General features: G+C 32.2%; 1 protein-coding gene across 1 annotated transcript; it reads left to right on the top strand.

The window, feature by feature from the left end:
* The first annotated feature begins 25376 nt into the window (after positions 1–25376).
* Positions 25377–108305, top strand: LOC145277849 (sodium- and chloride-dependent glycine transporter 2-like). The gene is made up of 14 exons (XM_080129793.1): positions 25377–25594; positions 40093–40273; positions 44817–44948; positions 45692–46010; positions 46385–46517; positions 54085–54219; positions 56209–56312; positions 57009–57133; positions 77565–77677; positions 83641–83772; positions 84075–84174; positions 97277–97377; positions 97625–97792; positions 107958–108305. Exons 1-14 carry the CDS (start codon positions 25577–25579, stop codon positions 108153–108155), a joined length of 1959 nt encoding a protein of 652 aa, XP_079985919.1. The 5' UTR covers positions 25377–25576; the 3' UTR covers positions 108156–108305.
* The last annotated feature ends 18604 nt before the right edge of the window (positions 108306–126909 follow it).

The raw sequence follows: 126909 nt of genomic DNA on the forward strand, positions 1-126909 counted from the left end.
AATGGAGACAGAAATTAACAGCAATACCATATCTTGCATGTAGTGATGTAGTGATGGCAGATGACACATCTGACGCAGATATGGAGGTGAATAACCAAGACCTGCTCAGGCACAAACCAACGAGGCTGATCCCATGACACAGCATGAGAGTAACACGACTAACAAAATCAGTGTCTCCACAAATGTAAGGACCAACTCACAACTATACAGAACTTTTCCAATAAGTAACCACAAAACACCGGTGTTGCAGTCATAAAGTGGGGGGGGGGGCATATAGAGTATGGGAACGACCGATGAAACGAGTTGGGAAAAAGTGGAACACCGATTGTCATGCGGTGTTATAAATTCAGTGCTAGTCTCGGACTCGGTAGACTTTTAAGTCCACTTTACAGACATGAATAAGAAAATTATATTGTGTATTATATTGTGGTTCCTGTACTGACGAGAATGGCTTGCCGATAAATATGGATTAATTTTCATCTTTGACAAGAGAGCACTCAACATTCTTGAGAAGGTGTTGAGGTTCTGTGATAGTTTGAAAACCCTGAAACACAGATACAACCTATAGAGCTAAATTGTTGCTCTTTTCCTGTATTCAGAGGGAAGAATTTACCTATGAGCTGGAATATTTGAACCTCCAAATAAGTTCCTCCAAGGATTATCAGCTCTTGGTTTGTTTATTGATAAGGATGGTCTATTGCGAACTAAAGGATGTAGACAAAATTCCAACATCCACCTCTTTGAAGTTAAATTTCCTAGACTTTTAGGAAAACTTTCGCAAGAAACACCTGTCTAGCAGAAAACACTATCAATAATTTCCCCCACTCTTTATCTGTGCCTAAACATAGATTCCATGAGCAAAGCTTCTTTCTTAGAACTACACACCTATGGAATTGTCTTCCGTCTTCCTGCTTTCCAGCTGACAATACGGTTGTCTTCAAGTTTTTGATGAGCTGTTCCATATAAGTTAACAAACTTACTGAATTTCCATTAATAACGATTACTATGTTGTCCAATTTCTACTGTACACTCTTTAACCCTTATCCTCGAGTGACCTCTTGGCCTTGATAAGTGGTGATGCCTATGTAAAAAAAAACAAAAAAAAAACATCATCATTTGACTGAATTGGTTATTAAAGAAGCACATTTAAATTGTTGCCATCTAGGAACCAATTCAACTTTTTCTAAGTTGAGGTTATCTGGTTTCTGGATTCCCAAGGGAGGCAATCAGTAAAGAAAATTCTCTATAATTGTATTACTTGTAAAAAAATCAATTCGTTGCCATAAAAACCACCTTTGGTTCTCAACTGCCTACTCATCATGCAAATTTTGTTCACCCATTTCAACAAATGGGTTAAATGTTACCGGTCACTTTTTGGTAAAATACAATGAAGACGTGAACATGTAAGTCTTGTTGTTCACCTGCATGAGTCTACATGCCATATATCTGCAGCTAGTACCGGATATGAGCACTGGATCCTTTATATTAGTGCTTACTAGGTTTACTAATCTATTTGGTGTTCCTACACATGTTTATTTGGACAATGCAAAGACCTCCTTAGCGTCCGGTATCTTGTTATCCGAAATCTTCATTCCAGACGAATTCAAAGAAAATTTCAGGTCAACTTCCATTAGTCATCTCACCATTCCGCTTGACAATGAGGTGCATAGGAGAGGATGATAAAAACAAGCAAACAATGTTTGAAAAAATTAATAGGTAGAAAGAAAGTCTATTTCGACTTCTTAACTATCCTTTACGATGTGGAGAAAGCGATCAATGATCGATCGCTTACATATATTACTGCTTCTAAAGGAGGTCTTCATATTTTAACCCCTAATCACTTTTTACAAACCGGTTATAATCCACGTTTGTTGATCAATAATTATGGATCGGATGATTTGTGTCCTGATCCTCCCAGTCGAACAAAACTTTTGTAATCCTTGGAATCGAGACACAGGTATAATGAAAAATTCAGAAAGATATGGCATAACGATTACTTGTTGTCTTTGAGAGAGGTTAATGCTAATATAATGAGCAACCACCCTAAGAAGATGGAAGAAATCGTGTAAATTAAATCTCCAAATAAAACTCAACCCTTTTGGAGTCTTGGCAAAGTACTTAGACTTATTAATGGGAACGATGGTAAAGTTTGCTCGGTTGCAAACAGGTTCATTTTTTAAAACATTTACTTCCCCTAGATTTAAAGGCTGTTTCTTCACTGTCTTCTGTAGAATTTATGGAAGAAGGTGGCTCCTTCTTCTGTCTATCTTCAGAAATGACGGATCATCTTCTATGGTGTGCTGTGACGCCTACGACAGTTGATACCATTTTGATTGTTGGGGTGAAACAATAGGATACTCTTGGGGAGTGGATTTGTCCGAATTATTTGGAATAAATAAAACACTAAGTTCCTAATTCAATATTTATTAAGCTGCCATTTGACTTATGTTCAATTTATCATTCTTGTTATTGTTAATATATTAGTAATATACATAAAATTATGTTTATTGGTTTTAAATTCATTTATCATAAGCGAACAAAGTCATACAGTTCCTTTAAAAAAAATAATATTAAAACCTACGATGGTTAGTTAAGTCCTTGTGACCAACAGAATTATTTGTCACTTAATTGACAGTCAAATACATAGAAACCTTGTATATTTGGAAAAAAGTAATGGATACCCATTAGTTTTTCTTTCCTCCTTTGGCAATGTATGAGGAATTGCATGACTTGAATTGCGAAACTTTATTGGTTGATTTGAATTGATGCATTTTTAATTACAGCCTTTCTGATTGGGTGATTTGAATTTTAACCCATGTGCACGTCAGTTTGTGCTAACCTTCCAATCATGATGGATGTCTGTTCATGCTATTCTTTAAAGCTACACAGACTCATTAATTTAAGGGCAAATTATTCCCTAGGTTGTCTTGGTACCTTAAGGAAATTTAACCTAAAAAATTAGGTTTTCTTTCCAGATGTAATATCGTCTTTCAAATCAGCAAGAATGTTGATGATGGGTTTACCACGTTAATGGAATATCAGTGCATTTATTAGACGTTGGTTATATTGACCTTAAACAAGAATATTGAAAATCGTTTCAGAAGAAATTTACCTACCACTTCTTATGAAGTTCACCTAACAGGCTCGGAAGACTGGCAAAATGACGCAACACATTTTTGTAAATGTGAAGAAGAGATTATCTGCTTTCATCAACTAGGTAAGTTCGCTTTTTTATTGTTGTGTCAATTTCCACAATGCCAGAGCTCTAATTTATATGAGAATAAATTTATCACAGGAGGGACTCTTTAAAACTATAGCTTTGAGTGATTATCAAAACTCTCAAGATGTGATGTCAGACATTTTTCTTTTGCTCTAAAGTAACGATCAGCACTACTTGTTTAACTAAAGAAATGCTCTAAAATAAGTAGAACCATTAAAAACTTACAAAGCTAGGTAGAAAATGAACACTTAGAAAAATCAATTTTTTTTTTTTAAAACGACAGTAAACAAGTAAAAATATATTTTTTTAAATATTAATATTAATTAATCTTTTAAAAACAATATCTTCTTGAATGTCATAAAATATGTTTTCAATCGACATTCTTGAATGTCATAAAATATGTTTTCAATCAACATTTATTCAATAATGGACGAGTTTTCCTACCTAGCAAAAATGGACCCGTTTTCCATAGACGAATTTTCCGGGCACCAATTATTTTTATCTTTTGTAACTGTTACCACCACGTATTCCTCCATTTTGCAAAATTAATTTTTCATTCTTAATATTTAACAGGAAAATTCCAGTTGATATAAATGCATCCAGATCTCTAAGAAATTAACCAGGGACATAGCCTAGTCTGAAAAAGAATGAATGGCTTCGCAAGGTATAGCAAATTTATTGATTAATATTCCTTGTTATTACAAGATTTTTGCCACATCTTTTAAAAACCGTTTTTACACTTTGACTTAAAAAATAAAAATGGCGATCAATTTTGTTTACAGACGGTTACTAGTTTCAGACTTAAAAGATAGTAAAAAAGAAAGACTTATCCTACCATTAACTCCAAGTCCAGGGTAGTAATAGGACTTAGGGTTAGTAATAAGGTTTGCGTTTGGTAAGAGTAATTTGTTGTATTTTTTTTCCGATTCAGCAACTGTTATGAATGAAGCATTGTTTTTAGTTTGAAAAAAAAAAATAGTAAAAGTTTTTTTTTGCTTTTGTATTTCAAAGGAAGTTATGAACTGGACTTGTTTACAGAGATGGTGACTGTATTTTCCTCAGACGATTTTTCATTATGGCATTTCACATGTACAATAACATTTGCTAAAACGATACTTTTTTAATTTAATCAACACATTAAAAAATGAAAATATTGAAAAAAATATATTGCATGTACTCGTTATAGAATAAATTTTTTTTTACCAAAAAAAAAAATCGCTTAATTAGTAGTTTTTTTACAGAGAAAAATCAAATTTTAATGAAATCGATCATATCGCAGCCATCTTGCTTATTTTGCGAAATAAGAGAGGGTGCCTTTAAATAAAAAAAGTGATTTACAAAAGATAAAATGAAAGAGGGATTAAAAAAGGACAGAGAAACTCTGTAAAATAAGTGAAAAAAAAAAAAACCTCAAATATTTATTTAGGTATTTTTTTACCTATGTTTCAAAATGATCTTGTCAAATTTTGACAAACTTCAAGTGGTGATTGGAGTATCTCCCCTGGTACCCCTTCCTCATCCATAAAATAAACAAGATGGTTGCAACACGATCTATCTCATTAAAGATTGATTTTCCTCTGTAAAAAAAACAACTAAATTAAGTGATCTTTTTGTATAAAAACTTTATCCCATAACGAGTATGTACACTATAGATGTTTTAAAATATTTCATTTTTGTCTTGATTAAACTAAACAAGTACCGCTAAAACTCGTTATTGTTAATGTTATTTCTTTTTACATTGTTAAGTTGTAATATTGTAGCCCATTTTACCCAAAATAATTTGGATGACTAAAATAAAATTTAGATAAATATCAACTTTGCATTTTTCATTTTATGTAATGTATATTAAAAAATCTAAAAATGTTTGTGGTTCAGTAATTTGAAGACCCCACCCCCACCCCCTACAGTATATAAAAAAAAAGTGGGTTGGGGGTCGTTGTCATTTAATTATGCCTAGAAAACAAATACATTCTTTGTAGAGAATTCCACATTTGTTTTTACAAGAAAAATGTAGGTTAGGTAAAAAATTTAATAATATTAATTCTCATCTCCAATAAATTCAAATCATTGGTTTAAAAACAAATCAATATAAATTGTGACTGATATTTTACAAATTATTTATTATAATTGAAAATGTGATTAAAAGTAAAAAAAACTTCCTTCAAGGTGTGTACATATATGTACAGACACATACGTATACACATATCGATGCATATCATGCATATATGTGTATATATACATACAGATGTATATATATATATATATATATATATATATATATATATATATATATATATATATATATATATATAAAAGAAATTTTCTGCTTTCTTATACCTTGCAGCGACTGCTCTTGAACAAATCTTTGGCAGAGACATTTTCATAGCAATCGCCATTTCAATATCCACAGATATCAGAACTTGCAGGATTACAATGTCGTAATTTGCCTAGCCGCAAACATGCAATAAAGTAACTACAGTGCTGGCAAAAAGAAAGTCCATACTTGTATTTTTTTCAAAAATTGCAAATTTAAGCTAAATTTAATGTAACTGTTTAAACAACCTATACCTCATTTGATTCGCCTTTTATTCCTCTATAGGAATGTTCATATTTGACTTTTAATTGAAATATTCTAGTGCTCACGTCAATTTAAAAAAAGAACTTCAAATTAAGGAGGCAAAAAGAAAGTCCACAGCAACAAATTCGCTAAAAACCAGCTTAAATTATTGCCCCTAAATTAGTTTAAACTATCCACTAACAGGCAACAAAGCATCTCTAATTGTAATTGTTGTTGTTCCAGGTTATACAGCATAATATTTAGTCCATATGCCACAACTTTCTCTTAGTGATCGTCAGGAGCTCATTAATCTTCACCTTTCTGGTTTATCCAATTGAGAAATCGGCCGCAGATTGAGATGTGATGAGAAAACGATACAAAAGACTGTGCAAAAGCACCAAACACTGGCAGTGTTCGTGATGCCCTTAAATCTGATCGTACTAGAGTTACTTCTAACAGAGAAGACAATGCTATCAAGATCCGCAGCCTAAGAAACAGATTTGAAACGACTCTCCAAATCCAACAACAGTGCAATCTTGTTAAATAGTGCTCTCTTTCTACTGTCAAGAACAGATTAAAGGAATTTAATTTATGAGGATAGGTTGCAATACGCAAGCTAATGATTTCTGTAAAGAACAGAAAGCGCTGTCTGGACTTCGTCAGATGCAATGAAGATCATGACTCTTCATATCAGTTAAAAGTGCTTTTTAGCGACGAAAGCAAGTTTAATAGGCTAGGCAGTGATGGTAGGCAGTACGTCCATTGGAAGAAAAACAAAGAATTTAATCCTAGGTGCTCAGTTTCAATGCTGCAAGGTGGGGGAGGTTCAGTTTTGGTGTGGGGAATTATTAGTACCAATGGTCCAGGGCCTATAGTTCGCTTGCAAGGTGGAATTAATTTGACCAAGTACATTAATATGTTGACTGAGCATTTTCTATCCTACTTTGGTCGGAATTTAGATGATAATCCCATCTATATGCAGGATAATGCTCCCATTCACACAGCTGGCAATGTCAAGAGGTTCCTGGAAGAGCATGATATTCCGTGTTTGGATTAGCCTGTACCATCTCCAGACCTCAATCCTATCGAAAACGTATGGCATTATATCAAGCAACAGCTATGCAATGATCAAATTTCAAATTTGGAAGAACTTTGGACTAAAATTTTTAAAAAGTGGGATGCCCTTTCCCCGGAGTATTGCTGCAATCTAATTCAAGGAATTCCCAAAAGATTGCAGGCTGTCGAATTACAGAAGGGTAATGTGTTAGTTCATTGTGTTCCTTTTGTATTTGTGTTGCATTAATGTCCTAAAGTTACATTTAAATAACAATTTTCCATTGTGCAGACTTTCTTTTTGCCTCCTTAATTTGAAGTTATTTTTTTAAATTGACGTGAACACTAGAATATTTCAATTAAAAGTCAAATATGAACAGGTAAAATTATAGAAGAATAAAAGGCCAATTAAATGAGGTATAGTTTGTTTAAACAGTTACATTGAATTTAGCTTAAATTTGCAGTTTTTGAAAAAATTACAAGTGCAGACTTTCTTTTTGCCGCCTGTGTACATTACGCTCCATGCGCAGGGATACAACAAATAGAGTGAAATGTTTAGAACACCCGTATATAAGGATTTGCTCATGAAAATCAAATCACTTTTCAGATTTCTCCAGCCCTATACGTGTCTAAAAAACTCCATCAAAAGGAAGATGTTAAAATTGCTCATCTGGACTTTACGCATGCTACAGACAAAATCAAATGAATTGGAGCCTTTTTACATGCCTTCTTGATTTTTTTGAGAACATGTCTCAACATAGCTTTCTGCAAACTTACAAGGGTTATTCTAGCCCAATTTATTTGGTTTGGGAATTCTACCTTTGCAGCAAAATTTCAATTTTTAAAAACCAGAATTTGTGACTGAGAGGAGGTTCCCAATGCTGGCACCTAGAAGCTTAGATCTCTCTTTGATGGAGACTTTCAATGATCCTTTGAGTGCCAGATACCTAGGGTTTTTTGTTTTTTAACTCTTACCAGTCTTGGTTTGTCTAGCTTGATGTGTGGAGCTTGCCAAGTATTTGAAACTGTGTTTTCCTCACTCAGTTTGTGGAGGAAAGGTTTCTCTTTTCTTTTGGATTCACAACTTCTAGCAACTCCCCTAAGTAAATGGATAGCTGTGTTCGTCTCTCTCTTAATTTTGGAATGGATTTTACTGGACTGTCATGGATTCGAGAGATTGTACTGATATTTCAATTTGGTCTCACATTTTAGAATGCAAACACAGGTTCATGACAAGAATGAGCTGAATAAAAGGGTACATTTTTTCATTCCCATTCCTTGTCAAGAGTAAATAGAATTTTGGTTCTATTAATTTTTTTATCTGGAATTTTGTTTTTAAAATCTTTTTTATCTTGTCTGGAAATTGTACTTTTTTCATCATATAACAGTATCAGAAGTGGTAGGGGAGATCTACGTATTTTGCTACTGTCCTTTCCCCCATTATAACCCATCATCATTGTCATCACCTGTTTTAGCATATGGATGACGGTGGAGCAGTTTAGCAGTCAGCAATGACCATAGCCCTAAAATGGGAAGAGTTGAGCCCTGATTGGTAGACATGAGATTGCATCCTACTTGGAGATTTTCAGTACTGTTTTTCGATGGATTTTCCAGCCTACGTGATACAGATGTGAAAAGTTCCAACCAACCTAGATTGGAGAAAAGTTGTGTTTTTAGTTGTCTCCATTGGTTAAGAAGATAACCGACATGAAACTTTATTTTTGAAGGAAAAGATTGAAGTAAAATAAGAAAAGTATTTTTTATTAATCAGAACGAGAAAGAAAAAGTTAGAAATCAGCAGTTTTTTAACAAAAAGTATTAGAGTGAAAAAATAAATAAATAAAAAGTTAAAAGATTTAAAATCAAAAGTGGTCTGAAGAAAATTAAAGAACTGTCTCTTAGAGAACTTTTCTAAAGAAAAATTCGCTTTTGAAAGAAAAGGGGATATTTATGAAAAACAGTTTTTTATATAATGTTTGGGGTGAGAAAACCAAAGAATTCTTAATTTTTAGATGGTTTTGTTTAAAATATATCAGAGAAAGAGAACTAGGAAGAAGGAGACATCTGCAGAATTAGTTTTAAGAAAAACAATTTTTATTATGTTTATTGGATGTCTCTTTTTTTTTTCAGCCTTTTTTTTGTTTGTTTTTTTTCAAATAAACCTGCCTTTTTATTATGGAAAAAAAAATGAGACTAGATCATGTTTCTCTCTATTTTTCATTATTGTTTGGGATGATAATATTTACTGAAATAACTAACCCTTGTCGTTCAAAACAATAACCCTTTTTAAAGAATTCTCTTATATGTGGAGACTCATTTTTTGTTTATTCCTTTATGCTCAAGCTGATTATTTCATTGAGCTTTATATTTTAGCATTACCTTTGATTAAAAAAGTTAGCTGTGTTTTGGGGAAACAAAAGCAATGGCTTTAACATTAATAAAACTGCATTGAATCAAATTTCTCGGCCTAATTTATTATTTGGTCCTTTTTATATTCTCATTGTTTCCACCTTTTTTTTTTTTTTTTTCATTTGTTGTTAGCCAGAGACAAATTTTGATAATGACCCCAAAATTACTTCACTTTCTCTCTAGTTTGTTTAGTCTAAATTACTTTCCCTGGAAATTAATCAGCAAATATTTTAAGAAAGGTTAAATAATTTATCCACTTTATATTAAATTACAATTAATATTGACAAAGTATTGCATATACATGGAAAAAACAAAATGATAAAATTAATGGCCAGGCACGACTAGCTAACCCTCGATACATGGCCAGGCACGACTAGCTAACCCTCGATACATGGCCAGGCACGACTAGCTAACCCTCGATACATGGCCAGGCACGACTAGCTAACCCTCGATACATGGCCAGGCACGACTAGCTAACCTTCGATACATGGCCAGGCACGACTAGCTAACCCTCGATACATGGCCAGGCACGACTAGCTAACCCTCGATACATGGCCAGGCACGACTAGCTAACCCTCGATACATGGCCAGGAACGACTAGCTAACCCTCGACACATGGCCAGGCACCACTAGCTAACCCTCGACACATGGCCAGGCACGACTAGCTAACCCTCGATACATGGCCAGGCACGACTAGCTAACCCTCGATACATGGCCAGGCACGACTAGCTAACCCTCGATACATGGCCAGACACGACTAGCTAACCCTCAATACATGGCCAGGCACGACTAGCTAACCCTCGATACATGGCCAGGCACGACTAGCTAACCCTCGATACATGGCCAGGCACCACTAGCTAACTCTCGATACATAGCCAGACACGACTAGCTAACCCTCGACACATGGCCAGGCACGACTAGCTAACCCTCGACACATGGCCAGGCACCACTAGCTAACCCTCGACACATTGCCAGGCACGACTAGCTAACCCTCGATACATGGCCAGGCACCACTAGCTAACCCTTCACACATGGCCAGGCATGACTAGCTAACCCTCGATACATGGCCAGGAATGACTAGCTATCCCTCGATACATGGCCAGGCACCACTAGCTAACCCTCGACACATGGCCAGGCATGACTAGCTAACCCTCGATACATGGCCAGGCACGACTAGCTAACCCTCGATACATGGCCAGGCACGGCTAGCTAACCCTCGATACATGGCCAGGCATGACTAGCTAACCCTCGATACATGGCCAGGCACGGCTAGCTAACCCTCGACACATGGCCAGGCATGACTAGCTAACCCTCGATACATGGCCAGGCACGACTAGCTAACCCTCGATACATGGCCAGGCACGACTAGCTAACCCTCGATACATGGCCAGGCACGACTAGCTAACCCTCGATACATGGCCAGGCACGACTAGCTAACCCTCGACACATGGCCAGGCACGACTAGCTAACCCTTGATACATGGCCAGGCACGACTAGCTAACCCTCGATACATGGCCAGGCACCACTAGCTAACCCTCGACACATGGCCAGGCACGACTAGCTAACCCTCGACACATGGCCAGGCACGACTAGCTAACCCTCGACACATGGCCAGGCACGACTAGCTAACCCTCGATACATGGCCAGGCACGACTAGCTAACCCTTGATACATGGCCAGGCACGACTAGCTAACCCTCGATACATGGCCAGGCACCACTAGCTAACCCTCGATACATGGCCAGGCACGACTAGCTAACCCTCGATACATGGCCAGGCACGACTAGCTAACCCTCGATACATGGCCAGGCACGACTAGCTAACCCTCGATACATGGCCAGGCACGACTAGCTAACCCTCGACACATGGCCAGGCACGACTAGCTAACCCTTGATACATGGCCAGGCACGACTAGCTAACCCTCGATACATGGCCAGGCACCACTAGCTAACCCTCGACACATGGCCAGGCACGACTAGCTAACCCTCGACACATGGCCAGGCACGACTAGCTAACCCTCGATACATGGTCAGGCACGACTAGCTAACCCTCGATACATGGCCAGGCACGACTAGCTAACCCTTGATACATGGCCAGGCACGACTAGCTAACCCTCGATACATGGCCAGGCACCACTAGCTAACCCTCGACACATGGCCAGGCACGACTAGCTAACCCTCGACACATGGCCAGGCACGACTAGCTAACCCTCGATACATGGTCAGGCACGACTAGCTAACCCTCGATACATGGCCAGGCACGACTAGCTAACCCTTGATACATGGCCAGGCACGACTAGCTAACCCTCGATACATGGCCAGGCACCACTAGCTAACCCTCGACACATGGCCAGGCACGACTAGCTAACCCTCGACACATGGCCAGGCACGACTAGCTAACCCTCGACACATGGCCAGGCATGACTAGCTAACCCTCGATACATGGCCAGGCACAACTAGCCATTGATGCATGGCTAAACACAACTTGACAAAAGCCCAACTCAAATTATAATTTAATTTTTTTTTTTTTTTTTACATAGGCATCACCACATTACCAATGCTCAGAGGCCACTCAAGGATAAAGGTTCAAGAGTTTACAGTAGAAATTGGACAATATAGTAATCATTAGTAATGAAAATTTGGTAAATTTGATAACTTATATGGAACGGCTCATCAAGAACTTATTTACTTTAGACTTGAACACAACCATATTGTAGTCAGCCGGAAAGCAGGAAAACGGAAGACAATTCCACAGCGTGCAGTTCTAAGAAAGAAGCTTTGTTCATGGAATCTACGTTTAGGTTTAGGCACAGATAAAGAGTGGGGGGAATTATTGATAGTGTTTACAGCTAGACGAGTGTTTCTTGTGAAAGTTTGGCGAGGGGAGACCATAGATTGAAGCTCAGTCGAACACTTTCCATGAAAATAACGATACATCAGAGACAAACTCGCAACATCTCTTCTGTGAGATAGAGGTTGCAAGGAAGAGAAAAGGACATCTCCTACGAGGCTACGAAGTCTATTTTGAACTCTATCAAGGCAGGACAAGTCCTTTCTAGCAGCTCCTGCCCAGATGTGGCAACAGTATTCCATCCTTGGACGTACCTGGCTCTTATATAGATAGAGAATAGCATCAGCAGTGAGATATCTACCGGATCGATAGAAAGATCCCACCATTTTTCCAGCAGCCTTGGCAACAGATTTGATGTACGTGTTCCATTTAAGATCAGGAGTAATGGTCAAGCCCAGAAGCTTGTCAAAACTTGAGGCCTCCTGAAGACGAGAACCATTCATTTCAATTGATGTCAAATGTGGATTAGAATGTTGATGATGTAAAGAGAGAAGGTTGGTTTTAGATGCATTAAAAGTAACCAGCCACTCCTTTCCCCATTGTACTATGTGCTCAAGATCAGAGGAGAGAGAATTGGAGAGAACTTGGTCGTTTACTGTCTTAGATGTGCTACCATAAATGGTAGTGTCGTCAGCATAAATGTCTACAAATGATGTAAGGATGTGATTTGGAAGATCATTAATGTAGATCAGGAAAAGAGTTGGGCCCAGGATGGACCCCTGAGGGACACCGGCATTAATACTGTGAGCTTCTGATTTTTGCCCCTCAACTACTACTCTTATGAACCTATCAGAAAGAAATGATTTAATAATTGAGAAGACATTTCCAGCTATACCATAGCTAGCGATCTTGTGAAGTAAACCTTTATGCCATACCCTATCAAAGGCTTTAGATATGTCAAGAGCAATTGCCCTAGAAAGATTGCCACCGTCGAGAGATTTGCTAATCCTATGTGATATAACTGTAAGCACATCTGCTGTAGATCTAGCAGAGCGGAAACCATATTGAGTGTCACTAAGAAGGTTATTTTTGTTGAGATGGTTGATTACTTCTATATTTAACACAGATTCCAGCAACTTACTCATGACGCACACGAGACTTATTGGCCTGTACTGAGAGGGGGATGAGCGATCACCTGAATTCTTAAATACAGGGCATACTGATGAGATTTTCCAGGGAGATGGGAAACTATTCTCCTTAAGACAACGTTTAAACAGTTTTGTAAGTATGGGCGCTAGTTCAGGTTGAAGTTTTTTGAGTACTATAATTGGAATACCGTCAGGGCCAGTTGCTTTACTGGAATCAAGGTTTTTGATTAGCTTGGCAACATCACGTACAGATATACGTATATCACATAGCGTGTTTTCTGATACAGGAGGAAATATTGGGGGTTGGCGGCCTTGGTCGCAAAGGGTAGAATTAGCTGCAAAGTTCTTGACAAAGAGTTTGGCTTTGTCTGATGCTGACGAGATTACCTCAGGTCCATTGATAATAGTTGGGATGGAGCACACGCTTCTGTTCAGGATTCTGTTTGCTATTTGCCAAAACTGGTGGGAATCAAACCGCTGCTCAGCTACTTTGGACTTAACAGATTGAGCATACAACTCTCTTGCGTTCCTTATTACTTTCTTACAATGGTTGCTGGCAGTCCTGAAAACGGCTTTAGTTTCCATACATCTATTACGTTTGAAGCAGTGGAAAAAGTGATTTCTGTGCGCAATGGCAGCAGCACATTCTGAAGAGAACCATGGCTGGCTGTTAGGTTTTTGCTGAAACTTTTTAGAGGGTATGAAATGGTCAATACCTACAATTAACCATTCAGTCAGGTCTAATACTATAGAGGACACATCCTTTTTAAACATGGAATGCAGAGGTAGATCAGATATAAATGTACGGAAGCTATCCCAGTCAGCCTTAGTATATCGATATACTGTACGATGGAGAGATACGTCTGGGGACTTATTACATTTCATTTTTATCTTAATTGATACAACAGAGTGGTCGGAAGATCCAAGAGGCGACAGAACAGAAACTGAACATAGTTCAGGGCAAATTATCTTCATAGCATGGTGATTCGAATTTTCTAAAAAGTTTGTCTTACGAATCCTTATTTAAAAATTTCCATGATACAAAAATGTTAATTTTTAAAAGTCCAGTTCTTGAACTTGACATCATTTTTTCAAAAGTCTGACTCAAACCATAACCCTAATCTTCTCCATAACATGACAACATTTTTCAGAAAGTCTGACTTTCGAATTGTATAAACAATTCTTCAAAACATGCTAATCCTAACTTTAAAAAATCTGACTTTCGTTTTCTACTTCTTCATAACATGTTGATTCTAACTCTTAGTCTTACTCTTTACATGGTTACATCAACGTTACGTTTCTTGCTGAAAATAGCTTGTGTCTAAAAAAAAAAAAAAAAATTGCCAACATTTGCACAACTTCTTTAATTTAATATGTTCCCTTTGTTGCCAAACATTCAATTCAATATTTATTTTCGAAACGTTTTACAAAGTTTTTTTTTTAAATTTACTGAAAATGTGGCACAAGGTCAAAAGTATAAATGAATGTGGGAAGGGGTCGGGAGTCATCCATTTAGTCGATTTCCTAAGTTCCAGACACCAAAATACCACATTTACTCTATGGACTAACTGACTTAAAATTATCTCCAGATGGTTTGAATGATTTTATTTACAATTCATGATGTGAGAAGAAAAACACTAAACTTAAAAAAAAAGAAAGAAAAAAACATGACCCGGGATGAAACCCAAGTCAAACCAGTGGTTAAACACATCTGTAAGAATTGGAATGAATATGTGCAACAGCCTCAAGAAGAATTTTGAGTAACTTGTGATCAGAATGGCGTAACCAGTAAAACGTAGGGCAGATAATGTAATCTACATTGCCTCTCATGGCTAACAACCTATTTAAGTGTGTGCTTGGAGTGGAGAGCACACTAGAAGTTCACATCTCTTGCCCAGGATGATCAACACAAAATTTGTCAACCAGATCGCATGAGGCCATCAGATCAGACAAACTGCTTTTACACCCTCCCGACTCTCTAACCCCCCCTCCTACCACACCTTATCTATCCAGGGTTTAAGGATGGCATTCTAGTTCCCTAGTAAAGTTAGCCACTCCGAACCACCAAGGAACACTTCCAACTGCCGAAAAAAAGGAAACCCTCTCTTGAGAGACATTGGACACATAAACTACAACAATCTGAAACGTTTTTATTCACAGCAACAGCAGCCACAATCAGTTTGCCATCAGTGTCTGTGTGTACAATGTTTACCATTACAGGCAAAGTGTGCCTTACCAACAAATAATCTCCCATAGCACACTGATCTCCAAATGCTGAAAAGACACTGAAATGCTCCGACAGCACCCGATGATCACTGATCGAATCCTAGTGAGTTTCCTGCAAGGCAGCCACATCTATGTTAAGAGCCATGAGCACATGAGCAGCTTTGCTTTGGTACCTTATGTCTCTAGAATTCAAACTTCTTAGATTCAAGGATGTGACCATTGCTACTAGTCAGTATCAACCATCGGCTTGAAGTGTTGAAAGACCAGGATGGTGCAGGATTGCTCCAAACTGCCGGTAAACAGTTTGAAAGTAAATCGTTTGTTTCAAGCAATACCTTTGATATCTAGGAGAAATGTTAACTATAGAAACAAGGGTGAATGTAGATAGAGATTCTCTCTTCACATTTCATGTCCAAATATTTTAATGAAAGATGCTCCCAAGCCTCGAGATACAGGTGTGAGATTGCTCCCTTTGCGACCTTTACCCACCACCCCCCACCCCCACCTCTATCTCACCACAGAAAAATTGTAAGCAAGAGAGTATTTCAAAAGTTCTTGGAGTTGTTTGTGTTCAAACCCCCAGAGCTGTATCAGAAGTTGCAGCAGACAAAGTAATTTAAGATACATTAGCTTCTGCATAGCAGGGATCTGCCTCACAGATCTGGTTCCTAGGTAAGAAAGGCAATTTCCTTGTTCTTTCTGTCCTCGAAAGTTGAGGAGGGGCTGATGGACACTGACTGTGAAGTTTTTTCTTTCCATTCCTAAATGACTATTTCTATTCGAAAGTGAGCAAAGAACAATTAGGAGTGTATTGAAAAGAAGAGGAGTTGTTTAGCCTGGGTGGGGATTGGAGTTTGTGGATCTAAAGGCTAAGGAATACTGCTGGACATTGGTATTTTTTTTTTTTTCTTTGAGTGTGAAGATTGAGGACTAACTTTTTTCACGTTTCTTTTTGTCGTTTTTCCTTTCATTACTCTGATATACTGATCCACTACCATTTTTGATTGTCCTGTTGGCATCACTACTTTTTCTCTCACTAGCTGAAGAAGTAAATGTCTTCTTTTTTTTTTAACTGACACATTAGGTTTCAACTTCTGTTGGGAAATGACTTTGGTTTACCTTTTTTAGCTACTGTGCTCCAGCCTCATTTATTGGTTGTGCCTCCACCTAGGAGTTGCTGGTACAGCTGTATTAGATTTCTTTCCAGTAGCAAGCATCTTTTCTGGTTGATACTTTGGACTTTTGCCATATACCCCTGCCAGTGCCAATAATGGGGCCTTCTGCCCTCGACGATCACTGACAAGGTCCAGTTCTTGTACCTAAGCATTGCCATAATATTGTTGAATCTGGCTCAGTCCAGGCTCATTTTCAATTGGTATTCACCCACCATCAGATTCCTGAGGCCATGAACTGGGACAATGGCTTTGGAATCCCTGTATTGTGACATCACAGCTCCTAGATGTTTAGAGTCAATATAGTAGGAGACGCTGGGGATGATAACGTTTGGCCTTCACTTGCTTAGGTACTCTGGTTTCATCTTTAGGCTCTTACATTTTAGGTTGATCCTTGCCAATTTTTTGCACTTTCTTTGTTTGAGGGCACTCCGAAAATCGCTATCCAATCTTGTCAAATCGCTCTGGCTATTGTTGCAGCTGTTATGTCTTTCACTGGTATTGCTGCCAGCCATCTCCTGAATCTATCGACTATAGTAAGGATATGGGTATGTCCTTTTGAAGTGGGCAAGGGTCCAACCAAGTCGATATGAACAGGAGTAAACCTAGTGTCTGGTACACTGAAAGTTCCTGAAGGTGATTTTGTGTGCCTGTGAACTTTGTTTTTTTGGCAAGGAATGCAAATTTTGGTCCAACTATTCATATTTGGCCAAACAAAACGTTCCGCCATTAATTTCACGGTGGCACGTTTTCCTGGATGGGACAAATTGTGGAAGTGCTGGAATTCTTGTCGTCTGAGGCTGGGTGAAATATAAGGGCGAGGATGTTTTTGTGAAACATCGCAATAGAAATTTGTTGTTCCGAATGGTATCGGCATTTCTTTCAGCTTCAGTGAAGTTTTGTCCATTATAGCTGGGAGCGTGGTATCGGTTAATTGCTCTTGTGCTATTAATTCCATACTTAGTGGAGTGAAATTTAAAGAAGCAATTGTTGCGCGAGATAAAGCGTCAGCTACAACGTTGTCTTGTCCTTTTACGTACCGTATATCGGTAGAATATTGGGCTATAAAGTCCAGATGTCGAATTTCTCGTGGACCATATTTGTTGACATGTGTGTAGAGCAAATGTTAGAGGTTTATGATCCGTATAAATGGAAAATTTTCTGCCTTCGAGGAGATGTTTAAAGTGGTAAATTGCAAGTAACTCTCTTGAGAAAGTGCTATATTTAGTCTGCGCTTTGTTTAACTTGGTAGAGAAGAATGAAATAGGAGTCATTTTGTTGTCAGAAATTTGGTGAATGACAGCTCCTACTGCTATTTCCGATGCGTCCTTCATAAGTGTAAGTACCGTTGTATCGCTATCTTGGATATATGTAAGTTTGGTGAAGTTTGCCAAAGCAGTTTTCGATTGGTTGGAAGCCTGTAGTGCAGGTCCTTCTAAAACTAACTGTTGGTTTTTAGTTCGATTTTTTAACAAGTTCGTTAAAGGTGCGAGTAACGTGGAACAGTTAGGCAAAAAGTATCGGTAATAGTTAATTATGCCTACAAAACAGCGTACTTGTCTGACAGATGTCGGTAGAGAGAAATTCGAAATGGCACTTACTTTTTCAGGCAAAGGGGAGATTCCATCCTTGTCAATTAAATGACCAAGAAATTGAACTTCCTGGTGGCCAAAAACACATTTATCTGTGTTTAGTTTAAGACCGAAATGTGACAGTCTTTCAAAAGTTTGTTCCAGGTGTAGCCGGTGTTCTTCGAGGTTTCTGCTGGCGATTAAAATGTCGTCCACATAAGTGAATATGAACGGCAGACATCTGAAAACTTTGTCAATCAAATGCTGGAAAGTTTGACAGGCGTTTCTCATCTCGAAAGGCATCCTTAAGAACTCGTAAAGGCCAAATGGTGTGGCCAGTGCAGTTTTATGAATGTCTTCTACGACTGGAATTTGAAAATATGCCTTAACGAGGTCCAGTTTGGAGAAAATTGTGGCGCCTTGGAATCCATTGGCGAAGTCATGGATGTGGGGAATAGGATATCTATCTGGAACTGTTTTCGTGTTTAAGCGTCTAAAATCTCCGCACGGGCGCCATATGGTGTTGTCAGCTTTCTGTACCATGTGGAGTGGTGATGACCAAGCACTTTTCGAGGGCCGTATTATTCCCATATGGAATAGGTTTTGAAACTCGGGTTTTGCCAATTTGTATTTATCCGGTTTCAAGCGTCTGGGGGTTGAATAGACGGGCGGTCCTGTTGTCTTAATATAGTGCTTTGATGGGGTCCGTGTTTTTAAACGGCTGGGAAAGTTGAGGAAATTTTTGGAGTAACCAGCAGACGTGTAAATCTTCGGGTAGGGCAGTGCTGATTCCGGTGGTTAAAAATTTCAAGGTAGTTCCTCTCACTGAAATCTTTGTTTCGTTGTCTGTCAATGTGTGATGAGTCATGTCGACAGACAGGTTGAAATGGGCTAAAAAGTCCGCCCCCAAAATTGGAGTGGTCACGCTGGCTATGGTAAAATTCCATAAAAAATTCCTTTGCATTCCCAGGTTTAAATTTAAAATTTTTTCGACAAAAGTGGGTATTTTTGTACCATTGGCAGCTTGTAAGTTGAAAAATTGGGTCCCTGTTGGGTGGCCATGCGGTGTCGGTATGACGCTGATTTCCGCTCCGGTGTCTATTAAAAAGTTATATCCGTGAATTTTGTCACGGATATAAAACAGACGACCTTTTTCTTGTGCTCCAGCCACAGTCGTCGTCGTTACTGGCTGGAAGGTTCGTTTCCCTGTGCTGGTTTGTTGAACGTGCAGGGTGTAGGGCATTTCCTCGCGTCGACGCCGAATCTCCTGTGGTAGAAACAAACATCTTGCCTATGTCGTGACGTGGATCGGTTCCTGCTTGAACTTCTTCGCCTGTAACTTCGCCGTGTTTTGTTGTAGTTTCTGGGATAATGTTGACGAGTTTGAAGTGCGTCGGCTAGCTGCTTCGAAAGCTTTTCAACGACAGAGTTTAATTCTGCTAATTCCTCGTCTCGGTTTCGGTCAGGTTGCTGAATGTTTAATGCCTTGGTTTCATTGTAGGAGTCCGTCTGTTGAAGTTCCTTTTTTTTTTTTTTTTTTTTTTTTTTGTTGAAATTTTTAGATTTCAATTTCTTGTGCGCGGTTTGAAAATGTTCCTCCTTGTGGTCGACAAGTTTGTGTTTTTTTTTTTTTAGGGAAAAATTATTTTTCGTGCGTGCCGTGGATTTGTGTGGGAAAGTTTAGTTTACTGCGTGTTTCGTTCAAACTCATTCATTTTATTTTAAAATAACGGGGTCACCATCATTTGTTGCGGACCAGGATATAAATACCCTAACTCGCTACAAAAGAAAATAATGAAACGAATGGAATGAAGGAAACAAAACTCAATTGCTGAATAAAATAAACATGTCGTTTATTTTCTGTCAAAATTAAATGGTTTAGGTGTAACAAGTGTTCATTCAGGCGTTGACGACTACATGCGTAGAAAAGAAAGGGATGAAGTCGAGGACGAGAAATGGCCGTCCCGCACGTAGAAAGGAAAATAGAAAGGGAGTGTTTGCCTCAGCAAAACCGTGCGTTCATGATAGCAGTCGTCCACATGGAGAAGTCTTCAAACCAAGAGCTATGGACGCCGAACTTGCCTGGTTGACGAAACCAGGCAAAAGGGAAGAAAGAGGAAGTTGAATAGTGTTGTGGACTTTTATATCGGGGTGAGTATTCTGACTGCGCATGTCTAGAATTGCTTTCAGGGGAAGGGACGTTTTCCATGTGTGCGTACATGTGTGTGTGTATGAGGATGTGTATATGCGTGCGTGTGTGTGCGTATGTGGGTGTGTATATGTGAGGAAAACATGTTCGAACATGATAGGAAAACATGTTCGAACATGATAGAAACTAGTCTTTCTTCAGGATTGCAAAATCGTTACGTTATTTTGCATCTCGGGTGAGTTTTGTAGGTGATACTTTGTAAGAAGTGTTAGTTAAATTTCTATTAGTTTGAATGTTATGTCTTAGTAAAAAAACAGCGTCGGTTTTCGAGGTGCTGAAAATGAATATCACAGTTAAATTTTTTTATGATATGAAAAAATTACTAGTTGCCCAGAAAGTGGGTGTTCATTTTACGTTAAATTTATATAGGAAATTGATCCCTCATTTTTTGGAAAAGTTATTTCTTCATATCATAAAAACTACTTATCTGCCTCAATTTTAAATGTGATATTCGTTTTCGGCAGCGCCGAAAACCTTCAAAGTCGTCATTTTAAAGTTTTTGGAGGAGTTGGAAAGAAATTTGACATTGACCAATTTGTTTTTTCAATTCCGTGTGAACATAAGAAAAAAAAAAATCGGTGCTTATTTGTATTGGCATATGAAAATTCCTAAATTTTTTTTGGTAAATTTTTAGTTTACCGACTCCTCGGCATTCACCCTTAATTTGCCGACGTTTAATGGTTTTCGGATACTCTGAGAACGAATATCGCATTTCTTTTTTGCGCAAACACGCAGTTATCCATATTTAAAGATATTCTGTATCCAACGTAATCTTTATCATTTTTAATGGCGGCCATCTTGTTTTTCAATAACGAAAAAACGCCAAAAGAAGCTAAATATGCCACATGTAACTGGAATCCCCCCTCCCTACCACCGGCGTTGGCGCAAAAGAAAGTAAAGTTTATTGTAGGGAGATGTGGTAAATTCCAAGAAATCTTGAGCGAAAGGGAAGAACGTAAAGAAAAGAAAACCAATTAAAAACAGTATTTAGAGTAATATTTATTAAAATAAATTAAAAGGTAAATATTATCTTTCGCTACAACAGAACACCGACCACTAATTTGTTTTTTTTTTTTAGAGATATTCGATGTTGCTGGCCACAAATCTGATAATCAAATTCGTCGCAAATTTACGGTTTGCATGGTATTAACCCCTTTTAATTGATCTAAAAAAATAAATAAATAATAAATAAAATTAAAAAAAAAAGGTGCTAATGCACTTACTGATCCGATCCGCGCTATTTTTTAAATTGTATTTTCAAGTTAGATTAAAGTTTTATGTTATTTTTTTTTATTGAATTTTCAAGTTAAAGTACAGAATAGGTACAAAACACTCTACTCCTCCCCATGTTAAGAATGGCTTTTTAAATAATAACGTTATTATTTCAGCACGGATCAATAAGTGCATCATGAGTACAAAAAAAAAAATTAAGTTTTCACGAGCTGTTTACAAAAGCATATTTTATATTTTGCGTTCTTTTTTTTGGGGGGGGTATTCAAATATAAAACTTGTGTACTTTAACAGGTGCTTTTGTAAACAGCTCGTGAAAACTTACTGGACAGCAATATTTTTACTCTTAAATGAGGTGAAAACTTTATTTTATGAAAAATATTTCTTGGCATTTAAAATGTCCGCCATGTATTCATGCACTTTGTGAAACATCAAGTACGTGCGCGCATTTTAGTTAAAAAAAAAAATGGGGAAAAAAATGAATATAATTAAGAAAGTGAAAAAATTGATGTAATTAAAAAAGTGAAAAAAAAGATTGTCCATTTTCATATCGGGAAGCCGAAAAATATCCGGGAGGGTGGGTGGGGGTAGGGTCATTTGGGCATTGAAGCCGAAAAATGCTTTTGGGACCATGTTTTGGCTCTTTTTGGCTTTTTTTTTTTCCTAAATAGGAAACAAGATGGCCGCCAGCAAAAACAATATTGATTACGTTGGATACAGAATATCTTCAAATATCGATAACTGCGCGTTTGCGCAAAAAATAAATGCGATAATCGTTCTCAGTGTTCCCGAAAACCTTTAAATGTCGACAAATTAGAGGTGAATGCCGAGGGGTCGGTAAACTAAAAAAAAAAAAGTTTTTGTGTGCGTTTTTCTTTTTTTTCATTGCTTTGTTATGCAAAGTGAATTAAAATAAAAATTTACTTTTTTAAAATTTAATACTGTTTTTGGTGTCATTACTTATAAAAATATATCATTTAATTAAGTGGAATTTTTGTTCTGACTTTTTTTTCGATATGTCGGCATTTTTTTTTCTCCTCACCTACAGCGTTAATTTTTAAAAATTATTTTTCAATTTCTGCCCGGTGTTTTTTCTTTTCTTTGTTTTTAAATTTCTGACTGGTGTTTTCTTTCTTTTTTTTTTTTTTCTTTGTTTTTCAATTTTTGTCGGGTGTTTTTCCTGTTTTTTTTTTCTTTTCTTTGCTTTTCAATTTCTGTCCGGTGTCCCCCCCCCCCCTATTTCTGTCTGGTGTTTTCTTTCTTTCTTTTCTTTGTTTTTCAATTTATGTCTTCTTCAATTTCTTTACTTTTTGCTATCTTTTTCAATTTCTGTCCAGTGTTTTATTTCTTTCTTTCTTTTTTCAATTTCTGTCAGGTGTTTTCTTTCTTTCTTTTTCAATTTCTGTCGGGTGTTTTCTTTCTTTCTTTTTTCAATTTCTGTCGAGTGTTTTCTTTCTTTCTTTTTTCAATTTCTGTCGAGTGTTTTCTTTCTTTCTTTTTTCAGTTTCTGTTGGGTGTTTTCTTTCTTTTTTCAATTTCTGTCGGGTGTTTTCTTTCTTTCTTTTTCAATTTCTGTCGAGTGTTTTCTTTCTGTCTTTTTTCAGTTTCTGTTGGGTGTTTTCTTTCTTTCTTTTTCAATTTCTGTCGAGTGTTTTCTTTCTTTCTTTTTTCAGTTTCTGTCGGGTGTTTTCTTTCTTTTTTCTACTAAAAAAAAAAAATAATTTGCCATCATAATAGAATAATCGGATTTTTTTTTCCTAATTTCTGTTCGGTGTTTTCTTTCTTTCTTTCTTTTTGTTTTTCAATTTATGCCTTTTGCCTGGTGTTTTTTCTTTTCTTTAATTTCTGTCCGGTGTTTTCTTTCTTTTTAAATTTCTACCCTATGTTTTCTTTTCTTTTTCTTTTTTTTCTACTAAAATTTTTTAATTTGGCATCATAATAGAATAATCGGAGGTTTAGCAGTAAAGTCAACAAACGATTAGAAATTTTGCCCCTTTTTTTTCTTTCAGATGATATGATCAATTAACTTTTAATCGTTTTATCATCATCAGTGACTTCAACCTATCATTTTTATATGATAAATATATTTGTGTTTGTTTTTAGATTAAAAAGTATATAAAAGGGCTTAAAAACTCAATTCGTAAATTTCTTAAAAGAAATTGCTTTTGTTATAGTTTTGTAGATATTTCATTGAAAATAATAACAGATTTCTTTTTCAGATCAATTGTAGTATAGGGACCGCTGCCGAGATATGTCGTCTATTTTCAATCAAACTTTGGATAAAAATAATTGTTGGTTTAAGCGCCTAACAAATTTGAAATGTTAATATTAAAGATATTCTCGATAACGGCCATTTTTATATATTATTATATTTTGAATTAATTTTTTTACAATTCATATCAAATTATCGACTCTGGCCAGTCAATAAAACAGTTTGTTTTTTTAAGAATATTTAAATTAAAATTAAATGAAAATTAATAATTTTCATTCAATTTTAGTTTAATATTCTTTACTTAGTGTTGAGAATGTCATTTTAAATTACATTCTCAACATTAAGTAAATTAGAATTTATTCGACTACAATTTAAGCCTTTCACGGATGGAGATATAGTTTAAAAAAAAAAAAAAAAAAAAATTTAAAAACAAATTCCGCTACGAAAAATTTGCTGATGCGAATTATTCGTTTATATTACATATCTATTTTTAACACACTAACATCCAGGCTACGTTATTATTGTTGAGGTGGCTTATTCTCTGTTGGCTCTGTAAATAGGAAGTCTGCCCTCCTAGGCTTTACCTTCTCACCCGTTAAGATGTTAGTTTGTTGCTAATCGCCCGGATGCGCCCCTACCGGGGAATACTAACGGGGCTGTTGGTTTATTTTTTGGCAGGCCTGAGTTTTTTTTCGTCTAAGACACTAGCTTTTCAAATGCTACTTTGCTGATCTTATGACACATCTTTCCGTCGTGAAAGGGAGATAAACATCCCTTCCGTTATCTCTTGATTAGGAACAAAATGTAGTATCTGTTCTGGCGTTGTACTTAAGTCTTTTCTATCCTCGGTTAATAAAGAAGTCCTTCTAGACTGAGGTAATTAACATTTGTGTCCCAATCCAAATTGTCCCTTTTGGAAAACCTGGATTTTCCCTTCATTAAAAACTGACCTTGTGGGGGAAACTATACAATAATTTTTTTTATCAAGTTTAAAACTTGTTTTTTGTTTTTGTTCATTCTTTGTTAAAATTTACTTCGTCTTTACGCTATCATTGTTTAAGAGGATGTCATTGTTCATTCTCATGATTGTATCGTTCATTGTTAAAATACACATTGAGTAGCTCAATTCTACAAGCAAATCAAAAAATAAAATTGGACGCTTTTGATTTTTAAGCACTCTGTTCTCAACTCGAATGAAAAAAAAACCTTAGATGAAAATAAAAGAATTAATTAGGATTTATTAATGTTTTATTTCTATGTTTTTTATGTTTACAATAACGAAGAAAAAATCTTTTTTGCAGTGACTTTCTTTTAAAAAGAACTTAATTTAGAATTCTTCTACGGCGCAAAAATCTACACATAGAAATGTAGTAAACGTGATCGAATTCAATGCAAGTAGGTAAAGAAAATAGGTAGAAGAAAGGGGGGAGTGTATAATTAATTTATTTTTTAATTGATTTTAGAAATTACTTATCTTTAGATAAATTATGATGAGACATAATTAGCGAAAGAAATGTTTAAAAACTATAATTTGAAAACTAAACTAGACACCCCCTACAAAATAATGGAACAGTCCAAACCAATCCGATTATAAACTATAAGCAGGGCACTGCGCGTGTTTAGACGAGCTGAAAAAGAAAGCTTTTCCATTGAATGGGAGAAGAAAAAAAAAAAACAAGAAAAAAAAAAACACAAAACGGCCGTCTTTATTTAAATAGAAATTCTTATCTAGGATTTTTTTTTCTATTTTCTTTAGCTTTAACTAAAATACATCAACTATAATGATGAACGAAGAACAGGTAAATGATTTGACTTTTCATTCTCATTAAAACTGGCTTTTATCGTTTTAAGTTCAGACATGAAAGGGATAAAGTAGAAGATCATTAAATAATTTAATTTCCTTTCAATCTGAAATCAAAGAAATCCTAATTCTTAAACAAAACCTGTGAAATTGATTTTATAATTTGGCATATAAAATAATGTTTTCTTTAATTTCAAAATTCTTAAAATTAGTAATTTTAATGACTTGATAAAAATGTTTTATTTTTGCATCATAAAAATACTGATTTATTATTGAGGTTAAAAAAAAAAGAATTCTTGATAAAATTAAACAATTCTATCTTTTTTTAATGTGTCGATTTTCTGTATAATTCAGTTTTCAAAATGTTTAATACATAACTCCCCCACATCCATCTTTCAATTTTCTTATTGATATTATTATAATTTTCATGAATTTTTTTTCGAAAGACAGAAATTCTTCAGAATTTCCTTAAATGAAAAAGAAATCCATTGTAATCACATTATATTAAAATAGTTCATCACATTAATGTTATAAGAATTTATTTCTCTACGAGTGATGATTTTAAACTCTTATTCATTAAAAGATAATGCCCCCCCCCATTCTCCAATCCAGCCATTATTAACCACAGTGGCTCTTTTATTGTTTCCTTTCTAACAAATCGAAAACAGTAAATCTTAGAGCCGTTAAGGCAATACTGTAAAACCTGAGAAAACTTACTCAGCTCACCAAGTCGATATATCTACATTTTATACAACAAAAAAGGTTTCCCAAAAATATAAAACTCATTTCTTTGTTTAAGATGCTTTTCGTGTTAATTCATTAGAATTGAGGTGTTAAACCAACGCAATCTTAACAAGTGCGAATTCGTCAGATGACAGCAAGAATTTATCGTCAAATGTCGACGACTTTCTATATTTCTCTTTCTAATGCTATATAGAATTCATTATTAGCAGCAGAATTATAACTCATAAGTGGAAATTTCCTATTGAACTTATCGATTCCAAATAGCTATAAAAATTTCAACTGATAATCTAATCATTCTTAAACTTGATTATTTGGAATATGTCTCTAAAACCTGTTAAGATTATCATCAAAGAAAATGGCTAGTTTAAGTGGTTTAGCTGTTTGTAATCTATTTACAGTCCTATTCAGTAGAAGCTTGATTCTGAATTTGAACAATTTTATTGTGAGATCATTAATGGCTTTTCTGAAAGTTATGGCTTCCAGAATAAGCATTTCGATGTACCTGAAATTCAATACTAGTGTGATATAAGGTCTTCTTGAAATTGGAAATTTGTATATGAAAACGTGAAATTGCTGGAAAATTGTGTAAAATATATTTAATGTGCACGAACAGCAAATCTTTCTCAACGCCTTTTGTGTGTATATAATTATTTTTTCTTTTAATTCTTTGATAAAGGACGAGGATCGTTCGAAATATTAAAATTATATTAACACCTATAATTTACATGTTTTTATGTTTTCCATAAAACTTTTTGTTTGAAGAAATTCATGTAAGAAACACTCAAGTGAGTTCTTGATTGTTTCAAATGCATTTGGACAATTCGTTTTGCATGATTTTTCGGAGCTCCTACACTATTGGGATGAGATTTTGTGGTCGATAAATAGAGTTTTCAGATAAAAAAAAAACAATGGTTTCAACTGATTGGGGGGGGGTCAATTCTAATAAGTTACAATAGTAGCTTCCAAATTATGCAGTCGGAATTACCTGAATATTACTGAATTTAAAAAAAAAAACTTTAATTGCGGTAACAGGTGAAAAATTGCTGCCAACTTGTTTAAATCGAAACGGAAAATTGCCTCTTTTGAACTCTCCTGTTGTCTTACGATGGTTTTCATCAATTTTTTTTCTTTAATAAACAATTTTCTAAGTCATCGATTTTCGTAATTTTTGGATATAATCATCTTAAAAATAAGAAGAATACGTAGATACCATTGTTTTCATATGGAATTCAGTTTTACGATTTTCGAAATTTCGTCCCAATAGTGTAGAAGCACCGATTTTTCTAACCAGTTTTACTCACAATCCCATCGATACATTGCTCAACAAATTATTGATATTATACAGTTTTTAAAACCTTTTTTTACTTTCTAACTTTTATGGATATTTGTCTCTATAAATGAGATTTCGTTGTAACCAAACGCCTTTTGCAATCTTCATTAACACTTACCACGACCTACGTGGAATCGGTGAAGTTGAGAAAAAAACCTTCCTCAGTCTTTTTGTTTTATCCCCCCCCCCCCCAAAAAAAAAAAAAAAATTGGTGACTCTTTTGGTGGTTTCTGTTTGGAGATGAGTTGATCGTTTAACAAATTCTTTTTTCAATAAAAGACCAATACATTGTACGCATTATTCGATCACACAATATGCACATTTATGTTGAAAATTTGGTTTTAAAGTGTTTTGCGATTGGAAGTCTAAAGATGTATGTTTTGATAGTTTTAAATACGTTTGTTTACTTGGTGAATTGTTAAAGCAAAATTTCATCAAATCGGAATAATTTCCAAGTATTTAGAAATCTTCCACGTTATATTCTAAGAAAACCATAAAACAACTTTAAAAAAAAAAACTCTTATAATAATATAATGTTGCAACACTATGCAACATCTTTTGACTGAATGTTCAAGAAGTGACAGATGTGTTAAACAGATGCATTTCAATTGCGTTGTTTTTTAAACAAAATATTGAACTTATTGTAACTTGATTTGTTTTTCATTGATCGATAAAAGATACATTAAATCGTTAACCAAAATATTTGATTATTTTTAATATAATTGAACGCTTACTGTACACTGAAAAAGCTATCTGACATCCTAATTATTTAAAATGGGTTTAATATGAAATCTAGTCAAATCTGATAAAAATCATCTCTTGGTATCTGTCAACACTAAGGTGTTTGTTTGCTGCATTGGTTTCGCAACCTTTCAGGTAAAAGCAATGCGTTATTTTGACATTTGATTATGCTTAACATTGAGAAAACATAAAATATGCGATCTTTGTTGGCTTTAACTTTAATCCAAATCAAATTTCCTCTAGTTCTTGCCATAAAATGTAAATTATGCAAAACTAAAAAGGAAACAATACTGGCACAAAAAGATGCCAATATTTTTGTGTCTACCTGTAATATTTTTCAATTTCAGTTTTGATTATATCCATTTCATGTTATGGGTGTAGATATTTAGTCTTGCAAAACATAGTTGTAAACGCTTCATGTTTTTGTTTTTTTTCTTTTTTTCTTGACAAAATGTGTTGATGTCATCCAACCATTTACAGAAATGATCTAATATCAATTGACAACACTGTTTTCATTCCTTGGAATTGCTAATATCATTTTCATTGTTGTACATTAATTCTTATTTCATTTGTGAATCATAAACTCGTTCCAAGGGAGAATACTTAAGATTCCACAAACATTAAATCCATTATTTATGATCATATCCTTATGCGAAACAGTTTTTCATACATACTTAAAAAAACTGAATAAAGAATGTTAACTTTAAATGAGAAATAAAATTAATGGTAAAATGAATTCTAGATTTTCATTTTTGGTACTTGTGCAGAATACAGACCATGCTATTTTTAAAATCCGATTTTCAAGTTAAATTCAATTTTTATGGTATCCTTTATTTATTAAATTGTTAGGTGAAAGTACAGAATAGTTAGTAAACGCCCCCCCCCCCACCGACCATGTTAAGAATAGGTTTCTAAATAATAACGGTATTATTTCAGCATGGTCTGTATTCGGCATAAATACTTCACTTTGTTTTGTAACTTTAAATGTCAGGAATTGTGAATAATTTGGTAGTGTCTTTAATAAAGTTGATAGATTGCAACAATACACACAGTATGCACTTTTGTTAAGGTGTAAAATGAGTTTAGAATACATACGAACAGGTAAATTTGTGACATTGTTGTTTTCCTCTTGTAATCGTACTATGCAATGACTGAGAATTTGACAAGGTCAATACTGATGAAACAGCATTAGGAATGATGAAGTTATGTCTTTCTTGAAAACTTGTAAATAAAAGATAATCCTTTAATTTTGCTTGGAGCAAATTATCCATCATAAAAAATCAGAATATTTACCTATAAACTGAGATATAAGAATTAAGCTTTATAAGAAATTTTTTACAATCTGATATTCAAATTGTAATCTTTTATAAGAAAACATTTGGTTGTTAAATGAAATCTGTTAACAAGTGTAATGAATTGAATATTTACATATATCAAATGAAATGTATTAATGTTCGAAGATTGCAATATAACTTCGATACAATGCAGCTGTATATGTCTTCTTTATAAGCTTTCATTTAAAAAGTAAATTGAACAGTCTTCATCTGATTTAAAAGATATTCAGAAATACATTGCAACTTGCAACATTCAATCTCATGTCTTTATAAAACCACATTTATTTCTTACTAGCAGTTCAGCCTGGCTTTGCTCGGGCATTATGTACTGTTCATAATTTTTGCCTCATGTCCACGTAACCTACATCTAAAATTTCGAGTGTTTAGACCCAAAATTGGTGGAGGAGTTTGGTAGAGTCTACAAAGGTCAACTCTTTCAACTTTGACCTCTTGGCAGCCAAATTTTCGCCCAAAAACTGACTAAAAAGCTTGCTGTATGACTGAATACCTTTTATGTAAAATTTCAAATGTTTAGACACAAAATTGGCTGAATAGTTTGCTAGAGATCGCAAAGGTCAAATCTTTTGAACTTTGACCCCTTGGCAGCTAAATTTTTGGCCAAAAACCGATTAAAAAGCTTGCTCTATGTCTGAATACACTATGTAAAATTTCAAATGTTTAGACCAAAATTTGGCTGAGTAATTTGGGAGAGACCACAGAAGTTAAAATTTTTTTTAATTTTTACCCCTTAACATTTATTGTTTTGGGCTCAAATCAAATTAAAAAGTTTGATCCATGTTCAAGTAACTTGCATCTAAAATTTCAAGTGTTTAGACCCAAAATTGGCAGAGGAGTTTGGTAGAGTTTTCAAAGGTCAAATCGTTGAACTTTGACCTCTTGACAACCAAATTTTTGGCTAAAAAACCGATTAAAAAGATTTTCCCAAATCTCAATACCCCTAATATCAAATCTCGAGTATGTAGACTGAAAATTGACAGAGTAGTTTGGTAGGGAAATGTACACACACACACACACACACACACACACAGACAAATTCACTTTTATAGATATATAGATAGATAAATGTAAAAACACTCGCCAGAAAGGTAAGTTCAAATTACAGGATTTTAATTAGCATATTAGGCAACTGCAAAAAAAATTGGAGTTTTGAAAACTCCAATTTTTTGTAAGGAGTTTTGTGACACAATCGGAAAAAACATTGAGCATGTTATTTTCTTAATGTACAGAATGTAAGGGTTTGGTCAAGTTAAAAGACTGATTGGTACGAGATATTAACTTAAAAGTCTATCAAAAGAACTGAAACTGCGAAAACAACAGCATTTTTATTGTTTGAAAATCTGAAGAGTGAAGAGCAACTCAAAAAGTTTAGTTTTTGCCTTTTCAGAAATGGATTTTTCAATTTAACATGAAATCAAAATGTATCGCTTACAGGGTTCTCTGTATAAAACAAGACAATTTTAATTTTTATATGATTAAAGACATCATTGAAAACATGCTGACACTTTAGAAGAGACAAAACCAATTCAGTATGATTAATTTTCATTAAAAAAATAATTTTACATCTATGATTTATTGAACAATGTTTATCTTTTATAATAAATTTAATTTTACAATTTGAATTTGTCATTAATGTTTTTGATAACTTTGAAAATTAATTTGTTTATAATTTAGATTTTTTAATATTGAAATGTTGCACTTTGAATATTTTAAGTTTTCACATTTGACTTTAAAAAAAAAAAGCAGTATCAAAGTAAACAAAATTAGTTTATTGATTGTATGGTATTCAGTGTCTATGTAAATTAAACAATGTGAATATCTATCAGATTCTAAATACATATTCATAATGACTAAATATTTTAATTGATTTACCTTCTAGATCAACTCGGCAACAATTCTGTATATTAGTAATCATTCTCAGACAGAAAATATGGTAAATAACATGCAAATATGCTATATTCCTTTCTTTTTTTACAGCTAAAAAATGTATCTGCTTCTCAAAGATGTCTATAGTAATTTTGTTTTGACTCATTAGGGTATTTGTTCCCTAAAAGGTATTCATATTTATATTATTCAAACTGTCCTCATTCTAAGCAAACATGAATCATTTTTAATTTACTGTTTTTTTTTTTTTTAATAATTTAAATGAAATCAATAATAATGAGTGCTTTTTATGCTTAGTTTAACAGTTACAATTGGAAATTATTTGATTTAAATTATTCCATTTGAATAATCCTAATTTATAATTATTAATAATGATAAAAAAGTTAAGGTTGTACCAACTTGTCTAATTATCATAGGAATTGAAACCTAAGAATCATTTTTTTCTGTTGTGAATTTACATGTAGTTATGTAATATGTTGATCAGAATTAAAATTTTACTGAAAGTGATCCAAAATTTATTAATTCTAAAACCATACATTTGTTTCATTTGTTATTAAGCTGGTATAACTTCAAAAGAATAATCGACTTTTGAAATCCAGAGGTACTTATGGGAAGTGATTTTTCTTTTATTTTCAGCTCTTTTTGCCAAGGCAACGAAGTACAAAGAAAAAACTGGAATATAGAGAGAAGCAGCTCCAAGAAATGAGAATGCCTTTTGTGAAAATGAGTCTTGAAGAAATGTAGAAACTCTATTTGAGTTCCATACCACCAAGCCATGAAGGAACAGTTGGAAATTTACTGACAGAAAAATAACAAATGTATTCTGATTGAAGACCAAGAAAATATTCTTTACTTTTAAGTTTTGGAAATGTTTTACAACGCTACACTTCATAGAGAACAGATAAGATAATGGGAACGAGTTTGTATCACCACCAAAGTTACGTTTTCAACTAAATAAAATCAGTCGTAGGAAATAGAGTTGAAATTCAACAGTGCAGCATTTTAGTTAAATACTATTTTAAATATAGATATTTTATAATTTATAATTAATTGTAAGAATTCCAACTAAACTATTGGAAAATTTGAATATACTGACCACTTAGATGTTAAATCTATTCACCTATGATTTTAACGACAAAAAATTATAGTGTCAAAGTATATGCATAAAGATATACAATGCCTGTCTAGAAAATATCTAGCCATTTTTTATTTCCTTGTGAATTTAGTTATCTAATCACAGGGACAGTATTGTGCAACCATGTTCTTCCATCAACATTGTTGAATCAGCTTGTGTAGTACAAAGATGAATAGATCGGTGAATATGCATAAAGTTTTTCTTAAACTATTTTAACGATATAATGAGAAAAGGCTACAATATCTGTTGAAAAATTTTCAACATGTAGAAAGATGCAATCAGAATCTGATGTTTGCCAGAATTCCATCAACTTTTATTTCTGCCCATTCCAAGAAAGTTGTTTGAAAGATTATGTCCAAAGCAGAAAAAATTTCATACTAAAGTTGCATAGAACTTCATTAAAACTGCTAATGATGCTGAATTTTTGCTAAATAGATCAGAAGTTATAAATTATGGGTCTATGATTATGAAACTTTGAAAGCTACATCTTCTGAATGGAAGTTAAATTTCCAGTGAAGGCAAAACAAAAAGTTATGACATTTCTTTCATGATACAGTAGATTTTTGCTAGCCAGACTCCAAATAACTGCTGAAAAGTTAGAGAACAAAAAGCAACTTCATTGTAATGCATTTTGTCATCTTCATTAATGCAGTCTTGTCAAGAAATCATTTTCTTTGCCAACAAAAACATTTTAATTATATTCATTTTTGTTAGTTTCATGTAACTTTCTCAGAGCTAGAATAATTATGGAAAAACATTTCAGCCTATGGTCAAGATGGATGTTGCAATGAAGCAGATGGTAGCAATTTCAGGCGATTTTGAAAAATAGAAATAATGCTACAATATCTACTATGAAAGAGGGAGAGGGGAAAGCTATCAGTTTCAGAGGTAGTCTGTTTTCTAGTTAATATTAAATGGCTAGATATTTACTAAATAGACTTCATATGTAAATTTTTAAAAGCTTTTATTCACAAAACTAAATGTGGATCCATAATTTTATTTTTAAAATGTATTAATGGATGCTTAAAAAGGAAAAAAAAAAAGCTTTAAAAATTCCTCAGAGTATCATTTCAGTATCTCATTGTAAAAGTGTGTCCTGAGACTGTACATTCTTACTGCATTTTATTGATACAACTTCTGCTTAAACTACATTTAATACACAATTTCAACCTAATTTAATGAAGTTGCACCTTAGCTATTGTTGACTGTAAGAATGAACACATTTTTTAGGAATTCAATCTCACTTGAAATAATCAAAATCAGAAACTGTTGAAAGAAATAAAGATTTCATTTTTAGTTTTCTCTTTGAGCAATGGAACATGAAATTTCCCAGATTAAAAACAGAAAATACAATTTTCAAGATGTAAATATAGTTTTACAGTCTAAATTTCCTAGAATAAAGGATTGATTAAAAATGGGTTTCTGTTAGGACCCTTAAAAGTTCTAAATACCGTGGTAAAATACATTGGTGCTGTTGAGAGAATGGTCAAAATATTACCTCTGGCAAAAAATATGGACTCAACTAGACAAACGTTTCTTCTGTTATTTGTAATCCATAAAAAGTAAATGATGACATATCTTAAGACAAAAACTATTTTATTTGATGACCACACTTGCTTTCTCTATTGTGTATCAGATTTTTTATTTTTTTATTTTAGAGATTTTTTTCAACATAACAGAGAAAGTAAAATTATGGAATCATTAAACTTTGAAGAAAAAAGGATGGAACTCTTCATTACTTTGTTACCCTCCCTATCAACTTTTAGGATAGCCTCAATTCTTATATATTGAAGTCTCGCCATGAACTGGTTGTTTATTTTTGTCTTCTTTTGGATTAGGATACAGATTATTTGCTGGCTGTTTCATCAAGTTGATATACCTTGAAGAAAAGCTTTTTTTCTTTTGCTTTCTGAAACTGTTATAAAAAGATCCTTGTACAAATAACTAACATTTTTTTTTTTAATGCATTAGAAAATGCTCCATGATTTGAATGCATGATTCTGCATTGATTAAAATGATTGCCACCCCCAACGTTGATTCTTGTCATATCACAAGTGATTAAATAAATGCTTTCACCATTCTTGGAATGAGACCAGACAAGAGTTTGATCATCATCACTTCAGCCAATGCAGATTCAGAATTCATCCAATCGTTTGCACTTCATACCTTTTTTGAGCCAACTGCACTTTTGCTTTCTTAGCCTTTCTTTATGTAAACTTCATTTTATTAAGTGCCTTTCTGACAAATATTAATTCCTATTTTCATCCATTTAGTTGTGCATTTTTCATTTACAAAGTAGAATGCTTTAAATATCTTCTGTGGTCAACTCATATGCTTTCATTTTCTGATCTTAAATGCACAAATTTTTAGTACTGCTGTGAACAATCCATAGTTTTGGTCACAATTCATGTTGAATTTGCTGGAAAGAGTTTTACAATTCTCCATCCTCATCTCTGATTGGACTTATGTTACAGAAAAGTAGAGGACCAAGTTTGTTATAAATGAAAAAGGTTTATCCTACAAATCTCATCTAACTGCTAAAAACAAATCTGATTAATCTTCCCTATGGAGAAAGAGAGGGGTTATTTTAAATAACAGGTATGGTATGCTCCCTGCTCTCCAGCTGGAAAATAGATCCCATTTATATAGAAATGCTAACAAGAATTCTTAAATTCTTTTCTTTAAAATCTACTGATTCCATTAATGATTCCATTTTATGTTGAAACATCTCAGATTTGTAATTAGTTTATTTTTTATAGCTTCCAAATAAGAGAAGAAATGTTTTCTAAGTAAGGAGTCCATAGGTTTTACCAGGTGTACTATTTACTTAATGAATCTTAAATTATTTTTTTTTTTCTTTTTTTTTTTACTAACTGCCTCAATAAAGCTTCACTATTTTTTACCTTGTTTGTCTTTTTCTTTTTGTACTAGATTTGAAGAAAGCAAAATCCCCTTTAAATGTTTGAAAACATTTAAACATTTGGATACAAAAATAAAAATAATTGCAGATTACCCTGTTCTATTTCAGATTGTTCAACTTGGATTTTGATCTTTTGCAATGATTATTCTGATAATTGTTTGTTCTACAGAACATGTCAAATGATGCATTAATTTTGGAAATGGCATTTCGGTTTTCACATTCTGACTGCAAATCTAACATTGTGAATGCATCTGTGTGTCATCTTGCATCAATTTGAGTTTTTACTGGTTCATCTGAGAGTAAAACTATAGACAATTTGAACCTAGGTTCTTACAAATTGCCCATAAACTTTATCAGAGGATTAAATATATTGGAATGATATGCAACATTTTAAAACCTTATGATTATTCCAGCCCCTCCCTATAGTTCATACAATTTTAATCAAATCTTTTTGTGTCAGATCCCATTAATACTCCAATCTTAATTCTATTAAACATCAAACCAAATAGTATAATCATACTAAATATTTGCATATATTTGTTGAAATAACAAATGTTTGTATAATCTCATACAATTTAGCTAATTTGTTATTGTGTTGTGATAATTTAATCAGTTTTAGAAAATGTAAGTTTTATTAAAATACCAGTTTTTAGATATCTTAATCTTCATAAAATAACTACTTTTCTCACTATTTCTATAAATATATGTTTATGTTACCATATATCAATAAATTTGGTAGAACTAATACTTTTGTAGTATAAAGTACTTGAGCAAATTTAGCTTTATTTTGGTTTTGAAAAACTTATGCTCTTCAGAATGACTTTGTTTTTGAAGCTTTCCATCAACTATTTCTTCTATTTTATTGGGTTGTTAACTAAAGTTTATTTAGTTTCATATAAGAAAACTTTGAGTTATCTTTTAGATGATTTTATTCTTCTGGATATTTCTCACAAAAATTGCATTTTTTCATTAAGAGAATTTGATAACGTTCAGAGATTTCTCTAAAGTTCCAATATTTGCTGATTGAAAATGTCCAAGACAAAAAAATTTCCTTGCTCATGTAGGAAACAATTTCAAATCAAACTTTGGATAACTTTTAGATGCATTTCATAAGTTGCAATAGATTTCTTTAATGCATTTTGGAATTATTTTCCACCTAAAAATCATAACTTCCGTGCAAATCACACTATATGTACAATTTTGGATGAAGGTAGTGGTGTTTTGCTATTATCTCCATTTTTAGAAATGGAATATTAAATATTGATACTACAAAATAGGGTGACAAACACAACAAAGCTACTGTTGCACAATCTTTTAAAAATTTAAATATATTTAACATATCTGCTCCCCTCTTCTAAATATTGTTAACTTAATTAAAATTATACTAACATCAACTGAAAATGTAGAAATAATATTACTGATGCATGGTGTTTTATAAAAGCTTAAAACATTTTGCATTTGAGCTGCATTTTGTTCAAAAAGCAAAAAAATTATCAACAATGTCATTTCAGCAAAGAATGAAGCTTGCTGTGATTGCTAAAAATAAAAAAAAAACAAACATGTTTGTTGAAATAAACATGTACTTGATGGCTACTGATAAAAGCAGAATTAACTTTTTCCAAGGTCAATCCACTAATTATAGACATTTAAAAGTACAAACGTTCTGTCTACATCTCTCCTGCCATCTGCATTAATGAATAGAAATACCTTTTCTATTGCCTTTCTTTCACTCCTTTAATAATGGACTGAAAGAAATTTCAGTGGGATGAGTAGAAATTGAAAAAAAAGAAACTTAAGATTTTTGCTTTGCAAAAGAATAATCCGTTGCAAAATGATTATTTTACTGTATACATTTTAACTGCATATTTCTATGTAGTCGACAAATACAGTGTATCCATAAACATATGCGAATAAAATAGGGTCATAATCTGCTTGTATTATGGTAATGGTCTACATTTGCCATTACTGGTCATCTTTCCAATCTTAATATTGTTTCTCCTAGCTTTCTTACAGGTACCATAAGAATCTGCTTGAAAATCGTGGTTTGTATAACTAAATTGTCCTGTTCATCCTCCTATTCATGAATTTCCGATATCAACAGGATTAATGGATGTAGCGATAAAAATAATCTGCTACAAATATCTTATATTCATATTTAAAAAAACGATTCAAAAAATTATTTTTCCAAAATATTTCAAATGTACCAAATCTCTAGAACTGAACTCATTTACAATAGCATTGAGTTATTACATAAATTTCAATGGAAGAAAAACCACCATTAAACTCAATTTGAATAAGAGCCGTGAAAGAAAAACGGATTTTTATAAAGAACATTCAACTATAGGCAAAACTGATGTATCCATCCAATTGGTGCCTGTAAAAGTACAAGTTGAGTTTTTAAAACTTGACTCTTTTCTTATAAAACAACAAAGAAAATTGCCATAGTTCTATGGTTGAGCTTAATGAGAGTTCAAACCAATAAAATATACAAAAATGCTGTCATTGTCCAAATTTATCACAGTTCAAGCCATCTGTAATGATTCTTAAATTCAATCATGGCAAATTTGAGAAACTGCTCATTGATATTTGTATACATTCAATGTTTAGTAAATGAAAAATTATTGGCTGAAATTCATTTAAAACACTAAATTCTTAAATTTTAAAGAAAACATTTCCAAGCTCTACAATAGATTTAGTTGACAATTAAAAATCTTAACTTGGTGAGTATTAGATTGTCAGACAATATCAGCAAATTTACTTGATTTATATTGACTTATTTTTATGCATAAAGTAACTTCAATTAAAATTCAGTCTTCATGATAGATTTAAAATCTGACAAACTGATCCAGATAATTCGATAAATTTGTATTATCATATATATCATGCTATTTACAATGACAAACTTTTTATACAAACATTCTGTTTTAATTATTTTTGCCTTTGCAAAAAAGATTTTCAACAATAATGCTCATGGAAGAAATGTATGCTATAAAATCAATTATTTCCTGGCAACACTGAAATTGAGCATTCTTATAATTTAAGAATAGATTTTAATTACAAAAAAAATAAATATTCTGTAATGTTTTAAAATGCAAGTTGCCTGATAAAAGTACAGAATTATTTTCAAAATGCAATTATTTGATGGCAAGAATCATTTTACTAAGTAAGTGAACAAAAGTTCAGAGTGCATTTAAACTTGATTTGCCGATTCCATAAACTTGTCAATAAACAGGCTACTTGCAACATTCCTTATTTTCATGTTTTTGATTAAGCTAAACTCAGTGTTAACAAAATCTGTTGGAAATCTAAATTATACATTTTCAATGTGTTCAGTTTCTAAATTGCAAATGCAACTTCATTTGTTAGAATTGATTCTTTCAAATAAATAAAACAAAGCATATTGCAAGAAACTGATTCCATCAGAATTTCTTTTAGCTGGGGCTAATTATCATTATGTCAATAAAGACTGAATCTAGCTACATATTCTTATGATAAAGACTGTAATGTTAATTCAGTAATTCCATGATTTATATGAAACTCATAACATGATGGCAACCGTTTTCCATTCACTTTGTTCTAATGGCATTCAATTTTTCTTATTTTTAATCTCTGCTGCTACTGCTACTTAGTTGTGTTAATGTCTGCATTGTCCCACACGTTCGCAGAGGGAGAAGCGAGAATGAGTGTTGACTAGGTGAGTGACAAGTACTTCATCTGGTAAGAAGGAAGGTAATCCAACTGCTGAAGGGAGGGAGAGGATGGGGACCCAGCCTAACACAGGTGAGTAAAGGTGGTCAAGCGCTTGATGTGAGTCCAGGTAACAAAATGTTTATAACACAGTAAATGCTGCTTGCTGAGCCAATTTTGTTGGTAAATTGTGGAAATTTTTCCAAACGAAGTTTCAAAGCAGAAAAATGCTACATTCAGATACCAAACACAAGTGCAGTTATGCTTGCGAGCCAGCAAGTTTTAAGGAAAATATGAGAAAATTACAAATTAAATTATTCAAATCAGTAAATTGTAATTATTCTAAATTTTATTAAATTTTATTCTATTTCACTTTCAAAAATTATTTCAAAGAAAACAGTAAAAGTATTTTTTATAAAATGATTTAATTTTAAAAGATGAAATTTCTAAAAAATTGTCTTTTTTTTTTACTGATATATTTTAATCAAATTCTCAGACTGACTTGTGGTATCTCAAAACTTTGCATCATTTGAGACTGCTTCTAAAGCAAGATTATAACATTCTATTGTCCTATCTGCTTTTGAAATAGTCTCAAAAGTATTTTTGTAAATTTCATGTTTAAATTAATCTCATCTTATTTTTTATTGAAATTAAGTTACTTCAACAATTTTGGTTAAAAAAATATTTCTTTTCTCATTTCCAGGCTAAAACTATATGTGAAGAATCATCAACAAATGATGACAGTTCGAGTTTGTCTAGTGATGAAAATAAAGAACGTGGAAATTGGACTGGACGCTTAGATTTCTTGCTATCTTGTGTTGGATATGCGGTCGGTTTAGGAAACATTTGGCGGTTCCCTTACTTATGCTACAAAAGTGGAGGAGGTAAGATTCCACAGAGAATCTTGTTTGAGTACATTCTCAAATGTATATAGATCAAAATAAAAATACTCTCATTTTAAACAATATCACATTAACTACAAACATTTGTATATTTTATGCTAATTTAAATTCTTTTTTAGCCAATCAAGCCTCTTGAAGACTAAACTAAGCATACACTTTAAATCAATAGATAAGAAACAAAATATATACACATGCTTCTACCAAATTCATATTTCTACAGATAATTTCACTACTGAATGTAATTAATCACAACAATAAGTGTAAAGATGTTGATGTATGCAATTGTGCATGTATAGCAAGTGAATTTTCTATCCATTCACATCTTAGTATAATTAACATTGTCTGCAACCAAACTATCACTACGTACATCACAATTTTCCCTAAGTTTTAATAATTTTTCAAAAAATTTTAATCAACAATAATGTTTCATTTTCACATTAAAAACTTATCTGCATTATTACACAATTCAATTCAGATAGCCAACAAATTCATAATTCATATAGTAATACTAATTATTAGCCAAATGGAATTTTTTTAAATATTTAAAAAAATGCTGACTTCAAATATAATAAGAAATAACTTTTTCAAGTAACATTGAATAATTGCTACATTTTTCTCAATGTACAAACAGCCAGCAAAGCTAATATGCACTGGTAATAGGCTATAACCAGCACATTCAAACCTTGTGGAGAGCAGAGAAATATTACAAATTATATTTATGGCAGCAACAAATATGAACTTTTTTATTTTTCAAAAATGTTTTGGTGAACTTTCAGCACATAAAATTAAATTTAAATAATAATAATAAAAAAAAATATGACAATGAAATAGCTTAAACTCTACTCTCATGAATAGAAATGTAGTAAAAAGTCAATAGGAGTCATTATTTTGGACACATGAAAGTTAAATGCAAGAGATTTAAAATATTGCAATCTTTAGGTAAATTCTAAAAAAGAGAATACTTTTAAATTGAAAAAATATTTAAAAGTGAATTCATCCATTTGAGCAAATATTCTGAGAAGCTTATTTTGGGTGAAAATGTGGGTCAGTATAAACTAAAATAATATTTTTCATAAATCAACGTTGGTTTAAAACTGATATTTATCTTTCAGATTTTTTTTTTTTCAAACCAAACAAATTGTAGAATGTCTATTTTTATCTAAAAAATATTTTTTAGCTGCATGCCATTAGTAAAGTTGCTTTAATTTGTTCATTGTATTTGTCGTAAAAATAACTATTTTATTTTAGATTAGCTTTCAAATATGATCAAATTTTAACTGATAATAAACTGAAAATATTAATGCTTATTTTTTGTGTAAAGAATTTGTATAATGATGTAGTGAATTGTCTTTAGTTTTAAACTTCAGTTTTAGCAGCCAAGTTTATTCCTTTCTCCAGCTTTCTAAATATTAAAATCCATTCATTTGTGCAAAATATAATTTTTTTTCAAGCACAAAAATAATGTTGAAATACATTAAATAAAAACAAATTTTAAATTAAAATAAAAATAAAAAGTATGTTTAAAAAAAAATGTCGCAATTTTTTTTCCTATCATGAACTTGATAGTTTTCAAGAGTTTCTTCGCCATGTTAAAGTTTTGTTCAATATTTTGATGAAAAGATCTTCAAAATGATATCTATTGAATGGCAAACCCTCAGATTATTAAAAAAGAAAAATAAATATTGAAAAATTTGTAAAAAGGTCCAAAAAAGTTTTTTTTTTTTTTTTTTTTTTTTTTTTTTTGCTTTAGTAGTTTAAGAAGAAATCATGGAATGTTCACTTCATTTTTTTGTTTTTTATTTTTGTAATTTGATTCATGTAAAAACAATATTTGGCAAATGTTTATATGCCTTCAACCCAATGTTAATTAAAAAATTTAATGGATGGTGAAGAAATCTTTGGGAAATAACAGAATCAGAGGAATCAGTTTACTTACATAACAAAGCCCCACCTCTGCCATTGAAAAAAATTAATTAAAAATGAAATGATCTAAAAAATGTGGCGTATAATTTTAAAAATATATCCTACTTTAGTTGAATTTAATATTTCATGAATGTAAATCAGTTTTGTATTTATTAAGAGATTTAAACTTTATATTTACTAGCAAAATCTTTAAGCTTAGAATTACATAATAAAATGGAATTATTAGTACACTTCATTAAAGTATAAAAATATTAGAGTATGAGTATAACATGATGTTTTGGCAAGCACACTTTCTACTTTGTCCAAGCCTGGTTGAATTACTTTATTGATAAAAGATGTTCCTCTTTTATTTTTCTCCTACCCACCACTCACTCAGCTTAAGTCAAGTGATAAATGACAGGATGAAGATGATATAGACAATACTAGACTGGAAAATTTAACCTTAAAGTTTGACTGTATATTTTTTATTATCTGCTAGACTTCAGTATTTCCTTAATAGGGAATCAGTAAGTAAAAATTCTATGACATGATAGAAATCATACAAGCACAGCAATATCCCTCCCCTTCCTTCAAAGAAAAATAAATGGACAATTTGTATCAATAAAAATTATGACAACTAAAGACACCTAAAAACTGCCATGTTTAAATTAAAACTTTAAAATACATTCCTGAATGCTATTGCTATCACTCTACTTTAGAAATTCAAGAAAATCTCGGCATGAAAGACAAATACTGAATAGAGTGAAGATTCAATTGTTCCTTAGATTGCACTAAAATTGACTTTAATTTTAAATATAATGAAAATTAAATGTTGCTTGCTTTGGTATACTTATTAACATTTGTGACTTACCATTTCAGTAGAAAGAAAGCTACAATATGATTTGAACACACAGATTAAAAATGTTGGCATTATAATAGAAATAACTTGTACAGGCACACCAGATGTTGCCCGGGAATTAATGTGGACCCCTATGTACTCTAACTCCCAACCATAAACCTTATATTGCCTTTGAAATTTATTTTTAAAATAAAGTAAAATGTTGTCTTACACATAAAAACAGACTTCGCAATATTATTGTAATAACCCAGAGTCAATATATATATATATATATATATATATATATATATATATATATAAAAGATTGTTTGAATTTTTATTTATTTTTTTATTAGCGATTAATTTCTTGATTTTGCTCCCTGAGCGTTTTCTCTTATTGTAAGAAAGGAGTTATTTGCCCTTCTGTTTACATTTTTCTTCACCCAAATCTTAGGACGTTTTTACTCTTTTATTTAAATATTAATTAATAATTACTACGTGCATAAAAGTAAGTCATCTATATGCATGGAATCAGTTTTCACCAGACTATCCATTCACGTGAAATCACTTTCTTCACCCTATTCCCTCTGCTTCACTTTTTGTTATGAAGTAAGATCTTTGACTTACTTGTAGTTCCATCAAATACTTTTGCAAGCAAAATCCTATCCCGCATTTTGCTAAATCCTACCCTCTGATGAGAAGGAAAGTATTTCTTCAAAACTCCATGGATTAAGGACTATCCACTTATTTAGTGTTTCCTTTTCAAATTCAATATGTTTCTAACTCTTTTTCAAAGTGTTTTTAACATGTTTTATTAACTATTTGGTCTTATATATATATATATATATATATATTTTATATATATTACAGCAATTGTCATAGGCTATGTCTATAAAGTGAAGCATGTTTATGTATTTATATATTTGCATGTAAAGGATTCACTCTTTAACTGATTAACAAATCATTACATATTGTGTGACATGATTGTTTGTCATAAAGGTGAGTAACGTGGGCTACATTTAGTTTAAATTAGTTTTATGCAAAGAGTGGGCGCTTTTGTGAAAAAGCGGACATTGCCAATTTTTGTCAAATTCTAACAAAAGGTATTAGGCATCAAGAAATATTCTGCAAATTTCAATTTTGGAATGTTAAAGTTTTTTAAATAGCATAATATAATAGCATAATAGCCCATTTGAACATTTAAATATATTTAATTTTGATTCATAGTCATTCAACATTAATTGAACCAAGATGCCTTTAATTTCTTGAGATCCCTTACGTTTAAGCCATAAATTTAAACCATTGACTAAAATCAAAATCCTTTAAATTAAAAGGATTGTAGACTTTAGGCTTATCATTAACTTGATTTTCATTTTCATCAGTGAACATAAAATAACAAAAATCTGTTTGGGAAATATAATTTTACTCATCTTGTGCTGGAAATTATATATGACACTTGCTAGTATGCATACAATTTGTTGCAAAATTTAGAAAATGAGTTCAATGATTTTGAGATTCATTTCAAGTATGGAACTTTTTCTCTCATCTATAATAATTGTTTGAAAAATTAAAAATACAAAATAATTATAAAGAGTTTGATAGCATTTTAGTTTCGTTAATCAGTAAAGACAGAAAACATTTCAGTAATCCAAGATTCCATAACTTGAAATCCTGAGCATTATAACAGTAAGAAACAATTCAAGAAAACTAATTAAATATCTAAATTGGAAAAATGCATTTATAATTTCTATTTATTTAATGCTTGTAAGTAATTCTTTCTTTCAGGTGCTTTCTTAATTCCATACTGTCTGTTTTTGTTTCTCTGTGGACTTCCTTTGTTTTTCTTGGAGACAGCGTTTGGTCAATTTGCAAGTCTCAGTCCAATAACTATCTGGAGAATAAGTCCTTTATTTAAAGGTAAGTTTTCTCATTTTTAGATGAACGATGAATACATATTAGTTAAGAATAGATATGTATACCAAGAAAATTAAATATGTAAGAATGACAACCGTGTTGAATCTTTAGTCAACAACCTTCAAATAATTAAGCACATTTTAAGTGAAATATGTCAAATTGTTTATTATGCAATGATGTTCAACCAAATTTAGTATACACATCCTTCAGACATTTGAACAAATTATTTAGAAATCAACATGGAGGGAACAGGAGTGATATATTTTTTTATGCTAAAATGTCTTTTGAAAACTTTAAAATATTCAGATTTTACAAATAAATTGCAAAATTAACCTCATTTTTAGCATAAATTATATTTAGTATGATAAAAATGCCCTAACCTATTTTAATATATGGATACATATTCAAACAAATGAACTTTTTAAGTTTATAAAAAAATATCTATTTACAAAGTATATATTTTTTTTTTTTAATTTTTTTTTTGCACTTCAAGATGGAATTCATGGAAAATAAATTTCTGATTCAGAAAGGTTGTTATTTCAATCTACTTAACAGAAATATCTTTTAATTGAAATAATTATTGAAATTATGTCCTATACATTTATAATCATACTCAGTTTCTCCATGTGTACAAATAATCAAATGGCAAAATGTAAACTTTGTCATTAGTAAAGTTAATTACATAAAACATTAAAGTAGATGAAATTCATGAGCAACTAAATTGTTAATGGTTTTCTCTTGTACAGGTGTTGGTTATGGAATGGTAATTGTATCTGCCATTGTCTGTGTCTACTATAACATCATTGTGGCTTGGACTCTCTACTATCTTTTTAATTCTTTGAGGCAAGTTCTGCCATGGAGTCATTGTCATAATGTGTGGAATACTGAGAACTGTAGTGTAACAGTAAAAGAAACTGTTTTAAATAATACATTGCTAACAAATGTTAGCGTATTTTCTTTGTCAACATTCAATGAAAGTGAACTAAAACCAACTTTGGAAACTATAGAAACGGTGGCAGATGTAAGCAATGGCACCAAAATTTCCCCTAGTGAAGAATTTTGGCAGTGAGTATTCCTCATTTTATTCTATTGTGCCTGTATTGATTTGCTTAAACTTGTAATTAATAAATCTCATTTATTTTTATGTAAACCTTGTAATCTTTTCAGAAAATCCAAATCATGAATTACTTTTCTCTGTAAACTAAATGTGTATACATTTACATCACTTGAAATTTTATTAAACTACATCACTTTAAACTCTAATTCTCTTCTGAATATTCTTCTTCATTATTTTTTTAACTTTTGATTAAGAATTAATTAGAAATAAAGTTGAGAATTGAATTATTTGAAGCAACTATTTCACAAAGTTTCATTTTTAAATGAACCAGTTTTTATCTCTAGTAAACAATTGTGAAATATATATTTTTCTTTTATTTCAGATTAAAAGTTCTTAATATTAGTGATGGCATTGACAATTTAGGAAGTGTGCGTTGGGAGCTGCTTCTCTGTTTGTTCTTAGCTTGGGTTATTGTATTTCTGTGTCTATGCAAAGGAGTCAAGTCTTCAGGACGCGTTAGTATATTTGTTTTTCTGCATTTTCATCAAAATCAACTTAAAAGAATTGAAAAACATTTACATACCTTCATTATAAACATGATACATTCATTTGAACGTCTAAAATGAGTGTCAAATTAAAGTTCTCTTATTCATTTACTTTTTTTCACTAAACCTATAAAGTTAAAATCAAGGTAATTAATAGAATACTAGACTACCTGTGACCTGTTGGGTCAGTATGTTATATTAGCTATGGGATTCATGTATGAGCGTGACACTTGTGACATAAAGAAAATAGGTTTTTTTTTTTACAGCGGCTGCAGTTTTCTAGCAGGGCTAGACTTTCGCAATATGAAAATGCGGCTATAATATCAGGACCCTAGCACCAATTGGTCATTATTTTTATTTTCAAATACGGACAAAAGTTAGTTTTGTATTAACATATTTTGTTCCTTAAATGATTTATATCTTTTGTAAGTAAAAATAGTTAGAATTTATTGCATATAAAAACATTTGTTTTTCTTTTTTAAAATTGTAATCTTGACAAAAAAAATGTGGTTGAAATTTTTAATATAAGGAACAAAATCATGTTTACACCGTTTTGCGATTTGTTCATTTCTACCACATAGACGAAACGCTCAACATTTTTTAGAACAAAAGCATATTATTTAGAAACCTTAACAGATCGAGCGATTTTATGGAAAACGTTTTATTCTAATCACGTGTTACTTTTAATAGGTAAGTGAGAAAACATTACATCTTTTATTTAACTTAAAATGTTTTGTTTTTATTAATTTATTTTATTTTCGACAATTCTGCAGTATACGAACGGTGGCAATGGTGGTGGTGGGAGGATAACTCCAATTTTTTCTTGGTCAAATACCGCAGCAAATAAGTAACAAACAAGATTTTTTTCCGAACACAAAAATATTTGAAAACCAAAACATTTATTGAATATATATATATATATATATATATACACACACACACATATATATATGTGCTGTAATTTTTTTTTCTAACTATATAGAAACATATTTCTGGATTAATGGCATCCAAACGGTTTGCTCAAACATGGAAAAACTTTCCTAATCGGGTAAAATTACCTATTTTTCCGAATAATCGCTCAAAAATAAAAAATTAAACATAATTTTCTTACGAATCGAACGCCGCCGAAATTTTTTACAGCTTTGTTTAACAACTTATGAATAATTCAAAATATTAAATTTGTTAAAAAAAAAAAAAAAAATGGATTTAATATGACCGAATAGATTCAAGTATTTGGTGTTTAAAAAACAACAAAAGAAAACACTATTTAATGTAATAGGAACATGTGCATTTACCGATCCGGATTTCTGTTTGGCATGTGCAGATAAAATACAGGAGTATGCCAAGCTATGGTAAGGTTAATCAGCTGCTGGAAAATCGGCAATAAGAATATAAGCAGACGACTTTTAAAAAATTGGAAGAAGAAAAAAAGAAAGATTTTAATCATGATCTCTAGTTATAAAGGGCCGCATTAGTTCCATGGTTATTAATAGTGTAAGGGGGATAACTGTCCAATTGTCTAAGCGCTATAAACCGGATGTCGTAAACCGGAAAGTGGGTTACATCACTTGTTACAAGGTCATTTGAGCTTTATAATTATATAGATATGATATACTAGCAGGACCTGTTTCTCATTATTGCCCGGGATAATATAGGAGAATGCTAACTAAAAAATATTCTTTTTGAATGAATGTATGTACTTATTTATGTGAAGTGATCAGTAAGGCCTCCATTGCTCGCCATAGAATCAGTGATGTCAATTTTGTACATACTATATAAAGCTGTTTGTAGGCATTGAAAGATCAAAAGCATAAACTATGAATATTGGAAGTAGTGTCTAATAAATAGAAAAAGTAGGAAACGTTCACTCAAAATTCTATGGTGAAAACTTACATTTCAGAAGAATGGAATTTAAATCACTTCAAAAGATTGATTATTTTCTAGAATAGAATGTTTTTTTTTTTTCCGTTGCAATTAAACAGATTATCTCCTATATAATATTTTGACTGCAGAAATTCCCCTCTGGACCAAAGTATCGTAGCTTTGCAATAACAGATGCCACATACTAATTCATTCCATCTAGGCTATTAGTCACTATCTTATGTAATTTTCAAACACAGTTTTAGACACATTAAGTCGTTAGAATAAAATTTTTATTTATTTATTTATACATTGCATCCTAGGAGCAATACCATCACAACATCTATAGAGGAAGGAGTCCGTATTTTTCTCTATAAATATTTAGTTCTCCCACTGCTACCAGTTGACACAACCTATTCTACATTTTCCTACGATATTTTCATTGCACCTATCATAACTGCTGGTGCTACCAGATCAGGCTGTCTATTGACTTTCTGAGACGAAATGCACCTACATTGATGTTCCTTTTTGTTTTTCTATTCTCTTTTGTAAAACTTAATTGTTCTACAAAACCAAAAACAGTCCCCTTCTCTCCCCCCTTTTTTCTTCCCCTACTTCCCAACCGGCCCTGTCGGTGGGGCATTAGAATACACCAACTGCCTCCCTGCAGAGAGTACAAGTCCCTCAATGGGGTCACCTGTTGACCGTGGGTGGCAACCCATAATGCCTAAAGACAGGATCCTGGTGGTTGAGCAGATCATATTCAAGGTCCTATTAGCACATGAGGTGTAACACGCCACTTTGGCCCTTACTTGGGTAAAGATGTGCGGTTGGATAGGCCCAATCCAATCAATCGGTTGGTCATGACTAGCACTAAATCAGACAACAAGAAAATATGTTCATGCTTCCCACATTAGGCAAAAAACTGATTTAGTAAGCGGTGGCTGGAGGGTCAATCAACTTGCTGAAGAATGGATAAAACACGGCTGGAAAACCAACATCTTTTCTAGAAATGAGGCCATTAGAAAGGACGAAGGAAACACAGGTGCTTGAGTCCATCAGCAGGAAGAATACACTTCTCCTGTATCCTTGTTGTGTTGGAGCAAATGGGTTCCCCCCCCCCCCCAACACTTCCCAAATAGGGCTCCGAGGCGGGTGGGGAGCAGGAGAAATGAAAAATTCAAAATATTTAAATGACAAATAAAAAGCCTAAAAAAAGACACCATTGTGAAGTTTCAGAAACACAAAACCAAAATCTCGTTCAAAATCTACCTTATTTCATAATTGAAGCAACCGAAGGAGAACCGATAACAAAAGTGTCTCCCTTCAAAATAGAGAAAATTTTCTTAAGTATCAAACCCAAAATGGTCAAAAAACTAAATAACGGCACACTACTAGTGGAAGTAGAAAGCCAAAAACATATCACAGAAATCTTTAAATGGAGACTTTTTAACAACCAAAAAGTAAAAATCTATCCCCACAAAACGCTGAATACTAGTAAAGGAGTAATCAGGAGTTCAGAACTATCACTGTGCTCCTTGGAAGAAATTAAAATTAACCTAAAAAATCAAAATGTTATCGATGTAAAAAGGATCCAAATTAAAAAATATGGTGAAACCATCGATACAAACTCTTATATTCTAACTTTTAATACCCATCAAATCCCGAGTAACATCAAAATAGGATATGAAAAAATCAATATAGAACTGTACATACCAAACCCTCTCAGATGCTGCAACTGTCAAAGGTACGGACATCATCGAGACCGGTGCACACGCTCTCCAGTATGCATGAGGTGTGGAGAAAACGAGACCCACACAGATTGCCAAAAAGAACCAAAATGTATTAACTGCCAAAAAGGCCATAGTGCAAATTCAAAAGAATGCGACAAATGGAAGAAAGAAAAAGAAATTATTAAAATAAAATACACAAAAAATATAAACTTCCAAGAAGCTCATAACCTAGCTGGAAATATAAAATAAAAATAACAAAAAAAAACATACAGCATACCACCAGACCAAATAACCAAACAACAAAAGCAAACCTATTAAACATCAAACCAGAAGACATTATGAAATTACTCAATGAAATAAGGGAACTAATGGAAGAATTCAAAAAAGCTATAAAACAAATCAACAACGAAAATAAAGATTACAAAACTGGACAAAACTTCCAAACCAAAACTCAACCCAAAAACCCACAAAACCCCAAAGTGCTACAGCATCCACAGAAACAACCCCCTCACCGAACCCCCCCCCCCCCCAAAAAAAAAACAGACACGAAAAAGTGCCCAGGAAGAAAAAGGAAACAAACCACCAACCAACAAAGAAGCTAAAACCAAAATAAACAGACCACGTTCATCTTCCAGACCAAGACTCTCAATCCAAAACAGATTTGAGGAAATGGACACGGAAGATCAAAGATCAGACACTAACAAAAGTTAAAAACAAATACATAAAATGTAACCATAACCCAAAAATCATCCAATGAAACTGCCGGGGCCTAAAACATAAGATAAATGACTTATTATTTCTTATAACAAACCATCAACCAGCCATCATATGCTTCCAAGAAACCTTTTTAAAAGCTGAAGATAAAATAAATATAAAAAAACTACAAACAATACAACCACATCCACAATACCCAACAGAGAGCCTCTGGAGGAGTATCTATACTTATTAGAAATAATATCCCACAAAGCAAAATAGATCTAAACACTAATATTCAAGCCATTGCTGCAGCAGTGACACTACACAGAACTATAAATATCTGCACTATCTACATCCCACCCCAAGATCCAATAGACGAAGCAGAGCTGAACAAAATAATAAATCAGTTACCCAAACCCTTTTTACTGTTAAGTGATTTCAATAGTCACAATGATATATGGGGATCTGCATACTTGGATAAGAAAGGGAAGAATCTTGAAAAAATTATTAACGACAATGACTTGTGAAACAATAAATTCAACACATACCTTTATCCCACTTCAGGCACCTACTCAGCATTAAATTTATCTTTGTGTGACCCTACTATCCTCGGGGACTATAACTGGAAGGTTCTAGAAGATTCATGGGGTAGCAACCATTTTCCAGTGATTTTTAACAAATCTAAAAGAAACAAAAACCCATCTCCCCCGATGGAAAATAAAAAAAGCAAATTGGGAGGAATATAAAAAAAAATGCCAACAAAAACTCTCAGAGGAGGAAAACCCAAATAAATCCATAGAATACTTCTCTAAAACTTTACTAGCCATCGCACATGAATGTATACTTAAAAGTAGCAGAACTAATAAACAACAAAGACCCTGGTTTAACAACGAATGCCAAAAAGCAATTCGCCAACGTAAAGCTGCCTTATGAAAATTCAACTCCCAACCAACAAAGTATAATTCAAACCTTTTTAAGCAAAAAAGAGCAATGGCTCATAAAAGTTGAGAAGCAAAAAGAACATCATGGAAAGACTATATAAATAAAATAAGCTCTAATAAACTCTAATACAAACCCCAAACAAGTGTGGAACATGGTAAGGAAAATTTCGGGCAAAAACTCACCCTCTCCTCTAAATCATCTCCTACAAAACAACATCAAAATAACGGAGACAAAAAATATTGCGAATCTTCTTGCTGAAACCTTTCAAAATAATTCCTCCAGAAAAAATTACAGTCAATCCTTCCAAAAGACAAAACAAGATACAGAAAAAAAGATAAATTAAATTGCGAATCTTCTTGCTGAAACCTTTCAATGGTTTTCAATGGTACAAAAGTTATATTAACGGTCTTACAGAGGAGTAAATTTTATGGTGCAGTTTTGGGGGTTCTTAAAAAATGCACCCCCCACACACACCTTAAAATAAATTTGGAAAAACTGAAATAGTACTCCTCCCCCACCTACAGGTGTAATAGAAATGCTTAAAAGAGAAATTTGCTGAAGAAAAATATGAAAATATTGGCACACAAACTTTCTGTATAAAAAAAAAAAATCTCTTCCCCCCACCTCCACCGGCAATAAAATGTTAATGAAGCAGTATTTGAAAATGCTGCTATCATTGGTTGTCTGTTTTCCAAACTCTTTTTACAAAGTAGTCTAGTAATTGTATTGAAAAAATATGATATTTATAAGGAACATTTAGATTCTAGGAAAAAGGGAAATTTTTGCTAGGTAGGAAAATTGTGCAACTATGGAGTAAATATCGACTGAAAATAGATTTCTTGTGGAGATATAGTTTTAAATAAAAGTTGTTCCCCTCCCTTAAAAAAAAGGATGTAATAAATCCTTTTTTTTAAGGCGGAGGGGGGGGGCAGCTTCTGTTTAAAACTATATCCTCGCAAGAACTCTTATTATTGTAAGTTTTATTAAAAAGTTCTGTAAATATTAAAAAAACGCACTCGGAAAGACGCTCATTTATTTAGATATATTTTGTTTAAATACATTCGTTTTGTTACTTACATTAAAAAGTTTTGTGTAAATAGAAAAAAGTTTTTTATCCTCAAAAGTTTTGTAAATATTTAATATTAAAAAACATGTTTTGTAAATATATATTTTTTCTTTTAAATCTAAGTTTTGTAAATATATTTTTAAAAAATCTTGCTCATGAACATTCGACCAAGTCTGCTATTTGACGTGTTTACAAACAACCAACAGCAATGTCAAGGTTGAACAACTGGTGTCACTTGAAACGTGCACCAGTTTTTGTCTTTACTTGGTCTGAATTTTAACTAGAATGTTTTTCTAACCTTAACTGTAAACTAATCCTAAGTTAAGATTTATTTTGAAAAAGTCGATCTGGTTAAATTCAAATTCTGTAGAACCTCCTTGCTTAGAAGAACCTCCTTCCTTATTTAAAATCGTACAACAAATGTAATATGGTCCGTATTTTGCAGGGCGAGTATTAAAAAAAGAATAGACTGAAATCTGTCAACGATCTATAATTTAATGTGAAAATTTGTTTGCAGCCTATTTTACTATAGGTAAAGAAAATGTAAATTTTATGAGGAAATCAAATAAATATCACAGTATGCATAAGAAATGTATATTGTGTTCACGTTATTGAGAAACAAAGCAGTCCATGTTAATGATTGATTAATGTATGTTGATATGTTCGTTTTCACGATCACCTATTCTGAAAAGTAATTACATGTAAATATTATGAACTGATAGTTTCGTTCTGTTCTGTCATTCCATCAAACCATTACGAATAAGGATGTGTTTGTTAAATAAAGCTTAAAGTGTAATGAAGAATGTATTAAATATGAATAAAAGGTCAAATAAATCAGCCAAGAAGTTAACCTATTAATAAAAGTAAACAGTGTGGTTAAGGTTATGAAAGAATAGTGAATTGCAGTAGGGTAAACTCTTTGCTACACTCCTAATGGAATTACGTATTTGAGATTAAAAATTTAAGAATTATTAAACAGGTACAAAATGTATTGTCAGCTACATGCTTTAGTATAACTGTAACTGATGAGTGTAAAAGTTGTGCATAAGAATTGCTTTCTTATTTTTCTATAATGTCGAAAGTTACAGTGGAAAAATCGTCCCCATTTTATTAATATGAATTTATTTTAAATTTATGCTAATCTTTTTAGAATATTCACTAACATGGAAAATATTTTGAATAATAAATGTTATTGAATATGATTTTAATCTGAAAACTATCTTAATTTTTTTTATTTCAGGTCGTTTATGTAACAGCAACTTTTCCGTATATTATATTGACAATCTTATTGATTCGTGGTGTCACATTACCAGGTGCTTGGACTGGAATACAATTTTACCTTATTCCAAAATGGCCAAAATTATTAGAATTTCAGGTAAGTTTCCTGGAAGATAGATTATACAAAATACAAATTCAAAAAAATGTTTCATATGTCTGGCTCAAATAAAACATTCAGTACATCAGAGAAATGCAAAAAAAAAAGCTCAGCAACAAAAAAGTGCTTAATTATAATAGTAATTGATTATTGGATTGATTGTTCTTGAATCTCAGCCTCATTTATTTCTGAACACACCTCGTATTTTAAAGAAAAAATGTATGCTTAATTCATTATACTTGATTAATAAAAAAAAATAAGGAATTAACACAAATTTTCAGTTTTTAAGTTATCGTACGCGTACAACATTAAAAAACAAATATTTGTTTTAACTTTATTAAAAAAATGTAGTGTCCCTACTCATTCTTGCATGGGAGTCTTAAGTTCTATCTTTGATTCACTCATAGCACCATTTCATCCATGTTTTGTCTTCTCTCTTAATTTTTTTAAAGAAAATATTTACAATTTTGAAAAGATAATTCAATAAAATAATGATATTGAAAAAAAAAAATTGATTGGACATCTTAATGTGTTTATAGTTGAATCCTATAAATACTTTTCAGTTTTTTTCACTTAATTTTTCTTCACGGCCATGAAAAATAGGAAAGTGATTTTAAATCTTTTAAGCTATCCATTAGAAAAGTAATTTGTTTTAGGGAAACCTAGATGCATAAATAAATCATAATAGATTTTTTTCATTATAACAGTTAATTCTAGCAAGAAATTATTTTCTTGCTAAATTGACAATTTAAAGGTTTCAAAATCACCTTTGAATGTTGAATGTAAGCATTGTCACACATTCAAAAAAAAAAAAATTTTTTTTCACAGTTGCCATAGGAAATTTGAAAGTGTCCATTGAAAGTAATATTTTATTAGAATTTTTCTAGTTGAATTCATGTCATGTAATCCTGCATTAATCGATAAAATGTTAAGTATTGTTTCTTTTCTTTCTCACCATCAAATATGAAGGTTTTCGAATGTGCCCCTCTCTTGATTTTCTTCATTAGATATGTAGCACAATTTTAACAGCTTTTTTTTTCACAAGAAATAAGAAAAATGTATTTCAAACCAAATATTGCAGTTATTTTTCCATTTATACCCATCCAACTCCATCCAATTGCTTTTAAAAAGACATAAGGCAAATTATTAACCAATGGAAACAATTTAAGTAGGATTTACTACCAGTAACTCTTGTAAAAAGTTTTTTTTATTAAATTTGTTCCCAGTATTCATGTATGACAGTGGGAAGACATGAGTGTGAAAGCTAAAACTCTTCTCTCCTAAAAATCGAACAGATTTATATATATTAAAATTAAATCGATTTTTAAAATATTTTTATTTGTTAAAAGCATTCATTTGTTTATTATATAAAACAATGAATAATCTTTCAATGTTTTCAAATATATTTAGTGCTAAGCACTTGACGTGTCATATCTTTTTCAAAACAAACTGACATAACTCATTCTCTTATGGTTATTTGCAAGAATGGTTTCAGCTTTTTCATTACTATGCATTATGTTCAAGAATATTTTTGTACACACAATGATGGAATTGACAAAATGTCTATGACTCTATTAAATACATCAATTTCTATGTTAACTACAGAAATCTATAACAAATGCTCTTTACAAAATAAAGTATAAAAAATCTTTTCATTTGTGTGAAATTATTTTAGCAATAATATTTATATCTATCTTTATATCTCTATCCATTTTTTTAATGCTATTGTTTTAGAAATCTTTAAGTTAGAATTATATATCAGGCATGTATTTATAGAAAGTACAATTTCTTAATGGAAAATTAAGAGACTGAGATGCTCAAATAAGTTTTCACTTCATGGTGTAGATACTTTTGATAAAAATGTGAACATTTAAATAGAAATATTTTTGCAATATGAACTCTCTGCATAACAAAACTAATGAGAAATACTTATAGTGGCAGTTTCTAAAATGTTCTATGATACTAGAATTTCAATTTTTCATCTTTTAGGTTTGGGGTGATGCAGCCACACAAATTTTCTACTCGGTCGGTATGTCATGGGGTGGACTCATTACGATGGCAAGTTATAACAAGTTTCACAACAATGTGTACAGGTGAGATTCTTATTTTTCATACAAATAGAGAAGAATATTTTGTTAAAGAAAAATACAATACCTCTTAAGTAAGTTTTTCATTTGCTTCAATTGTATATAAATTGAATATATTTATGGCATATGGTGAAAAACTCAGGCAGAATATCACGATTTAATAATTCTATATTTTTAACTATTTTTCAAAAAAGATTTGGAAGGAAATGTTTGGAATTATTGAAGATTTTGATCTCAAACTTGATAAAACTTGAAAACAAAATAAATTCAATGACTTTTAAACTGATACAGCAAAGTTTTAAAGGAATTGTAGGTTGACTCCGGCTTATTTGAATGATTGAAATGGGATTAAAATAAGTTTTCAATTAAAGTAAATTGAAAATTTTTCTTAATAAAATATACAAATGTCAAGAGCAAATTATCAAAGCATTCAGATAATTCTTCCACAGATAGTTCCAAAAGTGTTTTGCTTCAACACGCATTATTTGTGGAGAAGAATTGTTCAACAAATTAAAATTTGAACATGTATAATGAAATTTATAGATGATAGAAAGTAAATGAAAATAAATTTGTATAAATTAAAGAATATTAAAAGCTTCAAATGTTTACACTGTCAATATCTAAATCGATAAATATCAGTGACATTAGTTTATAATCATGTGCTATTCTTTTGTAAATTCCTTTCTTAATATTTATTTTCAGAGATGCAATGGTAGTTCCCCTAATTGGCTGCAGCACCAGTATCTTTGCTGGATTTGTTATTTTCTCAGTTTTAGGGTTCATGTCACATGAAACTGGTATATCAGTTGAGACTGTTGTAACACAAGGTATATTTTTACATTTTAATAAAAATAACAAAACATTTCTAAATCTGTTGAATGTTGCCCTAAATTTTGTCAATTCCTTGGAACTACACATTCTTACAAGTGTCAGTTTTAATTAAAAGATTATAGATTCAATCTAATCATGAAATAAAAAAAAAGAAAAATACTTTTGTGTAATTGAAACTGAATTTAGAGAGATTTGAATTTTTTTTACTAGTAAAATCTATAGACTGAGCGACTGCTTTCTGACCAACATTATGGATTTAGGTAATCCCGTTCCACTGTGACTATCCTAACTGTAATATCTGAACATATATACCACACAATGGATGAGGCATGGTTGACGTTTTAAGACCTTTGACAGGGTATGGCATGAAAATTGAATCATATGGTATTACTGGATAAATACTTAACATAATCAAATCTTAAATAAGAGAAAAATCCAGGTTGTCCTCAAATAACATGAAGTAAATGCAGGGGGCGATCTTTAGATTCCTCCTATTCATAAATTACCTCCCTGATAAAACTCTCAGAGATGAGTATATTTACTGATGACACTACACTCTATAACAGACATTCAAGACTTCAACGAGTATTGAAAATTTTGAAAAATATTTTCTTTTGGTACCCACTGTTAAATCAATCTTTTTATTATTTTTGTGTTGAAAGTAAAATTGTAACTTGCTTTCTCTTGTGGTAGCAAACAATTTAAAATCATGATACCTGGAAAAAAAATCATTCTATTTTAAAAAAAAGTATCTGAAAACTATCTGTAGTAACAGCAGCAATACTATCAGCAATAGCACGGCTGTAAGCAAATGGTTTTTTGTTAATTTTTTATTCCAGAACACATTAAAAATTTAAATGAAAATATGAATATAAAAAAATGTTCTTACATATTTAATTAGAGCTATTTTGTTATATCAGAACATAACTAGCTTAATTAGAGCTATTTTGTGATGTCAGAACATAACTAGCTTAATTAGAGCTATTTGGTTATCAGAATATATAATTAGAGCAATCCCAACCAGTCCGGCGTTATTTCTGGTCAAATTAAAAAAATATTTTTATTGTTGAAAAGACAAGAAAATAAGCTTTATATATATGTAACTTATGTGCACTTTTATCCATTACAATAGTTTTTAACAGTGAATTAAACTGTTTTATTTTTTAAAAAAAACAAAAAAAAAACGAAAATGTGAAATATGATTGTTTTTGCTTCACGTATGCAAGCAGTACCTCCCCATCCCCAATATTTTTTCCCCTGTCTTTTTTAGTTTTTTTTTTCAGCAGATTATAATCCAATAGACACTAATCTACCCAATTATAAAAAAATGCAAAATCAATATTTAAATATTTGTAGGGGGTGCTCAGTCTCTAATGAAGTTCCTATGTATTTGCCTCCCCACAAGGCGAGAGTTAGACACAAGATCGGTTTTAATGTGAGAAAAATCCAGCTCCCCAAAAAAGGGCAACCTGGATAAGAATAAACAGAAAAATTGTCTCAGTTATGAAGGATTTCTCCTTTACTGACAGAGGACACAAAAGGCAAAGTTTAGCATCAGAATACTATACTGATCTTGGCCCGAAGTTCAGGTAGAGAAATAAAAGAAATATCTTAAACTGGAAAGTTTAACAAAATAATGTGCCACTCAGACAAGAAATGTAATTGAAAATAAAAACCAAATTTATCCAAAATTTGAATGATTTGTCAGCTTTAGCAAAAAGTGTTTCTTGATATTTAAATAGGCAAAAAAATACTTAATAGTTGTTCGAACGTCACGTTTTCTGTTAATGACATCACTTGTTTTAAATCAAATTTATTTTTTTTTCTGTTTGTCATAATTCTTGCAAAGTTTCACATTTCTCATTTATATAAGTTTACATATTTTTAATCCTACCTCTAACCCTAGGTAAGCCTCTTCCTCCTAAAACTTTCTTTAGCCCTAACAATAACGCTAACTCCGAGTGGCAAGCTCCTCACCAAACAAAATTCCTCGGTAAGCTACATATAAGCATCTAAAAAAATTTTTAAAATGGATCCTTCCTTAAAGAAAAGTGCACGATTTATCTCCCGTAAAAGAATTGGTCAACTGTCCTAAAATGCTATAATGGTCTCGAAATGGTGCATTATTTTACATTAAATTTATGTGAAACTACCCCCACTCTAAATTTTAAAATTGTTTTTGTTTCCTTTCTATCAAGTCTTCAAGATGTTCACACATAATTTCCTTTAACTCTATCATTAACACAAAGTCAGAGGGCAACCTTTCCACCTTCTCATAATTGCACAAAGACCCTCTTAAAACCACACATAATCATCTTCAGAAAAAAAAAAAGCGCAGAGGATTTATCTCCTATAGAAAAAAAAAAAAAATGGTTAACTGCCCTAAAATGCTAGAATGGCTCAAAATGCAGAATCATTTTACATTAAATTCTAAAATAATACTTGGTTATCTTTTATTAAAGTTTGTCAGTGTTCACATGTAATTGCTTACAAAGGTAAAATCACATATTTTGAAGAAGTGGTCAGATGGGTTGAGGTTAACGGAAGGTATTAATCTACAATAATACCAAAGAAATACTTCAATATATTCATTTTTAAACAGTCCTAGATTTCGATTTCAGTTATTTGTACATAAAATGCATTACAATTCAGCTTTGAGTTCTCTAACTTCTTTTCTTTTAATGAATATATGGCATTTTTTAAAGAATTGCAGCATATTTATGTGCATTTACTGCAGATTATTTGGAAACCGTTAATTTTTGGAGATTTTAGTATATTCTAATTCCAAGCACGAAAATGCTTATATGGCAAATTTCATTGCTTAATCTTCTGTTTTAACAAAGATATAACAGTTTTATTAAAAAAGTAGTGTAAAAAATGTGACAAAACACATATGGTCTTAAGAGGGAAAATATCCAAACATGTGAGGCAAAAAAATAGTATTAACTTACTTAATTTTAAATGGATTTTTAAAATTTAAAAAGATTCTTTCTTTGCTCATCACACTCTTTCTATAAATACCAATATTGAAATATTTTAAGCCATTTAAATTTCTACATTAAGCAAGTTTAACTATTATTGGAAACAATCAAAAATAAGAAAAATATGAAGCAGTTTGTAATGGTTAAAAAAATCACATTGTTTTAATTACTTTGTTATATCACATGAAAAATGTAAGAAAAAAATATCTAAAATTATTTTTATTTTATTCGTTTTTTATTCATCAGCTTTATTATTAAACTAGCAGAGCTACCCGGCATTGCTCGGGACCGTATAAACAATGAGAAAATTGAATTTGATTTTTAATATATCTGATATTCTTAGGGGAGAGGAATTTTTAATGTCTATGTATCATTTGCTATTTTGAGCAAAAAAAATATTTTCCCTACCTAGGACAGGTATTACACGTATTAAATAATTGTATCTTACCTAGGGTAGGTAATTTACAGCATGTATATGAAATTATTTTTCCTTTGCAAGGAGGGATAATATACAACACATACTTAAAATAATTTTACCTACACTTAGACAGGTAATTTAAATATATATATATATGAAACAATTTCATATACTTTTTTTTTTTTTTTTTTTTTTTTTACCTCAAAACGGACATTACTCTCTCCAACCCAACCCCCAAAAGAAAACTCAAGAGCACATTTAAAATTAACATAATCATGCTTCTTTCTACCCACCACTACAACCATCACATCATTCCCGGATGATAATAACATAAAAAATTCAAAAAAATATAGATTACCTCCTAAAGAAACTGGCCTAGTAAACTTTCATAGAAAACCAACAATATATATGTATTAATCTAATTTTGAGATCGTAAACTGTTTAAGCCATATCCGGAATCGACTTCACAAATGAAGTAGTTTTGCAATAGAAAATTGTTTAAGCCATTTACGGTACAAACTTTATATTCTGCCAGCTTCATTTAATCCAGAGCAACGCTGATTATTCTGCGAGTATATATCTGCCCCTATCTTATTCAATCCTGAGTAATGCCAGGAATTTTGCTAATATATATTTCCATCAATTTCCTTCAATTCCGGGCAACACCAAGGATATTGCTTGTAAATTCTTGGATATGTTACTAATTTTGAAAATCATTTTTCATAATTTAACCCACATTATCGTCCCCCCTTTTACTAAAATAATAACTTTGAGACATTGTCTTGGCTGTTTAATTCATTACAAACACACTAATCAAATAACTCACATTTAATTTTTCAAAATTCTTGGATATGTTACTAATTTAGACAATCATTTTTCATGATTTAACTCACATGATCACCCCACCCCCATTACTAAAAGAATAATTTGAAATATTATCTTGGCTGTTTTTTTTTCATTAAAAACACACCAATCAAATAACTCGCATTTCATCATTTTTCATGAGTCTTGGATATGTTACTAATTTCGACAATTATTTTTAATGATTCAACCCACATTATCGCCCCCCCCCTCTTACTAAAATAATAACTTTGATACATTGTCTAGGCTGGTAATTTCATTACAAACACACCAATAAAATAACTCACATTTCATCACTTTTCAAAATTCTTGGATATGTTACTAATTTCAACAATGATTTTAAATGATTTAACCCACATTATCGACCCACTGTTCTTAAAATAATAATTTTGATATATTCTGTTAGTATATATTTCCAGCAACGTTTTCAATACCGGGCAATGGCAGGTACAAAGCTAGTATATATTTCCAGCAAGGTTATTCAATCCCAGGCCACATACTCTTCTATTATATATTTCCACCTATTTAATCCATTCAAAGGCGATTCTGGGTACTGCTGGTATATATTAACACCTGTCTCATTCAATCATGGGTGGCGTCAGGTATTCTGCTAGTGTATAAGCATCCCATTCAATCCCGGGTGACGCGGGTATTCTGGTAGTATATATATCCCCCTATGTCATTCAATCCTGGGCGAATGCGGGTATTCTGCTAGAAAACATTCCACCTATCTTATCCAATCCCAAGCGACGCTGGGTATTCTGCTAGTACATAGATCCACCTGTCTCATCCCATCCCGGGTGATGATGTGTATTCTGCTAGTACAAATATCGACCTATGTCATCCAATCCCAGGCGATGCTGGGTATTCTGCTAAGAAACATTACACCTATTCATCCAATCCCAGGCGATGCCAAGTATTCTGCTAGTACATATATCAACCTATCGTGTAAAATCTCGGGCGATGCCGGATATTATGCTAGTACAAATATCCACCTATGTCATCTAATCCCAAACGCCGCCGGGTATTCTGCTAGGAAACATTCCACCTATTTCATCCAATCCCAGGCAATACCGGGTATTCTGCTAGTAAATATATCAACCTATCTCATCCGATCCCAGGCAACGGCGTATATTCTGCTAGTACATATATCCACCTCTCTCATCCAATCCTGGGTAATGCCGGGTATTCTGCTAGTACAAATATTGACCTATGTCATCCAATCCTATGCGATGGCGGGCATTCTGCTAGTTCAAATATCCCCTTATTTTATCCAATCCCAGGCGACGCCGGTGTTCTGCTGGGAAACATTCCAACTATTTCATTCAATCTCGAGCAATGCCGGGTATTCTGCTATTACATATATCCATCTATCTTTCCGATCCCAGGCAACACTGGTTATTCTGCTAGGAAACATTCCACCTATTTCATACAATTCCGGACGCTGCCGGGTATTCTACTAGGAAATATTTCACCTATCTTATCCAATCCTGGGCAACGCCGGGTATTCTGCTAGGAAACATTCCACCTATTTCATCCAATCCCAGGCGACACCGGGTATTCTGCTTGTAAATATATCCACCTATTTCATCCAATCCCGGGCTATGCTGTGTATTCTGCTCGTACATATATCTACCTGTGTCATCGAATCGCAGGCGACGCCGGGTAATCTGCTAGTACATATTACTTTTACATGAATTCCTTAGTGTAGTATCAGTCCCAGCATTCAATTGACTTTAATCCCATCCTCTCTGAATACTAAGAATGGCTTTCTAAATAATAATGTTTTTATTTCGAATCTTGCTTTCCCAACTGCTGGAAAACCACTTCTGTGGTACCAATCTTCAAGAATTCTGATGAAAGAACTGACCCACTAAATTATCGCCCCATTAGCCTCCTCCCGCTTTTCGCCAAAATATTTGAGTCCTTAGTTAATCAAGCCCTAGTCCAGCACCTAACAGCTGCTAAACTCCTGACTGACAAACAATATGGGTTCAGGCAAGCCCGTTCAACAGCAGATATCTTAACTGTAGTCTCTGAATGTATACACTGTTCACTGGACAAAACAGAGGAGGGTAGAGCGGTAGCCCTTGATATATATTTTGACAAGGTATGGCACAATGGTCTTCTAAGGAAAATTAGATCATATGGAATCACTGGAAGAATACATAATGTAATTAAATCCTTAAGTAAGAGAAAAATCCAAGTTGTCCTCGACAGTCGTACATCTAAACAATATGACATAAATGCGGGAGTACCTCAGGGGTCTATCCTTGGACCTCTATTATTCCTGATATTCATAAATGACCTCCCTGATAAAATTGTTTCGGAGATGGGTATATTTGCCGATGACACCACTCTCTATAACAAATATGAGGGGAAAACAAATGAACACATATCCAAGGAAATGGCAGAAACACTAGAGGATGACCTCCAATCTGTAGTGGAATTTTATGTAGCAAATAGACCATACCCAACCAATTACTAAAAAAATTTCAAAAGGTATTTTTAAAACTAAAAAAAAAAATTTTTATTGTAAAAAGTTGATGTTTATTCAATAGTATTCCTAATAATTGACAAAAAACAAAAACAGTATTGTAAAATTTACTTTAGTGTTGTAGACTCATTCTCTACTAAATTTTCAGAAGATACAGAAATAATTTAAACTTGCTTTTTAGAAGGGCGTTCACTTTGCTATGTGCATAAATACCTTTTTAGAATTTCAAACGGGGAAAAGTCATGTTGTTAAACCTGAAACCTAATAAAAATTAGTTATAAATTTTTTAGAATAGTCAAGAAATCCTCAGAAAATACTAACTATATGGGAATCAGTTTTTGATAAACTAATATATATATAATCAAACTAGCGGGACCCATTCCCCAGCATTGCCCAGGGTAATAGGAGAATGCTAACTAAAGAAAATAGTAAATATAAGTATTTAAAACAAATGTAATCTCAGCATATATAAGGTTAAAATTTGGAAGGATTATAATGTTTTATTCAATTTGCATAAAATGAAATATGGTTATCAGGTACAAAAAATATTCCCTCTCATATTTTTCGAAAATTGAATTTTACATAAATTCAATAAGTATTGAAAACTTTGTGAAAATCTGACCATAATTTTATCGATTTATGAAATGTGTATGCCTGCACATTAAAAGTGGCCTCTACATAAGAACATTGTTTTAAGGCATTAGTAATTATTTAAAAATTCTTAAAAGAATGGTACAAAAGTTATGATAATTCTATGGTGTACTTTGAAGGTATCTTATGGTGAGTAATTTAGAAAATGAGTGTCTACCTCCTTCCTCAATAAATTTTAAAAAACTGAAATAGTACTTCCATCTGCACATGTAATAGAAATGCTTAAAAGAGGAATTTGCTGAGTAAAAATGAAAATAACGGCACATGGATTTTCCATAAAAAAGACCTCTCTCCACATACATGCACGCACACACAAAGGCAATAAAAATGTTAACAAAATAGTATTGGACAATTCTGAAACCATTTGCAAGTTTTCCATACTGTTTCCGTGAAGGAGAAATCATTCTAGACTGTAGTAATTGTACTGAAAAATAAATTGTGATATGCATCAGGAACATTTGGGTTCTGATGATGCCCCAGGAAAAAGGGCAATTTTGGTTTGGTAGAAAAAGTATGGAATAAATATAATGGCATAGAAAGAGCTTGATGATCTAAGAAAGAATCCTTTTAAATTCTTTTAAATCCGATTAAAAATAAGTTAAAAATATTTTTGTGCCTTGCATATTTGGATATTTTTTCCTTCTTTAAGATCATATACGTTTTTGTCACATTTTTTACACTACTTTTTCTGTAAAAATGCTATATCTTTGTTAAAACACAAGATTAAGCAATGAAATTTACCATATAAGTGTACTTTGATACAAACAATCCAAATATGGTAGTGAAAATCTCCAGAAATAGATGGTTTCCAAATAATCTGCAATAAATGCATGTAAATATATTGCAATACCATAAAAATTTCATGTATCCATTAAAAAAGACCACTTCAAAATTGAATTGTAATGCAGTTTTTGTACAAACTGAAACCCAATATGACTTAAAAATTGAATGTATTGCAAGATATTTTTAATATTATTGTAGATTAACACCTGCCTCTCCAAAATATGTGATTCTCTCTCTTTTTTTTTTTAAAGGCAATTAAAGACACTGAAAAACTTGTCAGAAATTTATTCTTTAAAAAAACAATAAAAAGAAAAATTTAATGTAAAATAATCTTAGATTTTAGGGCCATTCTAATGTTTTAGAACAGTTAACATTTTTTTTTTTTTTTTTTTCAACAATTACGTGTTTTTTTAAGGTCATTGTGGGAAGCGGATGCTTACTACTCAAACTTCAGGATAGTCGTAGGGCTAGGGATAATTACAAGTGAACACCCTGAAAATTTGGCAGAAAGAAAGAAAAAACAATTATTTTGAATGAGGATCAATTACAAATAAATTTAATGTAAAAATGATCCATTATTTCTAGGTCATTCTAGTGTTTTAGAACAGTTAATTTATTTTTCTATGAGAGACAAATGGTGTGCATTTTTTTAGGGAGTGTGGGGTCTTTTTTTTCTTTTAGACAATTATGTGTGGTTTTAAATGGGGGTTTGCCATTCAGATTTAGAATTAATGGTAGAGTTAAAGGAAATTTTTCGAGTGGGACTTGTCACTTTGGTACGATAGATTCAAGGGAAGAACTTGCAGCAGGTGGGCTTGTCACTCTGACCTAGATTTAGTAGTAGCATAATTTTTATTTATTTATATATATATATATACAGTACCACCAAAAAGAAAGTTCGCTCGTCATTTTATCAAAATCTGCAAATTTAAGCTAAAATGAATGTAACTGTTAGGTACGGGCAAAATGAATGCCGATGCTCAAAATGTATAAACATTTTGACCTTAATCCCTTTACTTAAAAATTCATAAAAAATCAGGGAATTAACCAATTTTAATGAAATTTTCCAGTATTTATAAAAATAATGATCGCGGAATATAAAGAACTAATTATTTTTATTTAAATCTTAGTGAAAATGTATTTTGTTTAAACAAAAATACCTTTACTAAAGTTATGGTTTTCAGTAATAAATAAAAAACGCAAGAATTTATTTTTGCTTTTTTTTATATAAATAAAGAATCGTAATTTGTAACAATAAAATAAAAATAAAATAATTTTTACAGGAACATTACGAAAAAAGCCCCTGAAGTCCGTATTAATGAATTCGATATAATTCGAAGAAAAATTAATTTCTCGAACTACCAATATTATCATTGAATTATCATTGTTTATTTAATATTTTCACAAAAAAATTATAATTGCAAAAATTATTTCTACTTTTTTTACACTTCCATTTTTAACGTAATCTTTACATGTAAGATTCTTATATTTCCATTGCACGCAAGAACAATTATCAACGTAAAATAATGTTCATATAATCTTGGAAAATAAAGTAAAAAAAAAATTAAATTGAAAAACAGGAACATAGAAAAATAATTTAATTAAAAAATAGCAAAAATTATACGCACATTCCATGTCGGTAAGTATGGATACGCAGAGCTGAAAAAAAAAAGTCTGTTTTGCCCATCCTCCTCCTCTTTTCACATACCTGCCTGTTTGTGTTTATCAACTTTAAATTTCACGTAAACATTATGATAAATTTTAACATAAGTCTGTATTTTTTAGTGTGTAATTTTTTCAATGATTATAAATTGTTTTCTCAACCAATTGTAATTCTGTATTAATATTAATAAATAATGGTACTAACTTTTTTTTTTCAAAGAATAACTTGTCAGTAGTATAATTAATGAATTTAATTAACTTTTATGTATTTGTAAATGAAGGAAGGAGGGTCTGCAACTCAAAAAAAGTCACTCGGTATGCCCGAATAATGTTAAATAAAGACATAAATTATGTCTAATTTGTCCTTTCATACATATTTGAATTTTGCCGCCAGTTTTTTTTGATACGATAAACAAGTCTCGTTCCAACCAGTGATACATTTTTGGATAATTATTACTTTTTTAGCACAAGTTAAGTACATTTATTGTAATAATTCATTATCTTAAGGCTTTAACTTAACACTTAACTTAGAAATAATTCCAGAAAACTTGCATTTTTCTTGCCAGAAAAATGTAAACGCGATTTTTGTCATAATGAATTTTTACGTGAAATCTAGGGTTTTTCAGATTTGAGATAAAATTATTCCATGTATTTTTTTTATTTCACACACTTTTTTTCTTTGAGAAATTTACTTTAAACTATAATCTTTCAAATACAATAAAAAAGTACTTGAGAATTTAAAAAATTATTATGATTAACCGGCATTAAAAACCATGCCCCACCCCCTACAGAAGCAGCCATTAAATTGCCCATACCTAGTAACTGTTTAAACAACCTATATCTCATTTGACTCACCTTTTATTCCTCTATAATTTTACCTGTTCATATTTAACTTTTAATTGAAGTATCCTAGTGTTCACGTAAATTTAAAAAAATTAGCTTCAAATCAAGAAGGCAAAAAGAAACTCCACAGCAACAAATGAGCTTAAAAACAGCTTAAAATACCACCTTTTAGAATCTCTAATCGTAATTGTTGTTGTTCTTAAGTTATAAAACCTAATATTTAGTTTATATACCTCGAGTCTTTCTTAGTGATCATCAGGAGCTCATTAAATCTCCACCTTTCTGGTTTATTCAATCGAGAAATTGGCCGCAGATTGAAATGTGATGTGAAAATGGTATAACTGCGCAAAAGCACCAAAACACTGGCAGTGTTCATGATGCCCTTAAATCTGGTAGTCCTAGAGTTACTTCTTACAGAGAAAACAATGCTATCAAGATCTGCAGCCTCAGAAACAAATTTGAAACGGCTCCCACAATCCAACAACAGTGTAATCTTGTTAAAAAGTGCTCTTTTTCTACAGTTAAGAACAGACTGAAGGAATTTAATTTGCAAGACTATGTTCCAAGATGCAAACCAATGATTTCTGTAAAGAACAGGAAGTGCCATCTGGACTTCGTCAGATGCAATGAAGATCATGACTCTTCATATTAGTTGAAAGTGATTTTTAGCGATGAAGGCAAGTTCAATAGGCGAGGCAACGATGGTAGGCAGTACGTCCGTTGAAGGAAGGACGAAGAATTTAATCCTAGGTGCAGTTTCAACGCTGCCAGGTGGTGGAGGTTCAGTTTTGGTGTGGGGCGTTATTAGTGCCAATGGTCCAGGGCATATAGGTCACTTGCAAAGTCAAATTAATTTGACCAAGTACATTAATATGTTGACTGAGCATTTTCTACTTTACTTTGGCTGGAATTTGAATGGTAATCCTATCTTCATGCAAGATAATGCTCCCATTCACACAGCTGGCAACATCAAGAGGTTCCTTGAAAAGCATGATATTCCGTGTTTGGATTGGCCTGCACAATCTCCAACAACTATGCAATGATAAAATTTCAAATCTGGAAGAATGTTGGACAAAAATATGCTATTAAATATTATCTAGTTCATTAAGTTCCTGTTGTATTTGTGTTGCATTAATGTTCTAAAGTTACATTTAAATAATAATTTTCCATTGTGCAGAGTTTCTTTTTGCCTTCTTGATTTGAAGTTAAAAATAACGAATGGACTACTTTATTTTGTATCCTAACAATAAATAAGATAATTGTTTGTTCTTATTGTTTTCCAAATGATGAAATTCTTTATAGGGGATGATGCAAAATGGTTGTTTCATAGCGTTATCATTTTATCATTACTTTCCTAAAACTCAAATATATCATGTTAATATTTATAAGAGTACTAGCTGTACCCGGCCACGTGTTACTGTGGTTCAGTTTGTTAAAATGGAACACATTCCTCAAGAAAAATTGCCTTCTGTTCGTTTATTTACTTTTATTATTTTTTGCAATTTTTTTAATCAATAAAAGTTATTTTTTTCCCCAAAAAAAAGATAAATTTTTTTACCATAAATTGTTAGGTGAAAGTTTTTTTTCAGGAAAACTTACACTTTTTTTTTTTTTTTTTTTTTTTAAGAAATTTGGCAGTAAACGTTTCTCTTTGAAAACGGAATTTTTATTATAAAAAGAACAGATGAATGCTTTACATGAATACTGTAAATAGTTATGTGAAAGTAGAGAAAAGTTTGATTCTTTTTTTTCAAGAGAATGTACAAATTATTATTTTTTTTTTAACAGATGTTCAGAAAATAAACAGAAAAATACTTCCATCATTAATTATGCAGAAAAATAAATAAAATGTTGATTTAGTGTTTCAACATTATGCTTATAAATTACGATAAAACTTGCTGAGTATGCGCTATTTTACGGTTGTTGTAAAAATGGAACGGAAACTTAAATTTCGCTTCGTTTTAGTCTTAATTTTTTAATTGTGCCCCCCCCCAAACGAATATAATCAAAACAGTAACATTCAACAATTGTACTTTATGTATATAAAACACAAAATATTTTAAAAAGTTAATAATGAAAGGGAAATAATTCCATTTTTAAACGAAAAAGTCAGTTTGGTATATCATTTTGTTATTTTTTTACATGAATCCAGCTTACCATTCACATTGGAAATGTTGACATTTATAGGTTGTCGGGTACGTTTACAACGAATAAACACTCCAATCTAGTAGATGTATCAGAATTTTTGTAGGAATTTTTGACACCCCTATCACGAAACTGCGAATAAAATATAAAAAACTTGTAATTTCTCTTTTAAAAGTGGGTTGTTTATTTTCTTTATGGATTATACTTCCAAAATAAACTATTAAAGTTGTTTTAAAAGTAATAGAAATATTTTTTTTATTTTTTAAAAAACAGTAATGAATTTTATGAACTCAATATTTTTCAATTTTTAAACTTTAAAAATCTATCAAAATTTTTCTATTGATTCTATTTTTACGATATTTTCAGGATCAATGTGAAATTTTATGCTCTTTCCAATAAACCGAATATGATATTTTAGACAAATGTTTTTTTTTTAAATTCATGCCCCCCCCCATTTTCAAGTGTCTATTAAAAAGTAAATAATTAATTTACTCACCAAAGTTTTATGCAAATTGATGAGAAAAGGTCAATAAATAATATATTCAAATTTAAAACAAAAAAGTAGTGTTTTTTAGAAATTTACCTGTAAAGTTCGAAGTTTTTTTTTTTTTAAACCACGTTATTTGTTTTTTCTTTTGTTTTTTTTTTTTTTTTTATGAAACCTTGGTCCTTGCTCCTTTAATTGAAAAAAAAAAAAATTAGGGCTTGAATTACATTTTTCGAGTAGTTATAAGCTTGGAAAGACAGGTGGTCGAATAATTCATGCCTCCCATTTTGAAATGTCTATTAAAAAGTAAATAATTAATTTACTCACGAAAGTGTTATATATCACAAATTGAAGAGAAAAGGCCACTAAATACTATATTCAAATTTAAAACAAAAAAAAGTAGTGTTTTTAGAAATTTACCTGTAAAGTCCGAAGTTTAAAACCTTTTTTTAAAAAAAAACACATTGTTTGGTTTTTGGTTTTTTTTTTAATGAAACTTTGGTCCTTGCTCCTTTAATTGAAAAAAAAAAATTAGGGCTTGAGTTACATTTTTCGAGGAGTTATAAGCTTGGAAAGACTGGGTGGAATTATTCACTATTTTTCACAAAATTTCTGACACACCTACCAATCTATTCATGTTAGAACGGCTTTCAGAATAGACACCCCTAACCTTGCCAGCATACCTGAAAAGCTATAAAAGTTGACGTGTCGAATGTGAACGATGAGTTGGACGTAATGTAAAAATGTACCGAATTTAAAAGGGAACGAAATTTAAATTTCCGTTCCATTTTTACAACAACCGTAAAGCAGAGCATTCTATGCAAATTTTACCTAACTTACTGTATTAATGCTATTTTTTTTAAGCAAAAAAAAAAATATTTAGGTTTGGCTATAAATTCCTAAATTCATTTCACTCTAAATAATTTAGGTGACTGAAATAGGAATCTAATTGAATCTTTAATTTCCTGAATAGTATGTGAGAAATTCATTTTTCTTTGAGTTATATCGAATTCATTAATACAGACTTTACGGGCTTTTTTCGGAATGTTCCTGTAAAAATTATTTTTTATTGTTACAAATTACGATGCTTTATTTATATAAAAAAAGAAAAAATAAATTCTTGCGTTTTTTATTTACTACTGAAAATCATAACTTTAGTAAAGGTATTTTTTGTTTAAACAAAATAATACATTTTCACTAAGATTTAAATAAAAATAATTAGTTCATTATATTCTGCGATCATTATTTGATAAATACTGCAATTTTCATTAAAATTGGTTAATTTCCTGATTTTTGGTGAATTTTTAAGTAAAGGGAGGAGTCAAAATGTTTATACCCTTTGAGCGTCGGCATTCATTTTGTGTGTACCAACCATTTTTCGATGAATATTTGATAGGAAAGCAACCACGTGTGGTTAATTTAAATCAAATTTCAATCACATGGTTACATTATCAATAATCATGTGATTAAACCCATTGAAAATTTACCGATATTGTAAACACATTCTGTTTACATTAAGCCTGTAGTGGTGAGACCAAAATATCCTTTTAGTGATCCAGTGTTGGCAATTTTAAATTTAAATTTAAAAAAAACCCGCGAGATCAGGAGAAAGAAATGTCCAGAAAATCGCTAGATTTTTAACTTTTATCATCTGAAATTTTCAAAAATCGCTAATCCCCCCCCCCAAAAAAAAAACTCCATATTTTAACTTCCTACAATAAAAAAATTATAAATATAATATATTCAATATATAAAATGTTCTGTGTTTTCTCACTATATGTTTCTGGAATTATATTGAAGCAGTTAGATCCCCAGAAGGCTTACATATTTTATCAGCTAGTTTTACCTGTTTTTTCAGAGGGTATTTTTTTTTTTTTTTTTTTTTTTTTTGCAAGAAACAAATCATAAACTCAAACTTTTTATAATAAAAATTAAATTGAAAGATACTGCAAATTAAACATCACAATAATGGTGCAACATATTTTGAAATTAGAAAAATAAAAAAAACAAAAAAACTTTGTTTTAGTATGTTAAAAGTATTTAGGTTGGTAAATAATTAAATTCTACTGTATTTGGTATAAGTTTTTTTTTTTTTTTTTTTTTTGCTGTTGTTTCTTGCTTTATACAATTTTCGACTAAATACTTCTAAATTAAGCAGGGTTGCTTAGATCGTATTTTAAACTAAACTTCGGAGGTTGGAATGTCCCCCCCCCCCACACCTAAAATGTACTTGGAAAAATCGATTTTATAACGAGATTTAAGAATGATTAGCCAAAAAAAAGGTGAAAAACAAAACAAATAATCAATAAATAATTGTTACCAAAGGCAATAAATGCTACTTTTTTTACTTACATGAATGAGTTTATTTTATGTTTTAAAGTATTTTCAAGCGCTTTTCTTTATTTTTTAATCTTAAATTGCGGGTGTGTGGGTGCCAAATATCTCCAAATTTTGTAGAATTCCCCGCTAGATTGCAAGCGAAATCTCCAGATCTAGCAGGAAAACCGCTAAATTGGAAACACTGGTCACGTGACAGGAAGCGGTAATAAATAATTGTCCCTAAATAAAAAAAAAATGGCGTATCGGTACAAAGAAAAACACCTATTTATCATAGAAAAATTAAGTATAATGTTATAATTAAAAAGAAATATATAAAAACACACGTGGATATAGTAAACATATTATACCAAAACGTGGAAGCCATCCGTCCAATGGTTTTTTTAGACTATTAATTGCGAACGAACCAAGAGTTACATTTTTATATATATAGATATGAAAGGATATTCATTTCCAATCAAAATGGTGGTATTTGAGGACTTGTAGATTTTTGGTTTTTAAATATGATTATTTTAATAGAACTACCTTGAAATCTTGAAATATCTAAAGCATTATTATGGTCAGTGGGCATTACTAGAATAAATATTGATTGTAAATAGTTTTTAGAACCGTTCTTGCATGGATATAGTTTTAAATAAAGTGCCCCCTCCCTCCCCCCAAAAGTTTTAAAGCAAATAAAATCGATTTTTTTTTTTTTTTTTGAAGTGTTCCTTCTAGTCATGGTTATCTTTTCCAACAATAACAATAATAAGTGGTAAATTAAGATATATCAGAGGATTAAATCCATTATAATGCAGGTCAGTATCTCCATAAATATATTAGTCATTTTCATATTCTGTTAATAGTTGAAAAAATCAATTAGTTTGAAATTTAAAATGAGATTGGAAGTCTTCAAGTTATTAAATAAAAATTCAATTAGAATCTGAAAAATTTAACTATAATTCAGTTTCAATTGTTGACCATAATGTTGCCTAAAATAGTATTAACTAATACTATAGTCTTTAAAATAAATAATTGCAATACTTTTATCTAAAATTTTCTGATTTTTAATAAATAATCATTTAATGCATTATTAAAAAAAATAGTTTTAAACAAGACATAAAAGGAGGGAAAGTTCAATTAATGGATAGTTATTTTATTATTTTAATTTAATTAAAATTATTTTCTTTTACTTATACCACATGTATCTACACATAATTTAAAATTATAATCGGAGAAGGCTACTTCTACAGAATTTGAACCGGAATGTTAATTTTAACCCTAATTGTAAACTAATCCTAAGTTTAGATTGGGTTGGAAAAAAGTTGATCTGGTTAGGTTCAATGCAGGTAGTAGCACCTCCTTCTTTATTATTCTATTAATTATATTATTTAATGCTCCAAAAAGAATTTTTGGTAAAAATCTAATATAAAAAGTGTAAAAACTATTTGAAAGAATAAAAGTAAAATTTTCAGTCGGTCTGAAGCAATCTAAATAGCTATAAATGTGAGTTTTCTTCTCACACTCACATTGATATTAAAAGCCTACTTTTTTTATTTAAAAGTTATTAAGATGAACTTCTTAATATACTCAGTCATGGATATGTGAGCGACTACATGAAGGTTAACTGATTTGCCTATTTCTTTGAAAAACCAACGTTAATTACTTATTCATTTTTATGGTTTCTTCTTAGATAATTGGTTTCATTTAACTATTATGCTGAATTCTTTTTATGCATAGTTTCTACATTCTGCATAATTGCATAAAATGCAAGATGAAAACCTAGCACATGGAAATATTTATTTATTTATATATATATATATATATATATACACAATACTTTCACTACGACTAATATAAATTTTTTTTTTAATACTTTCACTATGACTAATATAAATTTTTTTTTAAATACTTTCACTATAACTAATATAAAATTTTTTTTAAATACTTTCACTATAACTAATATAAATTTTTTTTAAATACTTTCACTATGACTAATATAAATTTTTTTTTAAATACTTTCACTATAACTAATATAAATTTTTTTTAAATACTTTCACTATGACTAATATAAATTTTTTTTTAAATACTTTCACTATGACTAATATAAATTTTTTTTTAAATACTTTCACTATGACTAATATAAATTTTTTTTTAAATACTTTCACTATAACTAATATAAATTTTTTTTTAAATACTTTCACTATAACTAATATAAATTTTTTTTAAATACTTTCACTATGACTAATATAAAAAATTTTTAAATTCCCGGCATGGTTATTGAGAAAAGTGCGAACGGGCAAACAATTTAGGGACAATTTTACTCCTATAATGCCCACTAGGGAGGCAATCAGTTATCCCGGAAAATCCATTCTAGCAACAATTTACTTTCACCAAGACTGTGCAAACTTTAAAAAAAAAAAATTCCAAGGTGAAAAGTGCACACAAACAGGAGTGAATTACTAGGTTCACTTCCTTGTTATTGGGGTACCAAAAATAGCACGCTCCGTTTCCTGCAGAGCACATTAGAAAAAGATAGATTCAGGGCAAAATCTGTCAACAGCCTATAATTTAATGTGAAAACTTATTTGTGAGTTATTTTATGCTTATTAGTGAATAAAATGTATTCTTTATTTAATTTTATTGGGAAGTTAAATAAATATCACAATATGTCTAAGTAACATGTATTGTGTGCATGGTATTGGTAAGTAAAGCTGTCCATATTAGTGGAAGGTAAGATGTTTGTTTTTTTATGATCTCCTATTCCAAGAAGTAATTACGTGCAAAGTAATTACATGAAACTCAGTTTCATTCTATTGTGTCATTCCTTTCATTCTATTCTGTCATTCCATCAAAGCATTAATAATAATAGTAATAATAATAATAATAATGAAGATAATATGTAGAAAGTATTATGTAAAAAGTTTAGTAATAAATTGAATAAATTGATGGAAAAAAGGAAGAGGGGTGAATTGCATCAGGGTAAAAAAGCCTTTGTTACTTTCCCAGTGGGATTATATATTTGAGAGAGTACATCCACTTGGATAAAAAATAAGAATTATTTAACTGGGACAAAATGTATGTATTGTGGGCTAGGAACACGCTCTAGTGGTAACTGTAAGTGGTGAGCATAAAAGTGGTGCATAGGACGTGCTTACTTATCCTATTATGTTAATAATTACAGGGGAAAATCATTACCATTTTATTAATATAGAAGGTAGATAGCAGACAGACTAGCAGAATTTGTGGAAATACCATGGTAGTTGAAAATTTTTAAAACATATCAGTAAGAAACTTATCACATAATCAAATAATTACAATGAGGTTGGACCATGTATCAGTAATAAACATCAATCATGAAGCTGTGAATCTTCAGCTCCTAGTATCTCTGCTGACACAATTGCATCAATTTGTTGAACTGTTTTGATCTTATCCTGATATCACAGCATTATGATCATGTGTCAGTGTGGTAGCTCTGTTTTTTAAAATTCAATGGAATTCCCAGTACATGTCTGTCTAATATCTTTCAAAAGTTCAGCTAGATGTGCATGATACACATGTGATATTAAGTCACGTCGATTTTGTGTAAGTTCTGATGACCCCAAATTGTATACTATTTCAGGACATCTTAGATTACATGTGTATGTAAGAAATCGGTTTGGTTTTCTATATTTACAGAAAACTGCTTTGTACTAATGTCAACATGACATGCAAATAGATAATGTTTTCACCTGAAATACTCAGGTTTAAAAGATCCTTAATCAACAAAAGTACCCTTTCATTTTACTTATTTAGGCATGACATTTAAGTGGGCAATACTTTCACCTTAGCTGCATTGGAATTTATAGTTATTTCAACATGGCATGTAAGTAGGTAATAATGGTAATTAACAAATTTTGGAGTGGGAATAGTTGTAATGATTTTTAACTGAGAAGAGATTATAAAAGGGAGGTAATTCGTTTCTCAATGTTTGTGACAATGTTTTTCTGTAATATTGGACGGACATCTGACAAGTAAATTAATATTTAGATAATTTAAAAAATATTTTGTATAAAGGTTTCAGTATTTTAGAATTTATACTAAGAAATGTTAATGTAATTTAAAAAAGAAATGTGTAAATTAATGTAATTTAGTTTTACATATTCCCTCAAAATTTGCTTATTTCATGTTAGTTTGTTGAATTGTTCAGCGTTTTTGCCATAAAAGTTTTAAAAAAATAAATAAAATTGTCACTTTATTATTTTTCTGTCTTTCATTTTTTTGCAATTTATATGAAAAGTTGAGTTTGTATAAAAAGAATATTTGGCAAATGTATAACACATCCAATCTCTAAAAATGTTAAAAATTTAGAAGGTGGTAAAAATATTAAGAAATAACAATCATATGAATCGGTTTATGTGAAACTTAATAAAATGTTATAATGAAAAAAATTTAGCAATTCATTGATAGTATTTTGAAAAAAAAATTTTTTTTAATTCAGCAAACGTCTGACAAATGTTTATTTTATTTAATGAATGTAAATCTATTTCATTTATAAAAGATTTATAAAGAAATTGATAAATCTAATTCATTAAGAGATTTAAAGCAAGCATTGGCCATTGATTTGTTCATATTGATAGAAGTTGTCAATTATAAAACAGAAACAATAAAAGTTGTTCAGTGTTTGAATGCTGTAGATGTTTAATGATATTTATCTTCATTTAAGATCTTTAGATTAAAAAAAAAATGTAAATATCTCAATATAAATTAAATACTGATACTACGTAATTGAATTGAATTCCAGGTCCTGGTTTGACATTTGTTGCCTATCCTGAAGCCATAACAAAATTACCAATCTCTCCCTTATGGGCAATTTTATTTTTTTTAATGTTGTTCACCGTTGGTTTGGATACTCAGGTAAGTTTTGCTTGCCTCTTTTAAATGTGATCACATTGTGTTGAAAATTGTGGAATTTTGTCTTGAGTCATTACTAATTTTAGTTCTGTTATGAGAAAATTTAAACAATTAGAATTTGACCATAAATATTTAAAAGAAAAAAAAAAACTTGAAAATCACAATTCACATATCTTTAAATGCCTTGTATTTTAAAGCATTACTAAAAAAAAATACAATTCTTCAACTAGAAGTGCATTTGTTCAACAGATGCATTTCTTTATTATATTCTTTATTATAATATTATGCATGCCACACACACACACACACATATATATATACACTTGTGCCCGATATTATTCATACCCCTCGGATCTTTGAGATTTCTATAAGAATATTGCTCAAACCAGAAGGTAGACAATATTAAAGGGATTTCAAACAATAAATCAAGCATAAGCATTTAATTTAAACTCAACAAATAAATAAATTATGCAAGTTTGAAACATTATACAAAGAAAAACAATAATGGCACTAGTTCAAAATTATTCATACCTCTCTTACTAATAGTCAATAGCATGCCCTTTATTCTTAATAACTGCCTGTAACCGTTTTGAATATTTATCAACAAGGTTTTTACAAGCATCAACACTGATTTTTGACCATTCTTCAATGCAGTAGTTCTCCAAATCCCTCAAATTTCTAGGTTTCCGCTTTTTAACCTCAGTTTTCAATATGTGCCAGAGATTTTCGATAGGGTTCAGGTCGGGACTCTGGCTAGGCCATTCCAAAACATTAATTTGATTATCCTCAAACCATTTCTTGACTATTTTGGCAGTATGTTTTGGATCATTATCCTGTTGAAGGACCCAGTTTGGTCCTAAATGGAGCTTCTCCCCATCCTGTCTAATGTTTTTCTGGAGTATCTCCAAATATTGCTCCTTCTTCATGGTTCCATCTATCTTGACCAAACTACCTGGACCACTAGCCGAAAAGGAGCCCCAAAACATTAGGCTACTACCACCATGTTTCACCGTGGGTATGGTGTTCTTTGGGTTGTAAGCTTCTCCTTTCTTCCTCCAAACGTAAGAAGCATCCATATGGCCAAACAATTCAATTTTTGTTTCGTCAGTCCACAAAATACTTGAGAAAACGGACTCTGGAGAATTCACATGGGTCCTAGCAAACTTTAGACGTGCTGCAAGGTGTTTTTCGGTGTGCAATGGAGTTCTTCTTGGTCTTCTTCCTTTCAGACCATTTTCATGCAGAGTCCTTTGCAATGTTTGCCTTGATATTTTTATGCCAGAAGTCTCCAGATTTTCTAAAATGTCCTTAGTAGTGGTGGTTGGATTTGCATTAACACTTCTTACAATATTCATGGTGGCTCTAGCAGACAGTTTCCTTTTCCTTCCTCTACCAATCAAGTTGTTTGTTGTGTGGTGGCTCTGGAATTTTTTGATGATGCTCTGTACTGTTGCTGTAGGGACCTCAAATTTCTTGGAAATTGACTTGTAACCTAAACCATCCTTATGTGAATTCACAATTTTAGTCCTAAGATCATTACTAAGCTCTTTTTTCTTCCCCATTCTAATAATTTTTATTCTTTTATTGGTTTTCAGTTGATATCATTTTAATTTCTGAAAAATGCAAAAAACGAAATGAAATTAATCAAAGGTTGTATAAAAGCATTCAAAATAAGAATCAAACAGGAAACAAACAGTCAGAAACTCGATTAATACTGAAAAAATAAGGGGGTATGATTATTTTTTAACATTGCAGATTTTATAAATAGTTGTATATTTCTTTTATTACAAGTATCCCGAGATTTTAAAATGACGAAAATGATCAGAAGAGGTTTATTAAGAATATGTATCAATATGGACGTAAACAATAAATTCTTACAAAGTTACACCTAATAAACTCAATTTTCAAGGGGGGTATGAATAATATCGGGCACAAGTGTATATATATGAGAACTCTAGATTACTTTATGTACTCGCCTGAATTCAGCGTTTAATAGTTCTCAATTCTCTTCATTCCCGTGACAATTGTTTGGTGGCCCTGAGGTAGAGGTTTACAAATGGTGCAAAAGGTGGCTCCATGGCTGGGTTCAAATCTCATGAATGGCAGGAATTGTTACCCTACACTGATGATTGCGTAAGCATGAAACACATGTCTGTACATAAAAATGAATGATTATTATTTAGTTATTTTACTTTTAATGTACACACACACACATTAGTGGCCACAGGGAAGGCAACCGAGCAAAGAAAAACCCAAAGCAAAATTTATCCCAAAGCAACAAAACTGAAGCTAGCCTGCCAGGACACAATATATACATACAAATATAAGCAAATTTGGGTTATTTTATTGGTTTGAAAATATCGGTTCTTTTTTACTAATTATCATAAAATTTTAACCACAGAATAGTAATATAATCTTCATGCAAATTTTCATGATCAAAATTGAACAAATGAAGGCTTGTTGGAAAGGTAATGACCTGAATTGTGTAGTTGGCTATGTGACATTTGCAGTTAAGGTCGCACATTAAGGGGATCATCCATAATCCAATGCCTATTTTTGGCACTTTTTTACATCCATAAAATGTTTCGATAAAGGTGGAGTGTCTTTCTACCTCCCCCTCCCCCCCAAAAATCATTTAAAATTACCACTAACATAGGTTTTCGAGGGTGCTGAAAAACAAAAATGTTTAAAATTCCAGGAAACGAGTAGTTTCCAAGATATGAAGAAAGTGGGGGATCACTTTTCTGTATTAATTTAACATAAAATGAGCACCCATTTTATGGTCACCTTTTTGTTAGGGGGTAGTGTTTATTGTGGCCTGGTAACCAACACAAAACCTACCTTAAAAAACTTGTTTTAGATAGGTTTTCGGATGTGCTAAAAACGAATATCACATTTAAATTTTCTGCAAATAAGTATTTTTCTGGGTATTAAGCAAAAATCCACGCACTTGCGATAACAATACCCACCATTTATAACATAAAGAATTACATTGCTTAATACCCGGAAAAATACTTATTTGTGGAAAATTTAAATGCAATATTCATTTCAAGTTGCTGCTGCGTGGATGATTTTGCCAAGGTATATTTAATATTGTTCTTAGCATCCTGGTGTATGTGCCGTCTAGTTTTCTTTCCAATCTTTTGGTGACTGTCCAGGTTGTACCACCGTAAACAAGGACAGACTCTACCACTGCCCTAAAGAACTGCCTTTTCAGTTTGTCAGCCAATCCCGAAGTCCATACTGAATGTAGCCCATCCAATGTGGTCCATGCTTTTGAGATGCGAATTCCGATATCTCTCTCTGTGGAAACTATGTTGCTGCCCAGATACATAAACTCAGCGACTTCTTTCAGTGTTGATCCAACCAAAGCCCTGATCTCTCCTTTCACATTGAAAGTCATAAATTTTGTCTTATCCACATTTATGTGGGGACCAATGTCATTTGCAGACTTTTCTAGCTTACATAAGTGTTTGCGCATCAGCAGTGTTATTCGCGAACAAAGCAATATCATCTGCATAATCTGCATCAGTTATGTGTGCTGATTGATGACGTCTGTTTCTGGGTTTATTTAGGGCAGAGCCTAGCATGTTGTGTATATTAAGAGAGGTGCGAAGTACAAAGTCAAGACAGACAATGAAAAGAAAAGGGGCAAGAGTATCTCCTTGTAAAACCCCAATGCAGATGTCGAAAAATTCAGTGTCCCCATCTGGTGACCTAACCATTGCTCGAGTGTGCTCATCCCACGAAGCAGCAACTTTATGGCAACCTACCTGCCATATCTAATACCATTAGAAAAAGACGCCTACGATTTGCCAGTCATTGTCTGAAGAGCAAGCATGAATTGGTGAGTGATGTATTGCTATGGACTCCACGACACGGACGCGCAAGCAGAAGACAACCTAGATCAACGTACATCCAACAAATAGCACACGACGCCAACTGTGAACCTGAAGATCTGAGGCAACTGATGGAAGACAGGAAACTCTGGAGAGGAAGAGTCACATTGGTCCAGGCAAGGAGCCCGTCATGATGATGATTCATTTCAGCACACCTGAAAACCTATAGAAAACCAGTTTTAACATAGGTTTTGTGTTAGTCTACCAAGCCACAATTACCAAATAAACACCACTCCTAAAGAAAAAATAAATAAAAATAACACGCCCCCCCCCCAAAAAAAAGGTGGTATAAAGTGGATGTTCATGTTACGTTAAATTAATATAGAAAAATGATGCCCCACTTTTTGAAACTATAATTTCTCCATATCTTGGAAACTACTCGTTTCCTGGAATTTTAAATATCTTCATTTTCAGCACTCTTGAAAACCTACAATAGTGGTAATTTTAAAGGATTTTTTTGGGGTGGAAAGATACTGCACCTTTACCAATGTTTCAATCATAGTCATTTGTTTTCCTAGTTTTTCATATGAATTGCAAAATATCTGATATTTCCTCAGGCCTTGATAGAGGGGAGACTAAAACTTGCTGCTATGGTTTCAATGGTCTTGAGATTAAAAATTTTTCATACAATTTTATTTATTGTGTAAATTATTCTATTAAATTCAATAAGTTTTTGTTTTCAAAAACTGCTGCATTCGATTATTGATCTACTTTTTGTGGACATGATACTTTACTCCCATGGATTACCAAAGTCTTCTTTTTGAGGAATTGGGGAAAGGGATAGTAGTTTTCAATTTTTTTTTTTTTTTTTTTTTTTTTTTTTTTTGTGGTACGGGTTGTCATATATCCATCCTCCCAGGCATGATCACCCCCTTTTTTCGGTAGTGATTATGTAATATCTGTTTGTGGTCATGATACTTTACTCCCATGGATTACCAAAGTATGATTTTTGGGTAGTAGAAGAGGAGGAGATGAAATAATGTCCGTTTAGCTCTCATATGTTAATCTGCCCAAGCATACCTACGGCTGGGGAGAGAGGGAGAGATAGAAATGTTAAAATGTTAAAATAAAGATGTTACATAAATTATTTAACTTTTATTTAATTTTATATGGTCCCAAACAATGTCTGGTAGCTTTGCTAGTTTTATAGAAAGAGCAATTTTTTTAAGAAATATTGGCACGTGATTTGTAAAGTTATAGTAATTCATAGTAAAAAATAAAATCCAAGTTTCACACTTACTTTAAACAAGATTTTCTAATTTCTGTATTGTATTCATGTCTATTTGAGACAATACATTAATTAATAACTAATATGTGACCATAATTTATAAATTGTTATTTGTAACTTTGTAACACGAGGCTTATAATGCACATTTCTGAAAAATAGTTTATTTTCAATGGTTTCAGGTTTTTCTTTGGCATTTTTTAAAAATAGTTTATTAAACGAAGTAATAAATCATATCTTTGTTTGAATATGATTATTAAAACAAATTATATTTGTATCTATATGATGAATTGTTTTTTAGATTAACACTGAACAATTTATAGATATCTTTTCCTGAAAAAGAAATGTGAGAATTCCCTGTTTATATTCATTATTTAAACTAATGTTCCAAAAAATTTCCAAAAGATGTTTTGTTGCCCAAGTCTTTACTTTTACAAATTTTCAAAATGAAAGCTTTTAAATACACATTCTTAATATTCAAATAATTTGTTTTTAATAAGTTATATAGAATATTTACATAATTGAAAATACTTTTAAAGTTTATATGGACTCATTTGCACACTAGATATAAAATTAAATATGCAAAAATTTACATCTTTAGCATATTTTCATCAAGTTAGATTGGAAATATTAAACTTGAAAATAATTTTTCTAAATATGCTAATGTGCAAAGTTGAATTTTTATTTTCATTCATGTAAAAATAATTTCTACTAAAAATAAAATTAAGTAAAAAAAAAAAAAAATTTTTTTAATGTGATTTGTACTAAAACTACATTTCTTTTCTAATTTATAGACTTTGGTTTTGTTCAATCACTAATTCAAAACTTTTTCTTCCATTCAGTTTGGAATGTTTGAAACAATGACCACAGCTTTCGTGGATGAATTCCCAGAATATTTCCGCAATAGGAAAATGTTATTTACAGCTGTAATTTGCCTAATTGAATTCTTGCTTGGAATTCCATTTATTACACAGGTAAATTGCATGATATTTTTTTGATATTCATTGCCACCAAAAACAGAAAACAGTGAACATTACAATATACATTAATGTTTTAATAATACAAATCATATTCAGTGTCAAATGTTTTACATGCTGGCATGTATTTCTTTATATACAAATTTCTATTAATTACTAGCTGGTAATAAAATTTATCTCTGATCATTCTGGAAAGCAAAGTTATTTATTTATTTATTTATTTATTTTTTTTTTTTGACAATTGTCTACATCAATGTTCATTATTATTAATTTTAATGATATAAACTTTGTTTCTTCAGGGCGGAATCTACTTGCTGCAGGTTGTCGACTGGTATTGTTCTACCTTCTCTTTGATGATCTTGTCTTTGACTGAATGTGTGGTGATTTCTTGGATTTATGGTAAGTATCTTCAAGTGTACCATTCTTCATTATCCTAAGTTAGTTAATCTCTTAAAATTGCTTCATTTGAAAGCCATTACAATCAAATTTATGTTAGCACTTTTCACAGGAGAAATCATTCTTGATGAATTTTTTCTCTCATTATTTTATGGAAAATCAACCTTGTTTTGATTTTGACGCAGATTCATTTTGATTCAGCCTTTTTCACCTGTTTACATATTTTTGCTTCAGCAAAAGTCTGTTTTAGTTAGTTCAAAAACTGTACCAGTCCCAATTAAAGACTAAAATACAGTCATAAACAATGCCACAAGACTACACCAACAAAAAACACAATTTGTGATTTAAAAAAAAGTCAAAATTCCAAATGAAAAGTTGCAAAAGTAATAAGTATATCCAAAGTCAAAACTTTTTTCTGAGTGTCATCTGACAAGAAAGGTCAGAGTATCTTTTTAATTGTATACTTCAACAAAAATCCGAATCACTTCAGAAAACATAACCTTCACCAGACTATCTATACAATAGGAATCAAACTTTTTTTTTTTATCCTGTTAGATAAAATTTCGGTTTTAGTTTGCAAAGTCTATTTTATTCAGTTCAAACTTGATTCAACTTTCTCCATTTGAACCGTTTTACATTTTAAAATGCAAATTTCTGGATACCTTTTCCTAAAAAGCACCATACTGGAAATTAATATTTACAAAAAGACGCCATTATTAAATAAATTGTCATTCAAATTTTATTTTTGGTAAGTAGAGATTAAAATGATCAATTTGTCACATCAAATTAATTTTAGTTATATTTTTAAATAAATTTATTTTTAAAAAAGTCATGTAATATATTTAATATCATTAATAAATGAAACAAGGTTTTAATTGATAAAAATGAAAAAAAAACGAAAACACTTTTTAATGGAAAAATAAAATTATTCAAACACATGGTGCATGTGAAAAAATATGCATTTTTCTTTTAATCATAATTTTATATTTTGTTTTATTCAAGGAATTTATTTAGGCACGTGTACAAAATATGAACCAAACTGTTTTTTCTGGTACTAGCGCAGTTTGTGACCCATGCAAAAATGCTCTTTTCCTTGGTATCGTTTTGTTTACACAAACAGCTGAAAGATATTGAATGAAAACATCCTGACCACAAACTCTTATGTGCTGGTGTTAAATCCCGTCTAAAAAAGTGGTTAGAATAAATTTTTACTTTCTTTCCAACTCGATGATGACTTTTAAAGGTTTGCATTAACTTGGTTAGTCATACATTTTATCCGACGCTGAAACAGAACATTGCCACTGGCACATTTATATTCAGCAAAGAAGTAGTTTTTTAAATTCACAACAAATAATTGTTACGAAAACGAAGAAATAATTTATTAAAAAAAAAAAACAACAAATAATTTAAAGAATGTAGCATAAAAAAATAATTTTTTTCAAACACTTCGAGGCAAACAAGTAATTTTTAATTCATAACAAGTGGTTGTTACCAAAGGCAAGAAATAAATAAAAAAAACAAACAAATAATTTAAAGAATTCAACAAAAGGAAAAAAAAATGTTCACATGGGATAATTTGTCCTGTATATGAGATAAAAATATATAAAAATTTGGAATAGCGTTTTACTTTTCTGCCGACATGTGATACGCTTCTCTGCATATGGCTTCATCAACATGAGACCATTTCATGTCACCTTACTGATCCAGAGACATATTTTACTCTTCTTTTGATTTGGGACCAGTAGGCCTCTATGTTGTTTGTACAGACACCAGTCATTGGGTCCACAGCATTTCGTGAGTGCTGATAGCCCAATTGGGCGAGCTTTCTGTAACGCCTCCACTCATCCATATATATATAGTGCTACCCGGGGCTACACATTCCATAATGGCCGTTTCTAGGTTCTGGACGACTGGTCAGATATTTGTTGCAAATACCCGACTTTATCAGTTTGGTCATAGAACCCTATGACTCACTGCTGTCAAACTAATCTCCCCACTTTGTTTTTTCTTTTAAATAGACTTGCGTTCACCTGAACTACGTGCCCAGGTCTGCCCAATAACCTTGTCTTGTCTCATTTTAAAACTGCATATATCCCAGCAAAACTTATACCACTGTACCGTTGAAGTCCTTGTAATTCCATTTAAACCAGCCGAACTAGTCACAGACACTTGACAAACAAAATGAAACATTACCTGTAATGTTGCTTCCAGCATCAACTTGGAGTGCTCCAAAAAAATGCACCATGTCTTTGAAGGTATTCTCCTCTTGCATTTACAGCATCTCCAACAGACCTTGCTATTTTGGAAAGATGAACATGTCTGAATTGACGTGGCATGTTCACAAGAACACAACAAAATGTTTTGCCTGTGCATAGAGTAACACATTATTTTCCGTAAAATTTTGCAAACGGTCCATTTTTTGAGTGGACATTTTTTTTATAGTTGGGATTCTTTCAAGCGAAACGACAGATGAAATAGATAAGATAGATGAGAAATAGGGAGGGGTGGAAAGGGGGTCAAGAAATTTCCCTTTCTAATCCCTTTTTAGATGAGATTTAACCCCGGTCACGTAAGAGCGTTGTATTATTTTTCTCTGCGATGGTCACAAAATATGTGTTCAATTTAGTAGATTTTAGTAGTAATTAAAAACTGATTCCCAACGATAAGTCATAAAAATATTTTCTTTCAATTTTTTTTTTTTTTGTAATTTGAAAGTCAAGTTTATAATCAATGAGATTCACGTGAAAAAAGAAAGTGTAAATTGTGGAATTTAGAGGAGGAGGGGGGTGTCAATTTCCCAAACATCTGCCAAAATAATAATAATAATGGCAGGGGAGGACTGAAGAAGCCAACATCAAAATGAGGTTGTAAATCGGTTCTAAAAATAGGGTATTGATTTACTAGAACGTTCTGTTAAACTGACGCCCCCCCTCCTTCCAAATCTTGAAATGTTGATTTTTTTTTTTTTCTTTCAATTTTTTTAATAATCTCGTAACTTTATGTCCAATCGATAATAATCTGCAGAAATAGTTGAAAAAAGATGAAAAGGAAAAGAATTTGTAAGGGGAGTGCCGATTATTCAGGTGCACCATAAAAAAAGGTTTGCCATCAGTTGTTGCATTATAGGCACAACCACAGCTATATGTAAAATGTCAGCGTTTTACACAATAACAGCAACATTATCATTTCGTCTGTTTATTTTCTGAGGCAATTTCTATGGATGGATATTGGCGCTATAAATGTTAATTGAAGTAATGTTTGTTTTGCTACCGGATTTTTATATTTACATCGTAAAACAAATAAATTTTTTAACGAACTACACAGACGATAGTTAATAAAATGAAATTAATTTTAACATCTTCTGTTGACACTTTATCTAAAGATAATGTTGCTTACAGGCCTCCGTACTTTTTTGGAAAAAGGAGCCAAAAAATAAAGATCACCCTCTATCATTTTAAAGAACAAAATCAAAACAAATTTTTTTAAGTCGATTTTAGATTTGCAATTTTTATTATATCAAAAGTCATATATTCTATTTTTTTTAATATTGGAAGTCTGTTATAAAAAAAATCTGTTTAAACTTCATATCATGGAATATTTGAATTTAATATCATTTAAAGCTTTTTAAAAATAATTATTTTTTAGAATTCTATTTTTGCTATTTGTGCATAATTTGAACCTGAGAATTGATGTGGGTGGAAATGCACGCGTACGCAATATACCCCCAACCTCTCCATGTTAAGAATGGCTTTCGGAATAGACACCCCTCTCCAACATCCTCATGTTAAGAACCACCATTACCGGAAAAAAAACAAAGAATTTATTAATCTTTTTCTTGAAAAAAAAAAAAGTTTCTTTAATTGTTACACAAAAACCTTTTTTTTTTTAAAAAAAAAGGTAAATTTTTAGATTAGGTCCACCTCCACAATTTTCTTTTAAATGACGACTTTCATAGGTTTTCGACTATGCTGAATACGAAAATCGCATTGAAATTTTGCAGAAATAAGTAGTTATCGCGATATAAATAGTTGTATTATGCACTGTATTCTTTGGTGGACATCTTTTTTACGCACGTGCGCGCGATATAAACAAATCTACTCATCTATGATTGATTTGTTTATCATGCAGTAAAAAAATAAAACAAAAACTTTGTTACGATAGGTTGTTGTTTCTTGGTTTATTTTTTGTTTTGTTTATTTCTTCTGATAAAATTATTATGTTTACAGGTTTCCTTCATTTTTTTTTTTTATTAACAGTGTTTGTTATACTTTCATAATCGGTGGAGCTCAGCGGTTAACGTTGTGTTCCGTGCAGTTACGTCTGGTTCAAATTATGCACAAGTACCCTTTTTTTCTTCTTTTTTTTTTTTTTTGTAATTCAAATAATTATATTACCGAGAATAAAATTATCAAGAGAAAGTATTTTTTTTTAAATAATAATATTAATTTTATTGACAGCTTTAGGTGAAATAAATAACGGGATTATATATATATATATATATATATATATATATATATGAATCATTTTTTAATTATTTAATCTTTTTAGCTTTAAAAAAAATGTTGGAACTTTTATCAACCTCCTTTTTTTGTTAAATTTTCATAACATGAAATATAGGCAGGGTAGAACACCTAAAAAAATATATTTCCTCTAATATATTTAACAAAACTTACCTTTATTATGTAATTTTATTTAATAATTAATAAATATCGAAAATTTCAGGAAAATATGACGATTATTTGATTTTTGCTAGATTTTTACGGCTTAAAAAACGTCACTACATAGGAACGTTGGGTTTTGTATTACTGTACACATAGATTCGAAAAAGTTGTCAAAAAAAAAAACAAATATATAACAAATAAATGTTATTAAAGGCAAGATAAGTTACTTTTCTACCTAACTGGATAATTTTGTAGTGTTTTTATTTAATGTAACATGTTTATTCAGCTCAAAAAACATACAGTGTTTACCGATGTATTGGAAAATACAAAATGGCGCCCGACTCCTCTCTGACACGGTAAGTTTGGGAAAAGGGGTTAAAAATTAAAAAAACTAGACAAAATACTGTTTGAAACTTGCTCAATATATGTTACCGTAACAATAACATAGGCTGACATACATTCAGTGGGTTTTTAACAGTATTTTGTATATTTTTTTTACTTTTAACTCCTTTTCCCAAACTTACGGTGTCAAAGAGAGAGTCCGGCGAATTTTTTACACCCCTAACGCGAAACTGCGAATAAAATATAAAAAAACTCGTAATTTCTCTTTTAAAAGTGGGTTGTTTATTTTCTTTATGAATTATACTTCCAAAATAAACTATTAAAGTTGTTTTAAAAGTAATAGAATTTTTATTTTTTATTTTTAACAGTAATGAAATTAATTGAATTTTACGAACTCAGTATTTTTCAATTTTTAAACTTTAAAAATCTATCAAAATTTTTCTATTGGTTCAATTTTTACGATATTTTCAGGATCAATGTGAAATTTTATGCTCTTTCCAATAAACCGAATATGATATTTTAGACAAAAGTTGTTTTTTTTTTAACCCCCTCCCATTTTCAAGTATCTATTAAAAAGTAAATAATTTACTCACCAAAGTTTTATATATCACAAATTGAAGATAAAAGATCAATAAATAATATATTCAAATTTAAAACAAAAAAGTAGTGTTTTTTTAGAAATTTACCTGTAAAGTCCGAAGTTTAAAACCTTTTTTGAAAAAAGAAAAACACTTTTTTTTTTTTTTTTTAAATGAAACCTTGGTCCTTGCTCCTTTAATTGAAAAAAAGATTAGGGCTTGAATTACCTTTTTCGAGGAGTTATAAGCTGGGAAAGACGGGGTGGAATTATTCAATATTTTTCACGAAATTTCTGACACCTAGTCGGGCGCCAATTTTAATTTTCCAATACATCGGTAAACACTATGTTTTTCGGGCTGAATAAACATGTTACATTAAATAAAAACACTACAAAATTATCCATTAGGTAGAAAAGTAAATTTATTTGTTATATATTTGTTTTTTGACAACTTTTTCGAATCTATGCGTACAGTAATAAAAAACAAATTGAAAAAAAATATTGGCAGTTTATTTGAAGCTTCTTTTGAATGGTAAAAATGTTAGAATGATAAAATTACAGTTACATCGTGTTACATAAAGCGGATGTTAAAACTGTGGCACGTATTGGAGGTATCTATTGTACTATATTTTTGTAACAAAAAAATAAATAAATAATAATAATCATGAAACTTACCATTGGTTTCTTTTCCTGATTTGAACATTTTCTTTCAATTTTTAGCTTCTTAAAAAATTTTCCATTCATTTTTATTCCATTTTCCATTCATTTTCTTCCTACTAAGAAAAAAATATTTTTTTTATTGAAGACTCTTTCTTTTAATATTTATATATCTTTTCCTTAATTTTTAACTTTTCGCTAGCGTTTTAACATTGGCGACCCCCTCCCCAAAAGAATATGCTGACGATAACGCGGTCTATATTCCAAAGTACTAAAAGTTTGATAAAGAAAATATAAAACAATTGTTTGTTTTCGTGTGCACGCATTCAATTCCTAACTTCCTGCTGTTTACGATTAGTTAAAATGCCGAATTACATAATATATGCTAACTACACGTCGGTTGTAGCACGGTCCATAAGTGCAGAAGTAGCAGTGTCAGAAATTTCGTGAAAATAGTGAATAATTTCACCCCATCTTTCCAAGCTTATAACTCCTCGAAAAATGTAATTCAAGCCCTAATTTTTTTTTTCAATTAAAGGAGTAAGGACCAAGGTTTTATTTAAAAAAAAAAACAAAACAAAACAATGTGTTTTTTTTTTTTTAAAAAGGTTTTAAACTTCGGACTTTACAGGTAAATTTCTAAAAAACTGATTTTTTTTTTTGTTTTAAATTTGAATATATTATTTATTGACCTTTTCTCTTCAATTTGTGATATATAAACCTATTAAACATAAATTAATTATTTACTTTTTAATAGACATTTCAAAATGAGAGGCGTAAATTATTCGACCCCCTATCTTTCTAAGCTTATAACTCCTCGAAAAATGTAATTCAAGCCCTAATTTTTTTTTTCAATTAAAGGAGCAAGGACCAAGGTTTCATTAAAAAAAAAAAAAAAAAGACAAAAAGAAAAAATGTGTTCTTATAAAATAAGGTTTTAAACTTCGGACTTTACAGGTAAATTTCTAAAAAACTGATTTTTTTTTTTTGTTTTAAATTTGAATATATTATTTATTGACCTTTTCTCTTCAATTTGTGATATATAAACCTATTAAACATAAATTAATTATTTACTTTTTAATAGACATTTCAAAAGGGGGGGGGCGTGAAAATGGGGGGCGTGAAAATGGGGGGGCGTAAATTTAAAAAAAACGTTTGTCTAAAATATTATATTCGGTTTATTGGAAAGAACATAAAATTTCACATTGACCCTGAAAATATCGTAAAAATAGAATCAATAGAAAAATTTTGATAGATTTTTAAAATTTAAAAATTTAAAAATATTGAGTTTAAAAATTTAAAAATATTGAGTTCGGAAAATTCATTACTGTTTTAAAAAAAAAATAAAAATATTTTTATTACTTTTAAAACAACTGTAATAGTTTATTTTGGAAGTATAATCCATAAAGAAAATAAATAACCCACTTTTAACAGAGAAATTACGAGATTTTTATATTGTATTCGCAGTTTCGTGTTAGGGGTGTCAAAAATTCCTACAAAAATTCTGATACTGCTAGTGCAGAAGTATTTAAAATTACTTACTTTGAACTTTTGATTTTGAAAAAGAAACAAAAAAAAATTAATCGATTTCTTAACGAACAACCTGGTTTTCTTTAAACAAGAGAGGTAACTTAATCTCTAGCATTTGCGAATTCTCTCCCTTGAAATCAAAGATATCTTTTCTTTATTTTTTTTTCGTCTGTTTTAATAATTCTCTGCATATTATTTTAATAATTTCCTAATTTACAGAAATAAAGGTCAGATATGTTACTGTTGGGCAACTTATTCTTTCAAATAATAAAATACGAGGTATGTTTTACCATCCATAGCGATTCGAAAAAGTGGTAAAAAATTAAATTTTGTAGTCATGTCACTAGTAAGGGTGCTGGAGGTAAACGTTTTATCTGGGCTGACGTTATCCGCCTGATAGAACCTTGGATTAACCACTAAGGAGACTGTCCTATCAGCAGGTGCAAAGTACTGGGGCTGCTGTATTGCCATTTGGTGAATGGATTCTGGACTATGCAGCAGCTTCCGGTGGGGCCTCTCGATGCCATATTAGTGGGTAATTGTTACAGCTTAACCTTATCATGTTCTACAAAAAAAAAATTTCCTTGTTTCTTTTTCTCTCTTAGTTTCCCCTCTCTGTCCTGCTCTAAGCAAGTTTGACGACCTAGTCCACAAATTCCAAAATTTTATCATGACAAGTTTCAAGAGAAAATACACGATTAAACCCGGATCTCCAACTTCCAACGTAGACCCCCACTACAATGTCTCCTTCTCCAACATCAGAGGTCTACATTCTAACCTTCCAAAGGTTGAAACCCAATTACAGGAGACTAAACCAGACCTTTTATTTTTAAGCGAAATTGGCATTGAACAGGCTATTTCCCTAGATGAGTTCGTAATTAAAGGATACTCTAACTTAACTTCTAAATCTGACCCCCAAGATCACCATGGAAATGGAATATGTGCTTATATTAAAGATGGCTTTCCATGTGGTAGGAACATCTCCAGAGAAGATCGTAACTTATCTTATATGTGCTTCCGGGTTGCACTAGCTCACACTACTGCATTTATATTTACTCTCTATCGCCCCCACAACAGTGAAGTTACTATCTTTAAAAGCATATCTGAGAAAATTGACCAAGTCCTATCTGCTTATCCTTCAGCTAACATTCACATATGTGGAGACTTCAATGTTCACATATTTATTTTTTATTTTCAGTTATAAATCACTCATGAAAAGAAATACTATTAAAACTTTAAAAATTAAATTTTTTATGCAATAAATGTTTTGATTTTCATATTTTCTTGTTCATTATTTTGTTATATATTTTTGCGTTCTCAGAGACACTTGTTTATATTTGAGGTTCATATAACGGCTGATAGAGAGCATTCAAAGAACATGGGTCGATAACTCATCTCAGACGCCTCATGTCATAGAAGTACCAGTACCCAATTTTTTGTCTCTTCTTCTATTCTATCTATCTATCTATCTATATAAACAAAATGGACTCATTTTTTTCCCCTCAGAGTTTGACCTTAATAGGATTGAAAATCTAAAGATGTTATGCAGATGTACTGTACACAAACTGCATTGCGCTATCTGAGGTGTGTTATAGGCATATTACCTATCCACTATCTCGCTCATCGGAGCTTCCTATATTTTATCTGATGAGAGTTCACTGCCAAATTGTAGCCAATCGATAACATTTATTTGTTATATATTTGTTTTTTGACAACTATTTCAAATCTATGTGTACAGTAATACAAACACGATTATTTTATTATGCTTGTAAATAAATATTCTTAAAATAATTTTTTCTCTACATTTAAAACCGACTGTCTAATTCTTCCTTCATGGATAAGCAAGTAAAGACACCATCCTACAATGTTAAGCTTTGTAAACAAAACTGTACTTTTAAAAATTTTATATAATATTTTTTAATAAATCTGCACAGCATTCGCTTATTTCATTGTTTTTTGTTTAAATTTGTTTCATCTGTTGTTTTTTTTTTTTTTACATGGGAGTTATTACTTATCAAGGCCCGAAGGGCACTCAAGGATAAGAGTTAATGAGTGTATGGTAGTCACCGGGACAATTAATTAATAGTTAATGGTCGAAATGGGGTAGATATGGATTATTGGGTTCAACTTGTTTACATTAAACTTGAAGATGATCATAGTGTAGTCAGTTGGAAAGCAGGCCAGTGCAACAGTTCCACAAACGGGTAGTTCTAGGAAAGAAGCTTTGTTCAAGGAATTTGTTTATATATTTGTTTATATTTTTTGTTTAATAAAAAGTAAGTAATTTTAATTTTTATTTTTTTTTAATAAATTTCTATAAAAATAAAAAATTTAAAATATCTTCGAAAGCAAGTGTGTTATTTATAATTTACTCGGAATTAAAAGATGAAAAAATTGGTGTTGTGTCCAGATAGGTACTTTTGGTCATTTATGATACTGGAGTTTCTTAAGTATTATTGATCCAAAATTTAGTTTTATAGATTTAAAGAATCCTTGGACATCGTCATCGTCAATAATAATAATTATAATAATATTAACATTATTAATATTAATATTGATGATGATGATAATAATATTATTATTAACAACAACAACAATAACAACTACCAAAGATTAAAGATGACCATTTTTATTTTAGTTGTAAAATAAAGAAAAGATAGCAAAAACGTTGGGGGGAAAAAAATGAGGAACACTGACAAAAGGTGAGAGACACACATTCAAAGAAATAGAGCAAGTTGTGTCTTACTGATTAGATTTATAAATAAGGTTGTTTTTTACCTATATATATATATATATATATATATATGTGGGAGCCTTTCCTAGTCTCACACAAAAACATGCGTTCACATCTCAAGCTATATTACTTGTCATATACATTCACGCACACAAACATACGTGCGCACATCCACACACGCACATATATTCACGTTCGCGTATATACACTCACATTCACGTGTATACACACACACATGCTAACGTACACACATGTACTCACACATGCGCACACATACGCACACAAGGACAACGTCACTTCCCCTTTCAAAGGAAATCCACACATGCGCAAAAGACCACCGGAAACAAGTATAAAAGCAAGAGCAATAAGCAGCATCTTCCTTTTTCGAACCAGCTTCCGAGGTGAGTGGTCGGCGCACCAGCCGTCGCCGTTTCGGCAGGCGCGCGCACCTCACGCCACTTGCTACCATGTGGGGCAAAAAGCTAACAGACCGTACCTACACCGTATATGCTTTCTATCTCCATGGCCTGGATTGACTTTTTCTCATTTTCTTTCTCTCTCTATACTACAATAGATTTTCCTCCTCACCAGCTAACAGCGAGAGACGTACACCAAACTGGATTGACTTTCTCTCTTTCTCTCTCTACAACAATAGACTTTCCTTCTCACCAGTAAACAGCGAGAGACGCACGCCAAACTAAACACGTGTAGTACCCTTTTCTTTTCGCTTGTTTCTTCATGAAATAAATTCCAGTTTGTTTAATTCAAGTAAACGCGTTGTTCGTTCCTTCCTCAAAGCAATTCATTTTTCCTATTTTGCACCACCACTACAAATTGGTGACACCTGAACATGAGATGAACACGTATTTCCTTCTATACACTAGACCGCTACAATATATATATATATATATATATATATATATATATTATATATATATATATAGAGAGAAGAGAGAGAGACATAAGAAATTAATCATTTTATATACTGGTCAAAAAAGCTGCTTTGGTGATGCTTTTGGTCTATGGCTTTATTATTTTAGTAAAAGGATAATTTTTTTATTTATTTATTTTTAATTTTTTGAGCCTTCAAGTCATCCTTTATATCATGGTCACTTTTAACCCATAGCTGTTAATTATCATCAGTAGTAATAAAAATAATTCTGCTGAATAGTTTTTGGCGGCCAAGTGATCAACAGACACAGACAAAAATTTTCATTTATTATAGACTTGATGACATATGAATCAGTAAGTCACACTAATTGTTTGTACGGGTCATTTTATCTATTATAATAAAGTTGGTTTCCTATCACACAAAATAAATGCTAAAATATTTATTGTTTTGGGATTGAGTTATGTTTGAAAATAAATCAATTTTATTCCAATTAGTTGTAAATTGCAATTAACTGTTAAAGTATACATTTCTGGAGTTTTTGTTTATCACTCTCTTCCTCTCTTATTTAGTTTGACCTTCCCCCTCCTTCACTTTTATTTTATACTATTTCTAATATAAAGAAAACATAAAAGGATTAGAACAGTCAATTATAAATTAAAGGAAAAAACCTCACAGTTATACAACTATATAGCTATATAGTTGTATAACTGTGAGGTTTTTTCCAAGATACAAAGATAAAAATGGAAGAGCAAACAGAAAAAAACTAAATGTTAATGTGTTTTTTTTTTTACTAGCCTGAGTACCCAGAGTTCCCCGGGTGTTTGGAGGTGTGTGTTGAGCAAAAAAAAAAAAGTTGTAGTAGGCAGGCAGTCAAAATGACGCATTTTAAGCGACGTCCTGAACATGAGGGTTGAATGACTTGCAAAAATGTCAGAAAAAAAATCGACCCTCCCTGTACAAAAGTGCCTAGTTGAGGGTGAAGGAATTAATGTTTTTGGCCACTTTTAGATATTTGTCGTCCGAAGGGTCGAGCTTCAAAATAATACCAATCTTGTGAAAATCCGACACCTCTGGCGGAAGTTTTAGGCAGGCATACAAACATACATACATACATTTAAACAGACAGGTGAGATTTATATTATAGATATTGAATTGGCATTACAAGTTCACTTTTTTTCTTCATTCAGACAATTAATCTGAGCGACTCAAATGATTAACATTTTTTTAGTAAATTGAATTCAAAATATGCTCCATGGCTATTGCTAACATAATCTCAACAACATCATCTTTATCAGAATTAAAAACCTTTGACATTTTTTTTTTAAGCTCACCAATAAATAGCATACTTTGGATCATTTGAACTACTGTTTTCACCTTGAGTATTATTCACATAATGTCTCAGCTGATGTGACCTCCAGCATTCTTCAGGTGTACATTGTTGAACCTGAAAATCGGTTGAAGGTTCACTTCTTTGTGCAGGTGATACTAAGAATACAATTGCAGATTACTTAAGATCCATTCATGGCCAACAGAAAAGTTTGAACCTGACGTGGTATGCATGAGAGGACATGCATACTTCAGTTCTATTTTATAATATTTACTGTACGTTGTAAGTGGAAACAATGTGTCATTCATGGCTCTTTCTTTTTTTTCTATCTCATGAAATCCATGAAACCATATTTAAAAAGTGAATCGTTTGTAATGTTTTGCAGGAACAGATCGTTTTTATGATGACATCGCATTGATGATTGGATCAAAACCATCGGGTTGGTGGAAAATCAGTTGGCGATTTATTACACCATCAATCACATTGGTAAGCAGATTGTTTCATTTCTTGTGTGTTTTATTGTTTCTTTTGATGTAATTATTTAATTTTGTGTCCTTTCATGTCCTATTTCATTTTGTTTCGATTTGTTATTGAATTCTTTCCTTTTTTTTTTTGTTCCCTTTCAATTCTTCCTGCTGTCTATCCTTTCTTTCATTCGTTCTATTTCCTTGTCTATTCTCCATTCTTTCTCACTTTAAATAGTTATTCATTTATGCTCACTTCATTCTTCCAGATTGTATGGCTTTTCAGCATCAGCAAATTAAAAGCAGTTACATATGGTACTTATGAGTACCCAACATGGTCAATTGTATTTGGTTGGGTTCTTGGAATGGTTTCTCTTGTGCCTGTCCCAACTATGGTAATTGTGCAGTTATTCAAGGCCAAAGGAACCTTCATTGAGGTAACTATTTTATTTCTTGTTTTATATTAAACTCAAATTTTCATTTAAAAATGAATTTGCAAAAAGTGGCTTTTCATCTAACACTTGTGACAATTATTTAAGCACCATCATTTGTATTAACCGTATTACATCCCATCATTTGTATTAACCGTATTACATCCCATCATTTGTATTAACCGTATTACATCCCATCATTTGTATTGACCGTATTACATCCCATCATTTGTATTGACCGTATTACATCCCATCATTTGTATTGACCGTATTACATCCCATCATTTGTATTGACCGTATTACATCCCATCATTTGTATTGACCGTATTACATCCCATCATTTGTATTGACCGTATTACATCCCATCATTTGTATTGACCGTATTACATCCCATCATTTGTATTGACCGTATTACATCCCATCATTTGTATTGACCGTATTACATCCCATCATTTGTATTGACCGTATTACATCCCATCATTTGTATTGACCGTATTACATCCCATCATTTGTATTGACCGTATTACATCCCATCATTTGTATTGACCGTATTACATCCCATCATTTGTATTGACCGTATTACATCCCATCATTTGTATTAACCGTATTACATCCTAAAAGCCCTTTATGCCAAATTCGATACAATTCTACTTGATAGTTTGAACCCTGTAGGTGTATATACTGATTATTAATATTCTTACTAGTATTATTGAAGTAGTAACGTCTCAAAGGTATGGCATGGTAGTCTTCTCATGAAAATCAGATCCTATGCTATTACTGGATGCATACTCAACATAATTAAATCCTTAAGTAAAAGAAGAATCCAGGTTGTCCTCAATGGTTGTACGTCAAAACAATATGATATAAATGTGGGTGTACCTCAGGGGTCGATCCTTGGACATTTATTAATCCATGATATTCATAAATGACCTCCCTGATAAAATTGTCTCTGAGATGGGTATATTTGCTGATGACACCATGCTCTATAAGAGACATGAGGGGAAAAGTAATGAACAAGTATCCAATGATAGAAACCCTAAAGAAAGACTTCAGTCTGTGGTTTAATGGAGAGAAAAATGGATGGACAAATTCAATGCTGTCAAGACTAAGCTCCTTTCATTTAATAACTGCAAGAAACCTTCTCAACCATTAATAGCCATGGCTCATGATACATTACCTGAAAGTACTTCATTAAAACTCCTTGTGTGTGTATGTATATATATATATATATATATATAACTACTTCATTTATTCACATAAATTTAATATACGAAAGTATAGATTTATGCGTAAACTTAAAGTATTTACTTCAAAAGTGCTCAATACGTAGGTAGAGCTAGTTAGTAATTTATAAAATATATATGGTGATTAAGCTACACTGAATATTCTGCGTTTCATCCAACTATAGAATTCGTCAGGCTTATGCGCGAATTCTGTCGTTGTTTCTTGTTTTTATATATGTTGAGGATTTCTAGTTGGCCAATCAGCTTTCTAGTATCCACCGCGCCCCTTCCTATCAGCCAATGGGCATGCATTTTATCAAACAAAGGATCTGTTTTAGAACTAGGTTAGTGGTTTTAGGTAGACGTTCTCCTTTTTTTTTTTTTTATACATATAAATATACCTATGTGTACACACATACATGCACATATATATATATATATATACATATATGTGTGTGATCGTTTATGCATATTCATGTTTATTTAATTTATTTATTTGTTTGTTTTCTATTGTTATTGTTAGTTTTAAAGCTATTTTGTATCGCTATCCTAGAGTAAGTTTTATTTTGTGAACACAGTTGTTTGCTATTTCCCGCCTACAGTTTAATAGATTTTGAGGTTCTTTAAAGTAAAGGATAGCAAATTTTTCATGGAGGCATAATTTACATGGGTCGTCTAAATGTCTGCATGTGGTAGCTTGTCTCATTATTTTCCATTCGACTACCGGCAAATGTCCGCTTTCTTTGAATTCCCAGTATTTATTCGCTAGTGTTGTTTTTATACGGTGTTTTTTATTTTTGAATGTGCTTTTGTGGTCATAGTATCGGGTTTTGAAATCTAAGGAAGTCATGCCTATGTAATATTTCTTGTTATTCGGGTATATATATATATATCTATACCTATAAAAGTGAATGTGTCTGTGCGTATGTCTGTGTACATTTCTCTACGCAAAAACCTTGTCAATTTTTAGTCTACAAACTCGAAATTTGATATTCAGGATACTTAGATTTGGGAAAATCGATGTGATTGGTTTTTGGTCATAAATTTGGCGATTAAGGGGTCAAACTTCAACGATTTGACCTTTGAGAACTCTACCAAACTCCTCCCAACAATTTTGGGTATACACACTTGAAATTTTAGATATAGGTTCCTTGGACATGGATCTAACTTAATAACTTGATTTAAGCCCAAAACAATAAATTTTAAGGGGTCATAATAGGGGTCAAAGGTTTTAAAAAATTGATCTCTGCAGTCTCTTCCAAATTACTCAGACAATTTCTGGTCTAAATATTTGAAATTTTACATAAAGGGTATTCAGAGATAGGGCAAGCTTTTTCATCAGATTGGGTCGAAAATTTTTAGTTACCAATATATAAATGCATGTATGTATGCCTGTTTGCATGTCTGCCTTGAACTTTCAATAGAGGCGACGGATTTTACCAAGATCAGTATCATTTTAAAGTTCGACCTTTCATATGACAAATATCGACATTTTTTAAAATTAAGGCTACACAATCGAAAGGAGAGGATGACTTTCGAAAATATCGGCGAAAAATCGACTCACCCCCTTGTTGAAAAGTGCCCAGTTGAAGGTGAAGATATTAATGTTTTTAGCCAATTTTTCAATATTTGTCGTCTGAAAGGTCGAACTTCAAAACGATACTGATCTTGTAAAAATCTGTCGCCTTTATCAAAAGTTTTAGGCACATATGCAAGCATAAATACATTTATATATTGGTAACTTAAAATTTTCGACCCAAACCGATTAAAAAGCTTGCCTTTTATGTCAAATTTCAAATGTTTAGACCAGAAATTGTCTGAGTAATTTGGTAGAGACTGCAGAGGTCAAATTTTTTAACTTTGATCCCTATTATGACCCCTTAATATGTATTGTTTTGTGCTCAAATCAAGTTATTAAGTTAGATCCATGTCCAACGAACCTATAACTAAAATTTAAAGTGTTTAGACCCAAAATTGTCAGAGGAGTTTGGTAGAGTTCTCAAAGGACAAATCGTTGAACTTTGGCCCCTTAATAGCCAAATTTCTGTCCAAAAACGAATTACACAGATTTTTCCAAATCTCAGTACCCTGTATATCAAATTTTGAGTCTGTAGACTTAAAATTGACAAAGTTATTGCGTAAGGAAATGTACACACACACACATAGGCATACGCACAGACACGTTTACTTTTATAGGTATATAGATAGATAGATAGATTAAACAAAAATATCTATGTATACATAAATATATATAGAACCTTTATGTGCTTCAGACTAAATATGCAACACAATATTAGCTACTTGTATTTTCTCTACCGCTCTCCCTCAAACCAAGACTGTACCCTAATAAACAAAGTTTCAGACAGCATAGATATAGCACTCTCCCTCGATACTAGCGCACAAATACATGTATTTGGTGACTTCAATGTCCACCACAGTAACTGGCTAGGATTCTCTAATCACGCAGACGTAGCTGATAGCGCAACAAATAGCTTCTCTATATCCCATTCCCTATCTCAGTTGGTTACATTTCCGACACGTTTCCCAGACCAGCAAGATCAACATGCCTCACTTCTAGATCTCTTTCTGACAACGGTTCCCAATGACTGTACAACAAATGCCCACAGCCCACTCGGGAATGCTGATCACGCTGTGATAATGGTAGAAATCAGCCTAAATTCTCGCCCTAAAACTGAAGACCCACTACTCAAAACAGCAAGGTATTACAAAAAGGCTGATTGGGAAGCCATCAGGGAGCTCATCAGAGATGCCCCATGGCAAAATATCTTTACTCTTCCAGTGGAACAGTGTGCAAATGAGACCACTGAATGGTTCAAAACTGCTATTGAAGCACATGTTCCCGCACGGAAATTCTATAGCAAGCCCCACTCCCCCCAATGGTTTACTTCTGCTTGTGCAGCTGCCATTTGTCAAAGGCAGCATGCGTTCCGCAGATTCAACCGACATAAGTCCAGCTCAAATAAACAGAAGTTTATAGAAGCTAGAAATAATTGTAAGAGAGTGATAGAGACAGCTAAGACAGATTACTCTGAAACCACCAGAAAACGCATCGAAGCACAGAAATTAGGAACCCGGGATTTTTGGAAAATCTACAACAGCGATGTAAATAATGGACAGTCAACTATTCCCCCACTATCAAACGATCTTGAGGTTGCTTGCACGGCAACTGACAAGGCTAATCTGCTTGCCAGTCGGTTTGCCTCAAACTCCACACTGAACTCGGTACACCACTCACTCCCTGATTTTCCTCTGCGAACAGACGCCTCACTAGATGATTTGAAAATCACCCTTTCTCAGGTACATGCTATTATAAAAAACCTAGACACCTCAAAAGCGTGTGGACCAGATCTCATCCCGGCTGTGCTATTAAAAAAATACTCTGCCGAGGTTGCTCCAGTTCTGTCCAAACTTTACAATAAATGCCTTAACGAATCTTGTTTTCCCGACTGCTGGAAAACCACCTCTGTGGTATCAGTCTTCAAGAATTCTGGTGAAAGAACTGACCCACTAAATTATCGCCCCATTAGCCTCCTCCCGCTTTTCGCCAAAATATTTGAGTCCTCAGTTAATCAAGTCCTAGTCCAGCACCTAACAGCTGCTAAACTCCTGACTGACAAACAATATGGATTCAGGCAAGCCCGATCAACAGCAGATATCTTAACTGTAGTTGCTGAACGTATATACCGTTCATTGGATAAAACAGGGGAGGGTAGAGCGGTGGCCCTCGATATATCTAAGGCTTTTGACAGGGTATGGCACGATGGTCTTCTAAGAAAAATTAGATCATATGGAATCACTGGAAGAATTCATAATGTAATTAAATCCTTCTTAAGTAATAGAAAAATCAAAGTTGTCCTCGACGGTCGTACATCCAAACAATACGACATAAATGCGGGAGTACCTCAGGGGTCTATCCTTGGACCTCTATTATTCCTGATATTCATAAATGACCTCCCTGATAAAATTGTTTCGGAGATGGGTATATTTGCCGATGACACCACTCTCTATAACAGATATGAGGGGAAAACAAATGAACACATATCCAAGGAAATGGCAGAAACACTAGAGGATGACCTCCAATCCGTAGTGGAATGGAGACAAAAATGGTTGGTCACATTCAATGCTGCTAAGACTAAGCTTGTTTCCTTCAATAACTACAAGAAACCTTCTCTACCACCAATAGCCATGGCCAAGAACACATTACCTGAAAGTACTTCTTTTAAACTCCTCGGCCTAACGTTTACAGGGAATATGAACTGGAATAGATACATTGAGAGCATTGCCAATTGAATTAGGAAAATAGAACAACGACGAAAAAAAGCAACGGAAGAAAGAGAAACGGAAAAACGGCCATATTGGCCTGCTTGGGAAAAAGGGCAATTATTGAATAAATATTGATAGAAAATAAATTTTAGAACAGTTTTTGTAGGAGATATTGTTTTAAGAGATTCCATCCGTCACTCCAATTAAAAAATATTAATTCACTAATTGTTCTGTTTTGGGTTCTCAAACTCAGCAATTTTTCTGTTGAACTCGAGAATCAGCACAGAATTCTCATGAAAATATCATTGTTTTTTCTTCCATTTTCACTGTTTGACAATTGCAATTATAACTTTTTGTTGCGAAAAGAAAAATTTGATTATCCATTTTTTAGACCATTGCATGTAAACAATCTGAAAAACAGTTTCGCATAAAAATTTAACGTAAAATGATCACCTCTTTCGAACCAGACAATGTTTTATGAACAGGTAACAGATTTTATTTGTTTTTAATTTTGGCCATGTTCATGTTGCTGGTCAAACTGTAGTATAAAAAATATTTCATTGTCAAAAGTCATAAAAGACACGACCCCTTCCTACTCCTAACCCTAAGTTCGAGTGATAATCTATAAATATAAAAGTGAAAATGTTTGTGTGTGTGTGTGTGTGCATTTTCATGTATGTCCCAGAAAGGCTTCTTTCTGAGAACTGATCGGTCGCATCACAACTTCTTAAAACTTTTTATATCCCGTCTAAATGATAATATCTATGAGTTAACAACGGGGGTCGCCTGGCTATTTAATTTGCTCAACTTTGAAAAGATAAATATTCAACAATTTTTGATCGCCGCATGTGCATTAAGCTTTTTCGTATAATAAAAGCGAAACTAATTCTGGCGGCATTTTTCCGGAAACATCCGAAAGCAATCAGCTTTGATTAATGTGGAGTTTCTCCTTATATCAGACAATTGCTATTCAATTTGGACAATCCCCTTTTTATGGGGAGCTAGTTTCCCACACAACATCTTGGACAAACAAAAAAAAAAACAATTAGAAAAGCATTTGCGCAGTAAATAAAAATATCGCATAGGATTAGCAAATATCTCGACGGTGGCAATCTTTCTAGGGCAATTGCTCTTGACATATCTAAAGCCTTTGATAGGGTATGGCATAAAGGTTTACTTCATAAGATCTCTAGCTATGGTATAGCTGGAAAAGTCTTCTCAATTATTAAATCATTTCTTTCTGATAGGTTCATAAGAGTAGTAGTTGAGAGGCAAAAATCAGAAGCTCACAGTATTAATGCCGGTGTCCCTCAGGGGTCCATCCTGGGCCCAACTCTTTTCCTGATCTACATTAATGATCTTCCAAATCACATCCTTACATCATTTGTAGACATTTATGCTGACGACACTACCATTTATGGTAGCACATCTAAGACAGTAAACGACCAAGTTCTCTCCAATTCTCTCTCCTCTGATCTTGAGCATGTAGTACAATGGGGAAAGGAGTGGCTGGTTACTTTTAATGCATCTAAAACCAAGCTTCTCTCTTTACATCATCAACATTCTAATCCACATTTGGCATCAATTGAAATGAATGGCTCTCGTCTTCAGGAGGCCTCAAGTTTTGACAAGCTTCTGGGCTTGACCATTACTCCTGATCTTAAATGGAATACGTACATCAAATCTGTTGCCAAGGCCGCTGGAAAAATGGTAGGATCTTTCTATCAATCCGGTAAATATCTCACTGCTGATGCTATTCTCTATCTATATAAGAGCCAGGTACGTCCAAGGATGGAATACTGTTGCCACATCTGGACAGGAGCTGCTAGAAAGGACTTGTCCTGCCTTGATAGAGTTCAAAATAGACTTCTTAGCCTCGTAGGAGATGTCCTTTTTTCCTCCATGCAACCTCTATCTCACAGAAGAGATGTTACGAGTTTGTCTCTGATGTATCGTTATTTTCATGGAAAGTGTTCAACTGAGCTTCAATCTATGGTCCCCCCTCGCCAAACTTTCACAAGAAACACTCATCTAGCTGTAAACACTATCAATAATTCCCCCCACTCTTTATCTGTGCCTAAACCTAAACGTAGATTCCATGAACAAAGCTTCTTTCTTAGAACTGCACGCCTGTGGAATTGTCTTCCGTTTTCCTGCTTTCCGGCTGACTACAATATGGTTGTGTTCAAGTCTAAAGTAAATAAGTTCTTGATGAGCCGTTCCATATAAGTTATCAAATTTACCAAATTTTCATTACTAATGATTACTATATTGTCCAATTTCTACTGTACACTCTTTAACCCTTATCCTTGAGTGGCCTCTGGGCCTTGATAATGTAGTGATGCCCATGTAAAAAAAAAATAAAAATAAAAACTGCCCCGCAGTCAAAGTTGACCTCATTAAGTCATTAAAACGGGCACCTGCCAATTCTAAATACTTAAATAAATTCAAACGTGTTTCCGTTAATATTCTGTGGTGACCCAGTGGTTAACGTCGCACGTTTTTTTTTTTCACACTTTAATTTCCAACTTTGCCTCAAGGGTTCGGGTTCGATCCTTCATACTTACCTAGCAAAACTTTTTTTTCATTTTACCCCCCCCCCCCCCGACACAAAAACCCGGGTGACCCCACACACCTCCAAACACCCGGGCAACGCCGGGTACCCCCCACTAGTCTATATATGTATATATATATAAAAGACAAATGCGGCGCGCACATTTTTGTACGTCCAAAAAGGCTTTTTTCGCCGACGATCCTGGGGTCGTTACTATCGCTTAGAAGTGTTTATATACCCCCTAGATAATAATATCTAGGATTTGGGAACGCGTGTCACATCCAGATTTATTTACAGTGGCTTTTACAAAATTATTGCTATTTTGGCTTCTCACGTGTTGATTCGGCTTTTTCGTATAAAAAGCGAAATTAATTCAAAGCTAAGACATTGTTATCGGAATTGTGCTGGGAACGTAGCAATCAGCTTTAATGCGAGGAAAATTCCTTATATCAGATGATTGCTATTCAATTTGGACAATCCCTTTTTGATGGGGAGCTGGTTTCTCCCCAACATCTTGGGGAAACAAAACCAGTCAAAGTTGAGTAAACAAACCAAAAAGAAAACCTGCCCCGCAGTAAATGTTAACTTCGTTACTTCTATTTGACCTCATTAATGAGGTCAAATAGAAGTAACAGAGTTAACTTTATTGCGGGCACCTGTCAATTCAAACATCTTTCCGTTACTATTTCTTGGTTGGCGAACGGTTAACGTTGCACATTTTTTTTTCCCCACTTTATTATTTTCCAACTGCGCCTCAAGCCTTCGACTTCGATTCTTCCTACTTATCCAAACTTTTTTTTTTTTAAACAAACACCCGGGCAACAATTTTTTATTCTTTTGTTTTGATTTACCCAAAACCACACACACCTCCAAATACCCAGGCAATGCCAGGTACCCCCCGCTAGTATGAAAAATAAAAGTTTTAGGCATTCATATTTTAATAGTTTGACTTTAATATTTATTAATCACCTGCGTTTAATTTTAAACTTATAATTTTAACATTGACTTCTTTATGCCAATCTCAGTTTAATTTCTCATTTATATTTTGATTAAATTTATTTTGCTCCATCTTAGCCTGCTTGTCTTAATATCCTGCAATTATTTAATATTAGGTTTTTTTCATTCTTGTGCTGTGGATATTACTCGGGTGTAGTTTTATTATCCATAATGAGCATTAAAACCAAAACTACTATTTCTCCTTAATTTTAGGTTTAGATTATAATTTTATTTCCTACATGTTTAGTTGAAGATCTATTTATTTATCGCACTATTTTAAAATTTTAGTATTTAATTTAAGAATTCTCTTTCCACACTTACATTTCACCCTCAATATATTCTGTAAATTTTTCCTTTATAAATTTATTTCAGTCATGCTTTTAGGCGTGATAACAGGAATTTATTTTTATAAAAACAGATTTGTATAGCATTTGATTTTTTGTTTAAGATTTCCTCTGTGTATGTGGTATGCTTTAAGTAAGCACAGATTACATCTTTTTGATTTATTTGGTTTATACTTTCCAGCCTTATCTACTATTGACCATTTTAATTGAAACGCTTTTTAATTTTTACGTAGTTCCCTAATGCAGTTGTGTTCCTCTTCTTATTTTTAATAATTATTTTTGTCCTGCCCTCATTTCTATCATTATTCACATCCCTATTTGATTCATTCTTAGGTCCAATTTTAAATGATGCAACATAGTTTCTGTATCTGTTTTTAAAAACTTTTCAACTGCTTGCTCTCTTAAATAGCGATTAGAAATATGTTCATATATGTATAAATAGTGTATTTCACCGTCTGAAAAGAGGCTGTTTTGAAATATTTTTGAAGGACATGATGTTTGAAATTGTCCAAATGGTCATGAAACAATTGTAATGAATATGAAAATATCCAATATGATGCTCTAATTTTTTATTTTCATTGTCTTGATTTTGTGAAAAAAGATGTGTATATATATATATATATATATGATAGAGAAATCTTATTGAAAATAATTCAAATTAAAAAAAAAAAAACATAAACCTGTAAAGAAGATATAATTTTTAATTATCTGACAAGGAGTACAAATAAACGTGTGCATATGTATATAAAATTTTCATTTTATTATTTCAGCGAATGAAACGCACAATTCAACCTGATCCTGAATGGGGTCCTGCTCTTCCCCAGTACAGAGAGCAATACATTGCATCCTTGAGACCAAGTGACAGTAAACATATCCCAGTTACAAACCTTGATCATAAGATAGGAAAAGATGATTTTCCAATAACTATTGAAGAAAGTTCAAAGATGCTTCAACAATCTACACTTTGATTTACAACTGGGAGAAAAGGTTAAGAAATGTCAATTTCTTTGAATATACCATGAAAAAAAATGGAGCATGGTCTAATCTTCAACATTTGAAGAAAACCATTGTTTTTGTACATCCTTTAATTAATATAATTAAATCATTTTCTCTTGCCAGTACTTTTCCCTCTCTTTCTCCCCCCTCGATGTCTGCTACCTCCCCATGCTTTCTTTTCTTGCTACTTCACACTATCACTCTTCTCATTTTCTTTCATTATTTTTCTTCATAAAAAATAATCATAAACATTGAATAATAAAACAAAAAAATTATACTTAACATTAGCATAGATTAGGTTGATTACCTACAATCAATTTCAAATATCAGTCAAGTGGGCATTTTAGGTCAGCATTGCCAAATGTCTACCTGAAAATTGGACAATTTTTTTTTATTGTAATATTGTTTGTTTTTGCATTACTGTATTTTTTTATTTCTTTTTCAGTTTATTTGTTTTCTATGTGTTTGTTTTTAAGTTGTTTTTTTCTGTGTAGATATTTTCCATTTTTTTTTTCTCTATTCTTTTTCTTTTTATGTTCTTTTCATATTGTTGCATTTTTAATATTTCCCTGATTTTATTTTTAAATATAGGATTTTTTTTTTTAATGCTGGTAAATTTTCCTAGACATTTTTTTTTTATCATTTCTATAGTTTTCCCACATCTTTCTATGTTTTTCCTTTCAACTTACATAAATTTGTTTTTATTTTTATATTTTTTTTTAAACTTTTAATGTTTTCATTAATATTTTAGATGAAAGATTTTTTAGGAAACTAAATAAAATTATATTTTATTTCTTCATTTATCAAAACCTCCATTCTTATATTGTTTAAACATGCAATTTTATTTAAATGAACAAATATTTTTTTTTAAATAAAGTACTGAATAAGTCTGTTTGCATAAACAGTATGATATTTTGATTAACTTAATTCATTGACAATCTCAAAAATATATTTGGTTCTAACCTTTAAATTGGGATTGATGAATTCAGAGAGGGCTTCCTTCCATTCCACGAGTATAACATGTATTTTTTATCTATAACGATTTTATAAAGATAATTTATACTAATTGAAGTAAACACTGTAACTATAATCTTACAAATTACACTTTTTACATTCTTTATAGAACTTTACTAAACATATTATTATTATCATCTATGTATAAATACATTGTTTATTTTCCTGCCTACATCAATCAAACGTATGATCTAAACACTAGAAGTAGAAACTAATACAATGACTAGAGGATTTAATCCAAACATTGAAAAGTAGAAAAATGATTAATAAAAAATGTTTTAATCATTGCTGCATTTATATATTAATGCCATTGTCACTGGAATTGGTTGTAGGTCATATTTTCAAAAGTTATATTATAAATAATGCTAGAGATGATCCTATGCACATGTATAATGAGTTTATTAGAAAATATTAATTATTCATTAATTTGTAAGTAAAAAAACGCTTTTATATGTATCGGTTTTCCCTTTCTACAAGAACGTAACCCTAACTCTAACTCTCTCTCTTTGATGAAACCATGATTCATCTAATGCATTTATCTTCTTCCTCCTCTCTAATCTTTCCTCACACCTCACCTCCTATTCGTTAGAATGACCAGTTTCTCTCTTCCTTTGTGTCTCCCATTTTCTTGCAAGATGCATATGTAGACACTGATTTTAATTTACAAACATGCATACATGTGTGTGTGTATATTTAATACACACATGCATGCAGCCTATTGTTATATAGTGATTAATATAGGTTTACTAATAGAAATTTAACAGCTAACCTATCATGAGAGGTAAACATACGTAGTGGCAGTAGAACTAGTATATATTGATGAGCTTTATAAGCGTATTGTTTTATAAGCAGATTGTTTTATAAGCAGATTGTTTTATAAGCGTATTGTTTTATAAGCAGATTGTTTGACCAAGAATGCACTTGACTCAAACAACGTAGATGTTATATAATTTTCACTTTTCAAAGTTTGGTTGAAACAATTGTTAGTTCCACTCGTGTCTGAGTGGCTGGTTTGAATCTCAAAAAGGTGATGTTAAGCATTTTTATTAGTTAAAACCAGTTTTGATGTTTCAGTAAAATCACACCATCATGAAACAAGCATCTCATTATTTCTGAAATAAGTCCATTTTGACCAGGGGAAAACAACAATAGTTATAAACTTTTAGAATCTGGTTATATTTCAATGATAAGTGTTGTTTAATTTCTTTTTTTTTTCTGTAATTTAAGATTTCTTAAAACATTTACATATTTATTTAATATTATCAATATCAGCCATCTTGCATACACGGTATTATAATATGGCAGCACAAAACACATACTATGTTTGAATGTTTCTTGAATTTATGCTTTCAAATATCAATATAGTGAGCATGGTTTGGTGTTGCTGATGTCTAATACAGAGTTAAGCAAGATGGCTGACATCCATAAATCATGTTGTAAATGGAATGTCAAAAAAGAAGAAACACAAACTATGATTGTTACTGAAATATACTGATAATCTAAGAGTTTATCGAATGTCCACCTAAAAAATTCTGTTTAAAAGCAAACACCAACATAATGTGTTTTGTTCATAGCAGCAAAGATATACCATCAATTTTGTATGATACCTGTAGATAGAATTAGATTGGGCTGTCAGGACACTGAGGGAAAAATTTTTATATCTTTCTAGTATCTTGTCAGTATTCTAATGATGGTAACCTTATTGGCCTCTCTAGATGCCAGAAAAGTGTGAAAAGAAGTATGGCTTACTCTGACTCTGTTATTCATTGGTCAAGCTAACACATTAAATGTAACCAAAATCCTTACATGAAGTATTCTTCTTTTTGTAATGGCATTTACCCAATGTGGCTTAAGCCAGTTTCATACATTGCATTGAACACATCAATATTGCTCCATTCTAAACTTGACAATTGACTGCATCAGTTCCTGCGATGTCTACTGTATCATGGTGTCTAGAGATGAACGATGTAAAGACGTGAGCCAAACATGATGCACTACAGATCTGTTAAGCGACTAATCGCATCCTCAGTTGACTGTCTTTGTTTCTGTTTAGTGAGACTGTCTCAGTTCATGTTGTTGCATTGCATGTCCTAAACAGCAAAGCAAATAGATTTACTGGGGGCATGGAGCATTGTATAGAATCAAGTGTATTTTGATAGAATGCAGAAGTTCATACAAAAAGAACAAGAGAACAATTTGAAACAATAAGTTCCAATCATGGGGGTCTAAAATACACACAAATATCTGCTAACATGTAACAACTGGATCCATATAACTAAGTTGTCAGTATCAATCCAAAACGCTATTTGAAGTAATATAGTAACAAAATTATACAACAATATATAAAAAACAGACAAGAACAATAGTCAATTCCACACACTCTTAAATAAACAATTATTTTGACATAAAAAGACAAAACTGGTTGTCATGTCATAAAGTGTAATCCAAACTAACTCTCCAGTTTCAATACTGTTTTATATTATTATTGTTTGTAATTTGTATGTTAGCAGTTAAAAGATATTAATTGTATAATCAAATTAGTTTAAGCTTATAAGCCAAAATAATGACCAGCACACACTGTTAAAATTTGACACTGTGTACAGTTGGAGCCTATACTAAATATCCTTGTGTCTCTGTAGCATTCATCCAAGTCTCTATGCAGTACTCGTGTTATGTCATAGTGCAATTTCAAGTGAATAACAAAATCATTTGGATTGAGTCAGTGTCTAAACAGGATGGAAAACAGCAAAAAAAGACAATGTTGCTGGTTTCATGCCTTTTTATGATTTAGTTTAAAGAAAATTCTGCCATTTCTATCATCAATAAAACATTCCACGATCCAAGCAGAGTATAGTGCCCTTGCAGCAGTCACCAGCCATCAAAAACATCTACTCATGTGTTGTTTTAACCTTGATTGACAAACTTATTTTTACATTTCAACTAATTTAAATAAGTCTAGTGACACAATGAGTTGCAGATAATCTCACAGCAAGAAGTAGTCTGAACTCTGACCTCAAGCTGGCAATCATCAATCTTTCAAGCTCTGCTTTAAGTTTCACTGGGAGATTTCATTCATTCAGAAGTGAACGAGTTTCAATAGATTTCATAATACAATCTATTTTTAGATGACATTTTTAACAATCTGAACCAATACTATTTAATGGATTCTTGCCTTTTATTTTGAGTATCAATAATCACCTTAAAATATCTTTTAAATATGTTGTTTCATATGGCTTTTAAAATGCCCCTATAATTTGATGAGATTTTCATATATGAATTAAAAACTATTTCTTTTGGGTGCTTTTTCCTGAGCTGTTTTGGCAAACCTTCTACCCTCCAATGTAAATAGTAACAATTTTAATGTAGATAATCAATATTTTATATAAAATCTATAAAAATGACTGGAAAAAGATCCAATTGAATTCATGATTAAGAGTGGATTATGTTAACTTGCTTTGTTAACAGTTAATAAATCAATCCCTCTCTGAAATTATGAACAAATAGACAAATACAGTGGGAGGAGGGGATGTAATTGACAACCAGCCATCATTTTTATTTTTTCTCATAACCTTTTGTTTGCTACATTTATTACAGTTCAATGATGTATTTGGGGAGGAGGGTCTGTTTACCAAAATATTTAGGAGTACTTGATGCATATATTCATATTGTATATCCTGTGAGATTTCTTTTGTGTGTGTTGACATGAGATTATTGAATAATGGTCAAAACAAGCAAAATAAATAAAAATGTTGTGTCTACTGGATTGAACTAAAACTATTTTAGGATCAAACAGAATATTTTATAAAGTAACCATTTTTTTTTTTTTATTTGAGGGATGGGAGGTAAGGTCATCTTATTTTTACTCCCACTCTCACACCAAAGACCAAAAAGTTTATTTCAAGCAAAGGGGAAATTATTTGATTTAATTTGCAATCTGAAAAAAAAAAAAAAAGGTTTTTTATCTGATTAGAAGATCCATTTATATACTCGCACATTTATTCATATTTATATATTCATATACATTTGTATGTATACTCATGATTACATACTTGTGTGTGTTATACAACATATATACACAATCATATATGTGTATGAAGTAGGGTGTTGGATGAAATCTGATAAAATGTCAAAGTAGAAAATAACACAACCACATGATTTCATTAGAGTGGTTGGACGATTTGTTTTTTTCCCCTCCACTGTACTTTACGTATGTTTAGGCACATACACACATATACGAATGTATATGTGTGTATACACACACACACACACACACACAGGCGCACATATATATGTGTGTGTGAATGCTCATGCACTGATACATGATTATACTTTTATACACAAATATAATTTAAACACATACCTGCATGCACATATACATACATGCACGTACATACTTCTAAAAATATTTTTAATGCACATGTTTAGATTTTTTTCCCATATTTTATTTTTAATGGAGGTTGAATTTTGATTATATCAACCCTTTTTTGTGTGTCCAACATTTAAAAAAGATAACATGGGAAAATAATTGGGTTGATTAAAAAACAAATGTTGGCCAATGTTTTCATTAAGATATTCCTCTTTTAAAATTGATTTAAAGAATCATAAAAAGTTTTTACAAAGTGCCCTTCTTTACTATGTAAAGAGGTCGATACTTAGGCCACTGCATGTGTACGGTGCTTTTGTAAACATCGTAAAACATTTTAAGTGGCAACTTGTGCGATTACTTTGGTGCTATGGATGGCAAGCTGCTCGGCTGGCATCATCACTAGTGTGTTTGCGCCCTCAATGGCTGATCCAGATAACTGGTCTTGTCACATTTAAGTTAAAAATTTAAAAAAACATTTAAAGGAGAAAAGTTAGAATTAATCTGTGGCAATTTTCTTACCCCAAGCAGGGGAGGAGTAAGTGAGAGCTAGTTCTGTGATTGCATGTCTGGTGACTGTCATCAGACATGCAATCACAGCCATTACTTGTGATACCACATTAAACTTTACATTGTGTCACATTGTTTGTGTTGATGTATGTATGCGTGTGTATATATATATATATATATATATATATATATATATATATATATATTATAGTAGCCCATTCATAAATGATTAGTAAGAAGCACTAAAACTCACTAGCTAAAATATTCCCAAGGCTGAACATAAGTTCATCAGACAGAAGATATAAATTTGCTGAGATATGAAAGAGAAGGGGGATATATTATGTATGTCCAGTGCTACTGTAAGTTTGACTGGAAGATTCCATTCAGAAAGAAGTAAACGAGTTTCAATAGAAGATTCCATAATACAATCTATTTTTAGATGACATTTTTAATAATCAGAAACAACTCTTTTTAATGGAGTGTGGCCTTTCATTTTTAGCTTGTATAAAAAATATCTCTACTTATCAAAAAGCTTAATAAAAAAATCTAATACAAGAAAGTTTGATACAGAAAGAGATGCAACAAATTGTGCTTGTAATCACATTCGTGTTGTCTGATAAATTCAAATATTAAAGAAAGAAATATATACCACTGACCATTTAGATAAATATTTCTTGTATATTTTGTGGGATTTTGTATTAAAATTACATGCTCCCAGCCGATTAACCCCAAATATGATTCAATTTATTTTTTTTCTTTTTCCCATCCCATTTTAAATCTAAATTCATTACTTATAGGTGACCAAAGATTTTTTGAAAAATCAAGGAGTTATTTCCCTTGAATCATCTTTCTCACCAACGTGAATTACACACACACACACACACACACACACACACAGAAATATACACATTTTGTCGCCTTAAACTAAAAATGAATTTTAATTGACTAAAATTTTCCCAAGGAAAAGAAATAACTGGATAATATCTTCAAAATATTTACTTTTTTTTATTCATAAATAATAAATCATCTTTTGTTCATTTAAAGGAACTTTTGCATTAGTTCTTAGTTTTTACATAATTTATTTTTTTTTCTTTGTTTTCTTTTTTTTTATTGAAGAATTACACAGTAAATTTAGTTAATTTCTATTGATATTCAAAAGAAAAATTAATTATAATAAAGCCTTTCTGAAGCAAATGTATTGTTTTTGTTTTTCTTTTCATTAACATTTTTTTCAGCTTAATAACTCCTCTTATTTCAGAAATGTGGTTTCTTTTGTCTGTTTAAGGTTGCAGTTGAAAACAAAGCTCTATGTCAAGATCAAACAACTTTACTAGGAATTCAATGGTATTATCCATTTTGTATTCAGTTTTTTATTTTATTGTGAAGACTGTATACATGCTGAACAACCATAACACATTTGTAGCAAAATCTCGTTTTCTATCATAGCAGATAAAATTCTAGTATCACACGGAATTTATATGAAGAGTTTCTTTCTAAGAGATTCCCATTTATGAAACAGGACCGTTTCCTTTCAAATCTAATGTCAACAAATACTGGTCATAACTTGTTCTCAAAATAAAACTTTATTGCATTTATTTGCATTCCATTCATCATCATTCAACTGAAAAAAACTTCAAAAACAGATAGTAAAGACAATATTTTATTTATAACATGAAACTTATCTCTATATAAATAAAATGAACTCATTTTTTCCTCGTCTGATTTTGACATTAATAGGATTAAAAATCAAGATATTTCATGCAAATATAATATGCACAAACGGCAGAACAATATCTGAGGTGTGTTATAGGCTTATTATTTCTCAAATTCCTCGATAATCTTAGATTTCTATACTTTTTCTGCTGAGAAGTCACGGCCAAAATCGGTTAAGATCAATGGAAGTGGTAAAATATTTTCTCTCTAATAAATTCCTCCTCCCCCTGCCACCACTTAACACCGTTTGGGGATCGTTCATAAGGAACAGTTGAGAAGAGAACACCGGTTTGGCTTCGTAGTTCTTTCATGTGAAGTTATTTAAAATCACTAAACTAAGCTGCAGTGCTCTGTGGCGTAGTGGTTAGCGTGCTGGACAATTCACATTATATTTTCACGTTCGCGCCGACCTACCGTAGTCGTTTTTTTTTTTTTTCCTAAACAACTGGAATGGACTTTTCTTGGTGGCCGAACTGTTAACGTTGCAGATGTTTTTGTTTTTTTTGTTTTTTCACACTTTATTTTCCTACTTTTACTCATGACTCCGGGTTTGATCCTTCCTACTTACCTACCATAACATTTTTTAAAACTCCCCCACCCGTCCCGGAAACAAACACTCGGGCAACGCCGGGTACCCCCGCTAGTATATATATAAAAAAAAAAAAGAATAAAATGAGGGTGTAGGGCTGGGAGCAAGATTACATAAAGATCCTCATTCATTCCATGATAACACTGGAATTTTTTCTAGCATTGAATGAAATGTAATGAAAATTCCAGAATGAAAACGTATTTAATAAGAGATAGAAAATAGAAATGCATTGAGAAAATTAAAAAATATGGAATATTTTTTAATTTTTGCAAAACTGAAATTGTATAGAAGAAATGATGAATTCATTAACTTTCTTGTTGATATTTTCAGCAATTTTCAATGTATTTTTGTAGTAATTTTAAAAGAAATTAGTCTTTCTTTAAGATTTTCAGAAACGCTAATTCCTCAGATTTTATTTGACATCTTTTAAAGTTTTATTTGAGCTATTGTCATTATAAACACTATTTCTCCTCAAATTATTGAGAGAGAGGAGGAGACAAGAAAGTTGGAATTGCCTAGGAGCAAGAATTTTCATGTGTTTTAAACTTAGTAATTGATATATACTGAATCAGAAAGTGCTCAATATATTAGATAGAGCACGTGTGTGTGTAATACATGATTATCAGAAGTGATCAATATCTATTTTAGAGCCGGCATATATAATAATGCAGTCTTACTCTTGATAAGTGATATATGCTAAATCGGTAGATGCTCAATATCCTAGATAATGCAGTCATACATTTCTTATGTGATGGAATGCAGCATTGTCTGGGAGTACACCAAAACAAATGTAGTTTTCATTATATTATTAAAAGGGAAGATAAGAAACTTATTGTCTGTGAATGCATTAAAACGGACATAGGTTTCATTATTTTTAAGAGATTTTTATGTTGCCTGGGAGCAATTACTTTAAGACTGAAAGTTCACATCAATTTCTTAGGTTTTCATTATTATTTTCAATACATTAAAATAAGCAAGAGGAATGAGAGTGTGTGTGTAGGAGAGGGAGGGGGCAAGATAGAGGTAGAAAGATGTTTTCAAATAAGAATGTTCCACTTTTTAACCGCTTCTATTTTGTTATGATCCTGAGCAACGCCATTTTAAGCTGGTTCATAATATAGGTTATTAGCAAAGTTGCCCTGCTGGATAACTAACACATAAAATTAAAAAAAAAAAAAAAAAGGGTGCATCATATAATTAGCTAAAATAAAATCCTAATTCAAGTGTACAAAAGAAGAAATGAACCAGGAATGCTAAGTAATAGTGTTGGCTGTCTACTAATATGTAAAATGAACAATATTGTCTAATATAGATGGTTAAAAATGAAATTACATCTATCATACCTGCTATCAAGAATTTACAAACATTCACCTCTTATTATTATTATCTATAGAATTTTCTATATAATATATATATATATATATATATATATATATATATTAGATTCTATAAATATATTCTGCATGTTCCTTCCTTAGTTAGTCTGTACGTTATGCTTTGAAAAAGAAGCAAATACAATTTCAAGACCAAACTACTTCAAAAAAGGCCAAATTCGTGAAATTTGGCTTTCAAAAGACCAATCTGGCAACCCTGGACAAGAATATGAGAGTAATCTCTCTTTATAACCGTTTTCGAATCTATATATATATATATATATATATATATATAAGTAGTAGCGTTCATGTGTGTCTGTGTGTACAACTCCCAATAACCAATATAAAGGCCATATGTGTGTACACCTCTCCTGGTCAAGAAATATTAACACCCATGAGAGGATACTTCTGTCAAAGGAGACATTATATTTTAATATGTAATTTCTATATATAGCATTCTTTAAACCACATCTACATTGATTGAGTTACGGTCATTAGCATATCACATTAAATTAAATCTATTGAAATAATTAGCTCAATGATATTACTTATTCAATATAATAGTTTTTTTTTAACTGTACTAATTAAAAAAAATTTAATTATTTAGTTTATTTAACTTATTTTATCTGAAATCTAAAAACTGTTTAATTTTCAAACCAGAAAACCAAAGGGGAAATAACTGATAGTTAAATTGAAAAATTGTTTTAAACGAAGCATGTTATTAAATATTTTCTGTAATTTGTTTTCATTTCGAAATATTCTTCTAAGCTGAATTATTATTTTTATTTTTAAATTTTTCCGCTTATTCTTAATTTTTAAGTAAGCTTTTTTATTTGTTAGAGAAAAATAATTAAAACTAATGTCCTCATTTACTTGTATCCCCCAAAAGGGCAGAGTTAGTCAGACACAGGGCCAAGTTTCCATGTGAGCAAAATCCATCCACCCATACATTATCAGCTCCTTTTTTTTTTTGTTTAGAAAAGTTAATAGGTGTTGCCCAGGATTTATTATAATAATTATACCATAACAAGTGTGTTTAACTGCCTGCAAAATAGATTTTCTTTATAATCTATTTAATATCTTAAATTAAAAATGGTCAATTTTTACGATGTGACTCAGCGTCGTTTAACCCCTAAAAAAATTAAGACCTGCTTTTTGTGGCCTAATACGTTTAAGCAGTCTTTATGAATAATATGAAAGAAGAAATTAAAAAAAAAAAAAATTAACATTTTAGCGTGGGGGATCACTTTTCTGTATAAATTTACTTTACTTACATACCAAACCATTTAAGCATTGCCTTAAGGAGAAGTGCTTTCCAACACCCTGGAAAACCTCATCAGTATGCCCTGTATTTAAGAATTCAGGTGATAAGTCATCTCCCTCTCAGTACAGACCAATAAGTCTCCTGTGTGTCATGAGTAAGTTGCTGGAATCCACAATAAATAGAGAAGTAGTCAACCACCTCAGCAGAAATAACCTTCTTAGCGACACATAATATGGTTTCCATTCTGCAAGATCTACAGCAGATGTGCTAACGGTTATATCTCATAGGATTAGCGAATCTCTCGACAAAGGCCTCATTTCTAGGGCAATTGCTCTTGACATATCCAAGGCCTTCGATAAGGTTTGGCATAAAGGCCTACTACACAAGATTTCCAGCTAAGGTATAACTGAAAATTTTTTCTCAATCATTAAATCATTTCTCTCTGATAGGCTCATAAGACTAGTGGTTGATGGGCAGAAATCAGAGGCCCACAGTATTAATGCTGGAGTCCCTCAGGGGTCCATACTGGGCCCAACTCTCTTCCTGATCTACATCAATGATCTCCCAAAACACATACTAAAATCTTCTGTTGACATCTATGCTGATGACACGACCATCTATGGCAACACATCAAAGGCCGTAAATAATGATGTTCTCTCTAATTCTCTCTCTTAAGCGCATGGTACAGTGGGGGAAGAGGTGGCTAGTTACCTTTAATGCATCTAAGACCAAGCTCCTATCTCTACATCATAAACGCTCTGATCCCCCTGGCATCAATTGAAATAGATGGCTCTCGTCTAGGGGAGGCCCCATGTTTTGATAAGCTTCTGGGTTTGACCTTTATTCCTGATCTGAAATAGAACACATATCAAGTCTGTGGCCAAGGTCGCTGGGAAAATGGTGGGATCCTTCTACCGCTCCAGAAGATATCTCACTAATGATGCAATTCTCGATCTATATAAAAGTCAAGTACGTCCAAAGATGGAGTACTGCTGCCACATTTGGGCAGTTCTTTTATTTTTGTTGTGGGGGTATCCACGTTGCCCATGATGAAAATGATCAGTATACAGGTGTGTTTCAAACTGAACTTCATGTCAACCCAGGCAACGCTGGGTACCCATGCTAGTATAATAATAATATATGATCATTGGTGTGAGAAAGCAACTCAGTAATTTTGACATACAGTGATTCTTCACTGAAGAAATTAGCAAAACATTACATAAAAAAGGAACATTCGCAAGAAATAGGGCAAAAGAAAGAACATTGTCTGCCAAGAGGTGCTACACTGAAGGAGTACATCAAATATTTTCTTAATGCGATTTTATTATTTACATTGAACTATGTAGCACAATATTACTTTCTGAATATATATTAGTACTTATTAATTTATCTCATTTAGGTCACTTCTTATATTTAAAATACAATGGACACTATTTTCATAGAAATGTTAATAAACTCATATTTTCTGCATGTTCTTGGTTTTTTTTGTCTAAAAAAAACTAATTTTTTGCACTAAAAAAACTACCAGTTTTATCAAAACATTTGTTGATTCAATATATTTCTTTTCCCATGGAATGTCCATAGATCCTGTTAGTTATTATTATTCACAGGCACATTTATCCTGATGTTACAAACAGTTCTTTCAAAGATTCATTGCCGAAAACTGTCTCATATGTCTGAATACAAGTTATCAAAAACGACCCATCACATATCCAAATGATGCAACAGCCCAATTGGATTACATATTAGCACGAAATGGATGCACAGATTATGATACATTTGACACGGTCTCTTCGACCCATTAAATAGTATTTGCTAAGATCTAGCTTAGTCTAAAAAAAAAAAGTATTCTAAAAAGATAAGAATATTCAAGATTGGCAGACGACAATATCTGCAATCAATATGTTCTCACATTGAGAAACAAATTCAGTGTACTGAAACTGCAGAGAAACACATTCCATTAATCCAAAAAGGAAATGGGGAAACAGTTGTAATTTCAGAAACACAAGAAATTCTAAAAAGGAGCAATTCAACTGCATTTAATCAATTTGAATTTTTTAAAACTCAACAAAAAAAACAAAACATCACAAACACTTATCAAAAGGAAAAAGAAGTTTATGTCCAAAGAAAGATCCGATCTGGTGTACACTGGAAAATAGACAATCGACAGTACTATGGAAATGTTAAATAAAGTAAGGGGAAAAAAATCTTTACAAAACTAAAGTGAGAAAAAAGGCTTACATTAGCAAGATCACTTCAACAATTTTTGGGGAAAATTACCAACAGTTAATGCCCTATCGATTGGAAAAGTCAGCAATGACAAGATTAAATTCGATTCATAGAGAGATGAGACTTGATATTATGCAGCAGAACACAGTCTATGGTAAGATCATCTGACAGAGACCCCAAAAATATTTTTAAGTCACTATTGGTGTTCAGGTGGATCCCGTAGCTTCCTATCTGTTCATCTGTTTTGTGTGTCATTTGATAAATTAAAAGAAAATGGCTTCACTGACTTTGGTACCTGCAAGAAACAAGAATCTTGTGGAAAAATTACTGAAGCAGGCTAGGCTTGTACAACTAACCACCTTTCCATGTTTGTGTCATGGGTTTCCTTGTCTTTCATTTTCTTCTGGATATTTGTCATCTTTCTGCATTAGTTGTAATCATAAAAATAAAAGCAATGCAGACTCACATTTTTTTTTTTTTTTTTTTTTTACATGGGGGTCACTCAGGGATAAGGGTTATTGCATGTACAGTAATCAATGAGATAGTATTGTAGCAATCATTAGTATTGGGGGTTTTGATAGAGTGTCTTACTTAAGGGGACGGCTTGTCAGGAGTTTGTTTATGTTGGACTTGAAGACGTCCAAGTTGTAGTTAGGTGGGAAACAGGCAAGCGGCAGAGAGTTCCACTGGCATGCAGTTCTAAGAAAGAAGCTTTGATCATGAAATCTACGTTTGGATTTAGACACAGATAAAGGGTGGGGAAAATTATTGACAGTAGTTTCAGCCAGACGAGTGTTTCTCGTGAAAAATTGGCGAGGGGGGGGGGGATGAGGGATTGGAGCTCAGACGAGCACTTGCCATGGAAATAACGATAAAACAAAGACAGGCTTGCAACGTCTCTTCTGTGGGAGAGAGGTTGCAGGGAAGAGAAAAGGGCATCCCCCACTAAACCACGAAGTCTATTTTGTACTCTGTCAAGGCAGGATAGGCTGTTTTTAGCAGCTCCTTCCCAGATGTGGCAGCAGTACTCCATCCTTGGATGTACTTGGCTTTTATAAAGATAGAGAATTGCATCAGTAGTGAGATATCTTCTGGAGCGGTAGAAAGATCCTACCATTTTCCTAGCGTCCTTGGCAACAGATTCGATGTACGTGTTCCATTTTAGATCAGGAGTAAAGGTCAAACCCAGAAGCTTGTCAAAACATGGAGCCTCTCCAAGACGAGAGCCATCCATTTCAATTGATGCCAGATGGGGATCAGAGCGTTGATGATGTAAAGATAGAGCTTGGTTTTGGATGCATTAAAAGTGACCAGCCAGCCTTCGATATGTCAAGAGCAATTGCCCTAGAAAGGAAACCTTTGTCAAGAGATTCACTAATACTGTGTGATATAACCATTAACACATCTGCTGTAGATCTTGCAGAGCGGAAACCACATTGCGTGTCACTAAGAAGGTTGTTTCTGTTGAGGTGGTTGACTACTTCTTTATTTAATATGGATTCCAACAACTTACTCATGACACACAGGAGACTTATTGGTCTGTACTGAGAGGGAGATGACTTTTCACCTGAATTCTTAAATACAGGGCATACTGATGAGATTTTCCAGGGTGTTGGAAAGCACTTCTCCTTAAGGCAACGCTTAGACAGTTTTGTAAGTATGGGGGCAAGTTCTGGTTGGAGGTTTTTCAGCACTATCACTGGAATGCCATCAGGGCCAGTTGCTTTACTGGAATCAAGGTTCTTGATTAGCTTGGCGACCTCACGCACAGATATTTATATGTTGCATAGTGTGTTGTCTGTTATAGGAGGAAATACAGGGAGTTAATGGTCATTGTCGCATAGGGTAGAATTAGCTGCAAAGTTCTTGGTAAATAGTCTGGCCTTGTCTGATGCTGACGAGATGACCTCAGGTCCATTGATGATAGTTGGGATAGAATGCACACTTCTGTTCAAGATCCTGTTTGCTATTTGCCAGAACTGGTGGGAACCAAGCCGCTGATCAGCTACTTTGGATTTAACAGACAGCATATAGCTCTCTTGCATGTTTTATTACTCTTTTACAGTCGTTGCTGGCAGTCTTGAAAGCAGCTTGAGTCTCAGTACATCTATTACGTTGGTAGCTATGGAAAAAGTGATTTCTGTGCGCGATGGCAGCAGCACATTCAGGGGAGAACCATGGCTGGCTGTTAGGTTTTTGTTGGAATTTTTTCGATGGTATGAATCCGTCAGGTCTGATACTATAGAGGACACATCCTTTTTAAACATGGAATGCAAAGGTAGGTCAAATATGAATGTACGGAAGCTATCCCAGTCAGCCATAGAGTATCGATATACAGTACGGTGGAGAGGTACATCTGAAAATTTATTACATTTCATTTTTATCTTAACTGCTACAACAGAGTGGTCAGAGGATCCCAGAGGCGATAGAACAGAACATGAACACAGCTCAGGGGAAGTTGTGAGGAAAAGGTCTAGAAGGCTTGCATATTGACCGGGTGTATCGGGCACACGGGTGGGTTCGTGAACAATCTGAGTGAGGTCATAGGCGATGGCAAAATTATGACAGAACCTCCCCTCGTCATCGGTTTTATTTGAGTGGGTCAGCCATTCCACATTATGGACATTGAAGTCACCACAAATGTGAATGTTAGCCGAAGGATGAGCAGACAGGATGTGGTCAATTTTCTCAGATATGCTCTTAAAGATAGTAACTCCACTGTTTTGGGGGCGATAGAGGGCAAATATAAATGCAGTGGTGTAAGCTAGTGTAACCCAAAAACACATATAAGGTAAATTAGGGTCTTCTCTGGAAATATCCCTACCACATGGAAAGCCATCTTTAATGTAGGCACATATTGCATGCCCATGGCGATTTTGGGGGTCAGATTTAGATGTTAAGTTAGAGTAACCTTTAATTATGAATTCGTCTAGAGAAGTGGTTGGCCCTATGCCAGTTTCACTTAGAAAGAATATGTCTGGTTCTGTCTCCTGTAATTGTGTTTCAACCTCTGGAAGGTTGGAACGTAGACCCATGATGTTGGAGAAGGAGACCTGGTAGTAGAGGTCTACGTTGGTGAATGGGGTTCTAGGTTCATTCATGTTTCTTTTTTGGAGATTTGTCACGATTGAGGTTTTTGGGGTTAGTGGAGCAGATCGGTAGACTTGGTTGGAGCAGGACAGAGATGGAAAGTAAGAGAGAAAAAGACAAGAATTTTTTTTTTTTGGCACATGATAAGGTAAAGCCGTAACAATTACCCACTAGTATGGTATCGAGAGGCCCTACCAGAAACTACTGTATGGTCCAGAATCCATTCACCAAATAGCAATACAGCAGCCCTGGTACTTTGCACCTGCTGATAGGACAGTCTCCTTAGTGGTTAAGCCAAGGTTCGGGTCCCTGACTATCAGGCGGTTAACGTCAGAGATATGCATTGTTGCGTGTGTGTGTGTGTGTGTGTGTGTGTGGAGCATCCACATCTGAATTAAGTTCCAGATGTTTAACTTCAAAATCTCAGCTATAGACTAACTCTGTCATATGGTTCCTTTGAACTGTTCTGCTTGTGTACTTTGTTTCCAGCCCTCTATCTTGCCTCACTTTTCGAGTCTATCCAAGTCTACTCTAAGCTGAATACTGATTGATGCTTGTCAGCTCCGTCTCCTAAATATATCTACTTTCAACCAAAAATCCTAGATGTTTGGTCTTTTTCAGCTGGTCATTCGAACTATCCATATCCATCCTTCCTCTCAGCTCATCACTATCTAACTACCCAAAAACTGAGCACTAACAATCAGGGTACACATTTACTGGCCTATCACCTTTTCACTTATTTCACTTCCTCACAACCCTGCCTATTTGGGGAAGTTCATAGTATCATATGCTGCAACTTTTTTTGATGCAAAAAAACAAGTAGAAGTCCTACTACTTCTGTCATCATCCTAGGAAAGGTGTGTCACACGATCCTGCGTCACAGGACCAAATATGTAACCATGGTGTTGCTGGCCCATAAACACAGGTCCCAGTGGCTACATGTTTATTTTGTCTACTGATGAACCTTTTCAAAATATAATCAGACACTCACTGGTCACTGTAAATCACTGCTCTAATGTTCAGAGCACACAAAATGCGCACAACTCTGTCGTAGTGACCATTCGTTGTCAGACACTGATTACGTTTTTGCTTTGTAGGTGCTTTGGTGAATGGTCAGTATATCTCTTCTCTCATACGCAGCTGGGGTATCAGGTTGCAGGGAATCTGGAATTAACTAGTTTGCTCTCAAATCAAAGCAATTAATAATTAATGAAAACATTGGAGATCATTTTCTTATCAATCCTAACTACCTGTTCCTGATACCGCTCGCTAGCCAAACGATTCAGGTCCCCGTTTGCTAGGTCTATCTCTAGGGAATCCCCCACTGCCACTGCTCGGGCCAGCCTATTTTCTAATCGCTTCTCTGCCTTGGCCTTATTTAGGGCAAGGTATTGGCCTTATTTGACAGAAATCTCTAACACTAGATTTGATGTTAATCCACCACCTATTCCTGGTTACTGAATCCACTAGACCCCTTTGAATATGTACGGCTAGCTTTACTGGAAGTTAGCTATCTCCAGTAAGGAGGTATTTAACTTTCAGTACCTGGCTAACTTGGGATTCCTATCTAAATCTATCCTGGCCACAAGTAGTTTGTGGTCAGAGTGGCTTAACAAGTGGAATATGGGACAAGATATGTATTCTACATTGCCTCTTCTAACAACTGATTCAAGTAAAAACTGCTAGAGAGCCACGTCCACATCTGCCCTGGATGATCCACCCAAAATCAGTTCACCAGAACACATGTTGCCATCAGATCTAATAGACTGGTTTCATACCCGATATTGATACCTCTAGTTCCGCCCGCCATATCTATTCTGGGCTCAAGGATGGCATTCCAATTACCTAATAAAATTAACCGTTCTGAACCCCTAAGAAACACCCTCAACTGCTGAAAAAAGAAAACCTGCTCTGGTACGCATAAACCGTGATGACTCAAAACAATCTATTTGCCACGGCAACACCGGCCACAATCAGTCTACCATTAGCATCCGCATGAACAATGCAAATCATTGCAGAAAGGGTACGGATAACTAACAAAGAAACACCCCTCCTACGGAGATCACCATATGCAGAAAAAGCATCATAATGCTCCTCCAGTACTAGATGATTGTAAACGGAATTGAAATAAGTTTTCTGCAATGCAGTCACATCTATATTCATGGATGAGATCTCTCAGTACCCTAACGCCTTTGCTTTGGCACCTCATGCCGCTTACAAACTTACCAAGCTCAAGAATATGGCCATTATGCTTATTCAGCGACAACCATTGGCCTAAAGTCTTTAGGGACAAGGATGCCACAAGATTGGGCGAATTTGTCCGAAAGCAACTCGGACATTACACCTCCGACATCTAAAGGGAATGTGAGTTTGAGGCCCTATAAAAACAAGGGTGGATATAAATGGGGACCCGCCATCCACACTTAACTGCCAGTTATTTTAGGGAGTCATGCCCTTCCTACACCAACTTTATCTTGGGAAACACCCTCTTGGCTTCATCGATCATACTCCATTGGGCCTTTATGCGTCCCACTTGTGGGATGCACGAATGTCATTAAGGAGACATTTGGGAAATTTTGGT

Source organism: Euprymna scolopes, chromosome 6 (assembly GCF_053919585.1).
Source record: "Euprymna scolopes isolate OS-2025 chromosome 6, ASM5391958v1, whole genome shotgun sequence".
Lineage (NCBI taxonomy): Eukaryota > Metazoa > Mollusca > Cephalopoda > Sepiida > Sepiolidae > Euprymna > Euprymna scolopes.

Bases quoted from the DNA above. Each gene is read 5' to 3' on its own strand.
- LOC145277849 (XM_080129793.1), top strand. The intron at 46,518-54,084 runs GTTAGTATATTT...TTTTTATTTCAG, and splicing joins GAGTCAAGTCTTCAGGACGC to GTCGTTTATGTAACAGCAAC. The intron at 97,793-107,957 runs GTAACTATTTTA...TTATTATTTCAG, and splicing joins CCAAAGGAACCTTCATTGAG to CGAATGAAACGCACAATTCA.